The sequence below is a fragment of the Ruditapes philippinarum genome, unplaced genomic scaffold (genome assembly GCF_026571515.1).
Source record: "Ruditapes philippinarum isolate M1 unplaced genomic scaffold, ASM2657151v2 ctg1264_1_1_1_1, whole genome shotgun sequence".
Classification (NCBI taxonomy): Eukaryota; Metazoa; Mollusca; class Bivalvia; order Venerida; family Veneridae; genus Ruditapes; species Ruditapes philippinarum.
In genome coordinates, this window is record NW_026855248.1 from 1 (window position 1) to 134689 (window position 134689).

General features: G+C 32.9%; 5 protein-coding genes across 16 annotated transcripts; 3 read left to right on the forward strand and 2 right to left on the reverse strand.

The window, feature by feature from the left end:
- Positions 1 to 6: 6 nt before the first annotated feature.
- On the forward strand, positions 7 to 17385 carry LOC132742636 (uncharacterized). Its single transcript, XM_060731087.1, has 8 exons — positions 7 to 351; positions 5637 to 5756; positions 6383 to 6540; positions 8580 to 9350; positions 11304 to 12743; positions 13056 to 13276; positions 14712 to 14863; positions 15315 to 17385. Exons 1-8 carry the CDS (start codon positions 78 to 80, stop codon positions 16475 to 16477), a joined length of 4299 nt encoding a protein of 1432 aa, XP_060587070.1. The 5' UTR covers positions 7 to 77; the 3' UTR covers positions 16478 to 17385.
- Positions 17386 to 19147: 1762 nt separating this feature from the next.
- On the reverse strand, positions 19148 to 32593 carry LOC132742637 (alpha-mannosidase 2-like). 2 transcript variants are annotated; one of them, XM_060731088.1, is made up of 2 exons: positions 32296 to 32593; positions 19148 to 22802 (listed from the first exon to the last, which is right to left on the reverse strand). In XM_060731088.1, the coding sequence occupies exons 1-2, from the start codon at positions 32348 to 32350 to the stop codon at positions 19477 to 19479; spliced, it is 3381 nt and encodes a 1126-aa protein (XP_060587071.1). In that variant the 5' UTR covers positions 32351 to 32593; the 3' UTR covers positions 19148 to 19476. The 2 variants fall into 2 exon arrangements, with proteins under 2 accessions (XP_060587071.1, XP_060587072.1); XM_060731089.1 differs by lacking the exon at positions 32296 to 32593 and adding an exon at positions 29844 to 30000.
- Positions 32594 to 49357: 16764 nt separating this feature from the next.
- Positions 49358 to 52729, forward strand: LOC132742638 (C-signal-like). The gene is made up of 5 exons (XM_060731090.1): positions 49358 to 49558; positions 50096 to 50147; positions 50909 to 51096; positions 51501 to 51650; positions 52193 to 52729. The coding sequence occupies exons 1-5, from the start codon at positions 49409 to 49411 to the stop codon at positions 52421 to 52423; spliced, it is 771 nt and encodes a 256-aa protein (XP_060587073.1). The 5' UTR covers positions 49358 to 49408; the 3' UTR covers positions 52424 to 52729.
- Positions 52730 to 55849: 3120 nt separating this feature from the next.
- On the forward strand, positions 55850 to 60759 carry LOC132742640 (C-signal-like). The gene is made up of 5 exons (XM_060731091.1): positions 55850 to 56159; positions 57152 to 57203; positions 58974 to 59161; positions 59413 to 59562; positions 60509 to 60759. The coding sequence occupies exons 1-5, from the start codon at positions 56025 to 56027 to the stop codon at positions 60737 to 60739; spliced, it is 756 nt and encodes a 251-aa protein (XP_060587074.1). The 5' UTR covers positions 55850 to 56024; the 3' UTR covers positions 60740 to 60759.
- Positions 60760 to 62109: 1350 nt separating this feature from the next.
- LOC132742641 (IQ motif and SEC7 domain-containing protein 2-like) lies at positions 62110 to 116681 on the reverse strand. 11 transcript variants are annotated; one of them, XM_060731100.1, is made up of 13 exons: positions 116391 to 116681; positions 88627 to 90162; positions 85250 to 85411; positions 76265 to 76346; positions 75074 to 75106; positions 73463 to 73637; positions 70916 to 71058; positions 70447 to 70572; positions 69228 to 69327; positions 68809 to 68930; positions 67738 to 67954; positions 65646 to 65695; positions 62110 to 64979 (listed from the first exon to the last, which is right to left on the reverse strand). In XM_060731100.1, the coding sequence occupies exons 1-13, from the start codon at positions 116423 to 116425 to the stop codon at positions 64779 to 64781; spliced, it is 2982 nt and encodes a 993-aa protein (XP_060587083.1). In that variant the 5' UTR covers positions 116426 to 116681; the 3' UTR covers positions 62110 to 64778. The 11 variants fall into 11 exon arrangements, with proteins under 11 accessions (XP_060587083.1, XP_060587082.1, XP_060587081.1 ...); XM_060731099.1 differs by lacking the exon at positions 116391 to 116681 and adding an exon at positions 114134 to 114195; XM_060731098.1 differs by lacking the exon at positions 116391 to 116681 and adding an exon at positions 111739 to 111809.
- Positions 116682 to 134689: the final 18008 nt, after the last annotated feature.

The window sequence follows — 134689 nt, forward strand, 5'->3', positions numbered from 1 at the left end:
TTTGTTAAATATATAAATGGAAATCAAATAAAGGAGGAATATCGTTATAAAATCGCACAGAAGAAACAAAACAAACCATGTTATGGATAACTATCGCAGGAGTTTTGAGTTTCGCGTCTGTATACGTAGCTCTTGAAATAAACTATGGTGTTTGCATTTACCGGAAGTATGAACGCGCAGGTGATGTGAAATTCCTCGTGGTTGCTGGGATACGAGAAAGGGATGGGCAAGGCGCCTGCGGAAAGAGTTCAAGGTCAATATTTGAGCAAATTGTGGCTCTTGATTGGATTGTTTCCCTTTTAAATGGAAACGGTACCAGAGAGGATTCTATTATTCCCGGAGTAAGCATAGGTAATAGAAAATTTATTCCTTATATATGTAATGTTAAGTCTTAATGTTTGCTATTAAAAAGAAAGGTCTTTAACTTGTAGAATATATTTCAAAGTGAATACATCCTAAAAGATCAATAACAACAGTGGAATAAGCAAAACTTGCAGAGTTGATCTGTTCACGATGTAACATGTACAGTTACGTCACCTGACGGCCTGGCTTTTTGAGTTAAAATAGTAAAAAAAGTAGTTAGTTCAATTTAATTTCTGAGAGATTTAAAAAATATAATTAATCTTCAGCGATTGCTTCTATATAAAATAATGATATTGTGAAATGTTGTACATGTACACTGTACATAGAACAAATTTATCATTATCAAACATTTAAACATGTGAACGAGTACATTACGTGACAGAATAGTATTTTTATATCCCAGTTTACGACCGACATCAAACGACCTATATTCCTTTTCTTGTTTGCATGTATAACATTTCAGCTGTATATTTTTTTATACCCATGGTTAAAATATGCCAACATTTTTGCTGGGGTATATTCGGCTCTTAAAGTAGCATATGCGTCCAGATTCATGCTAATTTTTATGAATATGTTGATAATGAATTTAAAATTAAAATATTGTGAAGTGATCAAAGAAAGAAATCTACACGTTACAAATGGCACTTACAATCCACGTTAAGTACAAAAAGAGGTCAAACTATGCAAAAATAGCCTTTACTGTGATAGTCATGCCGTAGAAATTTGGTGACAATTACTTCAAATCAGTCACCAATCGCATATAACTTGTAAATTATATCTTAAATCTTGAATCGTTTGTACTTTTCTTTAAATCTTAGTACATTATCTTACGGTTGACATTCTTGAAATATTTTATCTCATCTGGAGGCATGCAGCTTTAACATAAAATTTAAGTTTCTGATCAATTTAGAACTAGTGTAGTACAATTATCATCATGACTTCGTGCTTTTCAAAGGTTATTTTACATTATTTCACATGTAAAGATATTCTTAAATAAGCAAAATAAATAGATTGCACAATACAGATTGCACTTGCACTTCTTAGGGGTAAATTCGTTATATTTAGATAAGTCTTTACCGCACTCTTATAGAATGAAATACCTAAGTATACACTATAATGTTTGATTTATACAGTGTCGTTTTAGCATATTTCTGGGGCGGAAAATATAAAAAGTTCAAACACGAAAAAGACACAGTTTGTCACGTTTTTAGTGATTAAAGTTTAATAATATTTTATTGCTCTTTGAATACAATTTAAGAACATTATTTTCACATCACAACATTTTTGTGATTTTGACCTGTCGCCTTACAAGTGTGCAAGGAACGACAAGAGGAAGGCGTGAGCACCACATTTTGATATGTAGTTTCGCCGCATATATTTCGTGTCGTCGCGTTTTCGTGCTAATAAGGCGAACAATTATTATATTAACATATATTTTGCCAATGTTTCTATTTTTTCATGTAATTCATTAAAAAACTGGCTATAAATTTGCTCAAATGGAAGGTGCTTGATGCAAATAGAAAACAACTTTAACAATTTTTAATGAAAAATAATAAGTATTAGTGTAAATTTATATGGCATTTTTTAAATATTTTGGCGGCCTTAAAGGACGCCATCTTGGATTTCTCGGACCGCATCATGATTTTTAGACAATCACTTTTGATATTATTACAATCCAGTTATTTCTCTTACATATTCTATAAAAATTATTAGGGGACCTGTCGTGCCCTCAGATACTATAGTATATATCACTGTTTGCCTTCATTTCGTTTCGTTTCCCTTAGTATCTTCCCCTTTTTTAGTTTCTCTTTTCGCCTTCAGAGACAATATTCATGTACGATACGGTATAAAACAGTGTTAGTGTCCAGCTTTATTTTTCATCCAATGAAAACGCTGTATTTCTTAAAATTTATGTGTGTTAATTTTCATAGAAGAAAAAAAGTCGATACTATATTGAAATCCGTTCATAGTCGCCTTCTATTTTTCATAGTGCTTCATAGTACCGCGTAGTGACGTAATCAAGGGCCAAATGAAGCTTGATACTAAATATGTTAAGTGTTCACCCTTAGCTGTTCTACAGAAATTAGAAACATTCTCCTGTCGCTATCGCTCCCGTCGAAGTTTCTAATTTCTGTAGAACAGCACGGATGAACACTAACATATACAAAGAAGTTATATGTATATAACTATGTTTATGTTAGTGTTCATCCGTGGTGTTCTACAGAAATTAGAAATTTCGACGGGAGCGAAAGCGACAGGAGAATGTTTCTTATTTCTGTAGAACAGCTAACATATTTAGTGTCAAACTTTATTTGACCTCATAATCACTCACTTTATTACGTCACTATGCCGTTCTATGAAGTACTATGAAAAATAGAAGTCGACTATGAACGGAATTCGATATAGTATCGACTTCTGTTCTTCTAACATCATTTTTAAGAAATACAGCGTTTTCATTGGATGACAAATAAAGTTGGACACTAAATAAAGAAAAAAATCAGCTATGATCAACAAGGGTTGGAGGGTACTAAATGCGGCATGTTCTTTTATGTAAAACATGTCAACTTGAAATAAATACAATATCCGAATCACAAACGGTGTTTGTTTATGGCGAAGTTCTCACATTAACAAGTTCAGATAATTCAAACAGTCTTTAAATAAATAAATACAGTTTCAAAATAAATACAGTAAGTTTAGACCTTTTATTTGAGCACATTTATTGTACATTTGTTTGTTCGTTTATTTATTTAACTACAATTTTTTTTTGCGAAATGGCAAAAGTGGGATACAGTAATAATGTATTATTAAGGTAGAACGCGACACTAATCTTTGCGAACTTTCGAGTAGCGCCTTGAAAATTGGCATGCGAAAAGTTGACCATATTTCTGATTAGGTTCCGTTGATTTTATTTCAATAGCTTCAGCCAATTTTTGTACACACGGCGTCAAAAATGACCATCAAAGTCCGTTTTTGAACATGACGTCGTTGCGTATTCTTGGCAACTATTACGGGTATTTCAACGCCTTGGCGGACAAAATATCTTAAATCCTGCAGCATCCGACGTTAATTATTTTTTCCTTTAAGCTGATATAAAATTTATCGTTTTACGCCGAAAAATGTTTGAAAAATGGAAAGAAAATTAAGTTTAGCCGCATTTTTTAGCTTTAAATGCTAAAAGTTCTACCTTAACACCATTTTTTTTACTCCATCGTTATATTCAAAACTATATAGAGGATATTCAAGTTTTTTCTATAAATACATGATTTATTTTCATCGAGTGGTATGAAAATAAATATTTCACGAGTGGCGGTAGCCACGAGTGAAATATGGTAATTTTCATGCCACAAGATGAAAATAAATCATGTATTTATAGAAAAAACTTGAATTTTCTGTTTATTATATACATTTTTCTCTTTTTTTGCGATAAAATTTGAAAGACTTTCCCTTAAATTTTGTGTACTGGCAGAATTTAAAAGAAAGTAGTCCGGCAAGACACCAGTGAAAATACGGAAAATATGTTTCACTGCAGTGAAAAATAAATTTTTACAGTGAAAATACGGAAAATGAAAATATGCATTTTATTTCATGAATATTTCTCAATATTTCATTTATAAGTATATAATAAATTATAATACTTCGTGACGTTTATATATTAATTTACAATACTGCACGTTTGTAACGTCGCTTTTCATTGGTTAATCGTGACGTTTATATAAATTTATATACACGGCTGCTGTCGATTTATGAAGAAATCTTACCTGTCCTCCACAAAATGATGCTTGCTGTATTATAAATTCGTTATAAAGATTGTTGACAGGTTATATGGCCTTATATAAATGGCTGTTTGCAATATAACCCTCGCTTAGCGGCTCGGGTTATATTTACAAACAACCGTTTATATAGGGCCATATAACCTGTCAACAATCTTTATAACTAATAGTATACACGGATGCTGTAAATTTTCTAAGAAATCTCATTTTTTCTTAAAAAAAGGGAAGTTTGCTGTATTATAAATTCGTTATAAATATTCCTGACAGGTTATACGACCGTATATAAAAGGTTGTTTGCAATATATCCCAAGCCTAGCGGCTCGGCTTCTATTTCCAAACAGCCGTTTATATAGTGCCATATAACCTGTCAGAATCATTTTAACTAATACTATACAAGTACAAATGTATAAGTATTTCAAAAAATGCTAGGAATTGCCGTTCTGCCGGGTATTCGACAATTTTCCTTTCGTGTGAAATAGACGCTTTTAAGAGAGAAATTTCATGTATTGTTTACCTTGTAGGAGCCTTCACACTGATTTTGAGCTTTAAACATGAAGATAGTATTTGAATTCTTTATATAGGTAACAGGACAAAATCATGGAGGATGACGCACCCCGTAGGCGCCCCTTATGAGGTCTTTTGTCGTCCATTTTGTTATCATGTGGTATTAAATTCTACGTTTTGATTGGCATGGAACAGGCGGTGTACGGGTTTTGTTAATCATATATGTTGCCAGCGACAATTATTAATGTTTCAACTTTTATTTTTTACTTCACCGACATAATTCTACAAACGTAAATGAACCCCTGTTCTTGTTTCTCATGCCGCGTCACGACAAAACCAACGTTATGCGTTTGCGACCAGCATGGATCCGGACCAGCGTGCGCATCCGCACAGTCTGATCAGGATCCATGCTGTTCGCTATCAGTTTCTCTTACTTGTAATAGAGTTGGTAAGCGAACAGCAGGCTGGTCTGGATCCATGCTGGTCGCAAACGCATAACGTTGTTTTTTTTTCATGACGCGGCTCAAATATGCAGAATGCAAAATACGATCGGTGTATGCTTTACAATTTTACATTAATGCGCAATGAAGTAAAAAATTACTTCCTTATACATTTACGGCGTAATATTATATAAAGCATTGATTCAAGGTCACGTATTTAACTTGTCAAATGATTGTAAATAGCAATAACTGCTTTATTATATTAATATATAGTGTCAATATTATGACGAGTCAATATGGAAGTAACGTGAATTATACAGTTGAATAAAAAAACATACAGAAAAACAACAACAACAGAAAAAAAAGAAACAAACAAACAAACAAAACAACAAGAAAACCACCCCTTTTAAGAAAAACAACAAAAATACCAATACAATTTTAAAAAAACAAACCAGCAAAACATGCGTATCAAGAATTAATACGTACATATTTGATCGAAATAAAAGCCATACGTAACATATACACTCATTTTAAGTAGTTTAATTATTTTTGTTTCCAGGCTACGATATTTATGATAACTGTGACAATGAAGATCTGACAACGGACCTTCTTTACTCCGGGAAGTTTGCCGACCAAGAGATGGACTGCAACTCCAGTGCTGATGACTCAGTTTATATAAGTATGTTTTACCATAATCTAAAACACGATGTCTTTGCCATGAACATTGTACATGTACAATGCCTTGCACTTTAAACCGGTTTCTAATCGTATTCATCCTAAATTTTCTGACAGGACTATAATTTTCTCATGAGATGTTTAAATGTGTCCAGGTCAACAAAGCCCTCGACATTTACTTTTGTAAAACAGTTCTAAAATTCCAGAAACTACTATAATTCGATTATCATCATCATCATCATCATCATCATCATCGTCACCATCATCATCATCATCATCATCATCAACAATAACAAAAACTACAACAACTACTACTACTGCTGCTGCTGCTACTGCTACTGCTACTGCTTCTATTACTACCAGTAGTAGTAGTAGTAGTAGTAGTAGCAGTAGTAGTAGTAGTCGCAGTCGTCGTTATTTCGATTTCGTTTAATTTTGACATTGTTTACTTCGATTTCGAAAAAATTAAGAGTTATATACGGTGACAGAATTTCGACATATACAGATTACCAAAATGTTATACATATGTGGATGCATGTTAGGGATTCAACGAATACGTCTGATTCGTATTCGCCTGAGATGTATACGGTATAAACGCGAATATTTACCAATGCAAATTTCTTAATACAGGTGCAATTTCCCTCACCACCCCTAGAGCAACGAACACTATGGCACGGTTACTTGATCCTCTTCCGGTTTTCCGCCCGCTCGTGTCATCGCCAACTCTAGAATCACGTGACCGCCGGAATCTCATACAGAGCGTCCCGTCCTTCAACCAAGAAGCAACGGTACGTAAAATATTTATAAAATAATATCAGTTATGGTGAAGCATTCTTTTGCACGCACCTTCCAATTTGTATATCCATGGGTCCTTGGCCAACTAGGTAAGGTCGTTGACTTCCAACCACTAGCCCTTACAGTTGTTGAATCGAAAGGGACTTTAGTTAGATTCTTTCATGTGAGGAACTATCCAGCTAAGTTATGGAATGTCAGTGGTTCTACTCATATGCCTGAAATAATGCATGGAAGGGCACCTGAGGTTTTCACCCATCATTGAAAGTCGCCATATGACCTGTACTGTATTTGTGCGACATAAAACACCAACCCCCCCCCCCCCAAAAAAAACAAAAAAAAAAAAAAAAAAAAAAAAAAAAACACCATGTCAATCGTAGGAAATTTAAAATTTACAAAACAGTTTACACTAATTGGAATTATCCCTGTCAATTGCCAATTTAATTTGGCCAAATCGCATGTGCATTAAAAGGCTGTCCTGATTTAATAAATGTTACTTATGTCATTATCACTCTTATTGTTGACAGCACTAAAAGGGTTGGATAATTAAACCATCACCACGCTAAACTATCTTAAATGATCTTGTCCATCTTTCAGCACATTTTTTCATATTTGAGGTGGTTGAATTAAAACCACTTGCCACTCACCGTTGTTGGTTTAAATCCCGCTAGGGACTTTGGATTCATTCATGTGAAAAGCCATCCTGCTAGCTTACAGAACGTCTGTGCCTATACTCATGTACCAGTTCGAGCCTAGATAATGCGCGTAGGGCACCTGAAGTTCTCCTCCATTTCTAGTAAAGCTGGAAAGTCGCCATATGATCTCTGCTGTGTTGGTGCGAAGTTAAGCCCATCTAAAAATAAATCATGTACAAGTAGCGAGCAGTACAAACCACTCACTGTTGTGCTGACTGATATTGGTCCGCACTGGTTACATAGGTGGAACTTTTAATCGCCAGCAGACTACGGTTTAAAGAAAGAAAGAGCACCGCTAGGCGGAGCATTATATGCCTGAAAGTAATTTATTTAGAAAGGATGAAGAATTTGTAAGACATGGGAATTAAATAATTTTACTACGACGGCTGGACAATATGACGTCAGGGATATAATATAAGCAAATTTTTAGGGCATATGATTAATGAACTTAATATAAGTGATCATCCTATGAAGTTTGACAGCTGTAAAACTTTGAACAATATTAAGGTCATTTTGAAATTAACCTTTGATCTTGTGACCCTAATATAGTAATTGATCTTTTATTCAATAAAGGCAATCATCCTGAACACTGTAAGCCAAATGGAACCTGTGTTATGCTCAATTTTCAGTGTTAAGGTCATTGTGACCCTGACCTTTGATCTTATGAGCCTTAGATCAATAGGGGTCATGTGTTGGACATGGCTGTTCATCCTATAAAACTTTACAGCTGTAGGTTGATGAATACTTAAATTATTGAGCGTTTTAAGGTAATAATGACCTTGACCTTGTGACCCAAAAATAGATAGGGGTCTTCTACTCAATATTAACAATCATCCTATGAAGTTTGAACACTTCGGGCCAAATGGAACTTAAGTTATGTTCCAGAAACCACAATTTTCAGTGTAAAGATCATTGTGACCCTGACCTTTGACTCCAAAATCAATATGGGTCTTCTACCCAATATGTACAATCGTCTAATGAAATTTGAATATTGTGGGCTAAATGGAACTTAAGTTATGCTCCGGAAACTGTTTTCAGTTTTAAGTTGATAGTGACCTTGACCTTTGACCTTGTGACCCAAAAATTAATAGGGATCTTTTAACCATCCTATGAAGTTTGAATATTGTGGGCCGAATGGAACTTTAGTTATGCTCCGGAAACCAAATTGATAACGGACGGTCGAACAGACAGACGAACAGACGGACGGACGGACGGACGGACGCCAGGGGGTATAGCATAATATGCCCGAAAAATTTTCGGGCATATAAAAAGCAGACGACATTGCCAATGTTATGTATTATGATTGTTATCATCTAACTTCACCTTCATTTAATTTTCAGGCTATAGTAAAAATGCTAACATGGATTGGGTGGAATTTTATCCTCGTTGTCCACACAGAAGATGCTACCGAAGAAGCAAAGACATTCTCGATAATCGCCAATGCCCATGACATCTGTATAAATGCTACCGGTGCACTTGATTCTAACACCGTGAAAAAAATATTTTCTACAATGAACATTGCATATAATAAATCATTAGCCATTGTTTACTTTGGAAACAATTCTGGTGCGGAATTTATCGTGAAGGAATCAACAAACTCAAGACCATACGGCTCAAAAATTCACTGGATTTTCACGTCGCAATTCGCACACAACATTGTCATTGAAAATCAAATAAAAAAATCAGAAGATTCAGCAACAATTATCCATCTACTAAATTATGCCAATTTAAACGAATACAAGACGTTCTTCAGTAATCTATCCTCTAATTCTCATCTTAAAAATTTGATACAGAAATACCACTTTACCTTGGATAATTCAGCACCGAATAGTAACCCGTACCCTATGGTTGACGCCGTCTCGTCAGCAATAGATTCTGTAAAGCGAATATGGAATGATACAGTGTGCGCCGGACATAGTACTACTGTTGCTGAATGTAGTTCATTTAAAGATGGCATAAAAAATGAACTCGTAAATAGGATACGATTAGGTGGATATTACCCATCAAGTTTCAAATATCTCCCTGACAGAGGTGTTAGTGTCAACATTTGGTATTTGCACGGTAGCCAAGTTTATTCCACACTTCACTTCAAAATGTACACCTCTGTAAAAGTAAGTTTAGTAGATTTTGTCTTTTTTTCTTTCACCTCTGCAGAGTAGTGGCGACATATAGGTATCTCTTCTCCGTCGGCGGTCTGTCTGTTCGTCTGTCTGTCCGTCACAAAACTTATCCAGACTATTTTCCGGTTGAATGATTTTTGTTATGGCCCTTTAATGAATTTTATGTTAAAAGTTTGTGACTAATCCTGTTATACCACTGATGAAATTTCAATAAAACTTTACTGGATTGATTGTTTTTTCAAGTACTAGCGCAAATAACATGGGTTTTCCGGTTGAATGTTTTTGGCCGAGTTATCGCCCTTCAATTAAAAGGTTGTTTTGTGTGTTGCCAGCTTTAAATAGCTTGTCCGGACCACTCTTCAGAAACTAATGATGCAAACTAATGGTGCAATTTCACCCAAAAATTACAGGAATGAACAGTACCAAATCTAGTTGTGCATAATATCAGCAATATTGGTTGAATGATTTTTTAATGCCAGAGTTATGGTCATTTTATATTTTTTTCTAAAGTTTGTCCGGACTACTTCACTAATACCACTTATGATGTTTCAGTAATAAAGTTTGTCCGGACAACTCCTCTTATACCACTTATGCAATTTCAGTGAAATTTTTCAGAAATGATTCGTAGCTCAAGTTCTTGCACATATTACACACTTTTTCCGGCTGTGTGATTTTTTTTGTGTTACCAGGTACTCAGAATCTTGTCTGGACTACTTTTCAAAACCTTTTGGTGCAATTTCATTCAAAATTTACAAAAATTATCAATACCAAGTCTGTTTGGGTCGTCAGACCAAACAAATAATGGTAGCGAAATTTCAGACCCTGATGCTGTTAATTGCAAATGCCGAAAGTAGTCGGCTTTTTTGAAGCGGTTACTTCCCTTTATATGTACACTTACGCCGAAAAATTCAGGGGAGATCACTGCGTAAAGGTGGTCAAATGACAGGCGCATTAAATTTCAAGCATAATAGATCCAGAATGGTCGAGGATTTCTAATATTGTTTTATTCTTTATAGATATACATGCTTATAGAACGCTCCATGATTATTTACATCTGTGTTAAACATTTAACGGTTACAAATCCTAATTTAGAATAATACGGTTTTCTTCAAGTCGTTAACTTATAACTTCACCGTGGCCGAGGGATTTGCGCGCTCGCTTAGCAAGCGAGTGATCTGGAGTTCAAATCCGAATTAAGGCAACTCATTTTTTTCAAATTGTTTAAGTCAAATAAACATTGAATTGAATATCAGTGTTGCAATGAGTCTTATAGCCAATTTACTACAATAATAACGATGAGAAGCATTGGTGACACTATACAAAAACAAATTGGTTTATAATCTCACAACCTTCACCTTTCTGACATTCTGAGACTCAAATAAATTCAGCGCCTTCTGTGCTTTGATTTGTCAGAGTTATGGTCCTTTTTCTTAAATTGTCTTTTATTCTGTTTGACTACTCCTCTTATATCACTTATGTACATGTATTTTCAATGAAATTTTACAGGTTTAACATGTAGCTGGATTGATTTGTAGCTCAAGTACTGGCACATATTACACAGGTGTTCCGCTTAAATGATTTGTCATCGAGTTATGGTACTTGAATAAAAATAAAATGTGTTTTGCCCTGTTAAATGATTTCGTGTGATCTGCCACAGACACTTGGGGTTTGGAGCTCAAATATATATATATTATATATTCAGTATTTAATTTATGCAGAAGTGATTTAGTTTGATAAAATCCAAATTCAGTAACTAGTTTTGCTGCAAGGCGTTATATAAATGCTTTTATCAAACCTTTGATAATAAGTATATTAAATTTAGACTACCTAAATTGTGCCTTATGATAATTTTTCATTCGTCAGTAATTTCGTCTTTGCTCCATATTGTTAAATGTTTGTTTGTAAAAACTGTTATACTTTAAAGAACTATTGTTCTATTTTTAGGACCAAATTATAGGTTTTGTTCAAGACAAACGGTTTTATCCTATTGTTAATCTGTTGGATACATCCGCGTGCAACACAAAATGCCCGGAATGTCTACGTCAGATTGACCTAAGATACTCCTATCTCCACGGCGACTATCTTATTCTTGGTCTCTTCTCCCTGAGACAATATGGCGGATCGCCTTTTTCATGTGGAGCTATTCGTCGTGGAACAAACGACGTTATCACCGTTTCGTCATTCTTTTATTCGGTTCTCGAGCGAAGAAAAGCGACCGGGATTAATTTCGGTGCCATAGCGATTGACGATTGTTATAATGGTCTAAATACTACTAATTATCTTGCAAAACTATTTAGCAAACAAGCCATACTCAAAGATCCATTCGATTCGGATAGAGTCATCAACTTCGACACTGTGATTTCATTAGTAGGAGCGTTATCAAGTTCTGTGTCGTTGATCGTTGCAGATTTGACGACGTCCGTTGGTATTCCAATGATATCTTATAGCGCGTCTTCTCCAGATTTAGACAATAAAAGACGCTACCCTTTTTTTCTGCGTACTGTTCCAAGTGACACACTTCAAGTTCAGGGTATGATATCAATGCTTGAAAGACTAGCTGTCACTCATGTCGGACTTGTATACATTGACGATGCGTATGGTCAAGGTGGGAAGATACAGCTCCTTGAAGAAATGTCCAACCGGAATATTTGTGTTCAAAACCCAATAAGTGTAAGACAGAACATGCCTAAAGATTACATAAGAGATAATGTCATAAACAAATTGTACAACCAACAAGTACGAGTCGTGCTTTTATTTATAATCGACAGCGTTGCTCAACAAATCTTGGACGTTGTGAATGACTTTATACAAAAAATGTTCCCACCTTTCGTTTTTATTTCGAGTGAAGGTTGGGGCTCTAATCTCAACCTCCTCACTAGAACTAGTCTAGGATCGGTTGTCTTTAACATAGCTGCTCAGTCATATACCACTGGTTCGTACCGCGCTTACCTCAAAAGTCTTGGTCCATGGCAAAATCAAGACAACCGATGGCTACCACGCTTCTTTGAAGGCTATAATCGTTGCGACAGTCTAACTTCCTTCGAAAAGACGTTCATTCAGGGAAATGAGGCAAAGATCTGCGGACATGGTTACAAAAGTACACTTGACACAAACACAACTGAAAGTCTCGCGAAAGATCAGAGATACTTTCACACGATGCTCTCGGTATACGCTGTTACCAATGGTTATCAGAAGTTTTGCCATGAAGAAACTTGCTCCCCATTGGCTGTTAGAGGAAGACCCAGCACGTTTTTCACGCACATCAAATCAACAAAATATGGTGATAACATTCCTATTTTTGATGAGGATGGGAATGGTCATATTGGTTTTACAATACACAACATACAGCTCAACAGGACAAGTGGAATCTACTATTATAAAAGGGTATATCCTCTATTTTGTATCGACAAAAAAACCCAGCCATTGGTCTTCTTCATTTGCTTAGACGATCCGCATTTGTTTTTATTCAATGCTAGTTTCTCAAATTATGAGATATGACAGCTAATTCTTAAAATTTAGTTTACTATAGTGCCATGGCAAAATATTTTCAACTAAAACTTCCACAAGTCTCAATAAATAGACATTTGATCATGTGTTAATTCCTAAGTCAATATTGCTAACCTTTTTTTTTATCAAACTGTCATTTTTATGGATGTAACATTTGTTTAATCAGATTGTTGCCTTCATTTTTTCCAGATTGGACACTACCAGAAGAACGGAAAGTTAGATTTGGAACTGGAACCAAAGTTTTACGATGACGTGCAGAATGAGGCAACATTAAAGGACCAGTATAAAACCGGACTAGATTGTAGATATATTTCTGCTTGTTCAGAAGTATGCCCGTTACCAGATATATCAAAATCGACAACAGAAAAGCCTGTGATAGAAACAACAACTTCATCTGATAAAAATGACAGGTAATTGTAAATAATATCATAGATAACTATTGAACCATTTCAATATGGGAGTTAGTTACACAAAGGGTAAACTATATATTACTATATAGCCACCAGGAGAGTTGTATAGGTTTTGTCAAACCTAAATGTATTCCGTTTTGTACAGAACAACGTTGAATACCGTTTATCATCTTTCCAAGATATATCGACGAAACCCAAAATTTAACTTACAAAATACTCTTCGCCTTTTGAAAAATGCTTTATACATGTCATGTTTTCAATTTTCTTTCGGATACTTTTGTCGTTAACGGCTTTTATCCTTGACCGGAAACGGAAATGGGCAAACAAACTCGATCATCTTAGACTGGGCAACATATACTTGACACATAATGGACTTTTATTAGATTGTTTACTGCTTCATTGTCAGTTTTGAGAATCAATTTAATGTAAAGACAAAGAAGCAACATAACTAGCTTATAATGTTTAATAACAACTTTCAAGTTTAAATGAAACAAATAAGCCTTCTCAATTATCAAGGCAATTGAGGACTTCATCCACCGGTAAAGATATAACGTGTGACTTAAACCCTCCCCAATTAACCAACAAGTAAAATGGTTTCCTGCGGTGAACATTTTAATGATATAAAGATATTTCATTTAACTATTTTCAACATTATTTGGGGGTGGGGGATAAATAAACGTTTGTATCAGGAATATAGTTGACAATTGAATAAACGATCAATATAGAAGAAGGTCTTTGGAAACTGGTGACCGTTGAAGACCGGAGAAGGTCGAACATAAAACAATTATTTCTTTTTAAGAAAATGATTAAATAGGCCTACCATTTTATGAATAATTCCGAGCAAAAAATAAATAAAGTAAACACACAAGTTTACGCAGAAAATATCTCTATTTATTATGGCAGATGCCACTACGAATATTTTAATTTTGTAGATTTTCAGTATAAACAATTTATTGTTTGTAAAATTTGAGATAGATATTAAAGAAACATTGATAATTTTCAAACACATCATTCAAGTTTTTCTACCTTAAACGGTAAAATAATTATAGAAAATTAGAAATATCACCCAATAGTTTTTTGTTCTTAATTATGTGTAATTTGGACTAATTCCCTAGAGGTAAATCCGTAACGTACCGGCAAACGTTATTTAGCTAGGTTTTCGAAAAGGTCAATTAACCAACCATGTACGGTTTACAGATCACATGCTCCTCCATGTACCGAAAACAGGTCACGTGCTCCTCCATGCCTCAAAAGTTAAACGCGTACCAATACCCTGCGGTCTCCAGACCGCAGGGAATAAGTATACAAGAATGTGATTTTTAGACAATCTAGATCTAAGATATATATGAGAATAAGACTAACATCATTTCAACTATTTTAAAAGATAATATTTTCACCTGTTTTGCACGGTTTTCTTTTTGTTGCTTTGTTTCAGTTCTTTGATGACAATGACAATACTGTTTGGGGTATTTATGGCAATACTTCTGGTTGCATTGATATTTGTTGTGGTCATACTTGTCAGGATATTAAGCCGACAAACCAAGCAACTGTCGGACAAAGGCGATTCAGCAGGACATACTGTTTCAAGTAAGATTTACTAAATATTACAACTAAAGCAACAAAATATATTATATTATATTTTTCTAAAGTTGACCTGAACAATAACGATTTTGAACTCATGCTATAAAATATCGGCTTCTTTTGAACGCCATTTTATACTGTAGACCAAAATTGAAATGATTTATACATTCGCCATGTTTTGTTTTTAAATCGGGATGTTCAGAATTATGTGAAACATAAATGGTGGACGGGATATTGGGAAATGTTCGGATCACCTCAATGATAAGTTGATCACCTCTAATTCATTCATGTCTATTTAACTGTACAAAATACCTGCATTTACTTATTGCATGTATCTACGAAGTCCAGGAAAGATCTGGTTTATATATTGAAAAATTAATGCTTGTAATAAATCCCTTCCGCGTCATAGTTACATCTAATTTCATATAAACTGTAATAAATGACATGAATTTTTCAGTGTCTGACAATTGTTCAGTGTACGATGAGCCAGGGTCAGTGAGGAGGAAAGGTCAGTTTGATAATATTGCATTTATGGTTGATTCGGCAAGTCTTCATAGTGGACAGCATACACCTTCTACAATGATGCGATTAAACGGGAGTATATCATCTCTTAATGCACAGCAACCCGTACAATATGCCCATATCCGGCAGAGGTCGAACCCAGATATCAGTGTACACCATGTACGACAAGTGTCAAACCAAGAACTTAGAAATCAGTGGTTTGGTTCCCTTGAAAGACCTATGTCAACATTATCAGCGCCTGCTTACAAGCCACAATCCCACCAAAAGAGTCCATTTAATAAACGAAATTTACATAACACAGGCGCGAGGCAAAAACCATACAAACAGACGTATTCTCCTAAAACTCCCCACTCCGCGCCTACTGGATTTGGACAGCAGAGAACACCACAGGTTTATCGACCACGAGCTCAGTCATCGCCAAGATTTAGATATCCAAGCTCAAGTGGGGAGGAGTCACACTACGCCACGCCCAAAATAGACAGCACTGAGGAGATATTTCCGCAGAGAAAAATGGGCGTGAGTGATGATAATATTCACGAACACTTTGATGACAACGATAGCGTATCAGATGGGCCAAATATGTGTAACGTTGATAGTTATCTATACCCTCAAAGTGGTTCAGACAGTGGTGTCCAAAACCAGTCTGAACCGGAACAAAAAATAACGTACATAACAGCAAAAGATTTAATTACGTGTGAAAGTGAGGACGAAGAAGCGTGTTCGTCTGATAGTGCGATACAATATGTTTTACCCGAATCTCAACATTCATCAGTGCTTCTAAAATCGAATACTCCTCCAAAGAAACCAAGTTCTCAGAGTATAACTTCACCAACAGACAATGAAGTTAAAGAAATAAACTTCCCGCCATCAGATAAAACTTTTCGAAGGATCCAATCAAATGATCCGCTTGATGGAGACAAATCATTGTCACAAAATGCTCAGAATCGAACGCCGCTTCAAAACATTCAAGCGTCTACAGATTCAGAACAGAATCATGCTGTCGTGTATCATAAGAACACTTCCAGGAATTCTATAACAGACGTTCCTGACGTCATAAAACATGGCGCTTACGAAGAAGACGGTGTTTTTATAATTTAAAGCATTTACTGCACTAAATAGTGTTCAAAACGCGCCCATCACAATTTAATAATGGCTTATGGTTCATCAATAAACTGTTAATTGTTAATTCAGTCTACAGCAACTTGACATTTAATACTTTCCCGTTTAAGCCAACGTATCATACTAGCTTTGTGTAAATAGCCAAAACATATAATTTCAACCAATAACTAGATAAGTGTTTTTAAAGGGACTTCACTGAGGTTTTTTGACATAACGGCATTTGAATTTTTTTTCGAGATTTAATGTTCTATCTGATGTACGTTTAGACCAATAACTTGTATACAAAATTTCAGATCATTTGCTCACTCCGTTTTTCCAGAATAATTATTCTTACTATGACAAATGACCCAAAATTGAAAAACGTTGCAACGTTTTTCCCTCAAAACGGACAAAGAAGAGCACTAAAGTGCGATTTTCATTTCATTTCTGAACATTTTTCTTTATTATCATATGATTATCCTTCTGCTTAATGAGCCCCATCTGATCTGTGTAAGAAATTCAAATTTTATTTTTTAGACTTCAGTGGGGTTCCTTAAAGATATCATTGAAATGTCGAGCGTCTGCGCCGGTACATACAATTTACGCTGACTTACAAACACTAACCTATACATAATGGTCATTTGCTGTTTTGTTGTATGCTAGTATGTAATTCTCATTTCCATATTGCAAAATATTTGCCCCGAGGAAAACAAAATAATTTTGATTTCTGTTTTGTAACTGTAAAGATGTACATAGCCATAATTAACCGCTCTAACCGAATCTCTGCTACAACTAACATTTTTTTGTTTTAATTTTTTACGAAAGTAATAATCACTTTTCTACTATTTTTTAATCAATGCATCAATTAACACATATCTCTTATTGTATTAAATATGTGTCTAAATGTATCTGACAATTGTTGTTGTTTTTTGTGTTTTTGCATAGGTTTTACTAGGGTGTGAGCACGTGCCTATAAATAAGGTGCAAATCATCACCTGCTATGAATACAGCAACAAGTCATGTATATGATTTCTTATTGTTGGCAGACAACTAATTGGCCGTTTAGTCAACAGAGGGGCGTCCGTGGTCGAATATTTATGGTCATTGTCTTCAAACCACTTGGCTTTTACCACTGTAGGTTCGAATCCCGCATGTGAGGAAGCTATCCAGCTAGCTTACGGAACGTTGGTGGTTCTACTCAACAGTGCCCCCTAGCAGCACATGACCTGTACAGTGTTAGTGCGACGTAAAAGCCAACAAAAAAGGAAATAAAAGATATAGTCAATATCACTAATTTCACGTGTCCTCACTAAAGCCACGGTAATGACATATTTACGTGTGACCATTGTTGATATTATACTACACAACAGGCGGAGTACAGCTGGGAGTGCATACCATTGCCATTTAGATATAGTTCTTTAACTCTACTACAGAAAAATATTGAATTAACTATTTGTCAGCCACGAAGTTATTGACAACTGACACAGTGCATCTCTCCAGTTTATACGAAATTACTTCCCTTGTTTCACAAGAAACAATTTCATGTGTTGAAGTTGAACAAAGCTAGCTTCAAGTCTTCAGCGTACCCGTTTTTATAATGTGATAGGACGGGCAATTTCCTGCCGCATCAGATGAAAGAAAAAAAAATGTTGAAAAGCGGCTTATAAAGTTTTGGAAGCCAAAACTATGTAACAAAGCGATTTTTGTTTTTCTGAAATAAAAGAAACTTGACATAAGCAAGGATATTCAATAAGAGACTTAACAGGCGATATAAGATAAACTCCAAATTTATTTCATTTATTAAAATATATAACGTTTATTAAACAAAAACATTGAACTGTCAACAATAGCACTGGTACCAATTTACTAATATATTAACAAGTTATAAATGATATATTTACATGGTGATGATAACAAATCAAATAAATAACTTTAAAACATAAACTATCGATTTTATATAGACAATTTATACTCATTATAAATGCAAAATAATGAATTAAAACATCATCAAATGATCATGTTCGGATATTTTTAAGTACATAAAATATTTACAGAAAATGCACTGAGATAATACGTTGTATTATAAAACATGTATCTAATAAAAATTGAAAGGGAAAATCCTCCAAGAGCACTAAAAAGTAAATAGGTGAAAATCGTTCACTTGTTGTTTTTTTTCGAAAGATAATGAATGTTTAATCATCTCTCACGCCCCCTAGCACCGACTTAAGCGACATTCACTTTGATTTTTGGAATAAATTATAATGAATACTTATAGAAGACCAGAAAATAATACTGAAGATCAGAACCGACAATAACGGATAGGGCGACTTTTATACCCGCAACACAATTATAATGTTCTTCTGTCAAAAATACTTTTAAAGGAACTCAACTGAGGAAGGGGTTTTATTTTTTGACATGACTACAGACTGGAAATTTTTTCCGAGATTTGTTCTTGGCCTTGACCAGTAACTTGTGTGCAAATTTTCGGGTCATTCCAACATTTTGTTTTCCCAGAATAATCATTTTAAATTGCGCAAAATGGCCAACGATTTCCACTCAAATCGGAATAAGAATCGTTCAAAACACCGATATTTTCTGAGCATATTTCTATAATTACTTTTGCAGATTTCCCACTTTAATTAAGCGCATTACTTGATCTATGTAAGAATTTTGATCTATACAGTGATTTTATGGATGTATTAAATAACGCTTTAATCTCATTAAAGTAAAGCACCCTCTCTTAAATCCCCCTCTCCAGCTCATCTCTCCCCCAACCTACTCTTATGTTTAAATGAAGATATCGTTATTGCGTAAATGTATTGCATTTCAACTTTAAGGCAACACAATTTGCAATAAACCATTGAAAACTCGAGGTGAATGATCTCACTTTAAATCCAATAAGCCTCCATAGATCAAGAACAAATTTTCTATAGAAGTGCCAGATACGGAAAGTGGCGAAATAAACCGAACTCGTACGACTTGTTGCCCGATGGAATACGTTAAAATGAGACTTTGAACGACCTCAATTCCATTTCTGCCGGTCGTAGATTATCATCTAAGTTTATTTTCTTAATGTCATTCAGATGTGTTAACGAAGTTTCTTTTGCACTATTTATCATAAAGCTTCGAAACAAATGTTTTAGGGTGACTTCATCACCTCTATTACTACACAACGAGGTTTCTTTTAGACTATTCAGAGTTGGCGTGTAATGTAAAACTAAACTGGTCCCATTATATGATAAATCTGACTTTGACAGAGTGCGCATGCCCACGACAGATACACCACAAGGTAACGAGTTTTCTAAACTTGTAAAAGACAATACGTCTTCGTTTAAATTAAATTCTCTTAACTTTTTTCCTTCTTCGACAAAAAGACTATACGTAGGTTCGTTTAAAAGTTCATTCATTAAAATATTAGTTTCAGATGGGTAAGTGTATTTAAGTTCTTTTGGCATTTCCTGGTTTTCTTTCCGGGTCTCTACTTGAAGTATAAAGTTAGCAACAGTTAAGGTATTGTCTAATACACCTTGTCCTAATCCTTTATCATCATCTCGTGCTACCCTTCTATCCAGCATAACTTCCATCCATCCATTTTCAAGACTAGCAGCACCGTGTGGTTGAGCAGTATGAAGAGTCAACCGCTTGTCCTGGTCTTCTATGACAACCATTGACGTGATTGGATAATAGTTCTCTTCTGTGTGTTCTGCGCGTGTTTTCCTTCCAATTAATTGGAAACTGTTTTGGTCTGTGAAAAATATGTTTTCATTATTAATACTCGTTTTAAACCTTAAGATAAGTTCTTTGTTAAAATTGGCCTTCTCCTTTGTCATGTCAAATTCTGCGGTTAAATGAACGCCCATACCTTTTACACCAGTTACGTTGTACACTCTTGTAGTAAGTGTAAAACTTCTGTATATACTTTTAATTTCAGATATATAAGTACCCTTGTTGACAACAATTTCCGGTTTACCGGATATAAACGGGTTTGCGGCACCCTTTGGGGCAAATATATACGCACCACTCCGCAATGAGTCGTAGGCTAGCACTTCTGTAAGCACGTCTATTTCAGACTTATCATCGTTTTTCATTTTTAGTTTTCTTGGAAAACCAGATTTTTCATCTATTTCAACATATAAATAAGCATTCTCAAGCACAAAGATATCTGTATCGTTTCTCTGTTGGTCGCTCTGTGTTTCTTTTTGTTCTAGAACATCTTCTTCTACGTCAGTTTCGCTCATGTTTTTCTTCGTTTTAAATGATTCAACACGAAATGTTTGTAAACTGTACGGTGGTAGATCAACAACGAAAGAGAAACGGGTAGTGTTGTCCTTATCTAAACTTTGCGTTTGAAAATCAAGAGGACCTTCCGCAGACGATATGAAGGTATATTTGTTTCTCGCAACCGCTGTAAAACTGATGACGTCAGTGCGTTTCCGTGCTGAAGGATTTGTCACTACTAAAAACGAACCACCGGCCTTGAAATTAACGGACATGTCCATCACTACATCTCTAGGTATTGAAGTCATGGACATTCGCTGAACTGTGTTTTTAAAAACTTCTAGTCCGTTGACATGTCCAAACGTTAGTAACTGTGAAATGATTAATTTTATGGCACTCTCGGTTTTTCTAAGCGCTACATATATTTTCTTTCGGAAGTCATTAATAACTGGAGTGACAGATGTGCCTGTTATACCATCGTGATGAAGAAACATCCCTAAGTCACGTCTTGCAGCACGTAGAAGTGACGTCACTTCTGCATATGATGTGTATGCTATAACATTTTCACTTGACTCTGCTTGCGCATGCGCATATGCGTGGAATATGTCAGCCATTTTCAAAGAACTTTGCAATTCTCTCGACAGTTGTTTTATAAATGGACGTGTACTGTAATATCCAGTCCAAAAATCCTTTTGATAATCAGTGTAGGGCATAAAATCTCCGGAAAGTGACGGAAATCGACTTCCGTCTTTGGCTGTTCTTTTTTCCTGATTATGTTTGATCTTATTGAAATATTCTCCGATTGTGCCAAATTTTAGCTGAATATTCCACTCTTTTTTTGAATTCATGTAATCAAAAAGTTTCTTATAATTTTTATAAATGAGGTCGTAATCGTTGCCACTAACATACGAGAAATCTTCGCCAAGGAAAATAGGTAGATAAAGATTTTGTGAAACACTTTCGCCGTTTGCATTAAGATTATCTCTTCTGTAGAGTTCGGCTGTTATTCTATATTGTTCATACAAAATTCGCGCTCTCTCTGCCAAATTGTCGTCTGTAACGAAGACAACTTTGTCTCTTGGATTAGTATGCATGAATGCGTATTCTCGGCATATATGTTGATTATACGGACCACATGTGTCGCCAATCCAATAGCCTCGGTATGGCATTAGATGACAAAGAATATCGTTTGTTGAATTTTTACTCCACAATGGCTTCCACGTGAATTCCAACGCCTGCTTCTTCATTAACGTTCCTTTCATTGCTTGATTAATACGAAGAATAACCATGTTCTCCATACCGGATTTCTTCCATAAATAAGGAAATGTGCTCGAATAACCGAAAGGGTCGTTTGCCCAATTATTTTCTGGTTTTACGCCGAGATTTTCCCAAAGCCATTGATGACCTTCAATAAGTTGATCAATTACTGGGGCAAAATGTGTTACTGCTTCATCAGGCATGACCCATCCTCCGGATAAAATCTCAAAGCGTCCATCTTGAATCAGTTCGCGCACGTTTTGCTTCGTTGTCTCAGATATATCCCTCCACCATCTTTCTAGAAAAATCGTTTCCGCCCATTGAAACGTCAAATCTGGATACTGATTTAGCTTTTTAACCATGTTATCAAGTGTGTGTTTTGACATTCTTTGATAGTAACTCTCAAGTGTCAGTCCATAGCCAGGGTCTACATGCGAAAATGGGATAAGAAATACTTCAAGCGGGTCTAAATTCTGTCTGTATGCAACGTCTATATCTTTGACGGGAATTACGTATTCTTTGAAACGTTTACCACTGACGTAATCGTAACGTGTGACGTCAGGTAGATCATAGGTATATATATCAGCATGATGTGAGGCATTGAATGCTGGAATTTGAAATGTAATTGTAACATCGTGCTTTGTAACTGGTTTCTGTAAATTCGTAACGTACACGTTTCCATCTAGATTATTTGTAAAGAGGGAAAGTTGAACCACCCGGAAGAAGAAAAAGATGGTGAAGAACTGGATAAGCGTAAGTAAACACCGTCTTCGATATAGAAATCGACGTATTGACATTCTGAGCTTATTCGGATGAAATCGTTTTTTGTTCTTGCTAATTGTCAGTGTACCTGAAATAATAAAATATAGTCGTTAAATATTTCATTATTTGTACAAAGTGTTATCACATATTTTGAACTGTACAATTTTTATTGCTTTCAAATCAGAAGTTTTGGAACAAATATGAGATGTTCGTTGTACCGCATGTTTGCAGCGCCAGTTTTCATTAGTCAACTGTGCCATTTATGTACTTTTTATAATACTACACATTTGTACATCGCTATTCATTGGATAACTATGTCATTAATGTATTTATATACACGGATACTGCAAATTTATGAATTTATCTTAAACTCATGGAACAAAACGATTATCATAAATTCGTGATAAAAACTTTGACAAGTTATATGACATTGTACAAAAATGTTTTGTTTTTTTTTGCTATATAACCATTGTCTTGCGGCTTAGGTCATATAGCCTACAACCGTTTATACAGGCCATATAACCTGCCAAATTCATAAAACGACAAAATTGTAATTAACGTTGAAAATAATTTCCACCGCGCAGTATATGAATAATAGAAATGACATGACTGTTCATTGAAAATGACGTACAAACGTGCAGTATCATAATGGGTTTGAATTTTTCGGCCCTTTCAGTCTATGCGAAAGTCAATTTTCAGGCCACAAGGACCGAGACCCTTAGGTTTATTTCCGGCCCGGATGATATTTTTACGGCCCAGACATTTCAAGCATTATTTTATATTAACACGATTGAATGCAAAAATGATTGTCTTTCTTTAAATTAGTGAGACCATCCATATAGAAACATAAGAAGATGCTGACCAATTGAAATAACTTAAGCAGGGTGCTCACTAGGATTTTCAAAGGAGGAGTTCTTGGACTCCCAAGCACAGGAAAGTAGGAGCACAGAGCACTTTGAATATGTTAAGCCATCTTTACTGCACTTATGCAGTTGACGAATATGATGTATATTAGTGGAGTAAGCTAGGTTTTGAAAAGTTGGAGTTTGAACAGAGAAAAAGCTTATTCAGGAAAATGGTAGTATGTCCCAAATGAAATACACTGTACCGTAAAAGTGATTGAAAAGATTTGAAATATAATTTCAAAAACCCTACATCATTAGACGATTATGCTGTTTTCTTCCAGATTCACTCCACACACCCTCCTCCCATAAGAAAATATTCATTGTATGTGACAGACACATACTGGTTAAATACCTCCATCTCAACTAATGTGAACAATATCTTTAGTAATTTTAATTCTTAAACTACATTTAAGTGTTATTACACACATTTTAACAAAGTTTCCTTTTGGTTACGATTTTTTTAATTATAAAAAGCGGCATCGCGAAAATATGTGACAACTGAAAATGTGTCTGTTTCCTGCAGAAACATTCACAATTCTACTTGTTGTTGATTTTGATTATATTAGATTAAATATTTTTTGATTATTTTAAGATTGTTACTAATCGGCTATTTCAACAAGCATCATAAAACAAAATTTTCAAATCTGTAATTTACGGCAAAATTTACCGTTGTTGATGAAACTTTTTGAAGACAGAGTTGACTGGTATTTATTTGACATGTACAAAATAGATCTAAGGTTGGTCAATATCTTCTTTAATAAATTCTTTGCATCACCGGGAACTTGTTATCAATCAGGTCATTGATATTTTTAACTTTTTGAAATTTTATTCGGACATGAGGACTGACGGAAAGGAATTTTTCTCGGACCGCACGAGTTTTATTCAGCCAGGACCGAGGACCGACGGACTTTCGCACAGACTGCCTTTTCGTCAACCTTTAGATAAGAACCCTAAAACACAAAAGTAAGAGTGTTACATACGCTAAAAATCATACAGAATGTCAATGTTGTGATTTGTTGATGTTGTTTATTTTATTTTATAGTACAACCACTTAAACTAAGTAAATTTACAGATTTGCGAGTAAAAAGTACATTTTTATTGACGTTTATTTTTTTTAATCGACAGTACAAACTGTACTGGAAGGGCAATGGGCATTCTCAAATTGGTTCTGATTTTCATTTTTTTAATAGTTTTACCAAAATTGACTTTATTTTCCGTTAAATGTCAAATGAATGTATACATTCGTTACTCATTAACGCAGATCGCATCTATTGTTTTTCTTTACATAAGAAGCCATGCCGTAGAACTACTTTCAATCCGTATTAACTTCGAGATTATTATGAATAAACGCCATAGTGTTCCGATTACTGGCAAACCTGCCGGAAACTGTATAACTAATATCTCCACATGGCGATTATTTTACACATCTCTGGATGGTCTCAAGTATCAAATGTAATGCGGACATTTATCATTATTGGTTTGAAATGAAAATATGGAACAATAATTTAAGTATTGAATACCAACAGTGGGACTGTTGTAACAGGAGACTGTTATCAATCATGTTAACGCGGTACCGTGTGAAAACGGTGTTACTGTCCCAAGGAAATATTTTTTGCGCAATTCATTTGGGGGACATGTTCAATTAATGTAATTACTGTCCTTTCAGTACGCCTTGATACTGGTAGCTACCCTTGATTTCCCATGAGTTTAGTGATACATTATTGCATATAATATCATAAAAGTATTGCCTCTTGTCGCCTGCTGTTACTATCAACAGATATTGTTTCATTCTTCAAGAGAGAAAAGTTGAAACTGCCTAACTATATTATACTATTTTCAAAATTTATTATGATTATTTCTCAGAAGAGTTTTAATAGAGTGTGTCTATTATCTCACACAGGGCGGGCTCGTATTATTATTTGTAAATTAACACTTACAAACTACTACCAAAAAAGACAGGTGGACTAATTAATTGACATATATATATGACCTCTATTAATATGCATTTCAGTGTGATTTGCCAAAAAATGTAAATATACCCCACTCTTTCAAAATCATCAGGATAGTGTCATGGTATATGAACATTATGCCTCAGATACAAATACATTTCTTCTTCTTATATAGCATGGGCAGATATGAGTTTTATAACGATCAACTAATAGTTTAAGAGCTTGTTATGTTAGATGCTTGTTACCAGAAGAAAGACGGGTAATTGTGAAATTTATAATTTTCCATTAAAGTAGCAAAATGTAGTATTTTTACTTCCATACAAAATACTAAATTACTATGACTATACGAATGGACATAATGCATGATTTAAATTACATGAAGTGGACAATGAGAGAAACTATTTTGGACACTATAAATGTATACCAAAAAAATATATATAACTTCAATAATAAGAATAAAGCATGTCAGAAGTATAATATGGCTTTAAAGCACATGTACAAAACTGCACAACATGTGGTACTATATTTTAACGCGTATGTAGCGATAAAAAGCGGTCATATGGATACTGACTGTATCGTTACATGTATAAAGACAGCTGGTATGTGATTAATATAAACATACGGAGCGATATTTGTCCATTAGAACCTAATTAACTCAGTAATAGTAATAATAATAACGAATATTTATTGATATAATACCACTGATAGCATAAAATGGGAACACGTTTGAATTTTTTGTCAACATTATTAAGTCTTGAAGCTATCTAGATACGTTTAGATAACTTTGTTTTAGTGGAAATATCAATCAACTGATGCATTATTTGTTCTTTTTAGGTGCTCTGACTAGTAAAGCACTGTCAGGTGTAAAAATATATAAAGACAATGTGACTTAAATTAGCCTAAAGCACTTAAAAATCATAAAGACATCTTCCCAAGTTAATGACAACCCGAGCTACTTGCAATACCGCAATACGAGCTTTTGGTGCTTAATGTTAATCTATTAAAAATGTTATAAATGTCATAATGCTTACTGAAACTCAGTAAAGTTAACTTTTTTATTTTATGGTTAAAGTGAAGACGGAACAGGAGAATATCTAATTATATATATATAAGGTGAAATAATTGTTACAACGAGATTATTTTTTAAATACTGTTTTTTTCTGTGAAACAAAACGATGCTGAACTTTTTTGTGTGAATTTAATTGTAATGTTGATTTGTATAAATATACCTAAAATAGTTTGTTGCAGCTGTTTTTAATGGGAAATACTCACTAACATACTAAATAGTTACAGTGCAAAGACTAAAAACTTTAACAGCCTTTGTTTGAATGTATTTGTAGTCGCACGTTTTTCGCATGCTTTAAGGTATTAGCACCCTAATGCATTACCTCCGCTTTGAAGAGTATTCACTACTGTTAACTACATTGAAAATGAGGGCCATGGGTTCAATCCCCAGAAGGGTCAACTTTTTTTTTCTTTCTTTTTTTCTTTTAACATTATTTATGTATCTCTCATGTCCCATTTGGAAAGAAAAAAGTGTTTAATTTTGATTTTTTAATTTATATAGGTATTTATTGGCTAAATTATGCTAAATCTAGTAATAAATATGGTACCTGATGTTTTCAAAGTGTAATATAATCAAAACTAGACGGTAAAAGTATTTCATATTTTACAAGATCAACCAATATACTTTTTTAAAAATTTAGGGAAACTTTGAAAACAGGCACTCATTTGGGTAAATTTTAAGAATTTTTTAAATTAGTAGAAAAATGGTCAGACACGTGGTAAAAATGGGTGGGGTAGGGTAACATTTTTATACAGATTTCATAAATTTTAAGTAGAAACCATAATTTTGCTTATTTGGATTGTTAGCTGAATGGTACTATTTGTTTCTTACCAAAAATTAATGGGAAAACATTTTTTATTAGAATGTTATTGCAGATAAAAGTTCCTACTTTCTAAAAAAGGGCCCTCATAACATCCTAGCTTGAGTTCAGAAAAGTGGCCATAACTTGATTTCCGTACGGTAAACTTTGTTTAAATTTTGCATACAGGTGTACTTTAAGGTATACATCTGACTTATGATGTCAATTTTTTAGTTCCTGATAGTGCCCATTAGGGTCCTAAAACCTTAAGGTAAAATTATCATAAAGCAACGTATTTCTTTAGTTGAATAACAGGCATAAAAATAGATAGATAAATAAATAAATAAATTATAGTGAGTTAAAACTAGCGAACATCATTTCAAGTTTTCTCACATTTCAATGAGATATATCACATATTCACTTAAGACAAACAAATATGCTCTTTATATTTTCAATATAAAATAACATAACTATGGTATCTTTTTACCACTCTATATTATACATTATTTAAAATCGAGAGAAACCTCTGTGTGATGGATGGCCAATGGTACAGAATGTGCTTAAAATACGAATTGCTCAGACCTTACGAACGTTTTGTGAAACACACTTACCATCGTAAGTTTAAATGTAAGCATAAAGTTACGAAAATACTTACAAAAAACTTACGAATTGTAAGTAAAACCTTAGTAAAACGGACCAGTGGCGCTTTAATTGAAGCTTGGATTTTTTATGTACACCAAGTCATCTGCATGTAGTGCTTAAAACGTGATTTGGTAATATAAGTTATCACAAGTAAAACTTGATCAGGTTCAATCCTTCAGAAATTAATTTAATTTTTTAAATAAATTGCTCCATAAATAATAATGTTGATAGAATTTAATAGTATAAGACATAACAACAAACCATGAAATAATTATATATTATGGAATATGTGCCTATTTAAGACCTATCCATTTAAAGTTTTTCTTGAATGGCATTACTCGCTCAATATCAAATTCATCTATTTCACTTATTAAATAAATCTAATGTTTTTATTTGATTAAGATCTACGACATAAAAGAAATATTTCTATGGTCTGAGATTAATGATTTGTAAATAAGCATACTTGAGTTAAAATGTGAGCGTTTTTTTATTTATTGAAATACACCTCGTATGTCGTCTGCACGTCTACTTTCGTGTGTCTTGTGTAGGCCTCAATAGTTAGATATTTGGAATTATTTCATGTTCTTTTCAATTTACTCAGGTGAGTGATATTGGTCCACTTTGTTCTTGTTACTTACTACTTTTGTTTTTCTAGTTCATGCTTGTTCGGCAACACTTAGTTTATGCTTAGCATAACATAACACACAGGTATAAACAAACAAACATTAACATCATTTTATCTTGAGCAAAAAGTAAACTGTATAATTATGGCAAAGGTTGGGCAACCGAGACCCTTTCCAAGCGTTCTATCAGTTATAAATGAAATAAAATGAACATAGTGAAATTCGTTTTGTAATAACAATAGCATTATTCCAGACTACCACTAGCATTACCTCGAGGCTCGTGTTTTCCTCTCCATTCTACAGCATTATTCACGATAGCAGTTTATTTTTTATTTTAATTAAGCATATGCATCCATTGTGTTCCAATATTCTATTGTACATAGTTATTTCTATGGACCGTATCGCTTCTTATAAGACAACGCGATTATCAATATTGCACAATTTGCCCAAATATTCCACAACATTTTCTTTCGATATAGTTACTTTATCAAACAAGACCCTAGCAGTGTTTATGTGAATTAGTTTCCATATTCACCCACTTTAGCATATTACGATAGCTAAGGAAGAAAAAGCTGGATAAAAAAGATTACTTACGATACTGTTAATAAATCATATGAATACTAGTATATATAAGAACTTCAGGCAGGGGTGTTTAAAAATAATACTGAATTATTAAAAAAAAACCCAGCAACATCACTTTTGAGATAACGTTCCCCGCGTGCACTCAAGAGCACGTGCACTTCTCGATTGATGAAGAAAACGGATTCAAGACCTTCTGGATTGATTATACGGAAAGGAAAAACATACGGACACATTCGGACATTATTTTTGGTACGGACAAACATGAATCTTAAAACAACTTCTCATATTTTTAAGCAACTTGGCTAAGAAAGATTCAGAATTGAACTCAAGGTCGCGAGCCGTCAGTAGATTTACATTTGAACCGTTCCGCAAATGAAATTATATGCATTGATATGTATTAAATTATGACGGTATTAATTTAAAAAAGATTTCAACCTTACTTTTTATGTGATTGATCTTTATACATTTGTAATAAATAAAGCTTTGCAACAATGATATTTAAATCAAATTTTCAGATATTAATTGAAAATTTATTAATTAACATTTTGCAATAAAAACCTTACCTTAATATGTAAAATCCCTGTTTATGTTATTTTTGTTTACTCCTGTTATTGCATTGTTAATTATACAGTTATACGTAAGATGTATATATGTATTGGTTATTTCGCCTCCAACTATAACGCGCTGTAACAAGTGACAATTTAAGTCCCCAATACTTCCGCAAGAAATATGTAAACTGACCATCAAAGTTGTTTGAAGTCATGGACATAAAAACATTCAACTTACAAAAAATAAATATGCTATTTACATTTATTAAAATGCATTTTGTAAAAAAAATCAATACTCAATGCTATATAAACATATTAACGATGATATATGAATAGTGAATGAGATATATACAGACATGCATGGCGCTTCTTTTATATTTTTTTAATGGACTTTAATAATAATAAAAAGAATTTCGATATTGAATTGTGAGGATTAATAAGTGAACTTTAGAACTTTAAAATCGCCCCGAGCAACGTAGTATGTTTTCACAGAAAGATGCGCAATCTTTTCAGGACAGCGGCCAATCGTAAAACATCGGCTGTTTCCGTATACTTCGGATAAGAGGCCTCGACTCAAACCGTTTCAAACTGTAGTCACAGTCAAATATTTTTTCTATTTTATGGTACAGAAAGTGAAGATGTGTCAAAAAAATAGGCATGCACATTTTTGGTCCATAGATCTAAATTGATTGATAAACATTTTTAACATAAATTTTGGCTCTCCATCATGTGCCCATTATCTCATTAAGCTGTAATTGATTATGATAAGATATGAGCCGCGTCATGACAAAACCAACAAAATGGGTTTGCGACCAGCATGGATCCAGACCAGCCTGCGCATCCGCGCAGTCTGATCAGGATCCATGCTGTTCGCTTACACACCCCATAACAAGTAGAGAAACTAATAGCGAACAGCATGGATCCTGATCAGACTGCGCGGACGCGCAGGCTGGTCTGGATCCATGCTAGTTCTGGCTTCCAAAACTTTATAAGCCGCTATTTAACATTTTTGTTTTTCATCAGATGCGGCATTAAAGTTTTGGATTAGGCCCGTTACGAAACCTAACCAGAATAACCTAAGTTGATTTATTCTTGTTTTTCACTTGCAAATACACTCGACCCGATCAATTCTTGTGCATTTTACGGTAAAACAATTATTTAAATATCGTTCTATACCAATTCAAGTAATAAAATATTAATACCGTCATTAAAATTGCCTATTTAACTGTAAAACATCAATTTTCGCCGACTACAGTCGGCCATGACATTCAAGTGTCACGCGAGACCTCGTATGACGTCATTCGCGGGAACAGATTTGAATAGAGTTGTGTACTATATTTAGAACATTTTGTTGACAGATTTCGATATTTTTATTCAAGATAATGTTTTTTTTTATTTTCATAAATTTTTTAGTATTTAAATATGATTTTATTGAATATAACAGTCAGTAAATAACCTTTTTCAACATCTTAAAAAAAAGTAATCTATAAAAATATTGGAGGCACATGGGTTCATAAAGGTCAATCTCGTAATCACGTGGTCAAACATTTTGGCAATATGGCGGCCAAGTGCCGAAATTTTTACCTGTCGGAAACTATTAGGTAGTTTATGTTCCTAATAAGATTTTTATTTGTCCATCCTTGGCTTATCAACAGATTATATATCGTTTTATCAAGGTATGCTTCACTTTACTTCGTGGCATGTTCGATAAATAAATACGAGCGTGTCAGATTCCTGGCACGATTATTGGTGGACTTTCCCTACGGGGTTATCTTCAGCGTTCACGTCATGTCATATATATAAACGGGTACGCTGAAGACCTTAAGCTAGATCCATGCTGGTCGCAAACGCACTATGTTGGTTTTGTCGTGACGCCGCTCAATTATATAAAAAAATGATATGCGGTCTCCCCTGCATTTACAATCCATTTTATGAGGGGTTGGGGTGGTGGAGGGAATGGGGGAGTCAGTGGGTAATCGGAGTATCTTGTTCTCAATGCGAGTGTTAGGTTACTTGTCAGATTGTATATTTCTAAACCTTAAAATCTTAAAAGTCGTGCTCCAGGGGGAAATGCAAACTGAAAATAGTTAACCTATTAAGTTACAATTTTGGCAGCTTACAACATTGGTGTTTGTAAACGTAGATCTACATGTTGTTTTAGTGACGTTTTCTATTGTTTTTTTTGTGTGTGTTTTTTTTTTGTTGGTAGATCTACAGTACTGTACAGTATTTATTTGAAACAGATTAAATTATTGTTTTAATTACAATAATCAGTGCAATGACGTCATTCTAAGCAGGAAATTCATTCATAAAAGGCATCGGAATGACGTCATTTTAAAGCAATCGACTTGTCCTGTGAGATGTTTAAATACATATGCACATGTGAGTCTCTGACGAGCGTAACCATTTGGTATTTTATCCAACGAGTTCAGTAAATTTTGTAATTAGAAATAACGTTATAACATACCCAAAACACTGTCTTTGACGTTGCTCCCACTATTATTTATAGCATGTGTTTCCATATTGCGTTCCCTGTCCTATATTGGTTCCTATCCAAACTACACGCACCGGTTACGTCACACGAGGAGTTTGAATGGATCAGGAAACTCCCTTTGTAAATTGTCCAATAGATAACTATCCAAGATTGTAAGAACCAATGAAATTGCTCATGAATTATCGGAAGGTAAAAATAGAACGCCATAACAATAACGAAACAAGTTTATCCCTCGATATAATCATCAATATTTAAATTTCTGTTTCTAAAAAAGTAGTGGCCTATTTACCTAAGACGTAGCCTATTTATTAATTTAATTCTTTAGAAATGTCAATGTGTTTAATAATGTTTAAATAATAGTTTTAGAACATGCTAGATGTTTTTAAAAACAGCTGAAGAAATAGTGCTGAATGTGCGTATACCAATTGCCAACAAAGCAAAATAAGCAAAAATTGTCCATCTAGAAACTATATGGCATATGAGTAATTTTCTAGAAACTGTAACAAGATCCAAAACATCTAAAGTTCTTGTGAAATGAAAATGATAGCATAATGGACCTTTTACTAACCTAGACCTTTTTATCTGAGAGACTGATTCCTTTTACTGTACAATTCCAGTATCTCATTAAAACTTCACAAACCTATACAGGCAAAAAAAGGGCAATGTAAAAGAACCGACTCCCAAAACATGTAACATGAATAATACATGCACTTGAGAAAGAGGTAGCTAGGCCAAAGTTGTTATTAGAACTACTGACCTCACAATCAATAGAGGTCATCTACTTGACATTGGCAATGCCACTTCAGATTAGAAACCTAGGCTGGCTTGTTCAGATGGACTAAGTGTCACTGCGACCTTGACCTGTGGTCTACTGACCTCGAAACAATTTGCCTACTGGCTTACTTTGTGGGAAGACAACAAGCGGACTTTCGTAAGGTAGTTAGTACCACCTAAGTTATCTACGTTATCCATGCCGTTTGAGGTTTATTTTCGTACACTGGGGTCATAATGCAGATGACGTCGTAAATAGGTGCATGGTCGTGCTATACTGTTTTTACGCAGTCAAAAAAGCGGAACGGGTATTTGATGAATGATTTATCCAAAATTATTAGAATGAAAAAATCAAAAATATTATAAACTAGACCTACCGATATCGTTTTGATAAACGAGATTATACACAGATTAAAATATAAAGATATAAAAAAATACATCGTTTCTGTGTCTATAATATGAATACCAAAATAAAGCGAAATGAATTTAAGCATTTAATTATGTATTGATAAAGATTGAAATCGATTAATCCATTCTATTTATACAAATCGTTTGATTTCTACAACCTTATTATAATTTCTTCAAAATGGAATAGACTAATATTTCGTTTAACATGCAAACTTTCTACATACAAGAATATAGGTGAACGTTATGTCGTGAAAAGGACAGGGAAAGTGTCGTAAATTGCACGGCAGTATGCTGTACAAGCTACTATTGAATGCCATATTATAATGGTCAGTCAAATAAAGGCACTCAAAGATCGTGTACTTTAATTTGAGCGACAACGACTTCGTACTGTAAATATTATGGCACTCAAAATCAAATTACTAACTTGGAATTTCATAATACAGTTTTAGATTTGTATAATTATAGTACAGTATTTTAAGTGCCTAAAAAGTTGTACATTTGTTTGTGTGTTTGTTTTAGTTTAACGTCGCACCAACCCTCTAAAGGTTATATGACCACTTTCCAGCTTTACTTGTAGAGGAGAAGACTTTAGGCGTCCGTTCGTGCATTATTTGAGGCATTATAACGGGCACCTGAGTAGAACCACCGACCTTCCGTAAGCTAGCTGGATAGCTTCCTCACATGAAAGAATACAAAGTCCTTTGAGGGATTCGAACCTATAGCGGTTAGAGGTAAGCAGTTAATTGTCACTACCCTACCTTTGAGTGGCTTAAAAGTTGTTGTACATTGTCGATCAACTTATACCACACTACCTTTGAGTACGTTAATAGTCGTACTACATTGTCGATCACATGTGTCTCCAGGAAAGCCAGGTTGTTGGATTGACCGCCAATATATTACTAAAGAATATATTAAAATCGACGTAAAAACCTGGCAGAAAAAAAAACAACAAAGAAACTCTTTCAACCAATTTGCAGTTCTCTACCTTCAGATTTGCAGAGCACTGATCTTTAAAACTTGTCCTACGGGATTTAATCAGTTATTGAACAAAAATGTAGTACAACGCATTACAGGCTTATTTACGTCGTCATGCAAGGTATAGTTCTCAACCTTATAAGGGCTATTGAGACTACATCACAGGAGAGCTGCGGACCTCGAATGCCCAAGTTGGAGTGTTTGACACACAGAACGTTTTTTTTCCATATGTATATAGAAGCTCGCAGTTATAGAATTAGCTGGGTATTATTCTAAAATATTTGTTAGGAAATAACCCACCAATAGGTAGCTTGAATACGGTTGAACTGGCGTTTTCAAGAAGAAAAATTAACAAATATATACCAGTACAAACTGTTCAGAGTGACCCCATTCGGAATACGAAAATTAAGGTTATTGCCGGGATTCTTTGCTCTAGAGAGGTTAAATTTATTTAAAAGTGATACTTTTGGAAGAATTGCTGTGCTCTACACAGGGTCGTTCTGTAGAGGTTTTACTGTATATTCCTTGCACACTATAAACAAAAACAATATTTTAGATGACCATACCGTATGTTAACTGCGTCATAAATGATGGAAACAATAAGTTATTCCCTGTGTTTAGGATAAGATCCTAGAATAATGTTCTATATCAATAAGGGAAAATGGTAATATCGAGCTATTAGCGATATTGTTATATATGTAAATGTAAGGAACATATTTCCTAATGCCGGCGGATCAACTAAGCAATCAATAAGCATTTTTCCGTGTGTATAATACGTATATACAAGAAAAGCATTGATGCAAAGCATCAAAGGGCGTCCAAACAGCAGGTGCAGATGAACTAGTAGATATATGATGACAAGATATTCTTATAAACTTTTCAATGGTTCATTGGGTTTTACCAGAATTGTATATCACTTTTGAATGAACGGACGAAAGACATTGTTCATTATTTATAACTTTGATCGGCATGCTAGAAATTAGAATATTACTTGTTATTTCTTTATGATCGTGGTTATTAATAGCAACGGATATACATGTATACAATCATTTATAATCCATATGTGTAACGCATGATCAACACCATACTTGTGTAATTGTCCCTTATTATGTTATTGCTATTAACGAGGACCCCTCTTAAGGTATCTGTTCACACTAAGTAACAATATGACACTTGTTATATTACCATGTTGATCATGTTGAGCATAGTTGTTTATTATACAATAAATGTAATTTCTATTTTAATAAAAAAAAATACAGATTTTATGAATATTGTTTTCTTTTCTTTTTTTGTGTGTGTTTTATGCGCTATTTTAATACTGAGTTTTTACGTTTACTACTATTTTAAGAATTCAATTGTCATAATGATCGACGATTATAAGTCAAAACTTAACTGGAAAAAGTCAGTAAATCATGGTTAATCTTTCAATTTATAATATTGTTTATTCTTAAACCATATACATGTACATTTGTATTTTTCTTTATCATTTTTAAATTATTAATCAATTGAATAATTCATAAAATCTGATTTGTAACTTTGAATAATTCCTCGAAATCTTTACAAAACACGAATAACAAATTATATAAAATGTTTTAAAGTTGATAGTGTCATAGTAATGCCATAAAAATGTACATTTTTTCTCAATTATTGTACATATTTATTGTTTTTATCTCATATAGATAAAAATAAACATGCGATTTGTGTTGTTGGTTTTTTTTTTTCGAATTGTATGTTTATGTATAATAATAATCAATCAATTCGAGAGTTGATCTGTGTTTATTAATTATTGTAACCAAACTAAGTGACAAACATTCATTTTGAAAAAAGCTTATTTATCTGTAAAATATTTGTTCTGTTCTGTAACGATATCTACTCCAAAACCGGGAGAGACCGGACAATAAACGTGTGGTACTATTCGCGGTCATTAGTAAATCCCGGGAGAGACCGGGAATTACCTAGGAGTACATCCCTCTATAAATAGATTTTCGGAATATTAAGGTCATCAACTCATCATTCTATTAACAGCTTTCGGAATAACATACCATAATAACCCACTGTGTACTACAAAATGATAAGCAAAAATACCCCGAAGAGCGCGATTTATTGACGGAAAAGGTTATTTCATTTGAAAATGTTTGCATTGCGAAATTCTCCAGTTCGCCATTCATTGTACATATCGCGACTAATTAACAATCAAGCACCCTCATACCGATCGGAATGATCGGCTTTTATTATTGGCAACTATAAAAGGCTCGAGAAGTTGCTGTCGCCCTTTCACAAAATCTCATTTCATTCCAATAGGCGCCGCGCTTCGGCGCGGACGCCAATAATGCTTTTCCTATTAGGGACTTTTGCTACTGTTTTCATAACTATAGATTCATTGACAAGATGAAAACTGTTTGCTAATTTTGCACGATTTTCAATCTCGTTAAAGGCCCATTATGCCTCAGAGATGCTTCCATTTTTATTTCTCAAAATCTTTTTTAAGTTTGGTGTCTTACTGTAGTTAAAAAAAAGGCAAATTGCCTTATCTACTATTTCGCAATTAGTGCAGTTACAGTAATTTAGTATTTTGTATGAAAGTCAACATTCCGCTTTGTTTACAAATTGCAACTTTTATGACAAATAATTTCACATTCAGCAATACTTTCTTTAAGTGATAAGCATGCAATATACAAGTTTACATGTTATAAAATTCATGGAAAGTCATTAATGAATACGAGGAACAAAAGCGGTCCTAATACTGAGCCTTGAGGGACGGACGCTGCTAACGACTGGGGCTTCTTCAGATGACTGCCTTTGACCAGCACTCTCTGGTTGCGGCCATTTAAGAAGGAAAATATCCATTGGAGAGTCCTGCCTCTAATATAAACGGTCCTATTACTGAGCCTTGAGGGATGGACGCTGCTAACGACTAGGGCTTCTTCAGATGACTGCCCTCGACCAGCATTCTCTGGTTTCGGCCATAAAAGAGTCCTGCCTCTTATACCATAATGATGGGCCTTCTTGAGGAGTCTCTGTGGTACCCGGTCAAATGTCTTGCTGAAGTCAAATATAATCATGTCTGTCTGGATCCTCTTGTCAAGTGATTTTGCCAGCTCATGCGCAAGGGTGAGGATTTGAGATTTACAGCTCCTCATTGCTCTGAAACCATGTTGGCAATCGTGTAGGATGTTATGTCTTTCCAGATATTCCATGGTCTGGCTGACAATGAAATGCTCGAGCAGCTTGCAGCAAACCCTTGTGAGGGAGACCGGCCGGTAGTTTGCAGGATCCTGCATTGAGCCTTTCTTAAAGATGGCTGTGACATTGGCTTGGGTCCAGTCGTCTGGTACCTTACCTTCCTCCATGGAGGTTTGGAAGATCAAAGTGAGGATTGAGAAACGAAACGAAACGAGAGAGGCATAGTTTATAGGACCTAAATGTAATTGTAAATTATATAAAAAAAATTAAATGTTCCTACAAGAAGAACGTTCACCAGCAAATGAGTATTAAGATTGGTAATGGATCTGTTGAAAACGCACAGAATGATTGTTTTTACAAAGTGTACCAGTATCCGGATGATGAAAGCTATCCGATTTTCTGCAATGTAAGTACTGCTGTCACATGCCCATCTCACTTTTTATGAATACTTTTGACCATTACTTTTCGCTTAATAAAACTGAGCCTGCAGCTTTTCATAATTTTGCTGTTTAGGGCGCTCTTTTGGGTTTCAGAGTTTTCTCTATTTTGAGGGGAAGTTACTCATGTTTACTTAATTGTTCTTTTCTGTCTACTTAGGTATTACATACTCTTTTTGTTGTATATAATCAGTAAATAGAATAGTGAGAAACTTTACCAGTTGTAAGTTCATCAAAAGCATAGAGGCCCTGCGGAGTGAATATTGATATTTGATTGGCTTTATATACCTTAAAGGAACTCAACTGATGTCCAAAAGCTTAAAAACATAACATTTGAATTTCTTACATGGGACACTTTAAACCGAAAGATATGCAAAAGATAATTAAAAAAGTATACTCCGGAATAAATTGAAAATCGTTTTTAAAAATTACGTTATTCTTGGCCCGATTTGGGTGAGAGTCGTTGCAACACTACAATTTAAATCGTTTAAAAAAATTATAATGATTATTCTGGAAAAACGGAGCGAGCAAATGATCTGAAATTTTGCATATATGAGTTATTGGGCTAGACTTGCATTAAATGGAACATTAATCGTGAAAATTTATTTCCAGTCATGTCAAAAATCCTCAGTGGAGTCTAAATTAATTATTAATTAGACTGGATTTTTCTAGTTTGTTCAGTTTGTACATACCTATAGGTATTCTGTTACAGAGATCTTCTAATCACTATGTTAAACTAATCATTATTTTCTATTTAAATTTAAATTGTTAAAAAAATCTTTAGTAAAAATGAAAGGTAGAATATTAAAGCTATGCATACAGGTGCTCATGTCCATATATTGCAACAGAGGATGGAGAACAGCCTGAAGTTTTAAATTTTAAACACTTGACATAATTATATGCAGTAAGTTGTTATATAGTAAATTTTACAGTATTTGTTACTGTAAGAGTTATGCATTTAATGCTTGGACACAACTCAATACTATATGATATAGATCTAGACTATTTGCGATTTTTTTTAACTTTTATACTTATATACATTATAGTTTTCTTTCTGCTAGAAGAAGATTCCTTAATAAATAAAGAAGTTATAAAAAAACACATATGTGAAGTTTGAAATAAATACCGTATCTTCAGAAATAAAGAACTTCTATAGAAAAAGATATTACTGCTTAAAAACTTTAATCAGAAATCTGGACACGGTTGCCGACGCTGTGCAATTAGAACAGCTCTCAAAATACTCCCTCCAGTTAAGCCTAAAATGATGTTTATAATCTCCATACTGCCATCTATCTTTATTTCATAAAAATATTTTCAATACATTTTGAGTTATCAATTTGCCATATTTCAAGTCTTTTTGTTGAATAGCAACCAAATTTTTGGATATAGGAAGAAACAAAAGATGTGCATTACTTCCAGATTGCCATCTAGTCATATATCAAGTTTCATCAAATATTTTCAGAACTTTTAACATTATCCTGGGATCCAGTTTTGTGGACAGACAGGCGGACGGACACACAGACGGACAGAGGGTAAACCTAAAGTTTCCTCCGGTCAAACTGAACCAGTTAACTGGCCAAAGATATTTGAATTGGCTAAAGACCATGCATCTATACGAATGTCCGAGGGAAAATAATAAAGTCAACAGGAAATCAATCAAATAATGCCAATTTTATTCATTTATAACACAGTATATATATTTTCAAAGTAAATCTACTTGATTTTTATGTAATTAATGTATAATAACGACAGGAATGACAGCTCAAACTCTATAGAGCAACCACCTCTTTACAACAACATTTTCTTTGAAATCATTGTAAGACTTCACAATAAATTTAACATATCTGTTAAGAGCAACATCTCTCAGCAGCAACCAAAATCTTTGTCTCCTAAAGGGTGGTTGCTATACAGAGGTTGTAATGTACTTACAATTAATATTACTAAATGACATCTGACCTATACATCTATATATGTGATGAAATTTTTTGCAGCAGTACTAAATATGAAAGTTTTAGCAAGAAAAACATACAAAACACAAAATTAACTACAGAAAATATATGTTTTAAATACAGGTTTCTGAAAGCAATTGTAACTTTATTTTGAGCGATTAATATTAACAATGTTTAATTCTGTTGTCAAAAATGTAATATTATGATTTTTATAACATGCCCATGCAATTTTACTTATGTATGGGTCAAAACAACTTAAAATTAGAATGCAAAAATATAGAAAAGTTTAATGTTTTAAAAATTAACAAAATATCCCAGAGTTTTAACATTGTAAAAAAAATATATATTGTGCATTGGCCTTAAAACAGTTTCTAAACCATTCAAAATGCTTCATTTTTGTATTGGCCCCATTTCCTTTAATATGTTAGCCCTGTGATAGAACATATTGTCTTCAAGTCTCTATTATAGGCAGTGCAAAAAAGCTGATCTCGTCTACCTTACAGTACCAAAAAGTCAACATAATAATGAATGTTCAATTAATAGTCTTTCATAAAATTGCTTGGGTTGATGGTCAATACCAACCATAAACAAATCGTCTTAATGGGTATTTTTTGGCATGCACACTATACACTCAACGGCCTTGTCAGTTGCAGAGAGCTCCAAAGTTTTAATGTCACAGTATCAAGTCACATTGAAATCAACAGTCAAATGATAAACACCTTGTCCAGCAAAAATCAGTCCTGTAAAATATAAAAAAACAACAGTTATATAATTCAAAATGAAAACTGCCCTTGGAGAAACAATTCTTACTACTTGTAGTTAAGTTTTGTCCAAAGAATTCTATGTTACTTTAAGTTAATTTATTAAGTATGGCTTGAAGCTGCATGCCTTTAGATGAGTCAAAATATTTAAATACGAGATTCAAACTTGAGAAAAATGTACTAAGATATATAGAAAAGTAAAAAGTTTCATCAAGTAATATTTTACATATTATGTGCGATTAATGACTGATTTTTGTGTATTTACAACCATATTTCAATTGCGTTACTAACGCAGTAAAGGCTAATTATGCATATTTGACCACTTTTTGGTAATTTACGTGGTTTGATGGTGCCATTGATAATGTGTAAATTGCTTCCTTATGGTTACTTCACAAAATTACAAATTCAAATACAGTTTTAAAATTTTCATGAAAATTAGCATGAATCTGGAGGCGTGCTTCTTTAATACAAAATTAATATCTCAATCAGCTGAACACAAAAAAGAAAACAAAATCATACTCTTACTATATAATCAAATATTTATTTACCACATACCAAAAATATAGACTGTTTGAAATTAAAAAAAAAAAAACATTTTTCATTGATCTGCCTGAAGTGTTATGCTAACATTTAGGGGGTCTTTATGCTATGGTTGTATAATGCAAATGACGTCAGGTCAAAGTATATGCACAGCCGTGCAATACAATTTTAACAGTCACAATTAAAAGCTGCACACGGGTATGTGATAAATGTTAAGAATGCATTTGAATATCACAAACATGTCAGCCCTATGACATCAATAAATAAAATGACATCAAATGAATTAATTACTTAATTCTCATTTAAATGTAATTTTAATTATTACTTCCTCGATGAGAAAATTGAAATGGAAATAAAGTCTGTTATCATATGGAAATACACTTTACTGAATATCAGACTGGTGTTTCCGTTAGTTTTACCTATGCCGGAAATTTCATCTGGCATGGGGGTGCTATACAAAGGCGTGCTTAGGATGACGTAATTTTGCTGTTATGAATGAAGATGTAATTTCATATGCTGTTGTAAGAAAATAGTTATGGGTGTAATGACATAAATTTCATAGAAAATTGTTTTATAAAAGTAGAATTATGATGGAATATGGTAGAATATGCAAGAAAAAATAACTGTCATATGTTCGGATCAGAATATTCGTTCCTTGGTTATATTCGTAGAGTGTCATGAAGTACCAACACAGTAAAGGTTATATGGCAACGTTCCAGCTTTACTGGCGGAGGAAGACCTTACTTGCATTTCAGGTATAAATGTCACCAGAGTAGAACCACCAACATTCAGTAAACTAGCTGGATAGCTTTCTCACATAAAAGAATCGAAAGCCCTTAATTGGTGTAACCAAACAGTGGTGAGGGACAAGTTGTTTTATCACTCGGTCATGGAAGTGCCCTCCCTTTTGCATTTAAAATGATAAAACAATTTTCTAAATATGTCTTATTAACTTACCATGGTTTGATCTTGGTTAATGTATTTAAGGAACTTCTACATAAAAGGCAGCAACACTAACACATTCCATCGTGACCTAAAATCAATATAGTTTTAGGTTATAGTTTTATATTTCATCCAAGATGTTCATGCAGAAATATTACACAAGGTTTATTTGACAATACAAATTTTAGTCTTAAAACCAATGTTTTAAAGGCACATTATGCCTCAGAAAGGAATACATTTGTTCTTTAGAAAAAACAACCAGGAGTTTCACAAAAGTTACATACTGGATGCTAATTACTGGAAGAAAGTAGCACTGGAAGAGAAATTATTTGTCATAATAGTTGCAAAAGGTTATTAGTATTAGTATTTAATTACTAAATCACTATATTTTTACTTATTGCCAGAAAACAACAGAAGCAAAACATGGTTCAGATAATTGGCCAATGAGTATATTTTGAGAAATAAAACTAAAACCAGTTCTGAGCCATAATGGGCCTTTAAATATGATGGAATTATGTCAATATACATGTATTAAAGAAGAGAATATGTCCTTGGTGTCCATCCATCTTTAAAGGTAAATTTTCATATCTAATTTCGATTAAAGATTATTAATATAATTATGCTTGATAGTGAACAAAGTATGTTGCTTTTTTAATCTCTCCTGTGTACAATTCCAGGACCTTATCAGTACTGGTGTCAATTGCTTGTTGTTCTGTGTTACGCCAATTTTAATACATTTTTGGTCACATCTTGGTGGTCAAACCATCTAGTGGGTTTTCCTGGATAAAGAAACCAGTAATTACCAAAATTTCCACAAGTAACCAGCTACTAATCCTACATGATTTGTAAATCAGCAGTAAGGGACAAATAAACATCAGGTACAATGTCTGAAATCAATTGTAACAAAGAACTTAAGAAAAGGATTGAACCAACGGCTCCAGGATTACTAAAATGATGCTCTCCCTAATGAGCTGAGTGGGCTGACTTTCCAGGATTACTTATATGATGCTCTACCTAATGAGCTAACTGGGCAAACTTTCCAGGATTATTAAAATGATGCTCTACCTAATGAGCTCAGTGGGCAAATATAGTGTCAAGTGAATACACACAGTGTTTATGATAATACACATTTACTTTGTCAAGCAAATTTGTTTTTCAATATTGTTTGTAAAATGATTTTGAATTAAATTTTTGTGTATGTACATATACTTGCCTTTTTAAAAAGGAGATTAATTCACAGCTAATCCTCGTGAACACATTACAACTAATTCAATAATCATGGCAGATCTATAAATGAAAAAGAAAATTTAATAACTTATATGGCAACAAATTTGTTGTTTTTCATGAGGCATACCTGTGGCTGTTATGTATGTAAACTATGAAAATTAAACTTTGTTACAAAAATATTTCTTTACACAAAAACAATGCTTATAAAATATTTTTTTAAACCTCATATTAATATATAAATTTACATTTATCAAATGTATGAATTAACACAATTACATAATGTAAATTACTTTATAGACAGGTCATTTCAAATTTCAGAAAGTTTTAACACTGTTAGAGAATGCGATAGTTTACTGGTTTTTGTTTGTTAGATCTCAAATTATATCAACACTGTAAAATGTCATATGACGACATTCCAGCTTTACAAATAATGGAAGATCTTTTATGCCGTTACTTGCATTATTTCAGACATGACCGTGCACTCGAGTAGAACCACCAACATCCCATAAGCAAGCTGGACAGCTTACTCACATGAAACATTCAATAAATTATTGCATCTTTAGAAATAGCAAAAATTAGTTTTATAACGTTCAAATAATATTCTTTTAGAGCAAGTTAAAACAGATGCTTATTTATTATCTGATGAAAGTAGCACTGATTGTGAAATTATTTGTCATATAAGTAGCAAAATGTAAACAAATCAGTATTTTGACTTCCATACAAAAAGGTCTCCAAAAAATAGAAGAAAAAAAACTTAAAAAAAAACTATATCTCTGCATATAATTATATATAATAAACATAAAAAAATTAATATACATAATTGAGCCGCGCCATGACAAAACCAACGTAATGCGTTTGCGACCAGCATGGATCCAGACCAGCCTGCGCGCGCAGTCTGATCAGGATCCATGCTGGTCGCTTACAACCCCTATAACAAGTAGATTCCGTCGCAAACGCATTACGTTGGTTTTGTCATGGCGCGGCTCATATATCTCTAAACAATATACATAAGTATTTGACAGAAGATATTTCAACATTGTCTTTGTTCCTGCTTTAACCCTTTACCTCATATAATAATAATAATAATAATAATAATAATAATAATAATAAAGACTTTATTTAACGAGAGAACTCATTTGAACAAACATATCAATCTTCCATGAGGCCCTCAACAAGGAACAATATAAATTTAACATTTTCAAACTATTAAAATACATAAATGTAAAAACATACAGGAGATTATCAATTTGTATACATCAATGCGTGATAAAACCTCAAGTATAAGGTTTTAAAAATGGTTAACAGATGTAGCAGACTTTAATATAATCAGGAAGGCCGTTCCAAAATACAAGATCCAGAATAACAAAAAGACTTACGAAATTGTTCAGTAATTTGGTCTAGGGGTATAAAGTTGCAAAAATCAGATGATGAGAACGCAAAATGCGAGTATGAACATCCGAAATTATTCAATAATTAGGAAGGCGCCTGATTATTTATTATTTTAAACATCATAATAGCTTTTTGAAAAACAACCCTCTGTGAAAAGGTCATCCAGCGGAGTTCAGAAAAAAAGTTCAGCTGATGAGTGTCATAATCTTTGTCTAGAATTAGTCTTGCAGCTCTCTTTTGGAAACTTAATGAGTTTATCTTCTAGAAAAGACGTACAGTTACCATAAATTATGCAACAATAATCAAGATGTGGTAGAAAATATATGCATTGTAAAACATTTTACGTACAGGTATAGATATGAATAATTTTATATGTGATAATAAATGTAACAATGAGTTACACTTTTTAAGAACATTATCAATATGGCTTTGCCAAGACAAGGTGTTATTAATTGTAATACCCAATAAATTTTCTTCAGAGCTACATATATACGCGAAACAACGCACTTTCGACCCCCCCCCCCCCTTTTTTTAGGCCTGGAATAATGAAAAAATGTCCTATTTGGGTCCCAAACACATGTTCTCGTTTGAGAAATGTTGCTTAAAAAAAAGTGAGCACTTTTTCGGCGCCGTCCCCCATCCAAAAGATACATCAGGGGGTTGCCAGAAGGGGGATGCGCCAAGAAAATTTTGGACTTGTGAGAGGCTTAAAATGACCCCAGGTCGATCATAAGGTAACGTGTAACCAACGCTGAAAAGCCTTTGACTCTATCTCAATCCCTTGAGAAGTTGCAGCACTTTGAAATAAATTTTGATGGGAAAAATCGAGGCAAAATAGTGATTTTTGGCAATTTTGAGATGTCCCCTCGTTGCCATGGTAACAGGAAATTTAAGACTGAGCATGTCGTTACACAGGCAATGGTCCAGTCAACATTTGTGCCAATTTTGATTAGTATTGAAGCATTTTTCATAGTTTCATAGCAGTTTGAACTTGTAAGAGGAGGCTTTTCAGTGAAAATGGCCATTTTTCACAATATGCTCATGGGGGAAAGGGTTAACATGGAATTATACAGTTATGTAGGTATCTTGGTATTGTTTAAAAAATCTTTTTTTTATTATTTTCCAGGATGCGTATTGCAAGGCAAAGGATGGTGAAATGGAATTAGGATACACTTTCTTTTCTTTTTTGAATTTGTAAAATTAAATAAATAAATGAAATGAAAAAAGGGAAATAATTGCGTTCTTGTATTTGTAAATATTTTAGCCAAATATCGTTTAACACAGCAACAACAAAACTTTGGAGCATGCTACATATACATTATTTAACATACTGTGTGACAGAAGTACTGCACGGAATGCCGTTAGGGCCATTGACTATTAATGTATTCATCTGAAACGCGATAGTCGAAAGTACGATGGTGAAAACGCGAAATCACGAAACTACGATGGTGAAAACGCGAAAGTACGATGATGAAAACGCGAAAGTACGATGATGAAAACGCGACAGTACGATACTACGATGATGAAAACGCGATAAACTATCGTGTTTTCACCATCGTACTGTCGCGTTTTCACCATCGTAGTTTCGTGATTTCGCGTTTTCATCATCGTACTGTCGTGTTTTCATCATCGTACTATCGCGTTTTCACCATCGTACTATCGCGTTTTCATCATCGTACTGTCGTGTTTTCATCATCGTACTATCGCGTTTTCACCATCGTACTGTCGTGTTTTCATCATCGTACTATCGCGTTTTCATCATCGTACTATCGCGTTTTCATCATCGTACTATCGTGTTTTCACCATCGTAGTTTCGTGATTTCGTGTTTTCACCATCGTACTATCGACTTTCGCGTTTCAGATTAACACATTCATAGGCGATGGCCCTAACGGCATTCCGGAATGCCGTTAGGGCCATCGCCTATGAATGGTTTGATCTGAAACGCGATACTCGACAGTACGATGATGAAAACGCGAAATCACGAAACTACGATGGTGAAAACGCGACAGTACGATGGTGAAAACGCGATAGTTTATCGCGTTTGCATCATCGTAGTATCGTACTGTCGCGTTTTCATCATCGTACTATCGCGTTTTCATCATCGTACTTTCGCGTTTTCACCATCGTAGTTTCGTGATTTCGCGTTTTCACCATCGTATTATCGACTATCGCGTTTCAGATCAACACATTCATAGGCGATGGCCCTAACGGCATTCCGTAGTACTGGGCTTTGGTATGGTACTTTGTAATTGGGGTTGGACTCTGTAGTGGGGGTTGGGGAATTTGGGTAGCTACAAAATTAAATAGAATAATTAAATAGTGTTCATTCATTTTGTTTGAGAAGACTATCTCGTCTTCCAAGATATAGTCAGGTGATAAAAGGGGTACGGGCGAGATCAAGACGAAAGCCCCTTGCATATTTTCCTTGCTATGCTTTCAATAGAAAGTATGTTCAATATAATTGGTTCACAAAAGTCATTTACGATTTTTTTGATGAATTAGCTTCAAGTAAAACTGTGCACCGTCACATTATATTTTAGGTAACACGAAAATATCAAAGCGATGGTGTGTGATATTGTGCCATTCTTCTAAAGTGCACTGCCCGCGAAACACGGGTTCTTTGGCTTGTTTTGGAATTCGGGCTATTCTGCTAAATCTAAATGATTAAAATTTACTTTCTTTTTGCAACCAGTGTAAATTAGAGAAAGATTCTATTCTGTATTTAATGCGATAGTTTGTTAACACTCTACTGGTCACACTTTTGCCCCAATTGTCTCAAAACTTGGTAAGAATGTGTGTGACAGGTTTTGCTCCGAGTTTGTACATGGATCACCTTGGTTGAAAATCAGAAATAGGTCACAGTAGCCAAAAATAGAAAAATGTTTTTAGCTAAATATTGTGAATGGTTCATCTAAAGTTAAGAAGTTGGTAACACAGCCTGATTATGGAAAAAACCTTGTTAACTTGCTGTCCAATATAAATGAATTTCTTGGAAAGGTTGTATATGAAGACTATAATTATGTAACAATATTGATTAATGAAAATATTACAGTACATTTGAATTGATTTGATTATAGATTTCATTTTTATTAATAAACGATATAGTAATTCATTTGAAAATTAATGTGTAGAGATGAATACAACACACCAGAAAATATATTATAATGCATCAAAGTACTGTACATAGACTTGTAACATGGAAAGCTATACAAAAGGATGTACTATAATTTGGTAATTAAGTCTTGTAGGATGATTCAATTAATTGAATTTGTATACAGTTCAAGCCAGGTCATGCCTTTTAATTATTAGATAGCATCACTGAAGACTCAATAGACTGTTTCAATATTCTATACTGCAGTCCATTTAACGGTGTTTCAAAAAATGATTTCTTTATTGCTCATCTATCAGCTTGCCTAGCAATACACAGATGGAACATCACATCTTCCTTGTCTCATTAATAACTTTGGAAAAAAAAAGCCTTTGTGGGAGTCACTTGTTATGGACATTGACCTTGGTCAGAAGATGACCCCTATTGTTTTTTAGGTCAGAAGGTTAAAATCATCATGGCATTGATGACAAAAATGGATTATGTTATCAAGCAATGTATACTTCAGCGCTTTCAGTGCTTTGATTTTTAAAATAATTTTTCTCATTGAAATATTTTTCTAATTTTTCACTTCTCAAAATGAATAGTACGCACGTGTGTATTTGGAAGAAGGATATAAAAATTGGCATTTATTTGTAAGCATTTCATCAGGATATTTAGCATTAAGAAGTAGATAGCTGGAATCAAGCAGTTAACAGTAGGCAAGCAGTCGCCTGTAAGCAGTAAGCAGTGGTCAGTAGGCATAAGCAGTTGACCGTAACGTATGTAATTTATCTTTCACATGTTTAAAGTTATTTAAAGCATACACTTGCGGTAACCGCAATAAATAAATTATTTACTTTCTACAATATTAAGTCCCACAAGTATCACATAATACCGGGCTATTACAGTATTACCTGACTTATAGTACTTATTTATAATATATGGACATCATATGCTATCTCTTCAGCACATATGAAGCTCGACTGGAATTTTGACCAGCAATTCTTTTATTTTGTGCCAAAATCTCAATAAATGTTTCAATAAGGGTTTGTTTGAATGTTTAGCGTCGTGGTAAGATTTCTTATAAACTCTGTATATTGAGTCCATTTACATTTTTAGTTTGTAAACTTCAGTCAGAATAAAAATAATGAGAAACTTGTCTACGTAAATGACGTACGGACGCACGAACGATGCTCGTAACTGAAGAAATACGTGTACTTTGTTCATATATAATCATGCTAGATAAAAAATAACCTACACTACTTTAATTCTATTAAAACCGTCCCTGAACACACATTATGTAACAACCAAAACATTCTGTGTAATTACGCAAAAACAAGTGAGCTAGACGATGGCGCTATTATGAATTCCTTATTCGTTTTAGGTGAACGGTCAATATCAAGGACGCTTTATAAATGCTGATAACGAAAATGCTTTCTCCAAAATCAGTGTTAATTACAGGATGTAACCGTGGCATTGGACTGGAATTTGTCAAGCAGTTCCTTCAACTGACGAAACCGCCACGGTTCCTTTTCGCTTGCTGTAGGAATCCGGAACAAGCAACGGTACCGGAAGCAAACTTATTATGTAAAATGTTTCACGGTGGTAGAATGTTCACCGGATGTAAATAGCATTTTTACAACTATCTGAAGTTTTGTCATTTATAAATACGTAACTGCTAAATATTTTTGGAGATGCTGACGGTTGAAGGTTAGGAATCACAGGGGGCCACACAGTGTTTGGATGGTATATACTGCTTGATAGTGACCTTAAAATGAGATTTTAGTCATAACCTTATATATTTATATACATATTATAAGGTTATGACTATTTAAAATCTCATTTTAAGGTCACTATCAAGCAGTATATACCATCCAAACACTGTGTGGAATATATTTATATACACATTATAAGGTTATGACTAAAATCTCATTTTAAGGTCACTATCAAGCAGTATATACCATCCAAACACTGTGTGGGCCCCCTGTGTATTAATCCGTAGAAGCAGATATCAACGATTTCGATGAACGAAGATGTTTTAAATTACTTATTTGTTCTTTGATGATACAGTTCTTGATTTTAATATATACATTTTTTTTCAGGACTTGAATGTAATTGCAAAGTCAAATTCATCTGTAACAGTTCTTCAGATAGGTTAGTTTTCAAGGGAATTATTTATTGATTAAAATTTTAGTGGTAAAATTGTAATGTTTAACCCGAAAGCTTTTATCAGCACGATAAGGGTAACCTTAAGGCTTAACACTGTACAATACATGTATATGTCCCAGATTAAGTCTCAGGTAAAACAAAAATGTTTTCATTTCAGTAAGTATGTACGCATTTGTTGTTGTATATTTTGCGGTACTTTCAATTAACATTCATCTTTTTTGAGTCAAATTATTTAAATAAAACTTTCAAATTATCTTTAGTGATTTTTGAATGATACCAATTCAGAATTGTATTTAGTTACTTCCATACATACTATTCGTTGTATAGATCAACTCTCTTTAAGTTTTGCAAGATAACCTGCTTTTTCACTTTACTTTGACTATAAATGTACTGAATTAATACTTTCGTAAACCTACATTTTAGTAAATTCAATTTTGGCTTTGTGAAAGCATTTTAATCTTATCAACTTTCTCATCTTTACTAGAAGGTAAGATTTACATAGATATTCATGCAATTCGAAATAGCCGAGGGTACAAAAGTAATATGTGGCGTGTCCGGCAGTACAAGACAATTTCGGGACCTTGTTTTTTTAAAATTTCTTTACCGTTAGCGATGTCTGTTTAAAGATTTATATTTGACTTAATTAAGAATGTCTTTACGCTGTTTATGATCCTTTATTTGATCCTAGACTATGTTTAGGTTTGTTGTTAAGATGATGAAGCATTTGTTATTATGCCTCTTTGCAGATGTAACAAAACAGGAATCTATTGACAAAGCAAAGGCATATGTTGCATCAAAAGTTGAAGGCGACGGCTTAAATCTATTAATCAACAATAGTGGATTAGTTGGTCGTCAAGGTGTTGAAGATGTAACGAGAGAAGATATGCTCAAGTGTTATGAAGTTAATGCGATCGGTCCTTTAATGATGGCACAGGTACTGATATATTATTATAGATAAAAGCATGAAGTTCTGTGGCCATAAGTTGTTGGTGAAGTTGTTAGAAATGACGAAATAATAACAGAATTTGGATACAATACAGTTCACAGTTGAAGAGTCGAGATAAACATTTTATTAAGTGTGAAAATAACCTTTTGGATTGAATACTGAAGAAATTGAGATAAATAATTCGAGAAAATAAAATATATTCTATATATATAGATAAGAAAGGAAATCGGAATTCTAAATAACGAAAATTCGAGAAAAGCAAAGTCGAGGTAAAGATAGTTGTCTGTTCACAGAATCATGATCATTTGATTTACACGATATTCAGAGTCATTTGTATCATTCATACGAATTTTTCACGGAGAAGTCTTAAAGTTTCTATGGAAATATTTCAGGCATTTCTACCATTGTTAAGACAAGCTGCTAGCCTTTCCCCATCAGAACCATTATCATGCAACAAAGCTGCCATCATTAACATGTCCACTGGTGTGGCGTCCATTTCTGAAAATTCTTCAGGCGGAAGATATCCGTACAGAGCTTCAAAGGTACGGTATACTTTTTTGTATATTTCTTTTTATGACGCATCTCTTTAAAACAAAGGGTGTTTAAAAAGGTTCTTGGGCTGCGGCTCTACTTTTCACATCCTCAATTTTACAAGAAACAGATATTGGAACATGTCCTTAATATATCGTGAAAAAATCGAGAAAATATGTTTACAAATAACAATTCTGTGAAAATTACAAAAATCAAGGGGTATGCGACCCGGCGCACGCTCGTGATACAACAAAATGACATTAATGACGTAAACTAAACGTACACGTTTATAAACTGTGTCATGACGTTTCGAATGTAAAACAAAAATGTTTAAAAAACGGCTTATATTGTTATTGAATCCAGAACTACTCTGTAAACAAAAACAATTTTAGCAATAGTTTTTTTATGTTCCATCATATAGTGTTACAACAACTGTTTTTGTAATTTTAACCTCCAAATACATGACTGGTACCATTTTCGTTATCTTACTTTTAAACTCCCATCCATAAAAGCGTGTTCAGTTTATCTCCGTACTTAATTTTTTCTTTGATAGGCGGCCTTGAATATGATCACGTCAAACCTTAGTCTGGATTTAAAGACAGATGGTATTTTATGTACAGCTATACATCCAGGATGGGTAAAGACTGAAATGGGAGGTCCTAATGCCTTGATAAGCACAGAAGAATCTCTCAAAGGGATCATGTCTGTTCTGGAGAAACTGCAAGGAGAGGAGGGTTCTGGGAAATTTTATCATGGTGTCAGAGGTGATTTAATCGGATGGTAAAGAGTGAAAGACAGTTGCTATTGATATACGCTATGCCAATGGAAACTCAAGTTTTTTAACTATGGATGTAAAACATGACTAGAGAAAAAATTCTGCTTCATTCTGATTGTGTTTGTTTAAATTGTTTGTTGAAATTCTCATATACGTTTTATATTATATAGGATGCTTGCACATACTCACTATTTTCATAAAATCGTATCGCTTTTATGAATATTCGACTAGTACTGGTATTTTTTATCCTTACTGTTTAATGTTTACAAGAATAAAAACGTTTCTACAATAACATAAAGGAATTTTATAATACAACTATTTTGTTCGTTTTATATTTTCCACCGTGTCAGCAGGATGACCAAACTGTCCTTTTTAACAATTGCATGCCACCATATTCATCGGTCGCTTCATGTTTGTTTTACGTCGCACCGATACAGTATAGGTCATTTGGCGACTTTCCAGCCTTACTGGCGGAGGAAGACCTCCGGTGCCACAAGAATTATTGTCAAAATAATAACCATTGTAACTGGAGCAGTTAATTGCAGTTCAATATATAAAAATGCTCTACTTTGAAGATCACTTACTGCATAGTAACAAGACGGAAAAGTCCAGTGGAATATGGTTCTAGAATCGTTATTAATCGCAATAATTTAAAACGTTGAACTCTTTCTTTCTTAAGCACATGCAATTCTTTAACATTCTGCCTATAACAATCTTAGCCAAACGTTATTCTGGACAGTGACTTAAGTGTATAAGGCGATAAGAACTCGACAATTTGATGCAAATAAATGTATTAAAGCTACAAACACAGTCATCGAATTTAGCACTGGCCCGGTGGCCCATGGCCAGTGAAAATTAGTTCGGGCCAGTGAAAATTTAAAAAAAAGTAAAATATTTACATGTACTAGAATAAATTCAAAAGTGGAATTCGAGCTAAAATCTTAAATCCATTGACTACAAACATAGATGAAGTGCCATAATGTTGGTGAAAGTGCGCATGCCTGCATTTCGAAGTTTTATTGCAAAATGGTAAAACAAGTTGCATCGTTCTTTGCGCCAGTCAGCAAGATGGTTAGAGGGAGGCTCTCGGTAATGTTATTTCTTTTGGCCCACCTCTATCTAACAAACACATCAAAACAATGATTTTAATAGTACATTATTTTGTTACATCCAAGAAGTTACTTATACATTTTGAAGATTTTTTTCCTAATTGTACATGTACTCAATAAAAAGCGTTGAGATAAATATTATTTAAAGACTAATACATTGAGAAAAACATTCTTAATTGTACATTTATTTATATTAAGGATAGTTTCTAACAAGAACATTGGATTTACATAAATGATTGCAGAATTATTTTAACAAAGCTTGCTTATTTAACAAGAACAATGGTATTAGAAGATGACATTTGGGTTTCTCGATGAATAGAAATATATTTTTTCTTTCATACATAATTAGAGTGAGGTCATTTAAATTGTAAAATGAAACTCATCATCAAGCCCCTCACTACTACAAATTGTGCACAATCGTTCATTTCTTTCTAGAACAGTTCGAGTATATACTAGACTCTATCGAAAGTTAAGAAGTGTGCGTTTTTTTAATTTACACAAATGCTGAGACAAATACCATGGCAAGACTGTTAATTAGGTTATAATGAGAATTCACTTTTAAAAACAGGATGATTTGGGCATTTGGAAGGAACACACCTGCATAACAATGCTAAGCTTGCACAAATTGGTCTTGTAACCTGATGGCTTAGGCAATATTCTGTTAAAGTTTTAATACTTACAAGACCAAGCCAAGGGCTAGCAAATTAATAATTGAAATACATGTACATATATTATAAACAACTTTATATATAAATGTGAAGAAATATGTTCAGACTTTTCTGTAATCATTCTAATCTAAAAGTTTAATATTCTGGAGTATTCAATACAGTATTGGTTAACTAATATTTTTACAACATGTATACAGTAAAGTTTACATACACACAACAATTTAGTTACGAACAAAGTTTGGAAACTTACTGTTATACCCTATTTTACAATTGTGTTTTATTCCTCAAAGTTTTAATATAAGAATATTATCATGTTTACGCAAATTACCTACGTTTATTCCCTGCGGTCTGGAGACCGCAGGGTATTGGTACGCGTTTAACTTTTGAGGCATGGAGGAGCACGTGACCTGTTTTCGGTACATGGAGGAGCATGTGATCTGTAAACCGTACATGATTGGTTAATTGACCTTTTCGAAAACCTGGCTAAATACCGTTTGCCGGTACGTTACGGATTTACCTCTAGGGAATTAGTCAGAGTGACACCTAATTAAAAACAACAAACTATTACGTGATATTTCTAATTTTCTACAATTATTTTACCGTTTAAGGTGGAAAAACTTGAATGATGTGTTTGAAAATTATCAATGTTTAATATGTATCTCAAATTTTACAAACAATAAATTGTTTATACTGAACAGTGAACATATACAAAATTAAAATATTCGTAGTGGCATCTGCCAGAATAAATAGAGATATTTTCTGCGTAAAGTTGTGTGTTTACTTTTTTTGCTAGGAATTTTTCATAAAATGGTAGGCCTAGTTAATCATTTTCTTAAAAAGAAATAATTGTTTTATGTTCGACCTTCTCCGGTCATTAACGTCACCAGTTTCCAAAGACCTTCTTCTATATTGATCGATTATTGTCAACTATATTCCCGATAAAACCGTTTATTTATTCCCCCCAAACAATGTCGAAAATAGTTAAATGAAATATCTTTAAAAATGTTCCCCGCAGGAAACCATTTTACTTGTATCACTTTCTGTTTTAGGTTTTACAAATTTACTTTGCTATTTTATGCTGTCCTAGGTAACGTATTAATTTATTTTATTCATACACTGAAAACCATAGTGTTTATCCAAATATTATTCACCTTATTTTTTAAAATAGTTTGAAGTAACTTATAGAAGTATTTTTGACCTACAGGTAGATCTATATTTATAAATATAAATTAATAAACAAAGCCAAAGGTCACGGCACCAATGTACCAGGCTCTGCTTTGTATAATTCGTACTGATGTTTTATCATATAGAATAGTCTTTTTTCTAAATAATTTGGCCGTAGATCTACATGGTGAAATTAGGAACACACAAGTCAAATGAACAACAACAACAAGCTTTTTAGTTCACACTATTATACTTAAATTATAATATTTATTTTGCAATAAGCATAAATTAAATGATGAGAAATAAATTCTCAAATTATAATGAAGCACTAAGGCTTCGAATGTGTACCGGAGCTAACAAAATGAAGAAAAGGCACGAGCTTACGTGCAGAAATCACATGACCAAATAAACAATTAAACATTTGATTGAAATAGAAGGAAATAACCAATGAATGAAGCCGTAACAAATTAACTTAGGCATGGACGACAAAATGGCAGCGCCCATGAAGTAACGATAACTGAATGCAGCGTAAATGAAACAAAAGAATTTAAGTTAAATACGCATTTAAGAGGCGAACTATTACACATACATAATTATTTTAAAGTGCGAAATATATCAGGGCCGAATCGGAATAGAGTACATTCGCACTTGACTAATTTCAACTCTGCAATGTTGACACCAAAGTCAGTTTTGATTACCGGTTCCAGTCAGGGCATTGGCCTGGAGTTTGTTAAAGCCTTCCTGAAGTTGACATCTCCTCCAAAACATATATTCGCTTCTTGTATCAACAAAGAACAAGCGGGGGTAAGATCTATTTATAAATTAAGAATCAATTAAATCTCTGAAATAGGCAAAAACTACGTCGCCAATTATCGTTCAATTAACAGTCAAACGGTAGGTATATAAGTTTATTGTATATTTTACCGTTAAAAGTAAAATGATCAATATTTGATTATTGGTTAATCAAAGAACATGGATCATAATTGGTTCTAATTAAATAATTAATTAACTTAGACCATGAATTTATCTAGGCCAGCTCAGATCAGCAACTGTTACACAAACATTTCAAGTTTTATTATGATACTTGTACATGTTTTAGTTACACCCATATTTTCATGATTGAGTACATATCAGATGCTGCTACTGATATATGCTCAAGCATCATACTGGAAATTAGGTCAACTATATTAAAATAAAATAAAATTGAATCATTTACTTTAATTTTTTCTAAAAATTCTAATTTTAAAAAATTCTAATTCTATTTCTGATTTTAGGGTTGTGTACATAAATAGAATTCTTGTTACTGTGTGAGTTGTATGATGTAATTTTATGTGATGTTTGATTGTAGGCCTAGTGTTATATTTGCTTTTAATCATTTAATGCTTTCTTACCCATATTTATATGTGCTGATAATTAAATCTTAACTGTTTTACAGAGTTTTTCATAAATGTACATTGATCTTCTTAATACTTTTATATATTTTCTTTTATACAGATTGTTTGTTTGAATTGTTAAAGGATAGCCAGTTATGTCGGAAAATAGCTTATATAGCTAATGTTTATATGTTTTTATGAAACCGACTATAGATAAAGATTATCTTATCTTATATCTTATCTTATGGACAAATCTTTAAATTAAAGTTTCTTCTAAAAACCCCATATATCTGTTGCTTCAAAAGGAATAGTGGATTTTAAGAATTTGATGCTTTGTCCATTGAAAATAATATCACCATTCGTTTGTTTTTATATGTATCTATTTATTCATTGTACAGCAGATTATTTTACAAATATATTTAGGATCTGGACGAAATAGCAAAGACCAATCCATGCGTGAAAGTCATTGAACTAGGTTCGTATTTATGTGTATTGACCATAACTTACCATGTTTCCTGTGTATAATTAACACAACCAACTTTATCTTTAGAGCCACCCCTAAATCATTGTTTCAAGGGTTTTCATGAAATGATTCTTTCGGGCATATTATGTTATACCCCCTGGCATCCGTCTGTCCGTCTGTTAGCAATTTGGTTTCCGGAGCATAACTAAAGTTCCATTTGGCCCACAATATTCAAACTTCATATGATAATGTCCATATTGGGTAGAAGACCCCTATTGATTTTGGGTTCACAAGGTCAAAGGTCAAGGTCACTATTACTTTAAAACTGAAAACAGTTTCTGGGGCATAACTGAAGTTCCATTTGGCCCACAATATTCAAACTTCATAGGATGATTGTTTGTTTTGTTTGTTTGTTTCATTTTACGCCTTTACCCAACAGTATTTCAGTCATACAGGCGGGTAGTTTCCTAACAATCGTTCCTGGAGAGTTACACCAGTACTAGACTATCTTCCTCCGTGCTTAACTATCAAGTATCTCCCGGGGATCGAACCCGCACCAGAGAGGTAGCCGGATTAGAAGTCATCGACTCTAACCCCTCGACCACGGAGGCGGTACATAGGATGATTTTCCATATTAGGTAGAAGACCCTTTTGACTTTGGGGTCACAAGGTCAATGGTCAAGGTCACTATTACCTTAAAACTGAAAACAGTTTCCGGAGTATAACTTAAGTTCCATTTGGCCCAACTATATTCAAACTCCATAGGAGGAATGTTATTTGAAGGAGGTAATACTTTATTTTACTCCCATGTCTTATAAATGCTTCATCTTTACTAAACCAAAAAATCCCTTTCGGGCATATAATACTCCGCCTAGCGGTGCTCTTGTTACCTAATGTAATACATAAAATTTAAGGTACTTAGATTGAACTGTCAACTGTCATTTAAAGTAAGGTCAGCATTTGTTGAATTGTATTGACTTTAATCTGGGACTAAAAATGTAATTTTCTGTTCATGCTTTAATGTACTGCTGACATTGCACTAGCCCTCAAACTTTAAGAAGAAGTATGTCTGTCAGAATGGTCTGATTTAGGCATAAACATCTTAAAAATAAGATTTTTTGAATAGTGGCATATTTAAAAAATGAAATGTAAAACTTAAAACTTAGATAAATGTCCATTTAAGCATGCTCATAACATATAAATATTCATGGTTGAATTGGTTATACCTGGAAGACTTTAAAGTTTAAAGTCCTCCTAGCTGCGACATAATAAAAATTGTATGTGTCTTTTTATGTTTCAAATGATTGATAAATGAAATACAAATGAGCCGCGTCACGACAAAACCAACATAATGGGTTTGCTACCAGCATGGATCCAGACCAGCCTGCGCATCCGCGCAGTCTGATCAGGATCCATGCTGATCGCTATCAGTTTCTCTCTACTTGTAATAGGGTTGGTAAGCGAACAGCATGGATCCTGATCAGACTGCGCGGATGACCAGGCTGGTCTGAATCCATGCTGGTCGTAAACCCATTATGTTGGTTTTTGTCGTGACGCGGCTCAAATGCATTTAAATGCACTTTCACTGATCTTGCTTAGAGAAACCAGCTTTAACATATTTTGCAAAATATAATTGAAATATTTACCTAATAGAATAGTAAAAATATCAACAACGCTCATTTCCTATTCTAATCCATACTAGTAAAAGTTTTTTACAAATGTACATGTTTGACTGTTTTGACAAAAATAAACTTTGAAACATAATTTTGACTCTTTATTTAGATGTCGAGAAACAAGATTCAGTTGAAAAGGCACGCGATGTTGTACAGTCGACAGTCCAAGATGAAGGTCTGAATTTACTTGTAAACAACGCAGGAATACTGAAACGGATGGGCTTCCATGATGTAACACGTGAAGATATGAGAAAACATTACGAAGTAAACTGCATTGGTCCACTAATGATGGCAAAGGTAATTTTAACCATAAATATAGAAATAATAATACATGTACCAATAATCTTTTGAGGAAAACTGTTTCAGAAAATGATCTTAAATCATCCAGATATAATTTGATTTGTAACTATTTTGTTATTATTTAGATTGTATTTGATTCAGTGCCTGTTTATTAAACCATCAAACCACTAAAATATTCAACATTATCAGCCAAAAGTGTGTTTGTTTCTTGTATTTATAAGTCTAAAATGTTGCTCAAATGACTTCAGACATTTTATCCACTATTGAAACAAGCAGCAAGTCGATGTCCAGGTGAACCCATGTCTTGTAGTAAAGCTGCCATTATCAATGTTGGTTCAGGTCAAGGGTCAATAACAGAAAATGCATCCAGCGGAATGTACCCATACAGGGCATCAAAGGTTATTTCTTGATTCATTACTGTTTTGCTTAAGATAACTAGTCGTTTGAAGACATGCTAAAAAGATTTTTTTTATGATATTATGTCAATGGTTTCAAGTATTCCTATGAAAAATGCAAAAGAATTTGTTTCATGTTTTCTTTTATAGAAAGAGAAGAAAATCGTTATTATTAATGTTGAGCATTTTTTTCGTAAAAAATTTTTGGAAAAAGAATTGCAGGGCTATAAATAAAATTTCTTAGCTCAAATTCAGATCTTGGGTATTAAGATTGGTCAGAAAGCAGCACATAGAATTCACTGTTAAATGAAAATTCTGAGATTCAATACTGAGCCAAGACAAAAAAGTTTTTATGTCCTCAAGGACTGGTTAGTCAGTGTGAGGCGCAATACACTATACTAGGTAAATACAACAAAATTGAATTGAAAATGTTGCAGGCTCAGTTTGAGCCTGTTCATGAACGGTAATCTGTTGTGGTACATGCAATGTATCTTGCACCGGCTTACGCAAAATTCAGCATTAAAGAGAAATGGTAGAATTTTGAATTAAGAAAGGTTCCCAGAAAAACAAAGCCAATATTTTATTTTCTTTAGATAAAAACACGATTTTGCCAATACATGCATTCAGTGCATTACAACGTAATTTTATCATTACATGGGACACACAAATTGTGCAATTACCAGTAAAAATGAACGCAGCTACATTTGTTTGTTTATTCATGTGTTTCTTTTGTTGGATTTTAAGTAACATGGACACTGCATCTAGTTCATATGGCAACTTACTGATGAAGGAGGACATGAGATGCCTCTTTGTGCATTATTTCAGGCACAAGCAGGCAACCAATTCTAACCAATGTCCTTCCTTAAAATAGCTGAGAAATATAATTTTAGATTTTCTTTGAACCCGTTTCGTATAAGATAATTAACATATTTTTACTTTTCTTATATAGTGTGCACTAAACATGATGATGACATGTTGGAGCATTGATTTGAAAGCAGACGGTATACTGTGTGCATCAATAGCCCCAGGCTGGGTAAGAACCTCCATGGGAGGTCAGAACGCTGCTGTTACCACGGAAGAAAGCTTGAAAGCCATGTTTGAAACCATGGAGAAGCTTGGGGATGAAGATACTGGCAAATTTTTACATGCAACAAGAGGAGGAACTGTGGTACCCTGGTAGATCCAGCTCTGGAGATTGTTTGTAAGAATTTTTGGTTCTTTGTTGAAACTTTAGTTTTTATGTTATTTTTTTTGTATGTGTATTTTAAGTCACACCAAAATGCTTGTTTAATTGTTGTTATGACTGTCTATTATAATTATGTAATTAATTTTTTATTTTGAATTATAAGTTGACAAGTATGGCCTCATACAAGTTTATTTTGTTAAGATTTTTTTTCCAGGTTAATTAATTAATATGATTATATTGGTCTAAGTTGTTCTTATCAGAGGTTCTCCAGCCTCACAATAATATTATGATGCTCTACTGACCAAGCTTTTAGCTCCTTGTGTTTTGACTGTGTTACGTGAATAATTTGAATATATTCATTGTGTTTCACAATATTTCATCTCTTTCATTTCAGGCACTCCGATTGGAAGAGAACAATTGGGGGAAACTTGCAATTTTGCAAATGGTATTTCCATAATTTCATAAATTTAGATCTAATGAGATCTATTTACTTTATTTCAATTTTGACAATGTTTTAAAGTTTAAATTATAATTATGTTAAATGACATTTGATATGGATGTAACCTTTTTAAAAAAATATACATGTATATTGTTTTGGTTTATCACAGACTTTATTAATATTATGTTAATATTATTAATGATGTATTTGATATGAATGTATAAATAAACAAGCACTATGATTATAATATCTAAACATGTATGTGTTGATTCCTTACCTTCACATACCTTCGTACCTTAAAACTGGTTACAACAGTTTACTTGTAAACCCAAATGCCTCTCATATAAGGGCATAATGGATTAAAGGCAATGGTCATGTTTTTTTTACCAAGAATCTTAACATTTACCCATGTTTATCTATCTATGTGATAAGTAAGAAACAGTTATCAAGCCACCCTGTATATTACGTCATAATAGCCCTTGCATGACTGTTTTGAATGCTTTGCTACATCATCATCTGGAAGAAAAGTCAAGATATTCTTAAAGGCATAGCGATTTATGTTCTTGACCATGTGAGAGTCATATTATTATTTCACTTCTACTGGAGTATTATCATTGCTTCATGCATTTTTTAACATTGTACATCTTGTCCTTGCCACAAGTTGAATATATATATGTATAGTAAATGGCCAGAGGCAAACTTATTGCCGATTGCCTAAAAACTGGACTAAACTGTTTCTTTCTTTCTGGCGGTTTACAACATATGGAATATTTTTATAATCAAATGATACTTTCAGAAGCAATATATCCCATATTGACCTTCAGCATTTGATAGTTTCAGACAATATATCCCATATCGACCAACCTCTGGTATCGTGGAAAACATATAAATAACTTTTCACACTAAAAACAAATAATAAACAAGGTTTCATCTTTCATAATTTATTGATCCGTCTTTTAAAACAGATTCTTGTACAAGTTAAAGTCTCCAACTACAGTTGAAAACGGTAAAATGTGTAAAATTATGTTGTTATGTACATCTAAGATTACACATTGGTATCACACACACAAAGAAAGGAACATGGCGCTACACATAAAAAGTCAACACTAGATCAGCAACAATAAATGTAGATGTGGTATAAATGATAATATCTACTCGCAATAACACATCAACAACAACACAGTGTACAATAAACAGCTTACTGGACGCCTAGTCTACACAGCTTAAATCAATATGGCGTAAGAAAATAATGCATATGCTACTGTCGTATGTGTAAACATCACATATGTCAAATAAAACTCAATAAAATATTTTGTTAGTGACTAAAATTGCGGGAATTTCAACAAAGATCATAAATCATAAAACTCTACAATAAGAGCTATGTGTATAAAATGCTTTCAAGATGCTTAAATCAATGACAAAATATTTTTATTTCACATTTAAAACGGCTAAAAATCTTTGTTGATTTTTCTTTACTCATCCAAAATGCCTCTCTTTCCTATTCAATATTCCTTCACAAATCTCAAGTTTCATGAGCATGAAATAAATGAATTAAGACATAAACATACAGAAGTGCCTATAAAGCTTTTAGCTACACCGACTTCAGCCGTCCAACTAAGCTGCCTGTTGTACACGGTGAATTACAAATAAATATATACAATTGATTGCACATTGTAGTTGTTTAGTACATGATATATATAATATATATATATTAAATACAAGTGAGACAAATATTTACACACAGAAAACATATAATGTACATGGAATTTTGGTCCTAATTGGTGTATTTTAATGTAATTGTGGTAAAAAATGAATCAATGTGAAAAATGGAGGTAAAGTGAAAGTAAAAAATCCTTTTTTTTTTTTTCCAAAACAGCCAGTTTCCATCAGTTTTACAAATCCAATCTAGAAACTTACAGCAATTTATCAGAATAATATAATATCCTACATAAAAAATCTGCAGAAAATTGTGTAAAACACTTTTATTCTGTTTGATTTACAAAACATTTAAAAACATTTTAAATTGGTATCAAATAAATGCAGCACAAGATATGATATACTACAGCACAAAACTTTCTAGAGATCAAACCACTAACTTTCTGTATTTCTACATGACAAAAACGTCATCATTATCCAATACCAGTCATAAATAAACAAAAAGTTATATTCATTTAATAAAATATATTCATTATAAATAATTATAGTGAGTTCACTTACGTACGCACATTTTACGCACTTTAGTAGTAAGTGCTTAATAAGTTGTGTACTTTCATTAAGTTGTGTGCTCTTTATAAGTTATATGCACTTAGAATAATCTTTTAATAGTACATTTTTTCTATGTTAATGGAAACATTTGTGTCTTAATAAACTTACTAAAATCATTTCCGTACCTAAATAGTTTGTGTCAATTTAGATGAGCACACACACCGACTTTATTCACCTTATATAAAAAAGTAAAATTTGTTTAAATATTTTGTATTTTTGCCAGAAAAGCATGTTAATTGGAAGAGTATGTTTAAAGTTACATTATACCAAATAATAAACCATTTGATTAAGCCAGTGTAAGTGTGTAACTATATGTTTACCAATACAATATTGTAATAAGACAATATAGTGAGGATTTCTATACACACTGTTTAAATGTTACACAATACAATTATATAATGGATACAGGATTTGCAAGTGAAAATGTCCAGCATTTTGGCACAAACCATATAATAATAGTCTAGAATACGTTCCTTGATAAGTTAATACAACATGCATTAAATGGAGCTCTACAGAGCTAAAAATAGTGATAAATTCAGTATTAAAAAAGTTCACCCAAAGCTCAATAGAGCTTTAAACTTGACAGAGCTTTCAGCTCGACAGAGCTTAACATAGAATGAAGTTCTGTCTTAAAAATGCACCAGCGCAATAAATGTAATTATAAATATAGAAATTATCAATTGTTTAAACAAGTATCATTTTTAACACCAAAGTAATCTTCTGTAGAAAAGATATATTATAGTTATGAATGAATTAAGAATTCTTTTTTGATTTTAATTTTACTGCAAGTCACTATTAATGTCCACAATAAGCTATATAACATTACTTTTCTCTTATAACATTGCTATATCTCATTCTGGTATATAAAGTTAATACATTCAAGATAAATCCATGAAAATAGAAACGACAATAAATTTACAGATACATTTTTGTAATACTCTTGTTAGGCAGGTTCAAGTTACTCTGAATTTTAGCCATTTTTCTTATATATATACCTGTGAGTCACTTTAACACATATGCCATATATAATTATGTTACACATGATTTTTTCTTAAGTTAACAGTCACAAGCATATGGCTTAAATGCTGCATATGCCGTTTAATGTCTGAATTTGAACACACAGCTCAGTTTATCTTTACCACCACACATCGCACCAGAGCTAGAAGGGTCCTCTACTTGGCGAATGTGCAGAATCTACACATAAGTTTGGCTCCCGGCTTTGTTAGTTCCGTTTATATCTCTATATAGGAGACTGGAAATCACCAACAAGTGACTGGAAACTGTTTTTGTCAACATCGGAAACTATTGTTTTCAATCGCACACATTTGTTTACACCTCTGTACCCTCGGGCACGGGTCGTTTCAGATTTAATGCACTCGCTTTACTACGGGCAGCTCCTGTCATTGCCAGTTTTGATGTTGGGGTCATGGTGGGTGCAGTGAGCGCAAGACCTTTCATCAGGCTCGATTGGCTACCCTGGCTACCAAATGACATCTCGGTGCTATTAGCACTACCTGTACTTCCAGAATGCTGTAAAGAAAAGATGATCAAATTAATATGATTGTGTGATATAAATGCAAATCTTGTAAAAAGTTTCATTTGATAAATTAAAACACAATGATTATAATCATTAACCTTTAATTTAAATTTCTTGAATTGACTTGTCCAGCTTTTATTTTTAGAACAGTCCCAATAACAATTTTGGGGATATCAAGATGAAAATTAAAGTTAGTCAACCAATGGACAGGCTGTCGTGGTGTAATACTGGTGGCTAAGTGCAGGCCAGTCTGACCCAGATTCTTAACTAGAATTAAGCTACCAAAGTTTTGATTACTTTGATATTAAAATCCGCAAACTTAAACTGGACTGTTCAAAATCAAACCGGACATATATATTCATTAATAGTGAAAGGATCAAAGAAATCTTTTAAGTTTACCAATGACCTTATCCATTACACAGAACAATTCCTATCTGTACAAAAAGCCTTTCATTTGATTTTAACAAGGCCAGAATTTACCAATTAGTCTGTATAACTTGCATAATTATAAAGTTGTAACCATTTTGGACATTTAAAAATTTCATAAAAGTTTTCATAATTTTGAATCTGGAGATATGCTTCTTTAAATAAATTTAACACTCTTTAAGATATTTTCTTTCTATAACAATAAGATATAAGGAAAAGTAATGAAAACTTACAACTCCACTGTCGAGGGAACCACCGCTGCTACCTCTGCGCATCGCCTGAGCTGAAATCACAAAATTAATACAAATATTAATACTAACATTCTCCATGAGATCATTCTTAGACAAACTTTTATAATGTTTCTTTAGTGCAATATCGGGTTAACACCTTATATAATTTAATAGGAGTTAACCTGTTACTGTACTAAGGTGATGAATTAATTAAGATAACTTTGATATTAAAGAAAATCAATATTCTGGCAAAATCTATTAATAGCTTTCGTCTTTTTTTATTTTATTGATATCTTTATGACCAAGGAATCATTATAGAAGTAAATTGTATTTAAGCTGAAGATTAGGTGACAAAATAAAAAAGATAATATAAAGATTATGTTAAAATCATATGAGTTATCTAAAATCCTAGACATGAAATTTCAAATTATTTTTCAATTAAATTTTTATTTGCATATTTTAATTATTTATTTTTATTTTTCTCTTTACATATACTGTGGGCATTGCTTTTATTTATTTATTTTTTATCTTTAATAATCTCAATAATTTAGGGTTTCGAGGGATAAATTTTTTCCCAAATTTTGTTTGAAGACACATATAACTTTATATTAGAGATTACATAATCAGTTTTCCCAGTAAATATCAAAAGAAAAATCAAGTTTACTTTCCACCAATATTTTTTTGGGAAAAAAAAACAACAGAAACAACAAAGAGTGAATTAACTAAACATCGAAAGCAACAAGACGGTCAAATAAGAATATAGTCAACTTTAAAATCAGAACAACATAAAAGTGTAATAAAATTAATATTATAAAAAAAATCTATAGTTTGTTCGAGTATTTACCAATTCCAGGGAAGGGAGTGCAAAAAATATTCAATGGTTTAGATTGTAATTTAGGCACATCGTCTTTGTATAGTAAAAAAAATCTATATTCTACTAACACCACTATAATGAGGGATTTTTGTTTTTGTTTTGGGCTGTGAACCAAAATGATTTTTGGATTTAAAAAGAAAAAAAGTAACATAAAATAGTGACCAGAAACAACAACACCAAAGATTGGGGGTAACTACCACTGACCATAAAATACTTCACAACAGTTTTAAAACTTCACTGAAATTAAGTCACAGACAATATAAAAAAATCAGCTAACATCGTGGGGAAGAAAAAATGATTTACAGACTCCGAGAAAAATTTACTTCTTTTTCGCATCATCCATATATGTGAATAAAATGTTACTTTGTTTTTAACGTTTAAGCTATTTTTAGAAACATTCAAAATGACCAATCAACGAAAGGGTTCTCAGATACAAATAAGAAATTTTAGAGAAAAAAAAAAAACTCAACATAATCAAGATAAGAAATCTCAATATGGGACTTTTTTCCAACAACCTCACATCAGTTTTTTAAAATATTCTTGAAGAACTTATATGAAGAATGGTCATTTTGAAAACAACACAATTTACATTAACAATATTCTTATAATGATAAAATCATACAGAAATCAAAATATTTGTTCCAAATTTATTCTTTACAATATGTTTTTACCTATATTATATTTTCAAAAACTTTTTGTTTAAAATTTGCTATATTAACTATTCTATTTCTTAAGCAGTTTACAGAAAAAATGAATTACCTCCCTTACATTATAAATTTTCTTTTAAAAGCTCTATCTACACAAAGAATATTTCAACACACCATAATCTGCACTTAGTATTGTTTCCTTGAACAATCTAGTCATTTTTTTGTATTTAAAACATCTAATTCTTTTACGCATTACATAAACATACATACAAAAAGCACATGTATGATAAATTCTTCATGATTTCTCCAGACTAATAAGGTATCATGCAATGATTTCTAAATAAGTTTTATTTTCTAGATATAAAAAGCGTGTAATACACAATGATTTCTTTTCTTGCAGTAGCTTCTGCCTTATCCACAAAAAAACGCCCATTACAGAATAATTTAAACATAGTCTTGGATAAATAAATTCTATGAATAGAATTTCTGTCTATAAATAGAATATCTATTTGCGGTAAGCGGAAAGCAGATTTTGATGTGTTAAAATGAGATATGACTCATGCAACATGCATACCTCCACAAAGATCAGTGAGAGAATTTGACAAGGGAAACGACTGCTTCAAGCCACTGTAATCAGGGGCAGACAACCTATTAGAGTTTGGGTCCGAGGTCTTCATGTAGTCGTACATGTTGATTCGTGTATCGTCGTTGGAATAGTGTCGATCTAGCGGAGTGTGAACTTGATTATTTCGCTGTTGTTCGTCAATACGCAATGATTCCATTCCGTTGCACTACAAAAAGTAACAAATATTGTTTGCATTTCATTTATAATTTATTTTTCTATCTTAAAAGAAAAATATATTTTGTATCGCAAACAAGGTTAGTTAACAATTTTGCAGTCATTTTCTAAATGACACATGTTTTATTTTCTAAATGACATATGTTTCCTGTCAATTAAACCTTAAGATCGACCAAATATTAAAATATTTTTTTAACTTACAAAACACATTCAAAATTACAATTATAAATAACTTGTAATTAATTGTGCATGATACCAAATAAATCAAACAATATAGGTTCATGTTATAACAAACATGTCATGGATATCTCCCTTTTTTTTCAAGATTTATTAAATATTCTAACATCTAGATACCAGTAAATTATCTCAATTATCCAACACCTTGCTCGATTATGACATTATTATTTGTTATTCAGAAGATTTTTGTTTAAAAAGCTACGATTCAGCAGATAAGTTACTAATATTCTGTCATGGTTAAGTCTTTATTAGTAATAAATCTTATTTCAATGTAGTTTCTTACTACACTATTTTAAGATCTCACTTGAAATAATCCAAATTCATTCACAGCTTAGTATTATGGTATCTTAGTAAAATGATCTGTATCATTAATCTATAAGTCATTTATCGAACATCAGGATCAACCGGCTTAAAGTTAAGGTTTTGACATGATGATAAACCCATTTTCCAAACCAGCCTTAATCTCATTCAAAATATTTATAATCCCAATGTCAAAACTAAAAATAAATTGTTGGCTTCTCTTTGGTTCGGTCTCATATTCACATTCATAGCTTGCAATGAAAATATTATTTTGATCTTATGATTTACACAGTTTTTTGTAGCGCTTACTTCTAAAATGGCTTCTTTCAAGTCTTCGACAAATTTCTGTCTATCATGGTCGTTTCTTGCGTTAAATGTAATATGAACTTTGCCGTCCAAGTTGTTGACCAGTCGTACACCAAAGGCATAATCTGGAAACCAGATAACATGATTACTTAATAAATAAATCAACTTTCTACATGTATAAATAATGTTATACTTTAAATTTTGTAACAAGTTCTTAAAGATTCTTATATATCTACTTTGAAATTCTTATTCTGATAACTTCTTTCGTCTGAAATAATCCAAAGCCCCTAGCAGAGGTCTAAGCCACAGCTGAGTGAGGGGCAAATGATCCACTATGATTACTTGTACTTTTTTCAATGTATTATTTTAAACATACTATAAGACTATGTTATGCTGACGTTTTAAATACAGGGAATACTTACGAGGTGTTTCAAAGAGGTAAACTTGCATATCACACAAAGAGAATGACTGTTTGAAGGAATACGTTATACCAGTCTTCTTTTTACTGAAGATTTTAGTCACCTGAAAAAAAACACATAACCATACCTATAGTAGTATATTGAACAAAACTTTTTATGAAAATAATTGAATTATCATGTATCAAAATGTTACTATCTGTTTGAGAAAGAATAACTACTGTTGTAAAAACTCTACCCATACAGTGAAGTATCAGTGCAAATTTATTGGTCTCGGTCAGATAGAAAGGAACCCTTAAATGTTTTTTTACATGGAAATACTGTCAGTTCAGAACGGTAACAGGTTAACCCCTGTTAAATTTTTCTACAAGTTAAAATGTTACTGCACTAAAGTGATGATATAAAATGTTACTGCACTAAGGTATTATGTACCAACAAGAACCTACTCATGTTTTATTCAAGCCTCTCTTAATATTAGAAACATCTTATTGAAACTATGTTACCAAACTATCACATTAAGCAATCAAAATATTTTTGCTATGCATTATGCATACCTGCATTTTACCTAGCTCATATATATGTTAATGTATAAAGTGTTATCTATCTCAGAGGAGCATAAAATGTAAATTTATTTGCATATTTTTTTCTGCACTGCATGGTCTCCCATGACATGATAATTACATTTCAGAGTGAGATGGCATGAACAATGGGAGAGATCTTATGACAGATTTAAAATAGCAATAATAAACTGTCATCTGACATACCAAATTTTGAATAATAGTAAAATGGTTAAAATTGTGCATTCGTGATCAAATTCACGCACAATTTTAATGGCAGTACTAAATTATTTACAAATATAATGTGTTGAAAATATGAAAGCAAATGATTTCACAATACAGAGTTGTAAAGTTGGTTTGTATTATAAGAATGTAGGTGAATTTTTTCTTCACGCCAGCTTTTTGTCTATACCCTTGGTAAACTCTAAAAGCACTTGGGAGTTTAAATTTAGGAAGAAATATTTGAAAGAAAAAGACAGAAAAATACAAAATCCCTAAAGAACGCCCAAAACGGCAAATTTGAAAATGGTGCCGGCTTGTTTTATTGAACCTTTTAATGGACTGTAGTGGTGAATGCAAGTCTACAACCATTCCCCCTTGAGCAATGAAATAAGTAATATAAGGCAACTTTTTAGGGTGTATAATGGCGTTATACAGGGCAAACTTACCAGTAATAGATCATTAAAGAGAAAGACTTCACGCTGGTGGAGACCGATTTTTTCTTTTTTATTTGGGTCATGCACCTGATACAGTCGACAGTAACAAACCAGTCTACGATGAGGTAGTGCCAGGGCCTGTAAAAATATTGGAACCAGTCATTCAATAACAGAAGTGAAATAAACAAATAAACAGTAAAACGACTCAATAAGATCAATTTAACAATGGTTATCTGTTTTGATAAAAAGATCATAAAATTTAATAAAGGGAGAAATTAGATACAAAAACACAAGATCCTAAAATATTAATGGAAATTATGAAATTCTATCCAAAATCTTCTAAACATAGGCTAATAAAATCAATTTTCTTTAATAATAATAACTTTTCTAACTTCATATATTTTGCAATTCATGATTAATTTCATTATAACAGCAACATGTGCACCATCTAACATCATAATTATATTCAATTCATACTTACAGGTTTTCTGTTACCAACAATAGTCTGTTCGACTTTCATGACTTGGGTCACATGATCAACTCCCGGCCGGAATTCCTGCGCCTTTACCCGCTCATATATACCTGTCAATAAATCACGATCAACATCTTCGTCATCGTCAATTCCTGCAAACAGTAAATAGAAAAATTTAATTTAACAAGTTAACAACATAGAAATCAAAGGTGAAGTGTACTTTTCATTAAAAATATTTTTCTACACACATATACATCATAGGTACACACGGACTTCCACGATTTCAAATAAATGCTACTATGTTACCCAGCAGTAAATTAAATTTAAATCTTTTTTTTCATCTAAAGTACATTCTATTTAATCTTGATAACATACTTAGATATCACATAAAAATGTACTTTTATAACCTAGGCGTGCCCGAAAAAAGAGTAAATCTCGATCACTAAAGTTGGTTTGGTAAGTTTTGTAATCATATCCAGCACGGGGATTTAAACTTAGTGGTAATAAATAGGTACATAATGAAACTGAAGCATCAATTTAAGTAATTAATATATCGCACCCTCCGTTTTTAATACCAATGATATCGCAACAAAAGAAATATGTAAATTATAGTTTCTTTTGGTTAAGCGTGAGCGAGTAACCGTACTTATTAAACAATATACCAGTAAACATTACAAGTTAAGTACCTAAATAGGAAGCTTTTACAATGACATTAAGTATGTGCGCGTAATAATCTTTTTTGTTCCGCAGAAGCACAGTTTTTGCAGGTGATATTTACATCTGCAGCTGGCATATCACATACTGCCATACAACACTTCATTAGAAACCTAATTCCTTCGGCCATGAACCGAAACCACATCTATCATTAAGTTTCAATTAGTTTTTCCCCTTCACAATTCCTGCGGCAGCGAAAAAACGTGCTCTGTTTCACTCAAGAGACCTATTTTATCAGAAATTTCCATTTTTTTCTGGTGTTGAAGAACTGCTTTTTATTCAACTGATATCATGAATGATACCGTTTTTGTTTTTTGTTGATGTTTTTTCATTTATCAGATATTTTAAGGTTTTTGCTCACGTCCTTTTCAAGAAAAACAAAGATTCTATTTTTAGCTCCCTTTAGGTGTTAAGCAGTCTGACATCTAACATTGTTTCTTGCCATCTTTTAATGCCATCTTGGCCTCAAAATAAAGGAATGCTGCTTCATCTTTTTTAATCACAGAACTTTTATTTTCAACTGAAAGCTGATTTTTATTATCGCAAAATCAAAATAAAACAAACAGCAGGAAATTAAGGTGTTTTCTCTGAAATGAAGCCAAAGTTACCAATAAGAACCTAATCCTACGCTAAATCATAAAAGATCATCAAATTATATTGCAATTTTTGGTGCTCTTCGCCAAAAATCCTTTTTTATCTGGTAAAAGAGGTGTTAAACAAAACAGGTGCGCTAATTTCAAAATAACACATTACATAATCGTGATAAAAATATTCAATACATACTTCAGGTGTATACAATATGTTTTTGATGAAAATTCTCAATTTTCTTCAATTTTTATTTCCTCCTTAAATTATTGACATGTAGTCTGGCGTTGAAATTACGCATTTTGGCATTTCAAGGTTTTTTCTGAACAAATGCACATTTTTGACATACATTCACCTATACAAGCAAGCATGTTTTTTTTCCAAGACATAACTCCCAAGTTGGTTTGCTGCTTTTTTTCACCCTGGTTTTCCAATTTTCATCATTCAGATAAACTTTCTGATATACAATGCAAGGTGATAAGTCACTCAAAATAATAGCCGTACATGTATAATCTTACGCCAAATTTTGATGGTCAATTAGAAAAAACGGCTATCATTTTCTGATCATATTAGATAGCAATTGCTTTTATTCTTCCTAAACATCTTAGTAATGAGATTTCCAGGATCTTAACAATCTTAAATCTTGATCTTGTCCATGATACTTCGGCATTTCTCATTTTTTAGTCTTAACGCCTACTACTCTAAAGTATTAGAACATATGTTTGTAATGATTTTGATTTATTTTCTCCTTCAATTTTTCAAGCAGTGCAGCGAATTCGGGATTTCGTTATGCCCGTAAACTCCGAGTTTTCAGAGCTCTGGGTATTAGTCATAGAAATTCTGTTTTTTCTTCGTACATGCAAACATCGTCATGTACACATGATCTAACACAATCTTATAAACTGACTCATTCAACATATAAAAAAACCCTCATCCTCCCATTTTAATAAACTTGATACATTCTTCCTCGGATTTCCTTTATAATTGCTTCAATATCGAATAATTACATTTGGTTCCTATCTGCAGATATTAAACCATTGTTTTATAGCAGTTGGTACCTAGCTCACTCTCGTAAATTTTAGTTTCGCTATGCCACTAATGCATGCAAACTGCAGATTTTATATCTAATATTTCACCACATTTTTCCATAGAAACAGAAAATGCCGTCTTTATTAATTAATCTGCAAGACTTAATCATCTGCGTAATAAAAATTGCATCATCTTTAATGTGAGGAGAGGAAAATATTTTGCCGTTACCTCTAAGATTCTTGATAAAGTCTTCCAGCTTCATTTTGCGCTCTTGTTTTATGCTAGCATTATGGAGGTCGGTGTTCAACATGATGATGGCAAATGCAAGTAATAACACAGTCTCATGGTTCTTGAAGTTCTTAACTTGGTCCGGGTTACAGTCAACATACCTCTCTGCAAACACCTGCATAAACATAAACATGAAATTATACATGTATTAAAAAAAAAAATCAAGCACAACTGAATTAAGTAAAACGACTTTTTACATGTTGAATGTATCAACTTTTTAAAAACCAACAAAGAGGGAAAATCTTTATTTTCAGATTTTTTTTTCATATAAACAATATTGAGATCAAGCATTTAAATCTAGTACAAACAGTTGGCACTCTTTCACACCAATTTACATAATGAAAATTATATTGTTAAACTCCAGGTGGATGAAAGAAATAACAAATATTTCACTTCAGGCACTTTTGTGAAACGGATACTTCTTAATACATGAAATTGGAACGAAAATTAGGATATTAAATTTTCATTGTTATGTCCCCGAGCCAAAACAACTGGAAATTGTTAATTGAAATTTTTCAAATGTTTTTCAATGCCTAGAAAATTTTGTAAAAGAAAAGCACCAAAAAAAAAAATCAGATATTTTTCTTTTTTCCGTGTTATCAACAACATTTCAAACATTTCTTTATATGGTAACTACTACATGCAATATTAAACTCCTTATCGTTATTTTTTTGCTAATTCTGCTGATCTTTATCGATAAGGACACGCAAATTAAAATCACAAGCTGGCTTAGGACGTTAAAGTTTCATTTACAATATCGCCTGACACAATAAATAAATATATCCGCTAAAACCACATCTGTACAAAGTTGTTATAACAGTCTAATAAATCTTGAGGTTTTCTTTTTTTCTTTTTTTTTCACCTAAATATTATTAAATATATTATCAAAATCTGACAATATTATTAAGTATGCCAGTTATGAGTGTAAGAAAACCACATGGTGCACTTTAAAAGTTCACTCTGTTTTTGATGTCAACAAGCCTTAAAATTAGTAAATTGCCCATCCGAACATTTCATTGAAAGAAGTACAAGCTGGTATTGACATAATTCTAAAATAAGTAACATTTCACATTGTGACTTACAGTTTAAACCTGTACTTTTATGAAATATAAGTACATAATAATCTGCAATATTACATGTTTCGTTTTTTATCAAATCAGCTAAAAAAAAATTTCCTTTATTCTCAAGAGAAGCAATATCGATATAAAAATCTGCTTATTTCATATGATATAAAGCAAATGTTTGACCTTTAGCACCTTTTTAGAGAAAAAAAAAGATTTTATAAACCCCTGCAAAGATGATGCAGTTTTTTCATCATTCATTTTTTTTACTGGAATATCCAGAGAAAAACAGAATTGCACAATCAGTCGCTGATAAGCATAAAACTGAACAACCAAATCGAAAGTTTGACGCCACCTCAAAAAAATCACCTCTAACCAGGATAAAAAAACTTTTTGACACCAGTAAAAAAACGGAAACACAAATTATTTTAACAACAACCCGTATCAAATGACTGCGTTTCCGAATTCTATTTTTAGAACTATCTCTTACCTCCATCAACCTCTCAATCTTCTGTGCTTCACCCTGAAATCATAGAAACATATGTTGCAGACATCTTTATTACATGTTTATAGTATCTAATATTTCCTTAAATCTATGATCAAATGATTGATCACATATAAAAAACAGAAAGGTATTTATAACCTGCATATTTCTTTACTTTCTCTCCAGAAATTGATGAAAAAATCTAAAAAATCAGAATTTTTTTTTACCTGTCTAAAGAATATTATATAATTATATATTTTAAGAAAGTTATAAAAAATACTTAAATGCTTAAACTAAGACAATAACTAAATAATGTCTATCATAATTATCTTGAATGCCAAACAGCAAATATCTGAGCCAAGTAAAATTTTAAAGAAGTCTTTAGTCTCAAGATATGTATGTATGTAGTTAATGCTTAATGAGGGTCCATCCGCCCTTTCGGGCACAAAATGCAGCTTGCGCTGTCGAGTACGGACCCCGGACATGTCACCAGTCATGTCCTTAAAGAGTTAATTTTGAAGCACAAAATGATGATAATTTACCTCCATGCAATTTCCACGGAGTATTAGCCAAAGATATGAATTTTGAGCCGAAAAGTAGGTCACTGTACGGCGGTCAATGAGAACCTAAATGTACAGTAACCTGTGACAATAGGAAAGGTGTTTGTAGCCCTGAAAAGGGCTGTTGGTGCCAGCTATAGGCCTGCCTTACAAGCCGTCTATCTGCACTAGGGGCTCACGCACCCTAGCACACCATCCTCGTCGTCTCAGCCTACTTTGTAGGGCCACTCCCCTCGGCATTAGTCAGGACATCGGCAGCTGGTCCGCAGAAGTGACGAAGTAGGAGTTCCGTAGTTACCGCCCACGGTTGAAGGCAAAATTTAAGTTGTCTACCAGCCAAGTTGTAAATCTTCTGCCGATGCCCTGTGCCTTCTCAGCGACGTGCACGCTCCGAGGGGAAGTGAGAAGTAGTCTCAAGATAAAGAGGGCTGCTTCTATTTATATTGTCAAATTTGATAGATTAATTATCATGCAAAATGACCTATTCCTATAAACATTTTGTCCCCTAAAGCCACCTTTTTTCAGATTGTCATGAATAGTAAATATTACAGCAAAAGTTTGTATAATATAGGTTTCTCCTATGTGTATTTCTTCTATAAAATCTCATGTAGAATTGTAGAAATATTATCAAACTTACAGGCATTCTAAAGTAGGACTGGAATTTCCTGAGAGCCATATCAACCTGGAGTCCTGACAGATCTATCTCCTCAGAGAAGTAACTGAAATATACAGAAAAACAACACCCATCATATAATTGGCATACAATTCTATTTTTAGAATAAATCAATTTCAAATATATTTTACTGGGCATTTATGATGATTTTTTGTGACCATTAAAATGTTAGAATATGAAGATGCAATTTTAGAATGATTGTTTTGCAAGTACATCCTGACTTGATGTTGAGCAATGCAAGTCTCAAACATTCGACTTGACAGTCAATCCATAGGCAGTAATAGTTAATTCTTGGCTATGGTAGCCTGATGCACAAACCTAATTTCCCCTCCCCAATCCAACTTCTGCTTGTTACCCCTCGTATTATAGATTCATATATAGGAATCATTCATGTAAAAGGACACATGATGTTAAAAGGATGATGGACACATATTCATTCAGCCTATAAAGCAAAAGAATACAACTGATCAGCATCTACCTCAAAATACATTTTATGCCAATCTAAAAATAGTAACGAACAGAACTTGCAACCAATTGTTTGTAATCGTTAATTACCCATTCGTCATAATTACCTAGTTAAATGGTTACAAATTCTCTAAAATTTGTCTTCATAAAACTGTTATTAACTTTCATCCCCAAAAAAATATTTTTCTTGGCAAAAGAGACGTGTCTCTTTTGAGTAATGAATATCTATAATATCTTTCTAAGAGGAACCAAGATTTTTCTCCGGAAAATAAGAGCGTTCCAAAATCAATAGAGAACGTTGGTAAGATGGATGACTCATCAGTTGCAGACAAAACTGTTTTTACGAGAATCTCTGCTCAAATTATGTCCTTGTCAAAGAGACTGATTCTGCCAACACTATACATTTAATATGATAGTATTGTATTTCACCTTTTATGAGCAGCATTTAGTGTAGTGGGCGGGACTGGACAAATGGGATTGTCAGTTTCTGCTGTTTATTCTTATTTTCATATAATACTGCTGAAAACTAGCTGTTCAACTGTTTCGTCACACTGCTAAAAACCTGTCCAATTGTTTGATATTTTTTAAATTTTCATAAACTATGCTGAAAGTCTGTCGAAGGCATAATACAAATTGCCAATGATATGGGGCATTATTTTTCCTGAAGCTTTATCACAGACTCTTATGTTTTTATAAGAAATTACATGTACACTGAATTCAGATACATTAATGTGACTCTGATAATGATATTTATATTTGCTTGTAATAAAAAAACCCCAAAAAACCCCAAATAAACATCTTTCATGTGAAGGAAAAAGGAAAAAAATATGTTGGAAATATTCAAATTATTCTTTTGAAGTGCGTCATATTTTTCCATATTTTGGCATTTATGATCTCCCACCCCCACATCATTATATTAATTATATCTGATAGAGAGCTAATCTCCCTCCACTTTCATCCTGGCAATTTGCAGGTAGAATAAGTACTATTCCAACCTCCATCAAAGGCTCTTCAAAATTGAAGGTAAGAACAATAACAGTACCATTCTAACCTCCATCAAAGAGCTCTTCAATTTCAGAGATGTTACATTCTGTACACCTTGTTAACTATTTTTAAGGTCATTAATATAATTCCACAATATTACCAGTAGGATAATGGTTTAAGATGAGAACATGCTCTTTACAGATTCTCACGCTGAAGCCTAAGCTTGCTTTATTGATCTTGAAGATGTGTTTGACTAGTTAACAGAGTTATCTCACATAAATGCACCTGCAGAATGTTTCAGTAATGGACTTCAACAGCTTTACAAAGTGAGCTAGAAAGGTGGGAGGGCATAACAAACAATTACTGTTATTACAAAACTGCACTACAGACTACATTACCTTGAACCAGGTACTGCTAGAACTAAGTGCAAAACACAATAAACATTATCCAGGATAAGACAATGATGTCATTCTAAATGATGGCTTCGTCTGTCAGTCAATGAAAACTCTCCTTTTCATATAACTGTGAAAGCAAAGACTTTAAAAACCTCACAATCATCATCATTCCAAGATCATCAAATCATCTAATGTCCTATACTGTATTTGAAAAACATTAAAAAAATCTGACCGTTAAACAATATTGGTGCTTTGATTGTTTACCAGCTTCCAAGACATGCTCTAACCAGAATGTATTCTCAACATGACAAAACCTTATCAAGTACACCAAAAAAACAGAACAGTTCTAAGTCAAAAACAACTTCTGTTACAATCAAGTAGCACACCTTGCATTATGACTCTTCTAAATAAGTTACGACATCAATCAAGTTAATAAATGTCTGCCTTGTTAATTATACAAATAATATCATTAATACTCTTGAAGTGAAAGTCACTTATCACAAATAGTGACTGAAATAACCCATGCTGAGAACGAATTCTGGAAATGCTTAGTAAAATTACAATCAAGAACATTGGATAAAAACATCAAAAGAATCAAGCAGAACCCTGGTGACAGTCTTAAATGTTTCATAACTGCACCAAATCACTTCGAAAGCCTTAAAAAAACATGTTTATTACATGTGGATAGCTCTGGAAAGATAATCCAAAGGTAAGAGAACTACAAATAGAAGGCCCTGAAACCTAGGGGGAAGGTAAACTATTAGATAGGGTGATTAATAATAAACACACACAGGGGTTACAACTTCAAAGGCAGGCAACATCAAAGAATGAAAGTAAAATCAGCAGGGCTAAATTGTTTGTTGATGATTTCTTACAAGGTACAGGTGGATAATTAGGTGATCAGGTAAAGGTCAAATGAGACATGGCTGCTGAAATGTAGTGACCACATACTGATTCTCTAATAGCTAAATGAGATAGTAAATATTTATCTCATTGCACCTGGAGATAGTCAGCTTGTTTGAAATCCTGTACAGTATACATATTTAGCCTGAGTGCCTTTCTAATTTTAAATTCTATTTTCAGAGTTAACAGAACAAACAATATCAAACTAGAACTATCACTAAATGTGATTAATACCCCCACAAGACTGCTTCGGAAATGAGGATGTTACTAGTAACAGAATATCTTGTAAAAGAATTGAAATATAGAGTTATGGTTGTGGGCAATTAAAGATAGTTGTGGTTCTTGAATATTGCATTTCCTTTCAATGTGGTTGGCCATTGATGAAGTTTTATTGAATTACTCTGTAATAAGTCCAGAAAGACAAAGAAAAGGAACAAAGGGCAATAACTCTATAAATACTGAAGATGGAGTTATAGTTCTTGTGCACTGCACTTCCTCTTTTTGTGCTTGACCATTGTATGAAGTTGTTTTGAATTTCAACCAGTACTTTAAAGTAATGCTCCAGACAAGGAAAAGTATCATAGGGCAGTAACTCTGTATTTTGTCAAAATGGAGTTATGGCTCTTATGCACTGCACTTCCTTTTAATGTCCTTGACAACTGTATGAAGTTGTATTGAATTCCAAACAGTAGTTTTCAAGTTATGCTCTGGACAAGGAAATGTAACAAAGGGCAATAACTCTGTAATTTGTCAAGATGGAGTTGTGGTTCTTGTGCACTGCACTTCCTCTCAATGTGCTTGACCATTGTATGAAGTTATAATGAATTCCAACAATTAGTCTTCAAGTTATACTCCGGACAAAAGAAAGCAATGGAAAAGTAACAAAGGGCAATAACTCTGTTATTACTTTAGATAGAGTTATGGTTCTTATGCACCGCACTTCCCCTTATTGTGTTTGACAAATGTATGAAGTTGTTTTGAATTCCAACCAGTAATTTTCAAGTTATGCCCCGGACAAGGAAAAGTAACAAAGGGCAGTAACTCTGTAATTAGTCAAGATAGAGTTATGGTTCTTGTGCACTGCACTTCCTCTCAATGTGCTTGACCATTGTATGTAGTTATATTGAATTCCAACCATTAGTCTTCAAGTTATGGTCCGGACAAAAGAAAGCAATGGAAAAGTAACAAAGGGCAATAACTCTGTAATTACTTTAGATAGAGTTATGGTTCTTGTGCACCGCACTTCCCCTTATTGTGTTTGACAATTGTATGAAGTTGTTTTGAATTCCAACCAGTAGTTTTCAAGTTATGCCCCGGACAAGGAAAAGTAACAAAGGGCAGTAACTCTGTAATTAGTCAAGATAGAGTTATGGTTCTTGTGCACTGCACTTCCTCTCAATGTGCTTGACCATTGTATGTAGTTATATTGAATTCCAACCATTAGTCTTCAAGTTATGGTCCGGACAAAAGAAAGCAATGGAAAAGTAACAAAGGGCAATAACTCTGTAATTACTTTAGATAGAGTTATGGTTCTTGTGCACTGCACTTCCCCTTATTGTGTTTGACAATTGTATGAAGTTGTTTTAAATTCCAACCAGTAGTTTTCAAGTTATGCCCCGGACAAGGAAAAGTAACAAAGGGCAATAACTCTGTAATTAGTCAAGATAGAGTTATGGTTCTTGTGCACTGCACTTCCTCTCAATGTGCTTGACCATTGTATGTAGTTATATTGAATTCTAACCATTAGTCTTCAAGTTATGGTCCGGACAAGGAAAATGCAACGGACGTCTGGACCGACCGACCGACCGACCGACCGACCGCCCGACCGACCGACCAACCGACCACCGGGTGACTCCTATATACCCCCCCAAACTTCGTTTTTGGGGGTATAAAAAGGATAAAACTTATTTTTAGAACTGTCTTTTTTCCCCCATATCTTATCAATTTATATATTACATGGCTGTAGTAAGTAAAAAACATTCTATTTATAGAAATATTATGAATAAGTGTTTTTAAAGAAAAATACATCAAAAACCTCAAAGCATTGCAATAAGTATTTTGATGAATGATGTGTCATATATCATGCAAGTTTCATCGCATATAGTGCATGTATAAAAACTCAGAAACTAAGAAAAACCAAAAAGAAACAAATCTCAAGTGTTTCTATGACATTTGATGATGAATCAGTTAAAGTACATGTATAATAATCAACTATTCATTGTTTATAAACATAACATAATGTATGAAAACATAACTCCACATAATAATTATAAACAGTTAACGCCTACACCCACTCCATTTTTAAATATCATTTTAAATTCTGATTTCACAAGGGAAAATCATTTTCTGAACAGAAGAATTGTTCATAACAGCCGTTTCAAATTTTAACATGTGCAACATTTAGAGTGATTTTAACAATATGAATTGTTGTCTTATTATATGGTAAAAACAAAACTACACCAAAAGTGAATAGCCTTAAATTATCACCAGTATAGCATAGGTCAGCCTGAACAGGCTCTATACTGAGGCTGCAATGCATGATAATTAAACATTTATTTTAATCTTGATATCCCTAGAATTGATAATGGACAGTTCAAAAACTGGAAGCTGGAGAAGTCCATTTCAGAAATTCAGTAAAATAAGGGGTGAAGTCAATATTCTGTGAGATACATAACCAAAGCACCATCACAGCATGGTACAATATCGAGGCAGCAGAGAAAACATTAGCACCATCACTGGAAACAGTGGTCAGACAAATGGAATTTTGATTGAGCATCAATTGTTTCCAATAATTGATTTGTTTGCTCTCCCACTGTCTGACTCATTACACGCCCAGCACTCCTGTCCAGTATCGAGATATTATTTCTCCCCCCACACACCCCCCAACCTCCCTTGGTCAAAATAAATTGAGAGTAATTGTGATGAATGCTAGCAGACTGTCCAAAGTGGCACCATACTGGTTATTAACACTTCACAGTTCTGGTCGCAGTCATGACTTGATTAATTTAGTTTGAACAGCAAGCAATGAGGCTGGATATTGTCCAGATATGTTGGTTGGAGCAGGTTCAATGAAAAATACATGACCGTATATTTCTATCTAAGGGAAAAGCAGTAATGAAATACATGTTATTTAAATGGACTTGTCCATCTTTCACTCTGGACAAAACCATTCATCATTTTATGGAAATTTTCTAAATAACTACTGACTAATAATAACCACCTTAGGCTCAAATGCTTGCATGGGTAAAATCTGTTGCTGCCAGTAGATTAATAGTTAGTTATCCTATTGAAATGTATCAAAAAGGCCAAGGAATTACTGGGAATTACTGGAAAATACACACATGTTTTTTTGAAAGCAAAAACATATTCCCCAGCAAAAGAGTTATCCTTTGATCAATCGGACATCAGACAGACCAAACTTCTTGGAGAGTGTTCTAACTGACCTAAATCAAAGGCCTGAAGATAATTGCACAAATTTACATGTGTTTGATCAGTATAAATAGCAAGAAATCTATTAATTGGATGGGCCTTGTAGAATTCTTTCAGAACAAAGAGTTGTTAAATCTCCACTTGTAAAATAAAACATCAAGTATAAAAACTTGAACTGAACCATGTCAAAGGAGTAAAAATCTGCTGTCCAATAAACTCAATGATCAAAATAAAAACCCAAATGTCATTAAAGATGGCAAAAGAATGCTGAAAGCTTTTATCATGTATCAAATGGGACAAAAGAAATGTTTGTAACGGCAAGTGTGTGCTTGAAAACAGTTCCAGGTCATAAAGAACACTTGCATTTAGAAGTTAGTAGTATAAAGAAATAACATATCATGTGAGTGAAAAATACTTATGTGTAAACAATTAGGACCACCCATTCTATTGAACTCGTCTTGGTATCATGACAGAGTATGGAAACAGTCCAACCTCTTGCATCTCTATTGACATTCACTTAGTCTTTTGTTTACAGCTGGTTAAGGTTTAATTTGAGGAAAGAGAATTGAACTTTTTTGCAGGAGAAGCTTTATAAAAATTTAACCGGAGTAACCACTGAACAGGGGCTTCAAATACGAACAAAGCTCAGATAAACTTTTCAAAACCATTGCTTACTAGTATATAGCTCTTGATAACCTAATCTAAGCTTATTACAATTTATCCAAGATATTTATTGTTAGCACTACTGTTTTTGTCATTTGGCATCTTTTCCCTGCCTTACAAATATACTGTTATTTCAGACATCAATGTATACCCCTGCGGACCTATAGTGGGAGTGTCTCCTTGTAACCTATGTCTGAGATACATTGATTTCACTTTAAAAATAAATGTGACATTCAAGAAAATATATACATGCCTGTCTGTTACATTTAATATTTCTTATTTGAAATCTTATTTGAATACAGTAAGAAATTATTTAGTATAATGTTAAGTTGTTCAGACTTAATAATTATTATGATATATTAAATTGCATGACCTTTTCTTGGAATTTATTAGGAGATAAAATATGACTGTTATAATGAATTCATTTATTAAGTGGATATCATCTGCCACTTTGAACCCCTCCCAACTGCTTCCTTATGCCATCGAAACCCTGTATTATGTTTTCCTTACATGAGATTTTGATATATATCATAATATTAAGATAACAGATTATATTAAACAACCGGAAGTATATAGTCCGGTGAAACATTGCCGGCACTGCTTATATTATACTGATTATACGAGTATAAGCGGGCATTTCTGCCCTTACATAGATTATCACTTTACAATCTCATGACATTTAAAGCATTGCTATAATGACATTTAAAGCATTGCTATAGTGACATTTAAAAGACAATATCTTTAAAAAAAAACATGTTCGATGACATTTAAAAACACATTTTTTCCATGACGAGGATTCTTTAATAACAGGAATATCCTTATAAAGTTCCAAAAGTTTCTACAAGAAACCTATAGATATATTAAAAATTTATTTTCCATTAGTGCGAAATTGATGTAAACTTTGCATGTCAATGTAAATCATGAGATTTTACGCCAACCTGCAAATATATATTCATAGAAAGTTGAAAATAGCTGGCACTTTCTCATTATAACAGGCTTAAAATTCCCAGAATCCAGACAGCCATTTGTCCCCAATGACATTTGGAAGGATGGGCAGGGGAATCACTTATATAAAAGTAATAAATCTTGATAAAAAAAATTCCTAGACATACGTGTCATTACCCCAATTATTTCAAAGACAAACTGGCAATTTCTGCAAGACAAATAGTCTTATGCATGCTTTTTTCCCCCCTCTCTGCATGCCATAAATAAATATTACAAAATCTTTAGGTCAAACACCACTAACGTCTGAGCGTCACAAAACAAACTGCCACAAAAAAAAAAAACTCGCCTCTTTTACAATACCAGTCTGATTTATAAATGGGAGTCCATTGTTCACAGCAATGTTTAGAAAAATGGATTGGAATATAACTATATACAAAGTTCAGACAGAATCGATAACAAGCATCTTAAAATAGCAGTGCATGCCACCTTTATTTAAATAGGTGACGTATTTACCCCCCCCCCCCCACTCCTGTCAAGTTATCTCTACAAAACAATTGCTCCTAAAGGTATTGATATTTCCTTAAGACATTCTTATAAACATGAATAAACTTAATAGGTTTAATAATGTATTCACATGTTTATAGTACATGTACATATAAACAAAAGTAAACTTACTTTTTTTGGTCTTACACAATTCCTTAATACTTACTTGAAATTTATTTTTTTCAGCAAATTTTAATTCTGTTGTATCTACTATGCTTTTACTGGAAATTATTTCACCAAATGGAAAACCTGAATTAAATACGATTTCACTGACAGTTTTCCACCATGACAAAAGATACAAGATCTATTTTGATGGGTATTAGAATAAGTTCTCAAATCTGCAGATTTTGTTTCAAAGAAAATGCTCAAACCTGGTACGGTCTTTTAGAGAGTTTTTGGGGAGGTTATAATAAAACACTCAAGGCCGGCCAAAGCGCTCTATATTGGTACATGTTAAATTTAAATTTGAATATCAAAATTCCCAAATAACAATGTTCAGTTTTATTTTCAAAGCAGGACAAGTTCATTTTAAATTCAGCCAGGAAAAATTTTGTAATTAGGACCATTTAATAACTATGCCTCCAGAAATACACGGTAATTTAAATATATATCCAAGACTTACCATAATACATCCATGTTGAATGGGTTCTGCAGGTTTCCAAGGTATTCTCCAATCATCTGCTTACTGAGGCCTTTCCGGGTGATCAGGAATCGTGCCACTGTCTCCGGTGACTCATTGATAAAACCATGCTCACACAGAAAACTGAGGCCCTTTTCTGGCTTTCTGTTTGAAAAAAAAAAGAAATTTACATTTTATTTATAAAGTGTTGTTTTTTTTTGTATAATATCAAGTACCACTATTCTTAAGGGGGGGATATCTTATCTAATTTTAAAGTGAACTAAAACAAAGCATTCATACACATAAACTTCTTTGTTGTCTTCTAAAAGTACAAGTTAGCCAAGTGCAAATATTTTTTACGAAAAATGACATTATTAGCAATACAATTATCTTTATCAAAACTCTTTTCCTTTATATAATGATAATGACATACCATCATGATTTATAATAAGTGTCGTCTGACCACATTACATCAACTTAATTGTAAAATTAATTTTAGGAAAATTTGACTGTTTGATTACACTTCGTGTCAGTTTGTAAGTGTCATATACAAACGCTTTTTCAAATGTTAAAAGAACTATTATTATCACCCACATGATGTTTATCATACATAATCTCCATAGGTTTTGAAGACTGTAACTATTTGAAAATATTATACTCCTGGCCAAATTTAGCAGTATATTACCCTATTATATTGATTCTTACAAGGAGTTATTCTTACAACACACAAAATGAGATAATTAACAGAGCTATGGTGTCTAAGGGGTGACTTATTTCTTCTTCCTTGCGGCACAATGAATATGATGAGAGGAAACGGGATGAAGTGGGCACTCGTACAGAAGAATCATTGTTACAAGTATGTTAACGGCTGTATCCTGTTATATTGATTATTATCAAGCACTATTGTTGGCATGCACTTGTTCGATACATTAAAAACTCTTGTTTTACATTATGATAAAACATCTTTGCTTATAACAATTGAACTAATACTTTGATCTAATCCAATGAGCTCGTCAATCTATTTAAACGGAAACAAAAACAATGAGTCATAAAAAGCCAGCAGGCACTTCAGGCAGATTTCGAAGAAATTTCTATTTTGTAATTTTTATAGCTTTCGAACAAAACAAATCTGTTTCTAGTTTTAAAAGAATAAATTTTAACATGAATTGGGAAAATTTTCAGCAACAAAAATATAAAGTGGAAATTTTCTCATAGATATTGAAGGTATTGCAACTTCAAAACAGCATGTCATAGAACCAAACTTTGCAATAAATTAGGTAGCCATTTTGACCTCTTTTAAAAATTTCAAGCCTTAATTATTCCTGATTTTACTAAGGTTGACTGAAATAAGGCTCCAAACATTTTAACTGGTTCATTATATTCTAAGCATTTACGAGTTTTCACAGCACCTTTGTATGGTGAAAAGGAACTGTGTCAAGTGGCTGGTATACAAAATGATAGACTCAGTGTCATAGTGACTATTGAATCACTTCATTACGGCACCATAAACCCTCCTTTAACTCACTATTCGTACCAATTGGTGATGAATCTGTAGAAAAAAATTTAGTAGCTACTCTTTGATGTATAGTCAAACCTGTGAATACAGACCATCCAACAGAGAGACCATTTATGACATTTATAGACAAGTGGTCTTTATGCAGAGTTTAATTTAGTTTTAACAATGAAGGTTTGTAAAGAGTGGTTTTTATTAAAAGGGTGATCTTTATTTGGGGGTGGTCTTTAAAACAGGTTTGACAGCATTTGCCATTTTAAGAAGGAATAACTATAACTTGTTGGAGAATGATGAAAACTTGAACTTGTAAACCAGTCTCTTTTAAACTTCTGCATCTGATTGGATGGTTTATAGAAAACAAGTATGAACTGACCAATGGGAAAGATGCAATCAGAGACTGGTTTACAACCCCTGTAGAAACTGTTCCAAAAATGAAAATACAAAATGCACTACATCAATATCATAAGACATCATTTTTTACAGGATAGATTCATGCCACTGCAAAACAATCTGCACAGCAGATGAATTGGCACCAGTTATACTTCCTACAGAAAAGAAGCTTAGAATTTTGGTCCCGTCTGCCAAAGTTATTAAATAACGAAAAATTATTTAATGTTTTCTAATTACAACATTTATTATGACAAGAAATCATCAAAGAATATTTTATATTCTTTATATCAAAGGGGATTTCCTGGGAGTTAATCTAGACATAGAGTCCAATGTACGTTCATCATCCTTGCAAAACAGAAATAGAAACCTAGGAAGTAAACAGCGGTTTTTAATTGGAAAACATGGCAGTCATTATAATTCTCAATGAAATGATGCTTTCATAAGAATGTTTGATAATCCTAAAGGGGTTATATCTAAATTAAACAAGATCCAACATTTCCAATTTTTTAATTTCAGTCGTATGCATTCATTTAATGAGACAAGTTGTTTTTGAAATTGTACAGATATAATTATGAGGAGGCTATGCAGATGGCTTTTGATAGCATTGGATTTATAATCCAGGGCTCCTTCAGGTTCGATCCTCAGGCAAGGGGTTGGATTTGTAATCCAGGGCTCCTTGGTCCCATCCTCAGGCGAGGGGAAAGTTTTCAGAGACAATGATCTCAGACATTGCATCTAATGGTCATTTGTCTCTCATAGCTGACTGGTAATTATTTGGGGTTAGAAACCGGTAATTACTGGTTAGTGATCCAGGAAAGCGGGTTACATTATAGATGAACCAACAGCCAAGATCTAAAATTTGGCACAACTAATTCGCAAACGAATGACTAATTCTGCCCTTCTTACACTAATCTAACATTTTCATGCACAATATTTTCATTACAGGAAAAGCATTAAAACAGAATTATAGAAAGTTCTGTTATGATCTAATAAAGTTTGCTTTTTTCTGAATGTCTAAAGGTGTACTAACCAGGTGTTGAAAGGGGATTTTCACATGAAGTGAAACAGTCGGTAGCCAGGTAATGCTTCAGGTATCGTTACTGAGCACATTTTTACCATTATCTAGCATTAAATGCATTTACAAAAAAATAATAATGTAAAAGTTCCTGAAAATTATGAAGCCATGGAATATAGGGGGAAGTCTGTCTTCATGGCTCCGTGAATTAACAGACTATAGGTACAGCACTGTTATTAGATTATAAGGAAAATTATGAAACAATGAGTTAATGACGTACCTGAATGGCTTGTACCCAGATAATCTTGTTTGGTATTCTGGTTTTCATATTTAAGGACTGTTTTTCACAGTTGTAATACTGTGAATCAGTCTAACATTTCAACAAAAATAATCTGAGAAACTAAATTAAGAAAATTCTGCATAAAAATTCAGTTTTTATAATTCTCAAAGAACAATACTTACTTGTTGAATAAATTTAATCCAATTCTGTACACTCGTTTGCGTTGTTTGTCCGCTGTTTTTGGTCCAGCATGCGGATGGTCAGGTGTCACACTTAAACGCAAGCGTCTCTGATAACTTAAACTATCGCCACCTATACTAATATTTTCTGCACTAACGTTTTCTGAACTTGGTGAACTAGAATACTGGTGTTCACTGTCAGGTTCACTGGTTTCTGATATATTACTCATGCGTTTAACGTCTAATTTTCCTACAGAACCGGTTGAACCATTCAAATTACCGTTTTTACGCTTCCAAATCGGAGAAGCCTCCGGTGCTCGACTAGGAACTGGTGGTCGTTTATTAGCGTCATTTATGCTCTGAGCTTGACCGGAGTCTTTCCGTGATCTATATTTCACTTCTGAGCTATTCATTAAATATTTTACAGTTTGTTCTTGCATATGTTTTTGTTCCCTCGATCGGGTACGATCTGGGGACACATCTTTATTCATGTCTGTTTGGCTACTAGTTATTGAAGCACTATCACTAGATTCTGATACATTTCTAAAATTTTCATATGATGAATTAATACTACGGTTACTGCCTAGTGTATCTGCACTTATATTGCTGGATGCCAGGGACGTCCCTGACGCTTTGTGCATTCCTAATATAGTAGCATTAATATCTTGACTAGCATCACTTTGAAAACTGTCTGTTAAAATATCCGTTTCTTTACTTTCAACAAGAGTTTCAAAGTCTAAACTATGAATATCTACCGCACTTTCGTACGGCGTCACTTGAGGTGAGTCACTGGCACTACTGTCATTCATTTCTGGACATGAATTTCTGTTGTTATTTTCCTCTGTTTTACGTCTGCCATCTTTCATCTGGTGCCCATTGTCAGTCAAATCAACCTCGCGACATCTCTCCAACTTGCGATCACGTCTTGACGTGCGCAATTTTTGCATATCGAATTTATTATAACCTTGATCAAAACTCATTTGTTGTTTTACGCGATGGGGATCAGCTTCGGTAAATCTTTTTCTGGAATCGTTTCCGTACAAGTCAGTATGGTGTTTGTTTGTCAAATCCCCATTCTCGATCACAGTTGCGCCCATTGTGAATTGAGCATCTGTAGCAATTCTGTCAGACCACACTGTGTTACTTCTTCCTAATTTTGATAATCTTCGCTCTGCGACGGAATTTCTTAACTTTTGGAAATTTTTATTCATGCAATATTGCCTATAGGCACGTTGTATAGTTTTAGCGGCACGGCGGGATTTTACTGAGCCTCCGTATCGCCTCTCTAGCATCTCAACTTGTTTATCTTGTAAATCCTGTGATAATTCATAATTCACAGATTGTGCTCGTGATCGTTTAATCAATTCATCTTCTGTACGTCGTAGTGATCTTTGACGTCGTACACTTGAATTGCCGACTGAATGCTGCGACGTGACTTTCACTGGACGAGTGGAAGAATCCTTAGCAGCGGCTCCTCCTACTGACCGAGATCTAGCTTTCTGTCGCAACAGTTCCTCGCTAGCACGTGCACTTGTAACACTGGAAATATATAAAAATTCATATAAATACTCGTTCAACTTTCTTATGCTCTCCTAATTTATATTCAAGTAAAAATTATACACTTTTTGTTATGTAATATAAACTCAAACTTGCTCAATATCAGTTACGTTGTACCAGGAATGTGTCACACAAATTTTGAGCACTTTGATAAAAATTCCGGTGATACAGGATGCTTGTCATAAGTTCGCCATGCGCACTTGAACTTCATCTAGCCATCTGAGGCAAGGTTACCATAGCAAAATAGGAAGAGAAATAGCTAAACAGGATAGGAAAGAAGGAAATAAGGCATTAACATTCTACTGGAAAACAATCGCTGTCAACAATGAAACACTTGTTAATATAAACCACTTGCAGTCCCACTCAAAACGCCATGATATATCATCCTTGTAAACTACTTCGAGAAAGCAACAATAACAGATCATTAGCTGCTGAAAAAAATCATCATCATCATGTTTCCCCAACAATATTTTTACAAAGAAAATCAATAAAGCATAAAACATTTCATTTAACCAGATTGTACAAGCCATGAAAAACAATAGACTAATGATATGATATGCGCAATACACAAAACATAAAAGCTATCAAAAAAGAACCATTACGTCAAAAACTGAAATTGTATCTCAGGAAATTAATAAAGACAAACCTAAAAATTTCCCGTCTGCATCCATTTTCACCAAGGACACAGATAGATATATCCCCACTTATTTTTATTTGCAATCCAGCGTTTTTCGGACACAAAGCTAAGTTAACACTCGCATTACTGTTACTATTACGACTTATATTATCACATAAAGCTACAGTTCTATTACTTGAACTACTTGACCAATCACTTTCACTCTCTATACGATAATCACTCTCGTCATAATCATCAAAGTGCCACGGTTTCTTAGCTCGCCGACGTCTTGGACGCATATTTCAAATTCCAACTCAAATTCTCGAAACTCTTCAAACTCCCTAACACGTTCTGCTTATTTTAGTAGCCCATTGGAACATTTCACGATTTGTTTTTTCTTAATAAACTGTTAAAAATCCATAATAATTTTTTTTCGAAATAAAATCATAGAAATTCCAGTAAATGCTTAATAATTCTTAATAACAAGAACAAGTCAAGAAAAAATATAATTATTCTTTAAAAAAAATCGAAAGGTAACACAATTTGGCGATGAAGTTATCACTTTATAATCTCATAATCGAAAACATGACTTGGTCCACCGGAAAACACAAAACATGTGAGCAAGGTGCTCATTAAAGACTACCCTGGTTTCATCGAGCATTTCAGGGCGCGTACAGGTTCTTGTCTGTCGAATAATTGCTCTGTTGCATTCCCTTCTCAACAGGATATAAGAAGAACAGAGTAATTTTTAATTAAAACTAAGCTCTAAATCTGAGCATCTTTCGCAAAACATTAACCATATGTGAACATTATGAGGTATCATAAACCCCATACCTCTTTCTAATGATTCTACGACATATAGACTAAAAGGAAAAATAGATTTTATGTTAATTATTAACATGATGAAACGAGATCAAAGAAAAAGGAATCCACGTTTTGTACCTATGCCTAATTGTTAAATATACATAATTTGACTCGGCAAACATTTGCCTCCGATTTTCTTAATTCTGTCACCCTGGGAGACTTGCAATGATGCGCTCTTTAGAACATATTGGATTATAAAAATATGGGACTCACGCACGCTGTGCACGTGGCTCTCACACGCTGGGAGGTGCTTTTAACAATACCAGAAATTTATTCACTTTCTGTCATAAATTTTTTTTAATGACCTGCTTCAAGCACGAGTTGATAAATACAAGGGTGACCGTAATAAACAGTCAAGGTAATATTTCAGCAATTGCCCCAAAATGTATCACTTTTTTAACATTAATTTTTCCAAACCTTTGTATTTTACATAAAAAAGAAAAATCAAACATAAATTAGCTCCTTAATAAAAAAAAGTTTAATTTAATTTCTGTTCAAACTTTTTTTTATAATTTTCTTATTTTTATCGTATTATATATTAACATGAAAACCCCCTTTCACCATCTAAAATCTGTTATCCCCTAAATAATAAATCCTCTTGTGATAATAATTCCAGTGTTATCTTTTCACCCTTAAACCCCTACTGGAGATCTGACCAACAACTTCCTTGACTGATAATAACCCTTATTCTAACTGACAGCAATGTCTTAGACTATTCTGTCTAAAACTGACCAATCTAAGACTGACCTCAGCTATCTAAAACTGACCTCAGCTAACAGCTCCACAACATTCCGGACAAGTCAAACTGACCTGTCCCAAAGCTATCGCACCATTCCATTTAACATCTCATCAAGTACAGCAAATTGGAAGCTGGTGTTTTTTCTAAATTACCTGTTAATAGGGAGATCCCACACAGAACAAAAGATACTGGCAGAAAGCAAACTACCATAATTCACTCTTCTTTCATCTTAACATCTGGTGCTTATGATGGGAAAACAACAATATAATATATTATCTATAAAAATGATAAGAGCCCTGCAACGATATCAGGAATTTCTGCTTCTGTCACTTGATCCTTGACACTTAGTTTAGACATACTTGAAATTGGAAAGAAAAATCCACTTCTGTGCAGTTTTGAATTAATTATGACAGACATAAAGCTTTGTTTAAATCATCCAAGGGGAATAACTTTAACTTACAAAATAGCAATCCAATGTAAAGCAATACACAATGCCTGATAGAAAAAAAAAATATTGCAGAAATAAATAACAAAGCTATTACCTGTTAATTCTGTAAATGACAAAAACAAAACAAATGAATGCAATAAAAATCCAAATAACTTATTATATAACAAATTTTAGAATCTATTAAATGTTTAATGACAACAGTATATTACAATACTGGGCACAAGTCTGACACACAAATTTAAATAAATGCTCACTGACCCAGAAACTGACTAAAGAATTACAATATTTGTACAGAAAAAAAAACAACAAAATTTTAAGATTCGCTTTTAGAAAATGATGTATCATTAGCTATTTGTGTCCGAGACTTAATACGATTTTGTATCAAATGGTTTACAGCTGTGCAAAACAGATTGGAAGGAAAGCTGTTAAATCAATTACAGATTGTTGGAAGACAAAAAAGACACCAAAAAATACAGAAAGATACCAACATTTTAATCATTGTTATCATGAACCGTAACCAACGTAATCAGTTATGATGTCAATTTCACAAGTCCAAAGCCAACAATAATCAAAACATCTGGGGGAGGCTAATATCCATCATAGAAAAGAAAACTGAATTCAAAGCTATACACTATGATGTTCAAATAAAAAACAATATTTGGATTGAGCAGACTTTGTGACCAAAGTCTTTCTACCATCAACAATTTCTATAAACAACAAAGACATTCCCTCCATTTTCGTGAACTTATGCCAGCAATAAAAACAAAACTTTATGTCCCTACAATTCTCCGAAGAATTCATTTAACTGTGCTTTACTTATTACATACTGTCTGCAATTATGAGGTGGTCTCTAATGCAGAATAAATTATCACATGAACCATTTTACCTTTCAAGGCTTTTAAAAAATGAAGAAAATCTGAATATGTTCTCAATCACCTAATATTTTAATCAAGCTCAGATAAAGCAAAAGTTTACTCCATATTTTACCTAAACTATAAAACAAGCACATCCCACCATGATTGCATGACAGGAAATGAAAGAAATGCAGGCACAAATTTTCTTGATCACTATCAGATACTGCATGCAGCTTGGATTTTATAATGGTGGGTGGGTGCACAATATTTTCATCCTTATCTGGCAGCTGAAGTGCTGTGGTAAGAATTGTGAGGTACAGAGCTCACAACAACAATTACAAAGTCAAGTGCAGTCGTGTGCCATTCATTAGAAAACAGATGCAGACATCATAGTGCTATATGTTTACAGTTAACTATATGCAAATTAAGGTTATAGTCACAAATTTTATTGCATTTAATTCTTTATCCTTAAATTCAGCTATACAATGTTCAATTCAACCTTTGATATTTCAAATAAACAAAATGCTCAAATATGTTAGGCAATAAATATAGTAAAAGATATGGTCAGATATTATTTTGACCCTTTGGATTGGCAATAACGAATTGCTCAATGTGTCATCAGTATAAATACAGACTCAACATCTTTACAGACCTAAGACTCCATCCAGTTTAGTAGAAATATTGATGAAAATTTTCATATCTTTATATCCTAAATCCCTTACATTGACATTGAAACATACTCATGCTCAAAACTGGACAAGTCTATGACATAATTTGTAAAAATACATCATTACAAATAAAATCTGACCGCTATTATAGTAAGTACCAGGAAGTGACTGGTACAAGACTGTAAGATATTGTCTATAACAACAAAGAGATGTTTTCTATTGGACCATATTTCTTTATTCACCAAGTCCTCTCATTTTGTTGTTTACAGAATGACCATTTAAGTCATAAACAACAAAGAATTCATTATGTACAGTCAGAAAATTGCAACAGTCCAAAGTTGAAGTGGTCATAAATACAGGATTTTAATAAAGACAAGGAAAAACAATTACTATTGTTTGAGGACAGATCAATATGCTTAGCCGGGGTCAAAAATGAATAATACATTGAAAAGGGAACAAACTCTAGACAATGACTAGAAATGTGTCATCATGCCACGGATGCCCCCGCATGCAGCCAAAATTTCAGATGTTATAATATTTAGTTCCAAATTTGTTTGCACAAATTATTTTTTTCATTTGCAGTTCAAAGCCCTTAAAACTTTTCAATGTTAACACAAACCATTTTCATACAATGTTCAAAGCACTGAAATTATTCAGTCTTAACCTTTTGAAAATAGCATATTTCATATTTGTAGCCAAAATAATGGCTACATACATTTCCACAAAAGTATGAGTGCTGAAACTGAAAGTTCAAAATTTTTCCAACATTCAAGAAAGATAAGTTTGTCCAAAATCATTGAACCACGACCAAATTCAAACTTTCCACAAAAGTATGAGTGCTGAAACTGAAAGTTCAAAATTTTTCCAACATTCAAGAAAGATAAATTTGTCCAAAATCATTGAACCATGACCAAATTCAAACTTAAACTGCTTATTCCTAAGATGTATCTATATTATTTTCAAAGTGAAAGGGACATAACTCTGCCAAAAAATCATCGAACCATGACCAAATTCCAACTTGACCTGCCCATTCCTTTGACATATCCATATGTCAAATTTGAGTTGAATATGTAACACTGTTGGGTAGATAATGAACAGAAACTGTAAATTTCATATTATTTTCAAAGTAAAAGGGGCATTACTCTGCCAAAAATCATTGAACCATGACCAAATTCTAACTTGGCCTGGGCATTCCAAAAACATGGAATGTCTAATTTGAGTTGAATGTGTTGTACTGTTGGGGAGATAATAAACAGAAACTGAAAATTTCATATTATTTTCAAAGTGAAAGGGGCATAACTCTGCCAAAAATCATTGAACCACAACCAAATTTGAACTTGACCTGCGCATTCCTTTGATGTATCCATATGTCAAGTTTGAGTTGAATGTGTTGTACCGTTGGGGAGATAATGAATGGAAACTGAAAATTTCATATTATTTTCAAAGTGAAAGGGGCATAACTCTGCCAAAAATCATCGAACCATGACCAAATTCGAACTTGACCTGTATTTTCTCAAGACATATCCATATGTCAAATTTGAGTTGAATGTGTTGTACCTTTGGGGAGATAATGAACGGAAACTGAAAATTTCATATTATTTTAAAGTAAAAGGGGCATAACTCTGCCAAAAATCATCGAACCATGACCAAATTCGAACTTGACCTGTATTTTCTCATGACATATCCATATGTCAAATTTGAGTTGAATGTGTGCAACCGTTACTAAGATAATGAACGGAAACTGATGATGACGGAATGACAGAATGACGGAAGGACGGAATGACGGAATGACGGAAGGACGGAACAGGGTAACACTATATGACCCGGCCATTACATGGCGGGGGCATAAAAATGTCAATGTCATATATAATAGTAAAAGAAGTGGGTGGGATGAAGGCGTACAGGAAACCCAGGGAAATGGCCAAAAGGAACCCCTAAATTGTTTAATCGGTAAAACAACAGAATGAAATCTATAGAAGTTGAGGCGGATCAAGCAATGTAACATCTTACATTTATATAAATCTATCAGGGGGGATAACTCTCATCACCGCCAAATGCTGTGAAAATTATCAATCCAAACCAATGGGAAAGATCTGGAGTGACAAGTATGGATAAACAAAGAAAGAAAAACCTTTCTGGAACATCTGGAAGTCTCCATGCTGACAACTGTTTTGCTATCTTAAACTGGTAGCTCCTTAACTGGATTTTCATTTTCTTACACAAAATCAATCTGTTTAATATATTGATTTATATCAACTGTTGACATATGGCTGAGAATTCTAGTCTTATATATAAAACAGTAAAATTACTACTGAACCATGCACACAGCTGACAGCTACTTCAAGCTTTTATAATGACCCTGAGATTTAATCAGTTATTAACAGTGCAGCTCTTTATAAGGGGACCTATTTCCTTGTATTTATTTTTCAACTCTGCATTAACTGTTAATTTATAACAGTCCAAGGAAATACCCCAAGATTGTCATCTAAATGGACCAAGACACACTTCCCTTGAAAACTTTTATGTTTGCTGAACAAAAAAGATCTAACCCAAAGATATGAAAATGATATTGTAATTATTCAAGTAATAATTACCTCCCTTTTATGCTCTAGGCCATGCAACAATTTTATGAACCATATAGATTTTTTCTTTGTCCAAAGGGGTTAATTTATTATCTTATTGAATCTAATAAGGCCAATAATTGCTCTTTTTTTGATAAAAGTCATTAATTATTCAAAATGTCAATAAAACGTACCATTAGGGCATTGTAGTAAATTATGGGAAAAATATGTTCTATATAGTCAGGTGATATTAGGTATACAGGAATTTAGATTATTTTCATGGCAAATCAAAATTGAAGTTTTACTAAGGTCAGATTTACAGTTTTATCAAAGAAGAGCTAACGCCCCTCAGGGCCCTCACCCCACCCCCTTTCCAATTTTTTTTACACATCACACACTGTTTTAAACAAAAACATTATTATATATCCATAAAGGTTAATATGTATTGGACATTATAAATCATAAAATAATGGTTTCACAAACAAGCATTATATAAAATGGATGCTGTTTAACACAAAAAACATCAACAAATTACACCATAAGTAGAATTCTAAGATGTTACATACATACAATGCAAAATCTATTAATCATATGTCAAAACTAGACCATCAGATGTACCTATTAATTCAATTTAAATAGTAATTTAACAATTAAAAAAAAAAAGAAGAAAAAAACATATTAATCTATTAAATTTTACCTGTGACCATGGTATATATATATATATTCCAGAGGTAAGAACTAAAAACATACCCTCTAAGACAGTGAAAACAGAAGAAATAAACAAAAAAATAGAAAGGAACAGCTTACTGCAAAATGATGTTAAAACCATATGAAGTAGGCTGTTTGCTTTTTCTTGAGCTCCAGTGAAGAAAAACGTTCAAGTATTTCCAAGTGTTTAGCCAAGATTACCCTAACACATGCTTTCCACAATCTCAAAGAAAATCTCATTAAATCTCCCTTAATTCTCTCAAAACAATGACATTCTTATGGCAAATCAAATTACAAAATCAGTACCCCCCCCCCCCACATTTTAATCTGCCATAAAATCAAACAAGAATTAGAGCAGCAGATTAGGTTTAATTCAAGATAAGATCTATACAATACCATCATGTGATCGGCAAAATGAATAACTTTTTAATTATCTTAAAGTTTGATTTCTGACTTGAACCCTTCAAGTACTGGCAATGGAGTAACAGACCTATGCAACCAGCATGGAGCCAGGCCAGCCTGCACATACCTCCAGTCTGACTTTAGTAACACTGTCGGCTGCTCAAATAGTTTTGAAGTTTTGAATCGTGATCTTGAAGTCCCTTTAAAACAACTGATGGACTGCTCCAAATTCAAAGCTGAGCATGTCCAATATATAATACGGGGGTTTTTCATCATATACATGTATATATATTACATCATCACATGATTCATATCCGTTCTACTACAACTGTCGTGTTCATTTAATGTGCAGAAAAAAATTACATTGTCCGAACCATCAGAAATATATACTTCATCTGCAAACCCTCAGACACCCAAACATTCTATGTAGACAATTACAAAATAATCAAACAAAATACCATAGATTCAAGACACAGACATAATAAAATGTCTAACCATCATAATAAGGAAAAGTCAATAATCATTATAATAATTATGCCCACCTTTTATATAAACCCGGATCAGAGCGAGTGTGTGTGGCTGAATATTTTTTTCGTGACTTTAACCCTTCGGCTGACACATTACGATTCAGGTCACTCATGTCCCTGACCTTTCTACTTCAAACTTTCAATATACAACAATATACAAAAGTTTTTTCCAATGAGACCATTGAATATCGTCAAATATTATATAATCAGGCGAAAAGAATTACGGAAATCTAACAAAGCTACAGAATATCTCTTTCCTTCTCAGATTTTCTCTCTCGTATCATTGCAGTCATGTAATCTAGCATGTCATGCAATCACGAACGTGACTCAAAAACTCGAAAATTTCAAACGCCAAGATTATTATCAGCAGTGTTTTAAGCTGATCTAGACAGTAAACTTTCCTAAAATTGTTTCAACAATCTGTGCATTGTTCTCATCTGAAAACCATACAATTATTTCCATTCTCCTTAAATCTGGCAAAGATTTGTCTTGATTGAATTTCATTGATTTCATAAAGTAATTTTATACATTTCGGTTAACCACGAAAGTTACTTGTCTCTGCCTGTATTATTAAGAACAGGTTCATAATAAGGCTGGCTTCTCCTAGGTTTCTGTAATCTAGAAGAATTTTTTAGTTATCTCATTGAAATTTCATTGATAAAAATTTACAGTTACTTCTAAAATTACACTTTACCACCTAGCATATCTAAAAGACTGTCCAGATTTTTATCTATTTATCATTTCAATCACTTCCGAAAAGTCAACAGTCTTATCAATGAATCATTACATCTGCTGATAAGCCTTGCCTAATGAAGGGAAACAACTCTGTAAAACTTCAAACATCCAGTTCCTTCACAAATTATCTAATCCTTTCACATCACTTTTATTGCTGTTTTCCATGAAAAAGAGGTTAATAATTATGTTTTCTGTTAAAAATCAACTGAAATTTAATCCTACAGTACTGTTATGCAAATTGATACATCCATGTTTTTCAAGTTTTTCACCAAAACAGTACGTAAACAGGAAAATTTATACCATAAACATCCTAATATTATCATTGGTTGAACTGAACATAGCTAATATAGTGATGTACATTTCAGATAAAAGTCAATAATATGATAGTATATAAATATAACATATTTCTCATGTACAAAGTCATCCTACAATCGGCCATTTCCTTCCTGTCTATCTGATGTTCCTCTCGAACAATTGTAATCAGTCAGGAAAACAACAATCACACTAATACATTAATCTTTCACAGTGTCCTATTAAAAATTACTAATTTTACACACAATATTTATGTTTATATCTTAAGATGGACTTCTAGGTGCGTATTGACGGATTATATAGCGAACAGTGCACACCCTGATCAGACGGCACAGATATGTGCCGGCTGATCTTAAGTGGCACTGGTTGCACGAGTAGATTCTGCTGCTGCCGGGGTCTCAAGAGTTCAACCCCCATACATAAACAGAACACGTCCCTTACAATATGACTGCAATTACTTCTTCAATCTAATACATGTATTGTAAACAATTATTCTTTACATTAATTGAAAATTAATTGCTTCAGTTAATTAAAAAAATGAAAATGTACACATTTAGTGGTTGATGACCTCACACAAGGCACAACCACTCATAGTTTTCATTAAATTCATAAAACTAAATCAAAATTGTAATGATCTGAGAATTTGTATCTTCGGACAGTCATCTAAACATATTTAAGCTGACTCCAGTAAAATAATCTTGTGACTTCTTCATCAGTTCTTTACAAACAGTTTTAAAGGTCAACAAACCTTCCTTTCCTCTCAAAATTGACAGCAATAGCTAAATTCTCAATTAAACCAAAATTTATCTCATTTGCAATACCATAATGGTACAAAACTGCCATAAAAATTAACTTAAGTTTTCAAATGTCAGTTTGTTTATTGTTAAATTTGCAAATAGCTTTATGACTGTGTTTATGAGCACTTGAATGTATTGTAAACCTTCTGATGACAATGCAGATGACCAATAAAGACAAAATCAACATAAATGTTACATCACCCAAAGGCTGGCAACTGTTTACTTATTGGTCCTTCGGGGCATGCACAATGAAATGACCGATGAAATAGGAATGCAAAATGAGACAACTGTTGTGCAACATTAAAATGAGCAAACGTCTGATCCAAAGTATACTACATGTACATGACAACAAAATAATGTTTCCTTAAATATAACCTCATCTTAAATATACATAATACATCCATGTATAATGCACAAATTAAACATCTCACTTAAATAATCATAATATAACAATGTATGCAATATTTACAATACTTCGAAACTTTTCCAAAAAAACTCCATTTATATATGTAATACCTTTTACTTCTTTGCATATTTTATCACATTTCATTACTATCCAAGTATATTCAAGAATTTGCTACCATCAGCATTATCACTAAGCGGCACTGTGGAAATTAATCTTAATTTCATTAATATCCTCAATATTATTTATATCCTCAATATTTTTCAAACAGTGTATCCTGTTATTTAATTTAACAGTCTATACACTTATATTATTATTATCATCCACTTTTGTCTTGTCATACGTTATAACTAATAACGTAATAACCTGTCCAGGAAACTTAAGAATGCAGTATAATACTGCTTATTCACATCCTTCGACACTGTCCCGTAACGTCCTAAATTTCATATACTTGTAATGTAGGTCTGTATATGTATCTCGTATAATTCATTTACAGAGGAGGAAGTGTCAAATTCGCCTATTCAAATTTTATATCTATCTTTACATACTTTATTTCACATGCTGAAGACATTAAAATTAAATACGGAAGATGGTCTTAAGTAGATTAAATTAACTGACACTCTTACGACACTTTTTCATCTGATCGCACAGTGATGTTTTTTAAAAATTTATATTTGTAAAAATACACAGTATCTCGAGCAATTTGAAATTGAGAAATATGAATATGATATGTAATCTATGTAAAATGAGCTTACCACAGATTAGATGAAAAAGTTTGCAATTTCAAAGAAATATAAAAGAATTCTACACAAAACTGACGTAAATCCTTTATAAATAATTGATCCAAAATTCTGTCATTAATTTTACGTAACTAATTATGTACAGTTAAACCAAATAATCAGAAAAAATATTTTGCTGTTATCTCAAAATGTCTACCTTAAACAAAGAGGGTAGGTATATAGTGATGTAAGGTGAATACGTAGGTTGACAGATATCATAAAACAATTAGATAATTGATTGACACATTGCCAATTAACATAGACTACAGACAGACAAAAGTTATAGCATGTATGTAACTGTACACCCATTAATGAGAGGCAAGTGTCAATGTAGCCTGGCATCAAAATTGACATTCCTCACGCATGTAATACCAGATCGTAAATTGACTTATATCGTATTGACCTAAAATTGTTGTTCTACATACATGTACATGTATTATCTGTCGCTGAACTTTTTTTTTAAGAATTTTTGGTTTTGAGTTCATTGCATATTCACAAGTGGCGTAATCTACGCAAGCTTTTGACTGATTCGACTAAAAGGGCAATCCTTACTTAGTTAAGCTCAAAAGTCACCATTTAATGCTTTTTTGAGAATTTTTCATGAAACGTATTTCACGGAAGACAAAAAATTATGAAATAACAGGAAATGAAATATGAATATGTCACACAAACCACAGGAGATCTATCCAGAAGATCTAAGATACCTAAGGTATCATCCTTACAATTTTACAGTAACATTAGAAATAAAAGACCTGACATTTAAATAATAACTTGAATAATATATTTATAACCCTTCTTTCATTAAAAACAAACAATCAAGCAGCAGACGAATATAATAACACAAACAAAGTATCGAACCTAACGCTCCAAAGAAATGAAACGAAACTTGGGCAACAGTACAACACATCATTTTAAACATTAACTTATTCTCACGATAATGTGCTTTAAATAAAATAACTACAAGATTTATTTTCAAACAGCGATAATATAAATTTAAACTTACCAACAATTTTAAAATCCCAGCGAAAAATGTTAAACCGATTTAATTTAAATATCACTGAAATAAACTTTGAACAGCAGTGGATTTTAGCACTCTGTCATAAGATTAAACATGAAAGTTCATTAACTAAGTTCTAACAGAAGCATGTAAATAAATAAGCTTGATTGAAACTAAACACATGTGGTATGTAAGTCCCCAAAGAATTAGGGGGTAAATTAATGTTAAGTCCCAACAATGTATTTGCCACAGTAAAAAAAAATATGTTTATCGTTACAACTGTAAGTGCTTCCAAAGAATACCAGCATAAAACTTCTTAAGTTTAACGGTTGTATTATTAGACTGGCTCTTCTTTAATCGAATACACATGTACATCTTGTTGACACCACAGTCAACGTCACTTTGTATGGATCATCGGTACATAAACATAAAAATTTTGTTTATCTTCTGACAGAAATAGAATCTGAGTCACTGTCAGTTTATAGACAGTGATTATGCACTTTATAATTGATAACAAAATTGTTGGGTGTTGTTTCAATTTCAATTCAAATTTTAGAATGCGTTTCCACGTACTAAACTTAAATAACAGTCATAATATTATCGAACGACTATTAAAAATCTATTTTTAGATTCGATCAAGTATCAGGTAATAAAACTCTTCTGTATTCAAGATCACGAATGGGGGAGGGCTATTGAGAGTATTCAAAATATTTGCATAATTTATCGAATGATATCTAAATATCTCAAATACTCATTCAATTGGTAATAAAACAGTCCCTATACTTAGATTCATAGCACGTCTATCAAAGTGAATAAGACTGATTTTATTATAAGATATTATCAAAACATGAGGCATGTTGTTTTTTTAATTATTGATTACCGATACACTGGTAAATCAAACGATGAAAACTGGAACATCTTAAATTTACTTAACCAACAGAATAAAGTAAGTATATAATTAATAACAAATACATTTGATATATCTTTTTTATGAGGTCAATGCCCCCCTATAAAAGGCCGGATAACAAGGAAATAAGAAAAAACCTTTGAAAAGGTACACCTGTATCAGACAGCTAAGAAAATATAAACCACTGTGTTGTTTGCTTGTGTTCCTTGAGTTATCACTTTATTTCCAAGTTCAATGCACCTTGTGGCTGATCATTTATATCAATATTTATTCCCCCCACCCTATCTACCAACCCAATACCACCCCCACCCCCATAGCTTACATTATGAACCATCGTTCCATTATGTTTTATTATTTTTCCAATATCATTTTCATTGTGATGTTAACATTAGTAGTGCAATATTAAAGTATATATATTTAAAAAATTTTAATTAGAACAAAAAGGACATTAACCAACTTTTTTTCAAATATTAATTATTGCTGTGCCCAAACCATAAGCTCTGTCTCATACAGTCTCCTATACATGCACAGTCATGCAGGTACCATAAATTTCTAAATGTCTGAATAAACAAAATAAGATGATATTGATTAGTGAATTGAATCCATAGAACGTCTGTGCAGCGAAAAGATAAAATTTCACTATCTCTCTCCACTAAGTACTGAAATTGGATGAGGCCTTGCATTAGAAATTGCATTGTTTATGCATTGTTTATCAGCTCAACGTTAAGCAATAAAACATGAAATATCCCAGCACGCTGCATTTTCTCCTTTTCATACGATAATTCAATAATTCGCCTAATACCGTTTTATTAGAAAGCCTGGAAATAAAGCTAACAAAACAGACCGTTTAGAGATTATTCAATCTTGCTTTTTTCCCATTTTCAGATATTTTTCATTTAATAAAGCTTTACTGAAAATTCCCGCTAATTTTCTGTTAAAATCTTTTTGACATTTTTATTGTGAACAGCAGAATTTAATTTCTATGGAAACCCAAGATGACACCTGTTTTCAAACATTCTCGTTTTAACTAATGGATTGCATGCTAAATGACATTTTGCATTTTAATTTTCAGGCATTAGTAAACATCATAAACTAATATAAATGGGGCATCTCCTGTGGTGACTGGAATTTTTCTACTACTACATGATGCCAACGCTAACAGCAAAAAATGTCTTAATTACTTGAAAATGCACCCATAATGCCCTTCTGTATACACATGTCAAAAGTCTTATCATACCATTGTTAGAAAAATGTCAAAAAATTCTGAATAATATTTCAATTTTTGACATCTCTCAAAAAAGAAATAATAAAAAAATAAATAAATAAATTACCTCCACCATATTTTCATCTCTCAAAAAAATATCCCAGATTTTGTCACTTTACATGAAAACTCTACATTAATCCACCAAATCAAAGCCTTTTTTTCCAACAAGTTTTTGTTTAAATCAGAACACAACACAATAAATGTTATTGAAAGTAAAAGTTAACTTTTACACAAAGGACTCCCACATGGAGAATAATTCAGGCGCAAATTAAAGGCTATAACATATTAAACATGCACACACAACACACACCAACCACAAACGTAAATAGATATATAGATATCTGTAAACATGGTTAAAGTTTTTGAACAAGTTGCTTGAAGCAATGTTAACCACACCATAAACTTTGACAGATGTGGCCGAGAGTTCAAAGACATCGGCCCTGCAGTAAAATCTAAATATTCTCCGCCTGTCATCATGCACAATCAATGATTTTAATGACATCTCATAAATAAATTAATGACCACTTTTATTTATCAAATATGCAATCATATATAAAATTTGTATCGATTGCACACTGAGTATATTATAAATTACATACAAAATATAATTATTTAAGTTTGTTTTAAAATTTTTTAATTTTTTTTTTTAAATTTTGGAGTGAAATAAAAAATTAAAATTAACTTACACCTAAATTATCAAACAATCGCAAATAAATATCCAATACTATAATAACCACACATAGCAACGTAACGTTACGCCTGCTTACTAAGGAACTGATCGTTTTTACAAATTTCTTTAATTCAAATTTATGGTAACAGTATAGTACCATATCAAGCAACAATAGAAGTAAAGCGCCAATTTTGACTGTATTACATTTCTTTAATACCATTATGACATTTATCTCCAGGGCAATCCAAGCGGTTAAATTCAAATCGGAAAGGATAACATTACCAAAGTTGTTATTCATAAGCATTTTAATAACCATCCACCTATCGTAACTACGTTTTATAATTGTATAATTACAGTAAATGACCAATTAAATAGAACTTTGCGCCTAAAAAGATTTATGGTTCTGTTATAACTTATTACGAATTTACTACATGAGTAGAATCAATAAACGAATAAAAAAATAACAAAAACATCAAAAAGTTAAACATGCGTTAATATCTAAATGATTTTCTAATTTTTACATCAAATTAAATATACCTGTATTAATTCCCTTATGCTATAATTCCCTTCACTTAAAAAAGACCGCAGATAAAGGACAACACAAAAAGGTATTTCAAATCATCGTTTCCGTTTTGTTCCAATTAGACACCTTACAAAGTAAAACTGACCTTTTAACTTTTATGGGCAACTTTTTCAAAATATAAAAGCATTATAGTCTTCACTTCAAACAAATTAGGTTAAATCCTTGTACTCTAAACTTAACTCTACCACACACATACAACCAATATACTCTGTCGGGTGCCAATTTAATATGCAAGATTTCACTAACCACAACATTAGTTTAAGCCTTGATTTATCTTTCTACTGCATGACCCAAGGCCAACCAGTCCTTAATTTATTTGTTCCCAAATCGACAAAAATAACAACAGATCAGCACTTTCTTTTTAAATTTCTAGTCTAAACCACAACTTAATTACGTAATAAATTTCTAGTCTAAACCAACAACTTCAAGTACATTTTATTAATGACAACACCATTTAGATTATGTCGAAATTAATTATTAAGAATAAAAATTATCTAACAGGTGCCCCTTATTTTGGACCAGATTGTCATCAAATGTTTATGTTAACTTTACTATAGATCCCATCTCTTGTCACTGAACCAAGAGTCAAATATATTTTCTAACAATTGCAACAAGACAGTGACATAATCATGTTGATAATCAGCAATGAAATACAACCATTATATAATATAATATGCCAAAAAACATAAAGTTTTAACACTTTTTAAAGGCTAAATTGTGAATATTATTGATACATTTCCAAATATATGTTACTATTATTTTTTAATTACTTCAACAAATTTCTTTCAATTAGTCCAACCATTTCTGTACATTATGTCAACAACTATTCTAAATTATGTCAACATATTTCTGAAATGAGGCAAAATATCCCTGAATCATTCCAACACTGTTTTAATTAGGCCAAAATTTCTGTGAATTTATCATACTTCTGAATCAATGAATTTATGTCAATATGTTTCTAAATTAGGCCTAAATATCTCTGAATTAATGATAATTATTATGTCAATAAAATTTCTGAATAAGTCAAACATATCTCTATAACTTATATCAATAAATTCATTATGGCTGTAATATACCTTCAATTAGATGTTTGAAATAAAAATGTCATTATATATTTACCTATTGGTACAGTATTGGTCAGTATTAACCATATACTATACTAAGTTACATATTTTAGTCAAAAACAAATAGGGATAAAATGCTCACATGTTCATATCATAAAACTGACAAACAAAGTCATCTGTTCATCATAAACTGCACCCCCCCCCTTTTTTGCATTAAATTGACATTCTAAATAATTAAAAAGAAAGTAAATGAACCGCAAAACTGAAAATGTTGCAGACTCAGATTCTTTGTGAAATTCATTGAATTACTTAACTGCGAGTTATTTTTAGTGCAGGCAATATCTCAGTGCCTCTACAAGTTAATGAGATTCTGACCCCCCTCCTCCTGAAACAACTTTTTCTAGCATCATACCAAATCATCAACACATAACTTATCCATTTTGACAAATAACTCAATGCTTTGACAAATAGTTCAATGATTATCAGATAAGAGCTTGTAAATTATGTTAGAAATTCAAAAATAACACATTAAGCATATAAATTATGTTGGAAATTCAAAAATTATAAGCACATTTAAAACTGATACAGATTTACAACAATTTGAAGTTATAAATCTAATGATCAATTATTGTTGGCAACTTTTCAAAATTCACTTTTAAATATATTTTTATTTTGCTTCTTGTGCTTTATTTTTGTTGTTTTTTTTTCTTATAGATAAATCAAGGTGGATTAAATAAGTTTTTATAAGACAATGGCACTATTATACAGAAATTGGTCAACCAAAATACCACAGGCATTGAATTTAATGATGATAATATTATGTACAAACAAAAATAATTCAATTACCTTAAATACCGTCAAGTATACTCCTTTGTCTTTTTAAATAATTTATAAATATTCCATCCAGAGACACTGACTGTTCAACAAAATCTTAATCCGCTATCAATATCCAGATTCCATTAACATTCCATGTGAACAATTTCCAAAATCTCCTTCAAATTAAACTTTGTTTTCCTAAAATGTTGAAATATTACACAGCCAACAATAATATTGTCCACACTTTAATCCGTTCCAGAGACAGATGTTTGAAGTTGCAGACAGTCTATTAAGATTTGGTAAATATATTAGGTTGACAGTTTTTCAAACATACTAGGACACAGTCTAGCTCTTTTAAAAATAAACCTAGGTTATGTAAACCAGTCAAGTAATAAAATTTAATTTGCCAGGAAGCAAGGCTAGGCTCATGAACAGTGACTGCAAACTTGTCCTATATATTTTGAGATATTACATTTAAACATAGGTAAATTTAAATATTTGCTGATAACATAGTTAAATTATGTCAATAAAATTTCAATGCCTGAGACTTGATCAACAAAGTGCATAGCTGGCAAGTCTCCACATCAACATGAAAAACCTGTTTGTGCACAATGAATGTAACTTACTGATGTCTGTTTTACATTCAGCAAAATTTAATGCAAAATGCAAGCCATGCAGTGAAATGAAAACATTGAATAAACTGCCAAAATAATCAATTAATCAATTTCGCTTTCACAGATTAATCAAGTTTGAAATCAACTTAATCTTCTGTAAATCTTTGATGTTTCTGTAACAACAACAGGATAAAATTCTGCAACAACAATAAGATTATACACTTCAAAGACATTTTAAAACTTAATTGATCTAAGAATTGACAGATAATTATCATTAATAAATTCATCATTGAATTTCAGCTTTTGTCAAAAAAGGTTTTTTAACACTCAAGTTGGATTAAAACAACATGGACTTGCTGAATTTGAGATATGAAATATGCCCTGCTTTCAAACTAGAACTTATGGTTAAATTGTACAGAATTTTCAAAAATAATAAAACCAAGCCAAAAAAAGTATCTGGTTATGAAGACTGAATGAATGTGCAGTACAGACTGGCCCAAGTTAGGCTATATACTGGAAGGATAGGCAATTTAAAGTCATTAAACACTCTTTATTGCAACCAGATCTATAGTGCTATAACTTGATTTTTTCATGTTAACTTTACAATTAAGTTTATACATTAACTTTTCCGACCATTATTGAACAATAACAGAATCAACATCAGCAGATGTTTTGCTTATACTGGTACTGGGAAATGGAATTACCACAACGTCTGAGACCTTCGCCATCCTATTGCCAATCTGCAAAAGTTGTCTCATAGGGGACATCTTTGTCAAATTGAGAGAGAAAAAAATTCTCTTAAAAGAATATCTAAAACAGCAAAATTGAAAATGTTGCATGCTCGTTTTGATTGAGCCTGTTCTCGGACAGTAGTCTTGTCCAAGCCCTATGGCACTGGCAAAGTTCTCCATGTAAGGCAACCCGCACGATTAAGTCTTCAGCAGATGTCGGCAGTCAGCAGAATGTATGGATGAATATCGCAAACAAAATGTCATAGCAAAAAGGAGCAGTGCACAAAGACTTGAAGCTGATACCCTTAGATTCATAAACAAATACAATATATTTTAACATGTTTTTCTCCAATTAACTTCTCCAAACACAAATTTATCAAAAGCTACAGCAGCAATTCAAACAATTAGTAATTGATTAACACAATTAATATGATGAAAATCACAACTAAAAATAACGCAATTTTTTACTTCTAAAAACTGAATAATTTCCTATTGCAATATATCTCTGATATGAGTGATTTATTCCGCCTAAGTTCATTTCATGCAACTTTTATGTCACTACCATTAAATCTGTCCATCACGCTTACTATCTATGGCTGCCTGAATACACTAAATACTTGTTTTAATTGCAATGAAAATGAATGCTTTCAGCTGTTAAACACAAGAAAACACTTATCATTTCACAATGCCTTAATGAAAGACAGCATTTAAAATACACCTAAATTATTGAAACAAGAATGTTTCAAAACAAAAGGCTTTGTTTGATTCTATATTTACTTCAAACACATGTGCTGCCTATGAATAATAATCATCATGTAATCCAACATTGGCGATTGGATTGCAGTCTGTTTTCAAACTGATAAATGACAAAAAAACAAACCCCTTTTCAATTCAATCTTCAACCTATTTTTTTAAAAAAGAAAAAAAAAACTCTAGGTTTTAACTAAACTAAGCATCACAAATACTGCTCTTTCATCCGTGAAATATTTTCCATCTGCATAAATAAAAAGAAAAAAATGGCCAAAATTCATAATGACAACTAAAAGACACAACAATATGCTTCCAGGTGCCTAATTCAAATGCAAGACAGAACCAAGATTGTTAAACCTGTAGAGCGGAAACAGACCCAGTCCTTTTCCAATGTTTATAGTTTGATCACCTATTCACTTCAAACTTGCCTGAGTATTGATTTCTTTGTTTAGCTTGTCTAGTTCATTAACAAGTGTGTCAAGACCAGGGTTTTATTATTTTCATATGCATTTGCAAGCTGTCACTCACATAGTTCTTTATCTCTATAGTGACAGGAAAGCATCTTTCTGCCATTTATTTAATATAAATTATTCATAACCTGTAAGCCTTAAATGTCAAACTTTGAAACTTACAATCTCAGCTCCTGGATATATACAAATAGCATTAGCATTGACTCTGTAAATATGTTTGCGGGTAATCTTCTTCACAATCATGAAGGTTTGCATATATGACAATGAGGGACTTATACAATAATGATGTGTAAAGTTCATTGTAAAAGCTGCGCTAAACCTTCGGAAAATTTCAATACCTCAAATATTCCTAAAAATTCTAACATTAAATTTTATCATTTATCACAGTAAGTAGCAGATTCAAAGAAGCTAAGGCCATTACATGGATTTATTCAGCAAATAAAACATTAAAAACCGATATCAGATCTTTGTCACATATTGTTTCCAAGAAATTACACAACTGAAAACATCCAGGAACGATGGAGAGACTTTTCAATGAATAATAAATATATCATAGACTTTGTGATAATATCTCTGTGTTGTTTTTTCCCTGCCAATTAAACTTGGTCTCAGAACATCTCCCTGCCTCATGCCTAGAGATGTATTGATTATGTGGTGGGTATAATGTCAGATTAAACTTTTGTTTCATTGATTATAAACCCTCTGTGAATGCAGTAATTTATTCTCATCTGATCAATACCATATTGTTATGGGTAAAAATTTAATTTTTTCTCCCCTAAAATTAATTATATACCGACATAACCAGTCCGAGCACAATGAAGTTCAGGAAATCATAAGAACATTATATTAAAGTCTGTCGCAATTTATGCAGAAGTGATAAAGTATGCAAGTCCTAGTAAAAAGGACAAATTCTATACTATATTGCTTTATATAAAAATTACACACACGCACAAACACACAAAATTAATGTAAAACATTTTGACCATAAATATTTAACCAGAATTCCTGAAGTTCTGCAGTGGGTGACTATTGTATTTCAACTTAAAACATTAAAGATCGAGAGCATTTTTGATTTGGACGAACCATAATGAGCAACAAAAGCATTTCACTTTGACACAAATATAATAATCTAAGCAAACAAGGCTCACAGGGAAGACTTGGCTTGCCCAACTGTGTTGCCTCATTAAATAATGTATTTACTTACTTACTTTTTTAATATATAAAATAAATTTAATAATAATAATTAAATAAATAAATTCATTAATAAGATTTTACCTACCATTTCAGAGATGCATAAACCTTCCAAAGAAAATTCAAAACACAGTTTAATACCATTTCCTTTTTTTAAGTCTTTAAATAAATGTCAAAGTGACCAACCAACTATTCCCAGTAAAATCTCTAAATCCTGATTAAATTTCTTTTTGATGATCTTGCTGATAAGGTGAAAATCCAACTTAATCAGGTTTACCAAAAATAATAGATATAAAAACCTCTGTCTTTATCGGTCCTTATCACTCCAATCTTGCAACTTTCATTTCTTTAATGCCCGAATTATAAACATATTCTGCCGTTTATCAGAATTAACAGACTTTCTGTCCATGGATGTTAATCTCAAATGAATAAAATTTGAATAATTATACATTAATATAACATCGCTTTCATAAATTTTAACATTTTAATATCATGGAAATAAAATGTATTCAATTATAAACCTCATGTTCATTTGAACTTTAAATACATTTAGATTGTTTCAACAAAGATGTACTTCACCGAAATTTGTCAACATTTGGGCATTAATGATGGGTCTCAGCTAGCTCTCAAATGGGGAAAAACGGTACTTGATGACCTCAAGGATGGACGGGAATAGACAAACAAATATAATGACAAATCGGGTAAAATTCAATACAGAACTTCGGTAAAGTTTGAACCAGACCCAATTTTAGTGTTTAATACAAACATATCAATTGACATCAATGTGACTACTATTATGACAATTTAATAGCAACCGTCGGGCATTTCCTTATTCAAAATTGCATCAAAATACTTATTTGATACTTCAACCCTTATTCAATCAACCCTTCCGCATAGATACAACTCTCAAAGTAAGACCGCGCCCGCTTTTTAACTCAAATTTCTGACCACAAACTAATCGACAAAAACACTCTTCAGAAGGGTACTTGAAATGGCATTAACCCTAAACTTTCTATAAAATTTTCCCATCCTCATACTACTAAATGAAACTACAGAGAAATGTTTATGAATAAAATGACTAACTTTATAGTCACCACAATTGAGTTTAGCATCACTTAACTTCTTCAAGATTGAAGTTTCCAACTCATTGAGTTTTCTCACCTTTATTGACACTTTGAAGAAACAGTAATTGAATTTTTAATGAAAAGAAAATGATTTTTTTGGTTGCTTGTATTAAACTGAATTTAAGATGGTGAGTAGTCATTTAGTCATTTTTCAGGCATACTTGAGGAGTAAGACCTCAGCAATTGCATTCTGACCTTTCAATACCTGGTAGTCTTATACACATACTATAATGTCTAGTTTCTTGTCCCAATATATTGTGTCCCTGGCACAGTTTCCATCCCAAAGCCAAGTCAGCAAAATATTGAAGGGAGGTAATAAAATACACAACTAAGCTGAAAAAAATACACTTAATCTGGTATCAAACATAAATCAAATAAAGTTATCTCCAGAAAGAAATTTAAAATGATTAACTGACAATTTCACCTCATTTGCATAATCGGATTCTTGTAACAAACTTTAATTAAAATCTCTGAAAACCTTACAGTACAAGCCAGAAAAAACAAGGCAATTATATATATGAATACAATTAAGTGGCAATCATCATACTTCAGAACTGTCTTTTTTTATGCAGTCTAGGACTACAATTTATGCACCTCACCTGGGTCTTTGGCTGTTTTTAATGGGGCATTTTGTAGAGATTTTTAACTATCTGATGGTTACTTTTACCCATAAGCCTAAATTACCAAAAATTTTGTAATCCTACAGTCAAAGACCCAATAGTAGCAGTTCCAGGTTTTTTATTGACTGATACATTATTGCTAGCCGCTCCTTTTCAGCATTTTAATGTAAATGTGCAAACATCAAAAATTTAAGGACATGACCTTGGTCCCTATTCAATTTATCTGGGTAAATGTTATTAGGTTCTGCAAACTTATCTGAATTGGTGTGTGTCAGCTGTAACTCACCAAGGACAAAAACACAATATATCTTGAGGATAAACATCTTTCAAGAAGGCCTTAAAATGTCATTTCCATACAAATGTGTCATCGAAAGACTTCCATATTAATAGTGTATAACTGAGAGCCATTATATTAGGTCACATGACCAATTCCACACTGGAATATCAAACAGATATTAATTCATCCTATACACAAAAATTGCTGAGAAAAGTCCTTTGAGAAAAGAGAGCATTTAAGGTCAGTTTCCCAGTATCAATTTAAAAAATACTTCTTTAAATCAAATAACATTAAGCCAGTCTTGGTGGGTACTGATATAATGAAATTGAAAAAAAATCTTCATTTCCTTTCTAAAATACTTAACTATAATTTAACATTTGTTAAAACATTATTTTTTCTTTCCAAGAAATTTTTTCCAAATGATAAAAATAAAAGAGTATACAAAACATTTTTTTTACTTACGTTGACCGTTTATCCAATAGAAAGTAGTTTGTGAAACACACACTCATATAGATCCCAAATATGATATAAAGAATAAAGTTGGCTTCAAATCCTTTTATAGAAGAACAAGATACATCTTTAAGTCAGTATGCACCTAAATAACCCCACGATATCAGTACCTGGCTTACAAGCATCTTCTACTAGTCGATATAGTAACATAATAAAACTGACCCTCCTTGAAAAGATTGAAAACACATCAAGTGATGTGATCCAAACCAAATGCGAGGGTTGACAATAATTACTGTTTACCTGCACATTGCGTTGTTTGTCGACCCCGTACTTGGCTGTAAAGTTAAGTCAATCATCTGTCATCCTGATCAACTGAACATGCAAATAACTTCCAGGTCATTTAATCTTAAGACTGACAAAGAATAACCTAATCATTTGCAAGGTCAAACAGATTAAATTAAGACATTGTCAAAAATCAATTGGACCTATCATTTAAGAATGATTTCGAGTAAAAACTGTGGGATTAAATTTAAGTTTAATGATTAAATTGAGCGGGCATTGCGGATAGGCTGTAGCCAACAGGACTGGCATTCTGACTGTTCTATCCAACCCACATCACTCCCATTTCAATCAAGACAAACAACACCAACAATTATTCAGATTTCTTAATAATAAGAAAGCCGACCCAAAATGTTTCATATTTTCATGTTATTACTTTGATTGGTTAATTTCATTGTACACTCAAACCAATTCAATATACAAAATGAAATAGATTATCAAAAACTTGGATTAAATAAACTTCAGAAAAATGATGAACTAACTAAGTGTTACTGTAGTTGCCTTTTTGAAAGATGACTTATAGAGCTGAAAGTAAACCAGTGCACTCAGAACATCCACTAGAAGAAATTTTTAACCTCAATGACACAGTAGCCCTTACAAAGACACAGAAGCCCTCACAATGACACAGAAGCCCTCCCAATGACACAGTAGCCCTCGCAATGACACAGAAGCCCTCGCAATGACACAGTAGCCCTCACAATGACACAGTAGCCCTCGCAATGACACAGTAGCCTACGAAAACATAAATCGATTCAAACAGAAGAACCTCATTTGAGACATGAACTGAATGACAGAATGACACACGTGAAAAATAATAATCATCAATCACCATTCAGTTGATAGGGGAAGTAATACCAGGGTACAGCACCAACTTTAATGAGCCAGTCCAGCCATTAATAGAATAACAGGCACAGAAACCAACTAGAATGTAAAACTGTCTCTTCTCCTAATTAGAGCAAGTTCCAATTTTTCTTCCAGAAGACAAGCAATTTACAAAATTGCTTCAGCCCTAATTGGATGCAACCTCTAACAACACTAGAAATCTCAATGAAAATTTCTGCAGAACTTGTCTATAAATAAAACAGAAACTTGGAAATTGACTCCGACATGGCAATCAGTAGGACAGCATTATCTATAGATGCTGATACAGATACTGCTAGGCCAACAAAAGGTCATCAAAGGTGATGTTGTATTGTTGAAGATCACAATGTTGACTTAACTGAAGTTAACTCACATGGAAGACTGAGAGCACGCCAGACTGGTGTTGCCTCTTTAAATAAATTGGCGCATTGGAGTGGTAAACGCTTCAGACTAAGCAATCCTATGATCGCAAGCCGCATAACAGGGGCAAGTCGTTGTTTCCTTGAGCAAGAAACTTTACACTCATTGCTCTGTATTGTTGGTTCCAGGAACAGATTCGAAAGTGTGTTTATAAGCTAACAGCTTCCTACACAATCAAACTAAAATAAATTCTGTATTAAACAAATAAAATCTCTTTATTAAATACCCTCCTAAATATGCATAATGGACTTGCCTGCCTTTGAATATGGACCTGCCCATATAAAGTTGAAGGGATTAAAAATTTCAAATACCAAACTGCTGAAATGTGAAATGGACTGTCATAAGCAGCTTATAGTATATTTTTCATTTTTGGTACCTCAGACTATAACCATGCAGTTTCTATACTGATGGCACAAGAAAGCAAATCAGGTCAAGATTCAAACCTCTGCAAAGAAGATTAATAATTATCACAAAAATTCCCTTTGTTCCCTCTGATCAAGAGTTGCCAAATAAATGAAAACTTGATAAATATTTGCCAAACACTTCAATTAGCATAATGCATAGAAGAAACAACAATAACATTGTTACAAAGTATAATAGAGATCAATGACGTAATTTGGTATGAAATATTCATGATCAAAAAGCAAACCTTTTCATTCTGCTTCTCCGAGCTGCGGAATCCATCTTGTTTACGGTCTAAAATCCGAGTATTATGAAAACAAGACTTTGTGCCTGCTGTACGATTCCTTACTGTAACATTACATTTACAAGATATTCTCTTGTGTGTTTCAAGGTCGAATTAGTGGAGCGTGACCAAAGCTGTTTCCTTCTTCATTGATTTACCAAAGTTACCAAATCAATAATTGGAGATCAATATTCACACCCTTTTCATAGGAAGCAATCGCATCCGATGGCAACGAATCATTGGAATTAGAATCATAACTTAAGCACATTAAATGCTAGACTGTATCTCGTCTTCTACAACACTTACTTAATATACGTAACCACGACAGTAATTTACCAATATCCTTTACATTCTGTAATAACAATCCTTATAAATACATTTGCTTCATTCCAGAAAATAGAGGGAAGTAATTAGATGGTACATTAATTGCTTTTTTGTCCTAAAGTAGTATATGTTTCATAACATAAGCGTAATCATTCCTTGGGGACGGCACGCACAATATAATTTTTTCGATAAATGACCATCCTTTGTTAGGATATTTTAAAAAAAATCTTTACCACTTTATGACACTTAAATAATTGATAATGATTTGAACACTTTAATCTTGATGACAACACATTTTGTTGTATTAAATTTCGATTAATTCAAACTGTATCAGCCAATGTGACAGCTGCAAACTTTTAGAACAAAATCTGTCACAATTTCTCCCCGAAATTCAGAGATGGTGTTGAATTTTAAACAGATTCTCACGAACAAAAAAATTATCCAATTTTAAAACAGAGTATTTAAATTCATAACTTTTATATTTTCCTCTCTATTCCGCGTGATAACTAAGTGCGTGCAGATTTTTTCCCCTCGTTTTTTACGAAAAAAAAATTCTCGGAAATTCTCACAAAAGAATATTATCCATGCAAAATGACATTAGACAACAATCCATACAACATTTTACTCCATTACTGCTGAATGAGTCTCTTAGACTGGTCCAACAACCGTGGAGGAAATCTGTCCAATTTTCTACAAATGGAGTCAATACAGTATTGAACCAGTCTGTCGACAACAACAGAGAATGACTGGTTCTCTCCTCTAGCAAAATCAATAAACAATTGATCCCTTCCTACATATATTCCCTGGAAACATCATGATTCCAAGCTGACATTTTCAAACTGGTTTTAAGACTGGAACTAACTAAATATGCACACAGAAATGGCAAAGTAAAAAGCTTTAAGTCAATATCTGCCAATGATTATACACTAGCAGACTTACTCTGTAACTATTTATCTCTTCACAAACAATCCTTTTATAGACGTACTTATTCTAAAAATAAATTTCTCAGATAACAAATGGCAAGTGGAACAAAGAAATTGTTTGAATAATAAAACAGGACTATTTCATCCCTTTTTGAAATTTTCTCAAAAGTCTTGAAATCTAAATGATTTCCAATTTGACCAACACTAAAACAATTTCAAACTTTGAAAAAGAACATTTTTGTTGTGTTGTGTTCGGTCACAAGATGATTTTGTCTAGCACAATACATGGAGGAAGACCTCATGATTGACTCTCTGTGTATTATCTTTGGCGCAAGTGCAGGCACCTTAATCCAGCTGGAATTGAAAGTGATTTGCCTTTGCCACTAGTGGTATAGAGTTTGTGCAGGCCTCTCACCAGACTCTATAATTATAGTATATACTATTGGCACTTCCTAGCTCTTATGTTGTACAGTGATACTGAAATTGAATATAATTTGAATGGACCAAATAAGTTACTTTGAATGGACCAAAAAGATAAAGACCCAAAACTTAGAAGAAGTAACCAACAATACAAATCAGCCTCAGTCGTAGATGCCCAATTTCAATTTCATGTGATATTTTGACAGACAGGTATCATATGTAGGTAGAAACTTAATAATAATGCAGCAAAATCAACATATGATTATTTCAACATATTAGTATTTATTTATGATTAGTTCTTCTATTAGATTTCTGTTTCATAATCATGAAATATTACTCAGTTCTGTGACAATTAATCCAAGAAATATTAATACCCCAGCTTCCATTAAAGCCATTTAAAGGAATGGTAAAAATCTCTTTACTAAGAAAAGCTATTATATTATAAAGCCAAGGTGAACAATCCCCTATTTATACAAGCCTCTTTTATAAATATCAAATTAACACCTATTATAATCCACAGAGGATTGTGATTTTTGTTTCTGTCATTTTTGCCCATTAATGCTACAGCAACTACCGGTACTGCACCCTCCAAACCCATTTCCCAGAACTGTCTTCACACCAAGCGTATGAAAATTAATGGGAACACAGCAGTCCTAAAATCAATCTTTTTTTCTGTTATAGAAAACTATGAATGAAAATGTCCTATAATCAAGGCATCTTCATATTATCAAGGTGTCTGTCATGTAATCAAGGTTAGGTATCATAAATTCATCATAAAATTATAACAAAGGTTTCTTCATATAATCCAAGTTTTATCATAAAATCTATTTTCCCTCATATAATAATCAAAGTATCAGTAAATGACCAAGATTTCTTAATATAATAAAGGTATCTTTATTTAACTCAACATATAATCAAGTTTTCTTCATTTTTAGGGAAAAGTTGAAAAATATGTATCAGACTAATATAGATCTTGGTCTGCACTGGTCACACAGGTCAAATCTATTGCAACCAGCACAATTGGGGCTACTGTAAAAGTGCTCCATTATGTTTACAGCATTTAACTTAAAAATTAAACATGACATTGTGTTACATTAAACAGAATTTTAAACCCTATATTTCTACAACCTTCCATATCCCACATTGATCATCCCTAAATCTATCATTTTACAATGAGAAACTTTACTATCATGATCTACAGTGAAAAAATCATGAAAAATCTCTTCAGTAACCAGGCTAATAAATAAACCCAGTCACTGATTATAATGACGTTTTAATTCGATTTTGTGATCTGATAAAACTGCAATAAAAAATCCATTTTTTCCAGCCATGTGTGGGCCTAATATTCCCTCGATTGAGATATCAAAACAGCCACATCAATATTACTATTATCGCTATCATTCAAACAATACGACCATAAAAATACCGGCACCACTTTGAAAAGTAATTTTAAGTTCGGACTGCACCTGTACGTATCTCCTTATTTTCAAATCTAAATTTAAACATAGTTTTTAATTACGAGTGCAATATATTATAAGGTGGGTTGAAAATCTTTTAACTCGATCGATTTCAAAAAAATCAAATAAAAAAATCCTATGGCATAAACATTGCACGTATAATATTGACACAAAATTGATCGATTAAATGATATACTAATATTATAAATATATATATATTTGATAACATTTTCTTTAATGATAAAACAAACATTTCTTCTGTAGCAATACATTATACTCGATGAACTAAGCCATTATACCTATACCATTGCTACAAAAAATTATTTCAAAAGCAAACTGACAATGTCAAACTATGACACAGTTCACGACAAAAAAGCGAATTCAAAGGTATAACTGATTAATATTTTATAAACATATATAATTATTGTATTCCTTTCAGAAAAAGTACTCTTCAGATACAAAAAAAATACTGAAAGTGCATTTTTATTCATATAATAAAGTTTTCAAAAATGCACACGTTAACCCCAAAATATATACAATAAACCTAAAATTTACCATTGTTGAATTGAAGATTCAACTGTATACGAGGGTTATGAGTAATTGAGTACAAGAAGATTTTAAACATGCATCAAACATCATACAAACTTGAATGTAAAACACTTTTCTCATCTAATAATACCCCAAAAATATTCATTTATCAGTAAAAATAATAGCATAAAAAACACTTAAGACACTATCAGGCTTAAAACAAAAATCTCCTAATGTATACAATACAGTTACATGAAAAATGGTCGTGTCTTGAGGGAATAGATACAAATTCTCAGAAAAAAAAAACACTAGAGATATTTCCCAAGAAAAACTGTATGACTATACTGCACAACAAACCTAATCAGGAAAAGAACCCTTCAAGCTTAATGAATGACTCACAGGGAAAGTTTATGACAAACTATTGTGAACATTTATCAGAATTGTAACCTTCGACCTGTTTAAGATCATAGTAAAGCTACTTCCAAAAGCTGAGCAATTTTCATGAGTATGCAGCCAATCGACCAATCAAAACTGTTCCCTCGACCAATCAAAACTGTCAAAACTGTTCCCATGACCAATCAAAACTGTTCCCTAACTCAATCAAACAAATTGGTCTTCATCACAACAGGGAAAACCATTTGATGCTTTTGTAGGGGTGTATGTAAATTCAATTAGGGAAAATTTGTGGGGAACATGAGGATGTTAAAAGGGCCACCAACACTATCTTCACATCTGTTGCTGCATTCCTTCAATAGCAAGAGAATAATAAAATTAGTAAAAACAATATTGACAATCTTTCATCATTGGGTAGAGTAACAAAACAGATCAGGAGCATAAATATGACTTTTTTTTAAGAACTGAATGCTTTCAAATTAAAATCTTCAACCAAATTCACATGGACTTTTTGGAACGAAAATTGTTGTTTTATCAAATAGATCTACTTCCGAAATGGTTAAAATTTCGCCAAAGATGTTTACTTCTTTCATGTGACATTTAAGCTTTTGTGCGAACTTGATAAGTGTGCCGATTTTAACCAAGTGCCTTACAGTCTTTAATACTTGCATTACAGGGCATCCTCTGTGTCCCTTAACCCTTACTAAATATTTCAAATAGACTAGCCCATCTTTCAATTAAATCATTTTTAGGGAAAAATTCAAAATAAGTAATGACTGAAAAGTGGACGATGCAACAAACCATGAAGAGACGACACAGAGTGTACTGGCTTATCTAAGTCTCCACTTGTTATATGGGTAGAATCTTAGTTGCATAATGCAGGCTAAAGGTTAACCAGTAAAAGAATAACAGTTTCAGAATCGTTTAAAACAGGTCAAAGACTTTCTAAACTTTTCACAAACCTTTTTTTGCACCAAACCAACTCTTGATGTATGGTAATGGTTTTTGTCTACAGATATAACCATACATTACCATACAGCCAGCTATAATGTCCTCAGACATATGTATTATCTTAATAAATGAGCATCAGAATCCTTATCAAGTTTCCATAAGAAGACAAATCTTAGCATTATATTCTAGTAAAACACTAGACATTAGCTAACTACAAGTCTACACTTTATCACTTATACGAATTCCCATTCTGTATGTTAAAGAGCTATTCTAAATAGGACATAAAATACGTTTTTAGTGCCACATCTATCATTTTGTGCACGCAATACTCCTTTTGTCACATCAGCTTTCTGTTCACTATATCGTCTTCTTTCATCTTGTAAATAAACATGAAATTCATGTCTTAAAACGCTTTCTTCTTTCGCTCTGAGAATCCTCAAATATCAAAGAAAAATGATCAAAATGTAAAAGTATTACTATATAACTGCTCAAAGAACACAGTTTCTAATTCTATGAACATTCTGCAATTCAATATAATAAGCCTTAATTGACAAAAGTTTCTTTCATCTATGCAAAGAACTATCAACTATAGTTAAATAATTTTTTGCCTCTTTCCTAACATTTTAAAGAACAAATCTATTCTTTCACAGTCGTAAGTTACTCATTGATCCTACGACACATTATATTTAGACTTTTTTGGATGCCGTACCCAAGTACTACTCTCCTCAATTTTTTGCCGACATCTTCACCCTTATGACGAAGAACTACTAGCCTAATAGACTCAGTTACCTCAATAGCATCACCAACCATTAAGTTACTCAAAATAAAGTTTCTTGCTCAAGGAAACAAAGGCTCGCCCCCTGACAGGGTTTGAACCCAATGCGGTCAGCAATCTGACAATTATTAACCACTTGGCCATGCCTTCCCTCTAACATTTAACATCAAAACTGGCACAAGTTTGCTTTGACTTTCACAATTATACAAAATACTTTCCTGAAAACCTTTTAGTACTTAAGTTCAAGCTTGTCCATCTTTGCATTTCTTACATTACTTGCTGATATCTTGAAGACATAGTCATGCAAGCCTTATATTTCTTGAACCATCAAATAAGATTACGAAGCTGTGAACTTACCTGAAAGTAGAAAAAACATAAATGTTAAAATGATATATAAAACAAAGATGTTTGTCTTTTATTATAACAAAAGGACCACTACTAGTATTACTTTTGATTGTTCACTTGAGAACTACAATTAAACAAATCTATCATTTCTACGATGCAAAAGTAGGTCATTTACTGTGGCACTTTCAGTCATTTTGAATATTCACACTATAATGTTAAAGTGAGTTAAAAACAGTTTTATATACATTTAACTACTAGTGGGCTATACTTCTATAGAGCAATTTATAATTGCCCAAGTGATATTGAATAACTATATTTTCATGGATGCATATGACATTTTCTCATTTCACATCAAAGGCATAAAAAGTGGGTCAGGCTTGTAATCAACAGTACAGGCAACATTCAAAATGTTGTTTTTTAAACAAGTATAACAAGGTTACGGCATTATTTGTCATTGTACTTGTACTATTATTATTACTTGACACACTAGCTACCATACATACAAGTACAATGTTACATTTCATGTACCATAATTGTTTTGTTTGTTTGTTTGATTGGGTTTTACGTCACACTGACACAGTATAGGTCATATAGCGACGTTCCAGCTTTACTGGTGGAGGAAGACCTCACGAACGGGCACCTGAGTAGAACCACCGACCTTCTGTAAGCTAGTTGGATTATCTTCCTCACATGAATAAATCCAAAGTCCCTGTAGGGATTTGAATCCACAGCGGTGAGGGGCAAGTGGTTTGAAGTCAACAACCTTAACCACTCCGCCACGGAAGCCCCGTTTCATGTTTTCAATATCCCAAAACCCGCCACTAATATTTTTCCCTGTAAATGTGTTTAACTTATACTATACAGAGCAGTTTAAATACATCAGGGTTCTGTGATTGATCACTCAATGAATTGCACCTTTTCTCAAAATTAACTGCAGTCTTCAAAAACATTAAGCACATTATCAGTTATAGATTCTATATGCACTGCAATAGCAAAAGTAATTCAAAGACTTCAAAGTCAGAGATTTATCACTGTTCCAAATACCTCTAAAGAAATAACCTGCAAAATTAATACAGCTCAGTTGTAACTACTTACTATGCACTTCACTTGACTGCAGCAAAGATTCTTTTGATAATAATCAAAATGCAATTTGCAGTGTTGCTAATTTCTGCAGAACAATTCAAAGGTAAAGAACTCATTTAAAGACAATCATTTACTATTTTAACAGTTAATACCTTACACCATGATGCTGCAAAACAATTATTCTGTTTATAAAATATAACTATCAAGTTTCCAACCAGGTATAATTGTTTAAGATACAAATGTTTCCTAGCAGCCAACAGTTAGTCTGGTGAGACTATGTTAGCACTTGAGTTCTGGATTTTAACCCTTAAATATTCCATTGCACATGATTACAAATGCCATTTATAAAGATAATAATGATGATTGATTGAATCATCATCATTATCATCATCACCATCAATTAATTGATGTTGATGATGATGATGATGACTAGGAGATTGACAACAAAGCAGATGATTATAAGTATGACAATATAAATGATAATGATAATTATAATGACCATTACTAATGTCATGATGATAATTGAGACTACAACATTGATAATTAATTATTGTAATGACATATAAATATAATGATGATGATGGTGGTGACGGTGGTGATGGTGGTGATGATGATGATGATAATGATGATGATGATGACAAAGATGACAATAATTATTAACACGATAATGAAATTAACTGTTAAAATGATGATGATAATGATGGTGGTGATGACAATAATTATTATGATAATGAGATTGACTGTTTTAAGTGATACTGCCATGTGTAAATTAGAAATAATGAAAACAAATTTACTGTGTGACTCATATACCATTCAACCAATCATTCAACCAACCATTTAACCAATCATGTCTACAAACACTACAAAATACTTGAGATCTTCTTTAATCCACTTTGTACAAGAGATTAGTCAAACTTGAAGAACCTATGTAATCATAAAAGATTCAACAATATAAATAAATATCTCCTTCCAGCCAGCAGCTTGAAGTGCTTAAAAACCTGAAGAAAACATATGTCAAACAAAGTGATGGTAATAGGTACTTAAAACAAGAGACCAATGCTGGGTCGTATGTCGCTCACTGAAATGGTACAGAATTTCATATAAACAGAGTTAAGGGAGCAAACTTAAAACAAGAGACCATGCATTGCTGGGTCCCTATGTTGCTAAACTGAATAAATGGTACAGCATTTCATATATGAACAAAGTTCAGGGAGTCACAGTCTTTTGTTGTATAAAATGTTTGATGAAGATTTACTGAAAAATTGTCACCTTAGTGCAGTAACGGGATAACTCGTATTAAACTATATAAGGAGGTAACCTGTTACTGCACCAAGATGATACTATATAGAATAAAAGCTGAATTTTTTGTTTGATATATTATCACTGCACCATAATTATAGAAAGATTTTCAGCCTCCAAGTTGGAAATAGACATAATCAACCTTTCAGACAGTCTTCCAGTAATTACAGACAAATAATTACGTCCTGTCGATGAACTTCTCAAAATAAGTGACGGTTTCTTTTTAACTTATGAAGACACTGAAGATAAATCAGACAACAGGAATAGAAAAACTAAATGGGAATAAATTAATGCCCTTTTAGGTATTAGAAATAATAAACACCCCAGCACAATAGAGAAGTTTAACCTTTGATGTCTCATTACTTCAGTTTAATGTGGTAAGCAAAACGGCACACCTTACTCATTGTGTGTATGCCCGGCTGTTATGGGTATGATAGTTTAAAATTTTTATCTTGTTACCTCAAAATTTATAATTGGAAGTTCCGATTAAATGGAAGTTTGACAGGTCCATTTTAAAGCTGCATGCAGAAGAAAACCAAACTTGAGCAAAATGTACTAAGATTTTAAGAAAAGTAAAAAGATTCAAGATTCAAGCAATAATCTACATGTTATGTGCGATAAATGACTGATTTTGCGGTATTTATTACCATATTTCTACTGCACGACTAACACAGTAAGGACTATTTTTTAGTATTTTGACCTCTTTTTGGTAAAACACAATATTGAAAGTGTTGTTTGCAATTTAAAAATTCCTTTCTTTGTTCACTTCACAATATTTTACTTTAAGATACATTTTCAAAACTTTCATTAAAGTTGGCTTGAATCTGCAGGCATGCTGCTTTAACAATTCATTAGGTAATGAGTTAATTATATGCTACCCATGCTAGTAGTAAGAATGTATATTATCATTGTAAACCAGTGATCAGACAAGTAAAATGATAAAATGACCATGTTATGACATAGGTTTATTATTTGTGGTTGACCAGAGGTCACTCTCATATTACCCTAAACAATCACATCAAGTTAACTGACAATTTATAATGGCCACCCTCTTCTCAATGTCTAGAAAAATGCTAACATCACATAACCTGTCAAACCTGTGGTTAAATTAATTCAACCCAAGGTTATAATGATGATAAAACAGATAACAAATCTACAAGCTCTCTTAACTCAAGGAGCAGACCATAACAGTAAAGCTCTCTCAAATCAAATAATAGACCATGATAATAAAGCTCTCTCAACTCAAGGAGCAGACCATAACAGTAAAGCTCTCTCAAATCAAATAACAGACCATGATAATAAAGCTCTCTCAACTCAAGGAGCAGACCATAACAGTAAAGCTCTCTCAACTCAAAGAGCAGACCATAACAGTAAAGCTCTCTCACATCAAATAACAGACCATGATAGTTAAAAGCTGACTCAACTCAAGGAACATATAATAGTAAAGCTCCCTCAACTAAAAATACAGATCATGATAATAATCTGCCTGGCATAAAACTTGTTACTCTATTATTTAGCACATCATAAAATGAGGGGAGAAAGTCATTTATCATTCAGCAGAAACATGCAAAAACCAACAAACAGGTGATAAAAGTCTATAGATATAGACGTAAATGGGATAAATGAGCTAGCTGCTATCTCACTATCTACACAAGGAGAACATGTTTAGCTCAATGATAAATCTATAAATAAATCTGATCATCCAGGTGAAAATCTTCCAGAAAAACACCTTTCCTTTCACAAAACCATGTCATACATACCTTACAAAATCATTTGTAACTATCAAATTGAAACTTATAATCAACAATCAATCTGAAACTATTCACTTAGTACTGTCAGTTAACTCACAAGAAAGCAAGCACTGTTAAAAGGGAAAACACTAACTTTACTATGATGCCACCTTTTTACAGCAAGCTTTCAGAATATAGGTCAACCTTTAGACAGAAATGCTAATTTTGAACCAGTATCAAGTAAATCCTAAATTTCCAGTAAAAACCAAATAACAAAACTAGCAGTGGACACTTCAAGAAACTAAAATTATTGCCAATCTTTTTACTGGTAAAACATCTTTTGCAAAGGCCATCCGCTTTGATGTATACAGCAAAGCCTCCCTTTTGAAGTACATGTTCAATGTATTTCTCTAAGTTATTTAAATCCATGAAGAAGAGCACTTCAACAGAAAACCTAAATTCATACCTATAATGAATCTCCTGGTGAAGCTATTCACTTCTATAGTTTCAAACCAGTGACAGAAAAGTGTATAACCTGTCATAGGAGAATCATAAAACTTTTGGATCTCTACCATATGTCATATTGGTAGGCTAAAAACTCTTTTTCTGTAGTTCTTTGCCTAATATCTGTCATGGAGTTCTTTGTTTTATATCAAAATCTGCCACAGAAAGTTATCACTACTATGCAAATGTCACAAAATAAATACCATTTTCTGCAAAAACGTTTCAGAGAACAGATTTATTGTTATAACGATATTTTATCTGCAGATGCTGTAGAGCAATAAATCATTCAGAACTTACATTTCTTCAACTATTCAATACTACTATTACAATACTTTTCAATATCCTAAGTATTCTAGATATAGTTGCTGTTTGTTTGTTTGGTTTTACTGCACGCTAACACAGTTAAGGTCATATGGCGCTGAAACAGGAAGATTAGTTTGGCTAACCTCAGTGTGTAACAATCTTCAAAGCAACACCAAGGGTCAAAACCATCCCTCCGCTCGGGAGCTAAGAGATGCATTATAAGAGTCTCCAGATATTCCATCCCATGTTACGTTGCCTCTTACAATCATGCAGGTATAAATGGTGGCTGCAATTCTGATGCCTCCTAACATTAAAATCAACCCTTCAGCCACAAGTGAAAGATATATTTGCTAAAAAATTTCTTGTTAGGGGCATAAACATTACATTGCTTTGTAATTAAGGGATCATCTGAGTTACTTAGAATCACCTACGTCCTGTAAGCTATAAAGCTCCCTCAAATGTCCCTGGTGGAACATACCAGAAACACAATCTCGTCATTTTGAAAAATAATTATGAATAATATTCAATTTTTCATCAAATCCTGTAGAACAAATAATTAATATTTATTTAGAAACAGTGTACAGCACCCAGCAAATTCAGTTAAGAATATATGTTTAATTAGCAATTACCTATAGCAAACACAGTATGTTACATTTATTACTATGATAAGACAAGGGAAACACTTTCATGTTTTCTCTGCCACCTCTAATGAGATACTGGCAAACAGATAATATAGTGACAGGGAGGGATGTGGATATTAACAGAAAACTTATGCTGTCAGAATGGGGATGAAATGGTGAAAATAAATCATTTTCTCAACAAGCTTATTATCTCAAACTGGTAAAAACAACACAACAATAACAACAAAAGCATCACACTGACTCATTAGCATATTTTTCTTTGGAAAAAATAAATTCTCACATACTGATTATAGAAGGAAAATTGACACTAAAATATACAAAGTACAATAATTGCTTTATATTATAAGCGATGTATGAACAAAAATTTAGTCTGATCACTCTGAAGCCTACTAGTACTTAAACATTTGAGTGATGGGACAAAATCTGAGTGCAACTTGCAGTGCAAATCTTAAGGCCTGAGTCATATTTGAAATAAGCTAAATTAAATTTCGCAGACTGGTTTTCAAATATTTCATATCAATTATTCAAGACTATTTTGTAAGTGTATCTGTCCACATTGTTTAATCCATTCAGATGATACTCTTTCTTTCAGGAAGGGGCTCCAGTTTATCTATGTTTGTCACAAAGTTAGAAAATTTGAGACTGATAACCGTATTAAAAGTGTGACGGAATGACAACAAAAACAATCACGAACTACTTCAAAACAAGCCACTAGTCACATTCCTCAATGTCTGATAGATTTTTAAGTTTTTAATTTTGGTTAGGTTTCATGACATCTTGAGACGAGACACTTTTTAGGTCAAATGGCAACTTCAAAACTTTTAATTAATTGTAAATGAACTGAACTTCACCCAAATATTTCAGGCCGATTTAAGTCTAGGCACATGGTTGGAACAACCCTCAGGGTTCTCATATAAAAGAATACAATATTCCTGTCAATTACTTAAAAACCAAGTTTGCAGAAACAAACTTGTTACAAATAGGGTTATTATTTCGGTATCCGGACAATTCCCCTCCCGGACGATTCCCCTCCCAGTAAATTTGAATGTTTTTTCACAACCTGGACATTTCCCCTCCCGTTATTTTTTTACGGCGGACAATTCCCCTCCCGTTAATTTTACAGGGCGGACAATTCCCCTCACGTTATTTTAGCAGAGCGGACAATTTCCCTCCCGTGGCTGTTGAACATATATATGTTATAATATTGTTTATTTTAAAGGCAAGACATGTCGATTTTTTGTACCTTATTGTGAAGTTGCAGTACATGAAAAACGGGCACATGACAAATCAGCACATAAATAAAACATTATAGTGTTCCGTGGTATACATCTTTTCTACGTGTCATACTTCCTTTCCTTATTACAATGAAATTTTACTTGATTGTTATCCATCGCTGATTTGTTTTTAGCAGAGAATGACCTGTGCATGTTCAAAGAGGGTACCGTTTGAGCAGATTTCGCAAAGAGGGTACCGATATGGATATGCACCGTGATTTTTTTGCACCGGTAAAATAATTGTAAATAATTGGTTTTGCAATCAAGGACACATTTAATTAAGGGCATCATTGATTAAAGATTTTTTATTGACAGTTTGTTTATCTTAAGCAGCGGCGGCAATGATTAAAGGCGGTATAATGTCACCTTTGTGAAATAATGATTGTTAAAAGTTCCGATCTTTAACAGTTTGTTGTTAAGAGTAAAAACTGTCATCTTTAATAAGAATGGTTATAGATTTTTTTTATACACAGTGGCGGTTATGATTAAGGGCCGTATAATGTCACGTTCCGCTCTGTGAAAAAAAACGGGAGGGGAATTGTCCGCTCTGCTAAAATAACGGGAGGGGAATTGTCCGTCCTGTAAAATTAATGGGAGGGGAAAAGTCCACCCTATTAAAATAACGAGAGGGGAAATGTCCGGGTTGTGAAAATAATATGGAAGGGGAATCGTCCGGGAGGGGGATTGTCCGGGATTCTATTATTTCACACATTTAATCCATTTCAAAATATTTTGGCTATGCCCAAGGTAGGATGCCTACCAGAGACTGAAGGTGACAGACCTCTTCAGACAGGTAATGAAAGCCAAAATAGTCACAATATACCCAAACAATTACCAACACCTGCTGTTGACACTAGTTAGAATGATGATATCATTATAGGTGTTTTTATCTACCTGAGGATCTTCCCCAATTTTAGCTATACCACTAGGTTCAATAGAAATAACAGGATAAATTATTCATTCAAACTTATTCACACGAAAATCTGTTAAGATAGCTTAAATAAGTAGATAAGTAACATGCAGAGCTGTTGAAATGTTTAGATTGAAGGGGGAGATAACTCTATAATACCCTCATTCAAAAGGTCAAAGGGCAGTTCAGTCAAGAGACAATCTAATCTTCGGCTTCTGGCAGAAATATGCAAGCTTATTTTAAACTTGCTGAAAAGGTATTTCCTCAATTGCCAGTAAACTAACAACTTTCTTGCTTACTGTTTACCCTGAATTCTAAATCGGTCTTAATATATTATTTTGTTTTCCTGTTTTAGAAAACTGTTATCAATTCATTAGGATCTATAGACTATTGAGGAATACTGCATGATTGGCCCTTCCTCCTAAATACATAACTTTGCTGTTCACACACCTCATTATTTAACTTTAAAACAAATAGATGAAGGTCTTAAGAAATTGAATTTGCAGGAACAAAGTAACATGCAGGTTTTGCATTTTGTATTATAAATGAGTATGTCACTTAGGTCTGTCTGTAAATCCTGCAAATTTGACCTTTAGGGGAGACTATATTTATTCTGTGGGCTGCATTCCTGCTATGATAATGATAATGGTGAAGCTTTGCTGTCTGAATAAAGCTGGTCCAGCCAGCACATCTGTGCCATCTGACCTGACTTTTTTATACTGTTTGGTGCTAAATTTCTTATAACCCTAAAACAAATACATGCACAATGGCAATGGACAGTTTCAAATTTAAAATTATTGTCTGCAACACAAATTCAGCAGAGTAAGCAGAGGACAGTTTCGAAATGTAATGTCTATTACACAAAGTATACATGATTGTTATATAATGCAATCTTCAATATCTCCATTGGCACCGAGAGGCGATTGGCCTATTTTTTTCCCCTCATTAAAAAACCCAATTCAGAACCTTCTCCCAAATTTTTTAATCAATTTAACAAATAAATTTTTTGTGACCTTTTCCAATTTAAAAATTCATTTTAACACATAACCTTCATAACTGTGCCAAAAAACATTTTTTTAAAAGAAAAAATGAGCGTAATTATCCACAATTGCACATGTCATTGAAATATATTTGGACCCAAAGGAAAATGACAACCTATAATTTTCCATAAAATTTTCCAGTTTAAATTAAATTACCTTCAAGTATAACAAATGTAAAAATTCAGTCAAAAGATCTAGATACTACAAATACCTCACTGACCCCTTTAAAAACAACTAAAAGACCCCGTCTTTTAATGGGACCAAAACATCTATAAAAAAATTACTTTTAAATTTAAAAATAAGGGAAAAAAATAGCTTTCAAAAAAACCAAAAGTTAGTTCAAAAATGTATTGTTGACAAGCATTGCCGACTCCATATCCTTAATTAGGAAAATGAGATATGGTTCTTATTCAGAACCACACTTCAGTGTTCTAAGATACTGTATCATCTTCCACAATTCACGATGAGGCAATGTTGCTATATTGTTTATGACGCCAAGGAATCCATTTTTTCGATGTGAGTTATAGCTTGCTTATATTTGCCCAAAGTGGGTACGACATTTAGTATAACAGGAAAACAACAAAATTATTTAACAATTATGTAAATGATTTTATAATTGTTATTGTTTGCTGATGAAAATCAGTAAATTTGTTATTTATTTGTCAAAGATTGGCAATAAAAATTGATTACCAAAGAGATTTAATCTTTGAACTTTTTTTGAGAAGGGCAAAGCATTTAAATATTGATACTATTTGACATTTGGATTGGGCTTAAAATTTTTCAACATTCGTGCTCACATTGTCTAGTAGAAATAAGACCAAAACAAACCTAAATTTGCTTAGTGCATTGATTAATATAACGATATATATCGACTTTTAAAATTTACATGTTATCCTCGTGATACCAGCAAAAACAACTATAATATTCAGTGGCGTAGCGCAGCCAAAAAGTAATTATAACGCCTTGGTGGTGGGTTAAGGGAGGGGGTGGTCCCCTCCCTTTTGTAAATGGCAGGGGTTCTGGGGGTCTTCCCCCGAGAAAATTTGGATTTAAAGATGCAAAATAACGCAATCTGGAGACATTTGACAACATATTTAATTTCCTTCTTATCTAATAAATAAAGGATATTGAAAGAGTGTAAGTTTTTATTACTAAATTTATTTAATGAGCTGAATAAAATGATATATTATGTGAGCCTCTGGCGGTTAAGGACGGGGTGCCCCCCCCCCCCCCCCCCTTTGTAAATGTCAGGGGGTTCGGGGGCCTTCCCCCGACGAAATTTGGATTTATAGATGCAAAATAACGCAATCTGGAGACATTTGACAACATATTTAATTTCCTTCTTATCTAATAAATAAAGGATATTGAAAGAGTGTATAAGTTTATTATTGAATTTATTTAACGAGTTGAATAAAATGATATTATGTGAGCCTCTGTAATGAACTTACACGCATATAATATTCTATTTATTACATACCAAAAACAAAGACCGTTTGAAGTGATACAGAAACATTTTTCATTAAAGCGCCTATAGTATATCTCTAACATTTAGCGCGTCTTAAAGTAGCGTTATGTTTATGTAACGCAAGTGCAATACAATTTTTACGGAGTCGCAAAATCGGCACGGGTATGTGATAAATTTCATGATGATATCTATGCCAAGATGATTATTCTCTGAAGACAAATGCAAGGCGGAGTTGTTTTCTTGCAGCAAATTTATCAACTATATACTCGGAGTAAATTTTCATGTCTCTGTAAATATTCATTAGGCCAAGCCCAGACAGCCGTTTTGTACGGAATGCCGTTAGGGCCATCGCCTATGAATGTGTTGATCTAAAACGCGATGGCCGATAGTAGGTTGGTGAAAACGCGAAATCACGAAACTACGATGGTGAAAACGCGAAAGCACGATGATGAAAACGCGATAGTACGATGATGAAATCACGACAGTACGAACATACGATGATGAAAACGCGATAAACTAACGGCATTCCGTAGTTTTGTAGTCATGGTAGATCTCTTCATAGTGCTGAATGATAGTTCAGCTGTAGCCGTAGACACTGGCATAGTGAGCAGTACTAAGAAACAACGACGGGCATTGGGATAGTACTGCTCATTAGCCAGTTTTAATTTTCCAAAAAGTGTAGCAGGAGCTTGTGGACAGTCCAACGCAAGTGCTCCATCTGTCCAACATGTAACCCATTTTCTCACTTCCCTGGTAAAGGTAGCTTCGTCCGTACGCCCTAGACAATGTTTAAAAATGACTCTTTATTTCAGATTATTATAGATCTAGTTAAAAATAGAATAATATTTGATTTAATTTGATAGAAAAAAATACATTTGAATATGATTTAATGACAAATTACATTATTTTACCTACTTTAAATTTCTTGATCTGCATAAACTTACCTCGATTCAAATGCATATTTATGGACATTGGGCCAATCTGACTTTAATATTTAGTGACTTTCTGTTCATCGTTTAAAACGGTGCAGTTGAAAATATTAACATAAGCTAGGATGCTCATGTTCTTCGGACGTTTAACATTGGGACGTCATTTGATTTTTCCCGCTAGTATAACTTCTTATGTAAACAACATTCGGAATATAATAGGATTCTACGATAAGATTCTAAAAAGTCAATACGCATGGCACTTTCTTACCTAAAATAGTACTAACTGTTCTACACTTGCAACAAAAAATACCGATACACTATTTAAATCGCTTAATAACAAATACTTTTTGTCAGCAAATCTTTTTTTTTCTGCGTCAAAACTCATGGCGATGCCTAACACGGGTTAGGGTACTGATTTGGACAACTGTTTTCAACATCAAAATACTTTTTGATTTTTTAAAATTCATTTTCGTTAAGTACGCCTACGGCGTACTGGCGTATGCCCGGCTACGCTACTGATATTCAAGTGATGACAGTAAAAAACCTTTAAATTGGACAGATAAAAACCACAACGTAAAAATTAAAATGAGCTCTACAACCCGAAAAACTGGATGTTTCGTGTCCCTTGACAATTAGATCAATTGCGTGACTGCCAAACTCGGATCTATGTCAAACCTGGCATGGGTGTCGTGACCTAGAATTAACTTTAAATGCTTCATAAATGAACAATTACGGTGTCATCTGTCAGGGAGGTACATATTTTGGCGCTATCTTTTCCAAATGTCCTTATAAAACATAAAAATATTACTACCGTATTATAAGTTACTGAGGTACATCATGTGATATGAAAACATGAAAGCAGCAGCTGGTAAACTTTTAAAATGAAACCAATTCAAATTGCACAGTGCGTAACCAAACAGGGATACTGTTGTCAATATGATGGTACAATTCAAAATTTCTCAATGAAAT

Bases quoted from the DNA above. Each gene is read 5' to 3' on its own strand.
- LOC132742636 (XM_060731087.1), top strand. From the start codon at position 78: ATGTTATGGATAACTATCGCAGGAGTTTTGAGTTTCGCGTCTGTATAC. The intron at 9,351-11,303 runs GTAAGTTTAGTA...TTCTATTTTTAG, and splicing joins AAATGTACACCTCTGTAAAA to GACCAAATTATAGGTTTTGT. The intron at 14,864-15,314 runs GTAAGATTTACT...TGAATTTTTCAG, and splicing joins AGCAGGACATACTGTTTCAA to TGTCTGACAATTGTTCAGTG.
- LOC132742640 (XM_060731091.1), top strand. From the start codon at position 56,025: ATGTTGACACCAAAGTCAGTTTTGATTACCGGTTCCAGTCAGGGCATT. The intron at 59,162-59,412 runs GTAATTTTAACC...AAATGACTTCAG, and splicing joins GTCCACTAATGATGGCAAAG to ACATTTTATCCACTATTGAA. The intron at 59,563-60,508 runs GTTATTTCTTGA...TTTCTTATATAG, and splicing joins ACCCATACAGGGCATCAAAG to TGTGCACTAAACATGATGAT.
- LOC132742638 (XM_060731090.1), top strand. From the start codon at position 49,409: ATGCTGATAACGAAAATGCTTTCTCCAAAATCAGTGTTAATTACAGGA. The intron at 50,148-50,908 runs GTTAGTTTTCAA...GCCTCTTTGCAG, and splicing joins TGTAACAGTTCTTCAGATAG to ATGTAACAAAACAGGAATCT. The intron at 51,651-52,192 runs GTACGGTATACT...TTTCTTTGATAG, and splicing joins ATCCGTACAGAGCTTCAAAG to GCGGCCTTGAATATGATCAC.
- LOC132742641 (XM_060731092.1), bottom strand. From the start codon at position 91,095: ATGCGTCCAAGACGTCGGCGAGCTAAGAAACCGTGGCACTTTGATGAT. The intron at 76,347-85,249 runs GTAAGTCTTGGA...TGTATATTTCAG, and splicing joins TTCAACATGGATGTATTATG to TTACTTCTCTGAGGAGATAG. The intron at 75,107-76,264 runs GTAAGTTTGATA...CTATGATTTCAG, and splicing joins AGTCCTACTTTAGAATGCCT to GGTGAAGCACAGAAGATTGA.
- LOC132742637 (XM_060731088.1), bottom strand. From the start codon at position 32,350: ATGGAAACACATGCTATAAATAATAGTGGGAGCAACGTCAAAGACAGT. The intron at 22,803-32,295 runs GTATGTTATAAC...TTATTATTTCAG, and splicing joins CGTCAAAGACAGTGTTTTGG to GTACACTGACAATTAGCAAG.